The 123,521-nt window shown below is 33.5% G+C and overlaps 11 protein-coding genes across 21 annotated transcripts; 5 read left to right on the plus strand and 6 right to left on the minus strand.

Moving 5' to 3' along the window:
* Window positions 1-11,061: 11,061 nt before the first annotated feature.
* On the minus strand, window positions 11,062-12,689 carry LOC126676676 (NAC domain-containing protein 43-like). The gene is made up of 3 exons (XM_050370936.2): window positions 12,376-12,689; window positions 12,020-12,288; window positions 11,062-11,934 (listed from the first exon to the last, which is right to left on the minus strand). Exons 1-3 carry the CDS (start codon window positions 12,560-12,562, stop codon window positions 11,164-11,166), a joined length of 1,227 nt encoding a protein of 408 aa, XP_050226893.1. The 5' UTR covers window positions 12,563-12,689; the 3' UTR covers window positions 11,062-11,163.
* An 8,431-nt stretch (window positions 12,690-21,120) lies between these two features.
* Window positions 21,121-23,257, minus strand: LOC126678714 (uncharacterized). Its single transcript, XM_050373609.1, has 4 exons — window positions 23,191-23,257; window positions 22,725-22,937; window positions 22,132-22,643; window positions 21,121-21,213 (listed from the first exon to the last, which is right to left on the minus strand). Exons 1-4 carry the CDS (start codon window positions 23,255-23,257, stop codon window positions 21,121-21,123), a joined length of 885 nt encoding a protein of 294 aa, XP_050229566.1.
* Window positions 23,258-53,241: 29,984 nt separating this feature from the next.
* Window positions 53,242-57,497, plus strand: LOC126677000 (alcohol dehydrogenase-like 3). The gene is made up of 10 exons (XM_050371409.2): window positions 53,242-53,504; window positions 53,593-53,729; window positions 53,817-53,866; window positions 53,948-54,276; window positions 54,350-54,432; window positions 55,921-55,996; window positions 56,658-56,719; window positions 56,800-56,895; window positions 56,987-57,148; window positions 57,229-57,497. Exons 1-10 carry the CDS (start codon window positions 53,429-53,431, stop codon window positions 57,337-57,339), a joined length of 1,182 nt encoding a protein of 393 aa, XP_050227366.1. The 5' UTR covers window positions 53,242-53,428; the 3' UTR covers window positions 57,340-57,497.
* Window positions 57,498-63,109: 5,612 nt separating this feature from the next.
* Window positions 63,110-65,853, plus strand: LOC126677001 (alcohol dehydrogenase-like 3). The gene is made up of 11 exons (XM_050371410.2): window positions 63,110-63,320; window positions 63,427-63,478; window positions 63,581-63,717; window positions 63,802-63,851; window positions 63,927-64,255; window positions 64,349-64,431; window positions 64,846-64,921; window positions 64,999-65,060; window positions 65,145-65,240; window positions 65,329-65,490; window positions 65,560-65,853. Exons 2-11 carry the CDS (start codon window positions 63,430-63,432, stop codon window positions 65,668-65,670), a joined length of 1,155 nt encoding a protein of 384 aa, XP_050227367.1. The 5' UTR covers window positions 63,110-63,320; window positions 63,427-63,429; the 3' UTR covers window positions 65,671-65,853.
* A 151-nt stretch (window positions 65,854-66,004) lies between these two features.
* On the minus strand, window positions 66,005-71,556 carry LOC126677002 (polyadenylate-binding protein-interacting protein 11-like). Of its 2 annotated transcripts, none has more exons than XM_050371411.2 (11): window positions 71,385-71,556; window positions 70,538-71,033; window positions 70,114-70,221; window positions 69,956-70,000; window positions 69,805-69,877; window positions 69,569-69,681; window positions 69,387-69,446; window positions 69,242-69,289; window positions 69,067-69,135; window positions 66,497-66,558; window positions 66,005-66,412 (listed from the first exon to the last, which is right to left on the minus strand). In XM_050371411.2, the coding sequence occupies exons 2-11, from the start codon at window positions 71,003-71,005 to the stop codon at window positions 66,355-66,357; spliced, it is 1,104 nt and encodes a 367-aa protein (XP_050227368.1). In that variant the 5' UTR covers window positions 71,006-71,033; window positions 71,385-71,556; the 3' UTR covers window positions 66,005-66,354. The 2 variants fall into 2 exon arrangements, with proteins under 2 accessions (XP_050227368.1, XP_050227369.1); XM_050371412.2 differs by lacking the exon at window positions 71,385-71,556 and adding an exon at window positions 71,197-71,371.
* Window positions 71,352-72,721, plus strand: LOC126678715 (uncharacterized). The gene is made up of 3 exons (XM_050373610.1): window positions 71,352-71,370; window positions 72,058-72,431; window positions 72,473-72,721. Exons 1-3 carry the CDS (start codon window positions 71,352-71,354, stop codon window positions 72,719-72,721), a joined length of 642 nt encoding a protein of 213 aa, XP_050229567.1.
* A 5,379-nt stretch (window positions 72,722-78,100) lies between these two features.
* LOC126676966 (uncharacterized) lies at window positions 78,101-85,419 on the plus strand. Of its 3 annotated transcripts, XM_050371349.2 has the most exons (9): window positions 78,106-78,400; window positions 78,576-79,496; window positions 79,732-80,108; window positions 81,782-82,870; window positions 83,002-83,157; window positions 83,268-83,595; window positions 83,683-83,753; window positions 83,854-83,976; window positions 84,622-85,419. In XM_050371349.2, exons 2-9 carry the CDS (start codon window positions 78,608-78,610, stop codon window positions 84,973-84,975), a joined length of 3,387 nt encoding a protein of 1,128 aa, XP_050227306.1. In that variant the 5' UTR covers window positions 78,106-78,400; window positions 78,576-78,607; the 3' UTR covers window positions 84,976-85,419. The 3 variants fall into 3 exon arrangements, with proteins under 3 accessions (XP_050227310.1, XP_050227309.1, XP_050227306.1); XM_050371352.2 differs by having other exon boundaries at window positions 78,105-79,496; window positions 79,777-80,108; XM_050371353.2 differs by lacking the exons at window positions 81,782-82,870; window positions 83,002-83,157; window positions 83,268-83,595; ... (1 more) ...; window positions 83,854-83,976; window positions 84,622-85,419 and having other exon boundaries at window positions 78,101-79,496; window positions 79,748-79,961.
* A 1,165-nt stretch (window positions 85,420-86,584) lies between these two features.
* Window positions 86,585-94,585, plus strand: LOC126679329 (ubiquitin carboxyl-terminal hydrolase 9-like). Its single transcript, XM_050374329.2, has 14 exons — window positions 86,585-86,760; window positions 86,856-87,025; window positions 87,489-87,743; window positions 88,377-88,524; window positions 89,547-89,606; window positions 90,171-90,266; window positions 90,598-90,996; window positions 91,094-91,234; window positions 91,622-91,792; window positions 92,215-92,472; window positions 92,552-92,691; window positions 92,979-93,539; window positions 93,648-93,918; window positions 94,027-94,585. Exons 2-14 carry the CDS (start codon window positions 86,865-86,867, stop codon window positions 94,177-94,179), a joined length of 2,814 nt encoding a protein of 937 aa, XP_050230286.1. The 5' UTR covers window positions 86,585-86,760; window positions 86,856-86,864; the 3' UTR covers window positions 94,180-94,585.
* Window positions 94,586-94,920: 335 nt separating this feature from the next.
* Window positions 94,921-96,775, minus strand: LOC126679332 (glucan endo-1,3-beta-glucosidase 11-like). The gene is made up of 3 exons (XM_050374335.2): window positions 96,623-96,775; window positions 95,438-96,549; window positions 94,921-95,351 (listed from the first exon to the last, which is right to left on the minus strand). The coding sequence occupies exons 1-3, from the start codon at window positions 96,666-96,668 to the stop codon at window positions 95,280-95,282; spliced, it is 1,230 nt and encodes a 409-aa protein (XP_050230292.1). The 5' UTR covers window positions 96,669-96,775; the 3' UTR covers window positions 94,921-95,279.
* Window positions 96,776-102,407: 5,632 nt separating this feature from the next.
* On the minus strand, window positions 102,408-108,723 carry LOC126679336 (granule-bound starch synthase 1, chloroplastic/amyloplastic-like). Of its 7 annotated transcripts, XM_056105402.1 has the most exons (15): window positions 108,644-108,723; window positions 108,320-108,439; window positions 107,923-108,057; window positions 107,751-107,832; window positions 107,586-107,644; window positions 107,178-107,486; window positions 106,935-107,032; window positions 106,566-106,776; window positions 105,864-106,284; window positions 103,736-103,979; window positions 103,469-103,645; window positions 103,181-103,372; window positions 103,016-103,102; window positions 102,796-102,924; window positions 102,408-102,722 (listed from the first exon to the last, which is right to left on the minus strand). In XM_056105402.1, exons 9-15 carry the CDS (start codon window positions 106,031-106,033, stop codon window positions 102,606-102,608), a joined length of 1,116 nt encoding a protein of 371 aa, XP_055961377.1. In that variant the 5' UTR covers window positions 106,034-106,284; window positions 106,566-106,776; window positions 106,935-107,032; window positions 107,178-107,486; window positions 107,586-107,644; window positions 107,751-107,832; window positions 107,923-108,057; window positions 108,320-108,439; window positions 108,644-108,723; the 3' UTR covers window positions 102,408-102,605. The 7 variants fall into 7 exon arrangements, with proteins under 7 accessions (XP_055961377.1, XP_050230304.1, XP_050230302.1 ...); XM_050374347.2 differs by having other exon boundaries at window positions 106,566-107,032; window positions 107,417-107,486; XM_050374345.2 differs by having other exon boundaries at window positions 106,566-107,032.
* An 11,183-nt stretch (window positions 108,724-119,906) lies between these two features.
* On the minus strand, window positions 119,907-121,491 carry LOC130014450 (F-box/kelch-repeat protein At3g23880-like). 2 transcript variants are annotated; one of them, XM_050374341.2, is made up of 3 exons: window positions 121,403-121,491; window positions 120,312-121,229; window positions 119,907-119,991 (listed from the first exon to the last, which is right to left on the minus strand). In XM_050374341.2, the coding sequence occupies exons 2-3, from the start codon at window positions 121,217-121,219 to the stop codon at window positions 119,964-119,966; spliced, it is 936 nt and encodes a 311-aa protein (XP_050230298.1). In that variant the 5' UTR covers window positions 121,220-121,229; window positions 121,403-121,491; the 3' UTR covers window positions 119,907-119,963. The 2 variants fall into 2 exon arrangements, with proteins under 2 accessions (XP_050230298.1, XP_050230296.1); XM_050374339.2 differs by lacking the exon at window positions 119,907-119,991 and having other exon boundaries at window positions 120,055-121,229.
* Between the last annotated feature and the right edge of the window lie 2,030 nt (window positions 121,492-123,521).

Raw genomic sequence — 123,521 nt, forward strand, 5'->3', positions numbered from 1 at the left:
AGATGGAGAATTATGGACTAATTAGGAGGATTAGAGGCTTGTACTGCCAAATATGAGATTCATTTTCTTTCTCAGAAACTAATCTTTGCTTCAATTCCAATAATTATGTTGTTATGGAAGATTTGATTGAAATAAGGAATTGGGCTGTTAAGTGAATTTATAGATATTGCAGATTCTAATTTAATTGCCAAGCCCTTGGGCCTAATCCTCTAAATCTTTTTTGTAACAATGTGTTGTGGGGTCAGTCTAGTCGGTAAACCCTAATAATATTGAGTTAACAAGAGGTTACATATTGCTGAGTCGCAGCACCACAGAATTACCTCAAAAAAATTATTTCATTTTCAAAATACGCTCTAAATCAGAATATTTTAATTCTACCTAAAGAAAACCACAGTTTACGTACTTATTTTTGATACTTAATTGGCGCCTCAAAAGATACATTGCAGATACATTTTTAATACATATATAAAGCCTCAAAAGATACATTGCGAATATATTTTTAATACATCTCTGATACATAAATATATAAAACAAATTTTTTTAGATATTAATATAAATTTCTTATGCACTGAATGAAAACTTTTTTGAAAGAGCGAATTACCGTCTTTTTGATTTTTCTATAATTTTTCCTACAATATTACGAGGTAATTGGTTTAGTTTAATTTTAAATTTTTAAAAAATTTAAAAATCAAAGTGTGTGTGTGTGTGTATATATATATATATATATAACTTTAAAACAATAACATTAAATTTGGGTGTTTTTTTTTTTTTTTTTTACCAAAGATAGAATTCATTGATGAAGAGTAAATTACATTGAAAAGTCATATAACAAAGTTAATATATGATCTTTCAATTTTGATCTAAAATACTAACAAACAACCCAAGATACAAGCAAAAAATAAATCGAAATTAAGCAAATCTAAACATCGATTCCGCATAAAAGGACCGAACAAGAACTTAAGAGTGAAGTTCCGTTGGAGCGGGTCTTCGATTTGTCCTTCCGATTTGACCGGCAAACCGCTTGATCCGTTGAAGCTAAGTATTTCCGATCCTCATCTTCAATGAAGTTCTAAAAAGTTAGAATAATACCCATCCAAAAATTTTAGATCTACAAAAAATTGACTATGAAGCTTGAACAATCACTTGAGATTCTTGATAGATCTAAAAACACACACCATAAAAACATAAAAACATAAACTTTCAAGCAAAAAAACACTAAAATCCATACCGAAAAAGCTATTAAACGGATAAATTTATTGAAATAAGGCTTAAGTTTATAAAAGATTAAACTTTTATGGGCGGAGAGGAGGCGATTTCCGATTGAGATCGGAAAATCACCTCCTCCCACCCTTTAAGAGATGAAGTAGAGAGGAAGTTGTTTAGAGAGAATGGAGAGAATTTTTTTTTTTAGAGAGAGAGTGAAAGTTACTTTTTTTATTAAATTTGGGTGTTGAAATGGTTAAAATATATGATATATTTCTATTCCTAATTTTATTATCTTAAAATTTTATCTTAAAATTTTTTAAAAGAAAAGTTACTATGTTTTTTTTGTTAAAATCAAAAATTGAACCAAATTACTCCTTTAAGATTCAACTTTTTATATCATTTAAAATTCAATCAATTTTGATAAATTTACAACTGAATCAAATTGAAGTATCGAAATGCTCACTCGTATATACAATTACGGAAAGAGTATTTATATTGTGTTTATTAGCCCAAGAATTCTACACATAGTGATAAATAATAACAACAATATTTTTCATAAAGAAGAAACATAGAGAAGTGAGAAAAAAATTATTGTACAATAGTGTAAAGGAGAATAATAGTTTATATTTTAGTTAAATAAAATTATAACAAATCAGAATTTTAACCATAAAATCATATATTATTATAAAAAAAATTAGTTTAATAAAGAATATTTTAAAATCTTTTTAATATATGAAAGTTTGATTTATGTACTATGTCAAATATCAAAGTGTTTACAATAATTTTTTTATTATAAAATCATTAAAAATTAAACAAACAATAGTGTAACCAAAATAAAATAAAAAATGTATTTTAATGTAAAAAAAAATAGCACGACTGATTATAAAACATATGAAATAGCAAGAGTTGAACCTTTTCTTTAAGGAATCAAGAGTTTAACCTAATTATCTCTTATTTGAATGATTCAACGACAAAATTATAAGTAATATTAGGAAGAGGATACTGAATAGAAATGTGATGATGCACTAGAATGACTAAATGTTAAAAGCACATACGATTGTGGACTAATCTGAAATTCAATAGAAATGTTGATAGACGACAAAGGACCTTAACCAATGTATTTAAATAAAAATGAGTTCCTGTCGTTTGATAGTTCAGTTGTAACAGAAATATGAGATCATTCCTATAATTAAATAATTGGTTCACAAATTACTAGCACCAACATTATAGTAAGTGGAATAAAATGATCATCATGCTACTTAAATTATATTTCTTCCGCACCTAACAAAATCGTTTTGCTACCTCTTTATCGAATCTACTATATTTTAATTTAATTAATTCGTCTCTTTCTTTAGTAAACAAATGTTAAATATTAGGAATACTTTTCTCATTACCGTACAATATAGAAGTATTATCTTTTGTTTTTGAAAGAAAGGAGCAAATCTAATGTTCTTTCAGCTACTGACCATTAATGTCAACTGGTCACTTTTAGCAAACACGAAAATAAATTAGAACTATTTCATAAAAAAAAAGAACTAAACAAAACCGGTAGCGAAAGTTTCTAAATAATAAAAAGATACTAATAAACTACTAATGTTTAATATTGTGAAATTGCCAACCTAATTATATTTTGTTAAATAAAGATTGAATCATACAACTCTAATTATATTGCTAATTAACTAACATGCCACTTTCTTTGATTTTGATGAAGTGATTGAAAGCATTCTCTCATATATTTTTCAACTCCTTAGATGTGTAGATTAGTAGGCAAATTAATAGGCTCTTTGGTGACATTCCTAATGAGTATGTTGGATAATTTCAAACGCCCATAATACCAAAATTATCACACATTTCAAACCCCTACATCATAGATTAATTTTACCTAATAAACTAAAAGATAATATTATTTAGTTTTAATCAAAACACAATTATATATCTCCATCTTGCAAAATCATTCCATGGTAATAACAAAACTATTTCGAATTTTTAGATTAATGGCCTGTGTGCCAAAAAAAGTAGTTGTTAGGTCTCTCCGGAAATTAACCATGGAAAATTGGACCATACAATTAGAATCTATTACTATTAATCAAGATCAGTTGGGAAACTTAAATACTATAAAGATTAGTCCCAATCAGATGGTAATTAATTTGACAAAGTTCAATGAATTTTTAGTATAGAAATCACTCATCTTTATTTTTTTTCGTTTATAAGTCCAATCTTGTTTAAAGGCTGCAAATTATAGAAAGCTTAAAGGAAATTTAAAGAAAATATGGTCATAAATATATGCATCATGTGTATATGTTCAGTTAGTAACTTTTTTGTATTTGATATCCCATTAGACTAAAAAATACAACTAATAAACTCCAACCGAGCGTCTCCGATCTTTGCTTCTTCCTTGCTCGGTTATCCATGTCAGCAGACGTTTTAACTGTTGCGGAAGCTTAACAATTACTACTAGCAAGTCACTTATTGTGCTAAATAATTATACCGGAAAATTCCCAGGAAAGATTGGTGGGTCACAAGTGGACCACTTAAGTACCAAACTCCTTAGACAGAATTTCACTCGATGTAACTAACTTCACAATAAATAACTCTAACTAGTTTAAACGTTAGCGATTAAATAAACAATAAAGAGAATACCAAGATTTTAACGAGGTTCAGCCAAAAGAACCGGCTTACATCCTCGGGCACTGCCAAAAAAATACTCCACTATTTGTTTGTAGCAAAATACAAACTCGAGAGAGAAAGCAAACCGAAGCCTTAGGAGTAATAGGCTAGCTCGCTATAAGAAAGAGTGAGATGGGATACTTTAGAAGTGGAAAGTGGGCTTTCTTTTATAGGTGAAGAGAGGCCCCACCTTCCACTTCATTTCCAATGTGGGACAAACCACAACAAAAATTAGCCTACTTCTACAAATCTCCACCTAGGCGAATTTTCTCTCTCTACAAACTTGGACTATCTTCAGCAGTGCCTGTCGTTGCGCTTCAAAGCGCCAAATCTCAAATTCTGAGAATACTGATCAAATCCAAACAATGTTTGAATTTGACTGCTGTCACCACTTTGGTCAACATATCCGCAGGATTTTCCGTGGTCAAAATCTTCTGAAGTAGGACTCCACCTTCTTCGATAACCTCTCGGATAAAATGATACCGGACATCAATATGTTTCGTCCTTGCATGGTAAACTTGGTTCTTTGCTAAGTGAATAGCACTCTGACTATCACAATGTATCTCTACATGCTTCTGTCCAACTCCCAGTTCACCAAGCAACCCTTGAAGCCAAATTGCTTCTTTAACAGCCTCTGTAATTGCCATGTACTCTGCCTCTGTGGTAGACAGGGCAACTGTTGACTGCAAAGTAGACTTCCAACTAATCGGCGCCTTTGCTAATGTATACACATAGCCTGTTGTTGAACGCCGCTTATCTAAGTCACCCGCATAATCCGAATCACAATATCCAACAACACTTTGACCATCTTTCTCGTCCCGCTCAAATATTAGACCAACATCTACGGTGTTCAGAATATACCGTAGAATCCATTTTACAGCTTGCCAATGCTCCTTTCCAGGTGCATGCATGTATCTGCTCACCACCCCAACTGCGTGCGAAATGTCGGGCCTTGTACACACCATAGCATACATCAAACTGCCAACAGCACTCGCATACGGAACCTTTGTCATATAATCTTGTTCCGCATCATTCTTTGGAGATAGAGATTCACTCAGCTTCATGTGAGGAGCGAGCGGAGTACTAACAGGTTTTGATTGTTCATTCATACCAAAACGCTTTAGCACCTTTCTCAAATATTCCTTTTGAGACAAACAAAGTTTTCCCAAACTTCTATCTCTACTTATCTCCATACCGAGAATCTTCTTGGCTTCACCTAGATCCTTCATTTCAAACTCTTGACTGAGTTGAGCCTTCAGTTTCTCAATTTCTCCTTTATTCCTCGAAGCTATCAGCATGTCATCAACATAAAGGAGAAGATATATGAAGGATCCATCTTGTAGCTTGCGCAAATACACACAATGATCATATTTGCTTCTTGTGTACTTCTGCCCCAACATAAACTTGTCAAATCGCTTGTACCACTGCCTTGGTGATTGCTTCAATCCATACAACGATTTTTCAAGTTTGCACACCAATTTTTCTTTACCAGCAACCTTGAATCCTTCTGGCTGAGTCATGTAGATTTCCTCTTCCAAGTCCCCATGTAAAAACGCCGTTTTTACATCCATCTGAACTAGTTCCATATCCAGCTGTGCTACTAAGGCCAACAAGATTCTAATGGAGGAATGTTTGACAACTGGAGAAAATACCTCATTATAATCAATTCCCTCCGTCTGAGCATAGCCTTTAGCTACCAATCTTGCCTTATAGCGAATATCATCCTTGTCAGGAAATCCTTCTTTCTTTGCATATACCCATTTGCATCCAATTGCCTTCTTTCCCTTCGGCAGACTTGCCAGTTTCCAAGTCTGATTCTTATGAAGAGATTGCATTTCTTCATGCATAGCATTCTTCCACTTTTCTACTTCTGAACTTTGCACAGCATCCCGATAAGTGGAAGGAAGCTCATCATTTGTAATTGAAGATGCACACGCTACCAAATTAGCATAGCGAGCGGGAAGTTTCTTTGTCCGTTTACCCTTCCCTAATGCAATTGACTCATGTTGTTGTGGAGGTTCTTGGGTTTGAACCTCTTCTTCATCTGACTCCTCTTCCGTAGGAGTTTCCATGTCTGCTTCTTCATTCACTGGGTCAACAATTCTTTCAAACTCCACCTGTTTTGGAGTGTTCTCCACGTGCCGTGAAGTACCATCACTTTGTATGTTTTCTGATGTTACCTTCTTTAACAGGGCAGACTCATCAAAGGTAACATCCCTGCTAAATATTATTTTCTTTGTCTCTAGACACCAAAGACGATAGCCTTTCACTCCTTGGCTGATTCCCAGAAAGAGTGACTTCTTTGCTCTTGGGTCTAACTTTGATTCCTTTACGTGGTAGTATGCAGTGGAACCAAACACACGTAAAGAATCATAATCTTTAGCAGGTTCTCCATACCATTTTTCTATAGGTGTCTTGCCACCAATAGCAGATGATGGTAAGCGATTAATGAGGTGAGAAGCATATGTTACAGCCTCAGCCCAAAACTTTCTGTCCAACCCAGCATTGGACAGCATACACCGAACTTTCTCCAGTAATGTTCGGTTCATGCGTTCTGCCACCCCATTCTGTTGTGGTGTATGTCTGACTGTGAAGTGTCGAACAATGCCTTCATCTTTACAGATTCTCATAAAAGGATCACTAGTATATTCTCCGCCATTGTCCGTTCGGAGACATTTGATCCTTCTATCGGTTTGAGTTTCCACCATCTTTTTCCAAGTCAGGAAAACTCCCAAAACCTCATCCTTCGACTTCATAGTATATACCCACACTCTGCGAGAGAAATCATCAACGAAGGTAACATAGTAATGCTTGCCTCCCATTGATGCCGTTTTGGAAGGGCCCCACACATCAGAGTGAACATAATCCAAAATACCCTTAGTATTGTGAATCGCAGTGCCAAATTTCACCCTTGTCTGCTTACCCTTCACACAATGCTCACAGAAATCCAATTTGCAGGAACGTAGTCCCTTCAACAATCCTTGAGTTGCAAGAACCTTCAAAGATTTTTCACCAGCATGCCCCAAACGCCTATGCCACAGACTGGTTTCCTCTAGCTCCTTATCATCACTAGAAGCTACTGCAGCTGTCCCAATAATTGCACTACCTTGATAGTAATACAAATTATTGTTCTTTCGAATGCCTTTCATGACTACCAGTGCACCAGAGATTACTTTCATTACTCCATTTTCTGCAGTCACTCTGAAGCCCTTTGATTCTAGGACTCCTACAGAAATGAGATTTTTTGTCAAACTCGGTACATAGCGAACATCTTTCAGAATCCTTGTTGACCCATCATGGTTCCTCAAGTGAATTGAACCAATTCCTTCCGTCATACAAGGATTGTTACTTGCCGTGTAAACAGCTCCACCTTCTAGCTTTTTGAAGTCAACAAATAATTCCCGATTGGGACACATATGATGACTGCAACCCGAATCTAGAAGCCATGCAGTAGGAGTATTTGTCAATGACACAACAACTAATGAAAGATCTGAATCTTCATTGTCACACTCAGCTACATTCGAAGCAAAGGCAGCTTTTTCATTATCAGTCTTGCTTTTGTTCTTCCGTTTAGGACAATCCCTTTTCCAGTGCCCTTTCTCTCGACAAAAGGCACATTCGTCTTTCTTTAGACGGGATTTTGATCTCCATTTCTTTCCTTTCATTCGGCTTTCTGGACGGCCTCTAACCACCAAAGCTTCTACCGCACTACTAGTTGTTTCTTTCTTATCCTTTTTCCTCAATTCGTAACTATATAATGCAGCACAAACTTCACTAAGAGACACACCAACCTTCCCGTGAAGAAGAGTAGTTTCAAGAAACTCGAACTCCTCAGGAAGTGATCCCAACAACATTAAAGGCAAATCTTCATCATCAAACGTCACATCCAAATTTAACAAATCAGCCACTAATTGATTGAAATTTGTGATGTGTTCATTTATAGTAGTACCAGGGAGATACGTGAATCGAAACAGCCTTTTCTTCATGTGAAGCTTATTCTGACTGTTCTTTTTCAAGAACTTCTCCTCCAATGCATTCCACAATTTACACGCAGATGTTTCCTTTGAGAAGGGATACTTCTGCTCTCTGGAAAGGCATGACCGAATGGTACCACATGCTAAACGATTGATGCTACTCCATTCTCTCTCATCCAGGTCTTCCGGTTTCTCTTTTTCAATAGCGACGTCTAGACCTTGTTGAAATAAAGCGTCTAGAAGCTCACTTTGCCACATGCCGAAATGTCCCGTACCATCAAAAATCTCCACCGCAATTCTTGCATTTGACATTGCCATTCTTCCCGAGGAAGAAGCTATCAATGTGGACGAACTTTTGTTTCCCGACATTTCTGCTCCAACTTTATTTAATAGCTAACCAGTACGCCAAGAATAGAACCTTGGCTCTGATACCAATTGTTGCGGAAGCTTAACAATTACTACTAGCAAGTCACTTATTGTGCTAAATAATTATACCGGAAAATTCCCAGGAAAGATTGGTGGGTCACAAGTGGACCACTTAAGTACCAAACTCCTTAGACAGAATTTCACTCGATGTAACTAACTTCACAATAAATAACTCTAACTAGTTTAAACGTTAGCGATTAAATAAACAATAAAGAGAATACCAAGATTTTAACGAGGTTCAGCCAAAAGAACCGGCTTACATCCTCGGGCACTGCCAAAAAAATACTCCACTATTTGTTTGTAGCAAAATACAAACTCGAGAGAGAAAGCAAACCGAAGCCTTAGGAGTAATAGGCTAGCTCGCTATAAGAAAGAGTGAGATGGGATACTTTAGAAGTGGAAAGTGGGCTTTCTTTTATAGGTGAAGAGAGGCCCCACCTTCCACTTCATTTCCAATGTGGGACAAACCACAACAAAAATTAGCCTACTTCTACATTAACACGGAAGCTCACGACTTGGCTGGTTTAGTCAAAAGAATGTATTTGCAAAATTTGTGATTGTCTATAAAATGCTTTGTTCAATCTATCTTATTACAATCTTTGAAAAAATATATCAACCAAAACAATATCAATAATATATCACATTTAGGTAAAATTAATATAAATAAGCCTATAAAACCAGCTGAAAAGCATGGAGAATTTTCAAAACATAAAAATCAGAATGCAGAATGCATTGGCTTGGCCCAGCTCCTCTTTATTATGATTGCAGTTTTCAGGAGTCTAAAAAGTTTTCAAACCTACTCAAAAGTATTTGGGTGATGTGTGCGTATGTCTAAATTAAATGTAGTTTAACTAAGGCTTCGTCCAAAAATAATCCGTTTTTTGACTTTTTTTTATATTTTAAATTTTTAAAATCGTCATTTTTATCATATTTTCCAATTTTCAATTTCAAGTATACCCATTTTTTTAAGTTTGAGTTTTTTCTCTTTAAAAAAAATTCAAATTTAATTTCCTATTTGGCAGATAGTCTTAACTTTTAGGACTTTTAAAAGTATCAAAGGCTTATTTAGATTACTTGTCAAATATGAACAACATATTTAAATCTTTTTTCGAGGGGAAAAACTTTTTTTATATAATTTTGATTGGAAAAAGTTCAATTTTAAAAGGATATTAAACTCCCTGGGTCACTAGAGTTACCTCGAATTACATAATGATCATTAAACTTGATTTTGTTACAAAATGGTCACTGAACTATACCTTTTGTTACAAAGGGGTGTCACTCATATAAAACGCAATGTTTTTCTTACATGGCAAGCTTTAATTACAAAAAGGTACATAGTTCAGTGACCTTTTTGCAATAAAAAGTATAACTCAATGACTTTTTTGTAATTCATGAAAAATTTAGTATTCTTTTTGTAACAACTTAAGCATGAAAACGATGCGTTTTATATGAGTGACACCCCTTTGTAATAAAAGGTATAGTTCAGTGACCATTTTGTAACAAAATAAAGTTTCGTGATCATTATGTAATTCAAGATAACACTAGTGACCCAGGGAGTTTAATATCCAATTTTAAAAAATGAGTGCAAGTAAAATTGAAAATTAAAAAATATATACAATTGATGATTTTGAAGTTTGTGATACAAATGAAAAAAGTCAAAAATATGGAGTATGTAAAATGACAAGGCCTTAAATTATCTAGCTATCATGTGTACTTTTTACAAGCACAATAAATTATTGGAAAATCTTCTCAATCATGATTTATAAGATTAAAAACCGGATTTTAATTAAGAGACTTGACATATATACGTATATAATTCTAAATTGCTTAATTTATTTTCTTTAACTTAAGGGCTGTGCTTGATTAGTATATTTATTTATTCAAATTTGTGGATTATGAATCCTTACATGCATAATGTAGTACTTGTAGGAACACATCATTTAATTGTAAAATCTCAAATCTCAAATTTCAACTTCTCTTTTCAGTCTTAGTAAATAAAGGTAAATATCCATAACAAACTTTGAAAATTCTGATATATTTGTCAGATGGGTTAAAATTGTGGGTAAATAAATATATTTTACCTATAAATTATATGCATTTTAGGCTTAACTTTGTTATATCAAAATATTTCTATATTATCAAAATATAGTGTAAATTTGAAAAGATCATCTGATTCCATTGCTTCAAATATTCATCAAAAAACAAAAAAGCTGGAAATTTTGGACAAGACAAAAGTAGTAGTGAAGATCTTTGTTGCGCAAGCTTGCTCATCTTATGCAGTATATAAATGATGAATCGCAGCTCAAAAAGAAGATCACCTTTCTTTCTAATTTTGCAATAGGACACCATCCCCACCCACGAGGCCACGATAACCAGTTGATCATAACCTTTTGAGGTTGGATTAGATAGATGACCATTTTCCAATATAAAGAATTAGTACCATGCCATGTGGGTACTATCATTTGTGTTATCCCATAGATTAAAGTCAACATAGAGCTATAATTAGCTTGTCAACCTTTTTCAACCTAATTCACGAATTTGGGAAAGACCTTAGCCATTTCGATATCGTTAATAGGTACAAAGTATAAATCACAGCATCCCAATACTTGCTCTTATATATTTTATTTCTTGATTTAAAATATGTGCATGCAGGCAGGCCATCGTTATTCCGGAAAAAAAAAAAGAATAACATGAAATATTCTTTGAAAATGACACCCTATCTCAAATATTTATATACGTACGTATTACTTGATTTATTGTTTATGCAATCAATACATGCATATATATATATATGGACAAAGTACTATATATATAAGATAACGTATACTTGTACATACCTATATCACCTTTTAGGAGCTTCTATAATGTATAATGACGAGGTATATTTATGTTATACCGACAAGTGGCATAATGGATCTGATGATGATGGGGACGATGATTTAGTGAAACTCCATAGATCATTCTCGCTTGTATTGTAGACCTGAGAATTTGGCTGGTTTGATCTATTGGACTGCACATGTAAGTGTGATAATTGCATGTCATCATCAGGTGAGAGCCCAAAGCTTTCATTTGGGTCACTAAAACATGATAATTGCTTCGACGTCTCTGCCTGACCATTTAGCTGTGATGCTACCAGACGATCAAAAGCAACCCAGTCATTAACCCCTGATAATTTGCTGTTCTCCTGAGCCGATGACGTGTTCATTTCGAAGCCGTTATTCCCTTGGTTCTCCGATGAAAGTATATCATCATATGAGTTATAACATGATTTGAAATTTCTTTCTTGATCGAACGACGGGGTGCTGATCGGCACTGATGGGAGAGTTGGACTGTCTAGCCTCGGAAGATGCATAAATCTTTCGTGTAACCCTTCGGTTATGGCTGTGTTATTGGCTGAGAGAAATCTAATGTTGTTATTGGGCAGATTCAAATGGTGGCTGAACGATTCGTTCTCCATCTTGCAAGTTCTTCCCATATATAGAAGTATCTGATCAAGAACTCCATCATTTCCGGCACCAAGGATTTGAGTCTTTGAATCCATTAATGAGCTTGATGAACAACCTTTCGGACTCTCTAGGGCTTTTTGGTAGTTCTTCTTTCTAAATACACGGCAGACCACCCATCCTTCCTCAGAGATTCCATCACCTATTGGATTTGAGACCTGAATCGATTCGAACTTTGAATTTTATTTCCATTCATGCAGAGAGAGAAACAGAAACCAAAAAATACAAGAAGATTTTGCTTACTGTGGAGTCATGAGAGGTATCGTCAAGCCTATACTCATGCATGATCCAATCAGATTTCTGGCCATGTGGAGCTCTTCCTTTATAAAAGACTAGAGTCTTCCTCAACCCAATTCTTCTAAAGCCGCTGTATATAATTTTATCACGGCCAGTGGCTTTCCAGAATCCGGCTGCTGTTGCTCGGTTTGTTCTAGTCCCTGTCGGATATTTCTTGTCTTTGTGACTGAAAAAGTACCAATCATTTTGCGGAGTAGATCCTATTTTGCACTTCTCTGCATAATGAATAGTCCAAAAAATCATCATTTTCACTTTCACATGCAGCTAATATATGAAACTATAGCATATTAGTATCTACGTACCTTGTATATCCCAAGGCTCAAGCTTATTGAGATCAACCTCACGAATGACATCAAGATCAATCTTCTCATAGGCAACTTTCTTTCTGAGATAGTAGTGAAGAAGCTCTTCTTCAGTTGGGTGAAACCTAAAGCCTGGAGGGACCTGAGACTGGCCATTTATGGATAGATTCACGGCATCATCTGGCATTATAAGAGCTGAAATAATTGATCAAAGAAGAAGCTTTGTGTGTGTGTGTGTATTAGAAAGAAAAAGATACAAGTAAGTAAAGAAAGAAAGGAAATAATGTTAAAGGGTTGTGGGGTGTGCGTAAAGGGTAATGCAGTCATCATAATTTATAATGGCAGTAGGACATGAGGGGTCCCAATGATGCATGAAAAGTTAGCCATTAGTGTACTTAGTGTGGGGTCTAAGGCTTCGAGAAGACCCAACCACCTCAAACTAAGGGGACCAAAGATATAGGTGCTAACAAGTGGGGTCCAATCCCGATTGAAAATGCGTTAGAGGCAACAAAAATATATATTAGCGGGGGGCAAGCCCCCATCTCAACTACGACCCATTACCTTAATATCTCTTTGATAGCCACCTTTAAAACTACCTCACTTTTCTCATTCTTGGGTTAAATTATGATATTCAATTGTTATATTTTCATCATTCAATATTTGTCTTTTTTAAAATAACAAATTATTCAATTAATTCAAATTTAATTTAATCTATACAAGAAAATTATTAATATATAATTTTACTTACAGATTACCATATAAATAAAGTTTGATCAAAATTAATTACATAGCCTCTCCTTATTTAAAAATAAATATTAAATTATCAAATATATAATACATAAAATGTCTACAATCATTTTTAGAAGATAATACATATATAGTTAGATAATTGTACAATTATCTAATCCTTTCATTTTTTTTTCCAAACAATGAAATTTGGCCGAAAATTGCTGCGACTTTCATTCGTTGGTCTATTTTTCATTAAAATTAACTTAATAATTATAAAATTTTGCACACTTAAAATTAGGCATATTTAGGAGAATAACGATAGGCCGGAATTTTGTTTTCATTCTTCTATAGACTCCAAGTCCGCATCAGATGACTGGTGGTGGATATCAGAAAACTCGATCTCTATTGTTTTTCATGTGTACATTTTATAATTGTGAATCACCTAACGGCCGTTGGGCACCACATCATGACAAACCTACAAATATTATTCATTAATGGAGCAGTCTATTATATAGAGATTCCAAAATACAAATAAAAATGTGGATTGTTGAAGTTCAACATGGAACTGGATTAAGCACGTGCCCTTATTTCCGTAGTCTAGGGTGCCCTACATATATGGGACGACCCACAAATATTTTAAATTACTTTTGAGACTTTGAAAATACTTTCCATTTTCCAATTTGGCTGATTATACAAGATAACAGCTGAATCTTTCATTTGACAAAAGAAAAAGAAAATATGGTGTAAAGTCAAAGCGGCAACCACTGAGGATTATGAGTATAAAGCAGCAAAAATAGCTTTCCTTTTTTTCCTTCTTCTAATAGCATTGAGTTCATTTTGCGTTTCCTGTTACACCCTTTGTGGTTTAATTTGCTCATTAAAACTACGTGCCAAATCAAAAACTGTAGTGAATAGTAATAGTACGTATTAGTATGTCCCATTTATATGCATGTTTTATGCACCGGCTATGCAAAATTAGAGACTTAAATGCCAATTTATCTTTCAATTTGTGTGTCATAGTCAATCAGTCTAAGAATTAACTTTTTGATCCTACTATTCATGAATATTTACATTTTCGCCCATAAGCATGTGAATTGTAAGTTGGGGGAGCTAATTCATCAAAACTAAGGCTAATTGAACAGAAAGAATTAAAATCGGGTAGAAAAAACTCTCTCTCTCAAATTTTAGTGCTCTCACTTCTTTCTTAAAAAACTTCATTTCTCTTCATCTTTTTGAGGGTGGGAGAGGATGATTTTCCGGCTAGCCGGAAAGATTATCTTCTCCCCGCCCATATTACTAATTTTTCTAAATCTACTTGTCTAGTTCAATAAATCTAAAAATAAAAATCTAATTTTTGCTTGATTTGGGTTTTGTTTCTTGCTTGTTGCAATAAAGTTTAAGTCTTTTTCCATCCTCAAGAAATTTTAGTGTTTGCTTGAGTTTATCTCCAAAGTATTGTAGATCTAAGAAATGAAAAGGTTATGGATCTATCTCTATAGAGTTTTAATGAAGATGAAGATCGACGATCAGAAATAGTAGGCTTCAACGGTTCAAGCGGTTTGATTGACAAATCGGTGCAAGAAAATTTCGAAACACCCTTCCAACGATTTCGTTGTGTTAAGTTTTGGGGATTTATGTCTAGAATTTTCTTTATTTTTCGATTTCTTTTACTTGTATCTTATTGTTGTCTATTATTTTATAGTTTAATTTTTTTGAAAGATCATATATAAGTTCTTGTTATATGACTTTCATCCCTTGTAAGTTGAATCTTCATAATTAGCTCTACCTTGGAAAAAAAACAGAAAGAATTTGATGTTTCAATTTCAATTTGGCTATACAATTAATTTAAGCACTGATTAATTATGACTTACAAGTTGGGGGAGGTAAATTAAGATTTAAGTCCAAAATTAAAGCTACAAGCTTTATATATATAATATGATGTACTTGCATACTAAAAGTCTTGATGCATTATGTTGAGAGTTGAGAAGAAAAGGGACACATGATGAAGGTTGGTGCATACTAGTTGCTACCTCAATCAATTTGGCCTTTTTTTTTATAATGAATGGTCAAAATTGGTACACATTAGTATGATTTTAATTAATTCCTTGAAGGAACAAGGGTTTTCTGGTATATATATATATATATACACACACGCATAATAAACTCATCAGTTAATGGAAAACTTCATACAATAGTACATCAATAATTTCATTCAAAGGAAATTTTATTCGGCTGTTCGATGATTTTCAAGATAATTAACACATCGTTCTATATATAATTTTTTAAATTCTTTGTAAATTTACGATATTTTATTTGGTCTAATCGAAATTTAAACAATTATTTGACTCTTTTAAAATTAAACCATTCGACATTATGGTTTGACCTTGTTTAAATGTATTGGCTTGATCATTGAAAATATCTTATTTTTTGATTGTTTATCTGTGTATGGACCAAATTTTAATTTTTTTTAATTTTAGTCTATTTCTCTATTTTAAATTTTTATTATAGTCATTTGTTTAAATTATAGTGATAAAAAGTTCAAATATAACCTTCATATTGCTTCATGTATGAAATAACAATCAATTGTTTAAATTATAGTGATAAAAAGTTTAAATATAACCTTCTTATTGCTTCGTGTATGAAATATTTTATAATAAAAATATAAATTGAAATACTATGAAGCAATATGAATAATATAGTTGAACCATTTTTTGTTCCAATTTGAATAAAATGCTATAATTGAAACTGAAAATTGAATAACTTGTTAAAATTGACAATTTTGAATGTTTCAACTATAAAAAATAATAATTAAATAGATGGAATGTTTTTGGAGGATTAAGCTGAATATATTTGTGCTCAATTCTCAGAAGCACACAAAGTAGCAATATCTGCAATGCTACTTGTACTTTGAGAAAATCTCAGCATCATAAATCATAGACTTGATAACTGTTATTTTAACATGGACCTAAATCATTTGAATAAGATACATCATCCGTTTTCTCTCTCTTTTTTCTCTAAAAAAACCCTAGCCGTTCTGTAATATCCCGTAAAATCTTAATTTATTTTTTTTATAAATTCCGACAATTTTCCGGTCATTTTGAAGTAACTTCGATGATAGCGGTTTGATTCGAGTTGTTTCGGATTGGGGTTGATTTTATTGGTTCAACCATTAAAATGTTTTAATATAAAAAAAAGAAAAAAATGTTGGACATGAGTCTCGTACGAAACCTCAAGGTCTCGTACGAGACCCATGATTTTCAGGCCTGGTCTCGTACGAGACCAGAATTCCCGAACGGGACTCAGCCTAAAAGGCTGAGTCTCGTTCGAGAAATGTATCAACCCATGCAACCCTTTCGTCCAGCCCACTTTGCACTCATTTTCGACCTACTTCCACTCGTTATTTAAAGTCGACTTCTAAATAAAAAACCTAGATCACGCTGCAAATAAACCCTAACCGTTTTTCTTTTGTTCTTTCGCTGAGAAACGAAGCCGTAATCTTCTTTCAAAGTCGCTGTCCCGGTAAGATTTCGTATTCCTTTGATTTCAGTTTCACGGTTGAACGACATTTCGTATTTTTGATTGTTCTCTTTGGTTTCTTAATCGAAATCAGAACCGTTTGATTTCAGATGTTCTAGACTCACGTACCTATGTTTCCCTATCTCGGTTTTGCAAAACGGTACTGATGAATCACCAAACTAAATCCGAGCTGTAGCGACCTGCACACCACAAGCAGACAGAGGTCAGAAAGAACTCCGGTGGGGGTCACCGGACGTTCACTCCGACGCTCAAGTAAGATTTGAGGTAAAGGAAGAAGAAGAAGAGAAAAGAGAGTGCTTAGAGTAGAGAAAAAGAAATTACCTAGGGTTTGTCCTTAAACCCTCTATTTATAGTTAGGGTTTAAGGACAAACCTGCCTTGCTGGCAGGCTGTGAGCCCAGTGGTCCCAGAATTCGGTTATGCTCACGTGGGAGAATATCCCTGCAGGTGGCGCGATTTGTTAGGTGTGTCAGAGGGAACATTCCTCACGCACCTGTCAGAAGATCTTCTGTGGTCCCAGGATCCGGTACACGAGTGAGCGCTTCTGGGCAGGACCTCGGAGCCCGGTCAAGACTTGAAGCCCGGATAACTTGGGAGTCAAGTTATCATGGCTCTTGTATCTGAGAGTAGCTCAGATCTCGGACTAGGTGGTCCAGTCTTTCGGGCTTAGGAGCTCGGAGCTCGACCTGGGTCTGAGTTGAGCCTAGTTCAGAGCCCGGATAGGATTCTTGGTCCGACCTTATCAGGCATGATTGTCTTGGATGATGTTTGAATTCCCATCGATCCGGTGACCCCCCAAGTCATGTGCTCTATGATTTCGAGAAGGTCGGACATCGTTACCAGGTCGGTGAAATGCTTGACTTAGTGATGTTCGTTCCTGGCGAGGTTGCTTCGCCCCTACTAGATGTGCTACGTTATCACTAGTCCCCCCCAGTGTATCGGATATTTATGTCCGAGATGGTAGTGTCCTTCGAGGTCTCCAGTTACGTGACTGATGATTTGATTGTCCTAGTATTGGTCAATGCTGACACCGAGCCGCTTGTCAGAAGGAGTAGCTGGTGGGGTGTGAAAAGACCTGTCCTTTCGAGCTGGTGAGCATGACAGCTGTTAGAGATGGGTCTCCTAGATGGCGGTTGTGCTTCTGTGCACGTTTCGTTCACGTGTCTAGCGGTTATTGCTAGTGCAGTTTCCTAGGAGACGTTTTAAATGGGAAGAGAGAGAAAAATTAAAGGCGTGTCCTTTCAATTTCCCTCTCTTTTCAGGTATAAATTTCGTTTTTCAAAAACTTAGAAACTTTTTGCATTCTCTCTAAGCTCTTGGATTTATTCTCCTCTGAAGACAAAAGCTCTCTGTTCTTCGAAGATAAACTGTTTGTTCTGCACTTGTCTTGAGTTTTCATTGCTGCTTGCTGTGTGAAGGGTTCCTTGCTTCTCTGTTCTTGAGATTTCAAAGCTTCGTCGTCGATCGCGTTTGACGTTTCCAGTTACTATACTTTTGTTCTTCTCCAGAATCTTGCTGCGTTTTTTCACAAGTGAGTACTCTTTACTTTTCCTGGATTTAGTTTTAGTTCTTTCGCTCCTGTTATGTGATTTTGATTTGCTATGTGTTTATTCTCTGAGATTGGCATTTGTTTATGAAATTTTTACCTTGGCTTGTTAGATGCTCTGTGCGTAGGGTTTTGATTATGTGCTTTGTAGATTCTGTGTTCTTCTGGTTTGATTGCATGTTCGTTTGAAAAATCTCGTATGTTTGTTTGTTTCTGTTTCGTGATTTCGCTGTATTTTTGAGGTTTAGATGATCTAGATTCTGTGTTTTCGTTGTGATTTTGATTTCATGTGCCGAAATCTGGGAAATGAATGTCCCGAAATCTGGGAATTCATTGTGGTGTTCTTGGCGTTCTGATGATTTCACCCCTTAGGAGGCTTCTGTTGATTCATGATTTGTTGTTTTTTTTTTTTTTTTTTTTTGGAAACTCGTCTCATCCGAGATTGTTTCTGCTTGGCCTAGGTATGTCGGGTGAATTGTCAGAACGCGAAGAGGGAAGGGGTTATGATGATGACGACATGGGAACCGACGAGGTGTCTACGGAATTCCATGTTGTCCGTTCTGCCCGAGCTAACCTTTCCGAGGTGGAGGGAGTAGGGACATCGGCTCCAGCTCCCGCTAAGAAAAAGAAAGGGAAAAAGGTTGTCGCTGATACTGGGGAGAAACCTGAAGATCGAGATTTGAAAGCATCGCGGTGTACCCCGGGCTTTCTAGCGGCGGTTCGTGCAGCGTTTGACATCCCGGAGGAGTACGGGCTTTCGTTGGTCCCGGAAGGACATCGGCTAAACGACGCTCCTCCCGAGAATGCCATTATGCTCACCCTGGAGCATCTTCAATCGGGTATACGGTTCCCGATTTCTGAAGACTACAAACGATTGAGCAACTACTTCGAGGTGCCTCTTTCGCAGATCCACCCCAACGGAGTTCGTCATTACTCCTGTTTTCTGAAGTTGTGTCAACTGACCGGGGTGAACGCCACGATGCGGCTCTTCTGCTGTTTGTACCTGCTGTCCCTGAAAGATAGGAATCATTTTGCCTATATCCGCTTCCGAGGTGAAAGGAAAGAGGTGCCGGGAGGGCTGATATCCGGGATCACTGATTCCCTGCGAGATTTTAAGGAGGATTTTTTCCAGGTCACCCATCCTACTGCCTTCCAAGGGATGGTGACTACCTGGGCTTTGAAATGTTACAAGCCGGACAAATGGTTCCATACTCCGGCCCCGTTAGAGGTGGCCGACATGGTGAAACTACGTGATGCTGCTCCTACTGGGGAGAAGGCTCAGGCCGACGAGCTGTGCCCGAAAGTCGCTTTTGAATTTTGGAAAAGCTCGGGGCCTGCTGGTACCGGTTTATTTTTGGCTTGTTACATGTGTATATTTTTATTATTTTTACGCTTGTGTGTCGTTGTCTTACTGTTTTCTGGCCTGTGCTGGTGTCTGACTAGCTGATGTTCTTGTTTTGTCACAGTGAATACTTTGGATCCATCAAGGTTGGCTGGGAAGAAGCGGAAGAGGCCGGCGAGCCGAGGTGCCACTCCGGCGCCCCCTCCCAATCCCCAAGCTGCTACGGATGCGACTTCTGCTCCGCGAACTGCAGGGGACCGGGAGGCCCCTGAAGCTGGTATTCATGTCGTCCCGCTCCGGGTGCAGCTGCCCGGAGGGATTGAGGTTCCTCCCACAGCGGAACCCGTAGGGGATATCCCCTTTGTGGACCTTGGTTCAGCTGAGACCGTGGTGGGGCCTCGGCGAGATGAGGAGGTCCCAGAGAGAAGAGTTCCTGGGGGAGGTGGCCCGAGTGCCCAAAGGTCGAGACGTGAGATCCCGGATCTGCCGGAGATCTCCTCTGATACCAGCACCACCGCCCCCGGTCCCCAGACGATAACTCGGACCAGTTTTGCCGAGTGGGTGAGCCGACATAATGACGGGGCTCGCCCATCTTTGACCGAGATGGCCATTGCGGGGGATGTGGCCCGGGTGACCACATTGCCCATAGACCTGGCGCACTACAAGACATATAAACCCGAGAATCTTCTGGCTGCGGTCTCCTCTCTTTGCCTTCAGGTATTCTTTGTGTTAATTAACTTTCTCTAAGTGTTTGTTTATTTTGTTTGTTTTTCGTGTTTTTAATCATGCTTTGTTTTGACGACAGGCAGCTCAGATGTCCTACCTGGCGGACCAGAACGTCAACAAAAGCGAGGTGGACCTCCTTCTGGCCAAGGATCTTCTGTTGTCGGAGAGGGCTAAACTCCGGGATGCTGAGAAGCGAGCTTCCGAAGCAGAGAGAAGAGCCTCAGAAGGAGCTTCCTTGGTGGCCAACTTGGAAAACCGGTTGAAGGAATCTGAGGACCGGCGGGCAGAGGACTTAGGGGTTTTGGAGTCCCTGCGAAAGGATGTTGGTCGTCTGGAGACCGAGAAGGTGGCTGAAAAAGAGGACTTTTCCAAGCAGCTCGCCGACATAACCCGCCGGAACGAACTAGCGAGCAAAGGGCTCCGGGACACTGTGGACGACCAGAAGAAAAAACTGGAGGAGGCCAACAAACGGGCGGGGGATGCGGAGGCTAAGGTTGCCCAGGCGGCTACTCGGGAAGAGGACATGTACGAGGACTTCCGACGAATGTTATATGTTGGGGAGGTCCAGGTCGGGGAATATGTAAGAAGCCGGTTCGGGGCTGATACCGATGTATCGAGTTTCAAGCTGGATGCCGTGGAGTTACATCGCCGGGCCAAAGAGCTGCCCGAGGATTACGATGTGCAAGCAGACATCGACGACTACCTGGCTGACGACCAGGATCAGGGCCCAGTTTAGAATAACCGTAGTTGTAATTTCCGGATAATTTTTGCTTTCTTTTTGTAAGTTTGAACCTTGTTTAGTTTTTTTTAGGAATGCTGAGCTTCCGAGCTCGTTCTGCTCTGTCTTGAATATTTTTCTGTGCTTGTTATATATTTTTTCCTTGTCTGAATGTTTGTGTTTTCTTTGTTATCTCTGAATGTTGTTTCTTTGAATGAACTTTTGCTTTTGAGAATTTTGACTAAGTACGTGACAGCATGTTTTTCACAGCTAACTTAGCTTAGTTTCCGAGCTGGTTCCAGTAGTGTAAATTTTCTAGTTTCTATGTTGTTTTTATACATGGGCTCTTGACTCACACTTGGGATAAAATATGCTAGATTAGGTTCTTGGTTGTTCATAGATCGAGCTTGATCAAGTTGCTAGGTGTGGATAACCTGTTATCTCTGGATGACCCGGGATTGTCATAGCTCGTAGGTGGCACGTAGCCCGTGGGTGGCACATAGCCCGTGGGAGGCACATAGCCCGTGGATGGCACATAGCCCGCTGGTGGCACATAGCCCGTAGATGGCACATAGCCCGCTGGTGGCACATAGCCCGTGGATGGCACATAGCCCGCTGGTGGCACATAGCCCGTGGATGGCACATAGCCCGTGGATGGCACATAGCCCGCTGGTGGCACATAGCCCGTGGATGGCACATAGCCCGTGGATGGCACATAGCCCGTGGATTTTTTACCGAGTAGAGTGCTCGGGTTTTGGAAAAGACATGAATTCTTTTTAATCTTTTTTATTCATTGAGGGGAAAAACTTATGTTTGAGTTTTACAAAAGCCTAACTCAAACATAAGTGAAAAAACCCCTAGGTACCTCGAAAATGAAAACAAGTAACTACTGATAGTATTTCCGAAGAACCTGGGAGTTCCAAGTTCTCGGGAGCACTCTGCCCGACATGTGTGCTATCTTGTAAGCTCCTGCTCGTCCGACCTCAGTGACTCGATAGGGGCCTTCCCAATTGGGTTCGAACTTTCCCACTCCAGCATTTCCCTTAGCAATGTCTGCCCGTCTCAGGACCAGATCGCCGACTTGGAAACTCAAGGGTTTAACTCTCTTGTTATGATACTTAGCCATTCTTTGCTTGTATGCTTCGATTCTTAGCGCTGCCTGCTCTCTTCGTTCTTCCAATAGGTCCAGGCATAGTTTCTGTTCTTCCTCGTTCTTAGCCTCATCGAAGAACTGGACCCTTAGAGTTGGCATCCCGATTTCCACCGGTATCATTGCCTCGCACCCATATGTCAGAGAAAACGGGGTGTCTCCTGTGCCCGCCCTTGGCGTTGTTCTGTAAGCCCATATGACCTTCGGTAGCTCTTCCAGCCACTGTCTATCGAACTCCCCTAGCCTGGCCTTGAGCCCTTTTAGGATCGTCCGGTTGGTTACTTCGGTCATCCCATTGCTCTGCGGGTGAACCACTGAAGTGAAACGCAGGTCAATGTGCAAGTCGTTGCAAAATTCCTTGAAGGCTCGGCAGTTGAACTGCTTTCCGTTATCAGTTACCAACGCTCTGGGTATACCGAAGCGACACACAATTTGCCTCCAGAAGAAATCCCGGATCCGGGCTTCTGTGATGGTGCTCACTGCCTCTACCTCGAGCCACTTTGTGAAGTGATCTACTGCCACTATCAAGAACTTTTTCTGCCCCGTGGTTGGCGTGAAAGGACCCAGGATGTCAATTCCCCAAGTTGCAAATGGCCAAGGACTGGTAATAGGACACTGCTCTGTGGTGGGAGCATGTCGGATGTTCTGATGCCTCTGACAGTTTTCGCATTTCTTTACTATCTCCTCTGCTTGCCTGACCATTAGGGGCCAGTAGTAGCCCTGCAACACTGCTTTCTTGGCCAACATGCGAGGAGCTATGTGTGCCCCACAAATACCTTCATGTATCTCTCTCAACACATACTCTCCTTCCTCAGCTGTCAAGCATCTCGACCACGGGTGGGTGAAAGACTTTCTGTACAAGACTCCGTCGAGGAACGCGTAGTACGGAGCTTGTCGCAAGATTTTGTAGGCTTTATCTCTGTTTTCTGGCAGAGTTCCATCCATCAGGTAGTGGGCTATACCTTGCATCCAGTTTTCCAAAGGCTGAGTTAGAAAAATGGTTTCATAGTTGTCGATACTGGAATGCTTTTGAACAGAGAAATGGACTCCTGGTATCTTTTCGTTCACTGTTGCTGCTTTGGCCAACACATCGGCCTCTTGATTTTCCAAACGAGGAACTTGCTCTATTACCCATTTTCCTCCGAGCTCCTGAATCTTGTTCAAGAAGAACTTGACTCTGTCCACGTATCTCCTCATTTCCGAATCCCGAGCTTCAAAAGTACCCAGGGTTTGACAAACGACTAACTGAGAATCACTCCTTATTGTTACGTGCTCGGCCTTTACCACGTTTACCATTCTCAATCCGATCAACAGAGCCTCATATTCCGCGGCATTGTTGGATGCCGGGAAATCGAATTTTACCGAGCTTCAGAGTGTGACTCCGTGAGGGCCTTTCAAGACTACGCCCGCTCCAGATCCATCCAGATTTGATGCCCCGTCGACTTCTAATACCCACCGTAGAAGTTGTTCGTCAGGTTCCTCAGGTTGGTCGCTTGCTGTGGTCTCAGCTATAAAATCTGCCAATACTTGTGCTTTCAGAGCCGGTCTTGGTTCATACCGGATGTCATATCCTCCCAGCTGGACCGACCAGCTGACCAGCCGTCCCGACATCTCTGGCCTCTGCAGCGCCTTTCTCAAAGGTTGGTTCGTACGTACTACAATGATGTGAGCCTCGAAATATCTTCTTAGTTTTTCCGCCGCCACCTTCAATGCCAAAGCAAATTTCTCAATTTTTGGGTATCTGACCTCCGGGCCTTTCAAGACCCTGCTGAGATAGTAAACTGGGGTTTGCAGACCCTTATCCTCCTTCACCAGGACTGCCGCTGCTGTCTCGTCATTCACCGAGAGATACAAGTATAAGATTTCCCCAGGCTCAGGTCTACCTAGCACCGGGGGCGTGCTGAGGTAAACCTTCAGCTCTTCAAAAGCTGTGTTACACTCCTCTGTCCACTTGAAATTCTTTGTATTCTTCAGGATTTTGAAAAATGGCAAACATCGTTTGGCCGAGCAACTCATGAATCTGCCCAACGCCGTTACTCTCCCGTTCAACTTTTGCACTTCCTTCACCGAGCTGGGTGCTTTCATGCTCATTACTGCCTCGATTTTCTCCGGGTTGGCCTCGATGCCTTTCTCCGAGATGAGGTGCCCTAGAAACTTCCCCGAGCGGACTGCGAAAACACACTTTTCTGGATTCAGCTTGAGGTTAAAACCCTTCAGCTTTTCAAAAGTTTCTGCCAAATCCTGTGCGTGATCCTCGATCCCCTTAGATTTTACTACTATGTCATCCACATAAACCTCGACATTCTTGCCCAGTTGATCTTTAAAAACATGATTCATGAGTCTTTGATAGGTTGCCCCAGCATTTTTTAAACCAAAAGGCATCTTCTTGTAGCAATAGGTCCCCAGATCCGTTGTGAAAGCTGTTTTCTCTTCGTCATCTTTACTCATCGGGATCTGGTGATATCCCTGTGAAGCATCTAAGAAGGCATAGACCGCAAATCCGCACGTCGCGTCCACCAGTTGGTCAATGTTTGGCAGAGGAAAACTGTCCTTTGGGCAGGCATTGTTTAGATCAGTGAAATCTATACAAAGCCTCCATCTACCGTTGGACTTTTTGATCAAGACTACATTGGCCAGCCATTCAGGGTAGTCTACTTTCCTGATGAACCCGGCTTTCAAGAGCTTCTCCACTTCGTCTCGGATAGCAATCTGTTTCTCTAGAGAGAAAGTTCTTTTCTTTTGCTTGACAGGCTTGCATTTCGCATCCACGTTTAACTTGTGCGAGATGATCTTAGGGTCTACCCCCCCAATATCCTCTGGCTTGTTGGTAAACTCTTCCACATACTGTTTTATCCGAGCTATGATAGCTTCCCGGTGCTCGTCTGGCCAGTCTACCCCCAGCTTTACATACATCTCGGATCCCTCTGTAAGTTCAATCGTTTCTAAGTTTTCTCGGGGTTTCTGAGCTTTTTTCTCTCTGATGAGCAGCTCGGGTGTATCGATGTTCATCGTTTCCACCGTGCTGCCCATACTGGCCATGTAACATTGCCTAGATAGGGTTTGGTTTCCCCTGATAGTTATGACCTCGTTTTCCACTGGGATTTTCATCATCAAGTAACGAATACTAGTCACTGCACCTGTGCTATACAACATAGGTCTACAAAGAATACCATTATAAGCAAGAGGCATGTCAACTATCATGAACAGTGAACGTACCTTCTGTGTTGGTTCCGCCAGGATTCCCTCTGTTCCGTCCTCCTGAGGTATTTCGATGCCGAGCTCTAAGTCTAGCTCGACCATGCCCTCTGGGGTGACCGGAGCTCCCCCCAGCCCCAGGAGAGGAATGTTCACAGGCTTGAGGTCAGTCTTGGATCCTCCCATTGTCAAAAAGACTGATAGAGTCAACAAGTTAACCGAGCTTCCATCGTCCACCAGCAATCGTTTTACCCATTTTGATCCAATGATGGCCGATACAATCAAAGCGTCTTCATGAGGAAAATCTACTCCTTTCGCATCCTCTGGCCCGAAAACAATGTTAGGCCATGGCGACCCGGTAGATACCGACATGACCATCTTTTGCTTTTTCTTTCTGCGTTTGCGACCATACTCGGATTCTGAGGTTCCTCCTGAGATAGTGTTGATTACTCCCGTCACTTGTGTTTTCTTTGATGGGGATTGGGCTTCCCTACTCCCCCCGGGCTCCGACCTGACCGAGTTGACCCTCGTATTTCCTCGGTCTTGGCCCTCCTTGGCCACAACAAAATGTTGTAATCGCCCCTGGCAGACTAATTTGTCTATCTCGCTTCGCAAACGTCCACATTCCTCCGTTTCGTGGCCATAACCATCATGAAAATCACAGAACTTGGATCGGTCTCCATCTTTCACTAGCCTTGGTGGATAACGAATCTCTTCGTTGTTGTGCTTGATCCAGGATAGAATCTGCTCCCTTGGTGTGTTAAGTGGCACGTATTGTCTCGGTACTCCTGCTCGATCCACATATCCTTCCGTTCCTCCTCCAATACTGAAACTTGGCTTAGTACCAGGCCCCGTACTTGGCGGACTGGTCTGAGCATTGAATGGCTTGTTACCTCTGTACCCCGAAGTCTCGTTCAGAGGTCGGTACCGATCTTGGTTACGGTTAGATCCCTGAGTATTCTGCGTTTTACTGGGAACCGGGCTAGCCGTCCCATAAGACTTCCTCTGCCTTTCCTCGTCAAGATTGATATAATTCCAAGCCCTGTCCATCAACTCGGTGTAAGTGTCAACCGGGTTGGTGATCAGGCTGTCTCGGAAGACTTGCATGCTGGTGTTATCTTTCATAGCATCGATGGCGGTATCATCGTTCAAATCTTCTATCATGATCGCCTCGGCATTAAACCGAGCAATGTAAGCTTTCAAACTTTCTCCCTGCTTTTGAAAGCATTTCTTCAAATCACTGGATCTTTTCTTTCGTTCGATGCTCGGGGCAAAATGAGTTTTGAAAGCCATAGCGAGCTCCCTGAAACTAGTAATAGAGCCCTCCTTGAGGTTCTGGTACCACTTTTGCGCCGCATCGCTCAACGTTGAAGGGAACACTTTGCACACCGTGGCGTCCGAGACACTTTGAACTCCCATGGCAACCTGAAAGCAACTTAAATGAGTCATCGGATCGGATTTACCGTTATATCTGTCAATGGGCGGATATTTAAACTTATCTGGAAATGGGTCATCCCATATAGCCTTTGACAAAGGGCTAGCAATGCCACAGGTAGTAAAAGGTCGAGACTCTGCCTTGTGCCCTTTATGCCTATCCAGTTCGGCCTGGACCAAACGAGTAACTTCGTCATGCAAAGTTTTCTGATGCTGAGATGCTGCACCCGAGCTGTGAACACTCTCTGCCCCGTTTCTCCTGACCGGTGGGACTCCTGCCCTCGCGGTCCGCAGAGGATCTGCCTCCGGGTCTGGGTCTCCCCTCCCCAAACCAGCGTCACCGCGCTGTGTCCCCGGTGGTAGATTCTCGTCTTGCACCCCCTCCCTTCGAGGAGGAGGAGGATCATTCCGACCTTCGTCTCTCGGAAAAGGGCGATCATGCCGACCTTCGTCTCTCGGCAGAGGGCGATCATGCCGACCTTCGTCTCTCGGCAAATTGGTGTCACGATGATCTTCGCCTCTTGGTGCTTGATACTCTGTGGGACCCCTAGGTCTGGGTCGTGGGTGATCGCTCCGACCTTCCTCTCTCGGAGGACGACCATCCTGAAACTCAGCAACTTGGGGTGGGGGGGCCACGGGGGTGGCCGAGGGATTGTAACTTGGGTAATACTGGGACATGACTGCAAAATGCATCTGCTGGGCCTGGTGTAGTTGACGAGCCATGTATTCCAAATATTCTTGAGCTTGTAAGACCGCAGGAGGTATATCCTGCCCAGAAGTTGTTCCCGATCCCGTAGCCACCAGTGTTGCATCTACCGGGAAGTTGAGTTGAGTGGGAGACAGGGTATTGTGGAGGAAGCTCTGAGGCACGGTGGTTCCTGGCGTTGTTAGGTGGGTGTGACTTGCATCTGAAGCAAAAGGGTTCGCCCTAGGATAGTTTTCCAATCCATATAAAGGCACAAATCCAGCTCCACTGCCGGAGGCCCTGGATCCCCCCACCTGAGCATTCGCCGGAGGAGTTAAGCCAGTGATCACAGAGGTCCGACCACTAGCAGAAACTCCACCAACCAAGTTGGTGTCCGTAGCCGTAGTACCCAGAGGATCTACCCTGTCCAAAACAGGATCATCAGCCATTGTTTCTTGTCAAGATCTGATCAGCAACGTCAAGAGAACCAGAGTAGAACAGGGGAATACAAAACGCGTTCCCACAGACGGCGCCAAGTGATGAATCACCAAACTAAATCCGAGCTGTAGCGACCTGCACACCACAAGATGACAGAGGTCAGAAAGAACTCCGGTGGGGGTCACCGGACGTTCACTCCGACGCTCAAGTAAGATTTGAGGTAAAGGAAGAAGAAGAAGAGAAAAGAGAGTGCTTAGAGTAGAGAAAAAGAAATTACCTAGGGTTTGTCCTTAAACCCTCTATTTATAGTTAGGGTTTAAGGACAAACCTGCCTTGCTGGCAGGCTGTGAGCCCAGTGGTCCCAGAATTCGGTTATGCTCACGTGGGAGAATATCCCTGCAGGTGGCGCGATTTGTTAGGTGTGTCAGAGGGAACATTCCTCACGCACCTGTCAGAAGATCTTCTGTGGTCCCAGGATCCGGTACACGAGTGAGCGCTTCTGGGCAGGACCTCGGAGCCCGGTCAAGCCTTGAAGCCCGGATAACTTGGGAGTCAAGTTATCATGGCTCTTGTATCTGAGAGTAGCTCAGATCTCGGACTAGGTGGTCCAGTCTTTCGGGCTTAGGAGCTCGGAGCTCGACCTGGGTCTGAGTTGAGCCTAGTTCAGAGCCCGGATAGGATTCTTGGTCCGACCTTATCAGGCATGATTGTCTTGGATGATGTTTGAATTCCCATCGATCCGATGACCCCCCAAGTCATGTGCTCTATGATTTCGAGAAGGTCGGACATCGTTACCAGGTCGGTGAAATGCTTGAATTCCCATCGATCACGGTTGAACGACATTTCGTATTTTTGATTGTTCTCTTTGGTTTCTTAATCGAAATCAGAACCGTTTGATTTCAGATGTTCTAGACTCACGTACCTATGTTTCCCTATCTCGGTTTTGCAAAACGGTACGTAATCGACCTCGTTCCATTCGCCGTACGATTATCGTTTTGAGTTGATGTATAAATATGTTAGTGTTCAAATGTCCTCTGCCGATGATTTTGTTTCTTGATGTTGGTTAATTCATGCTAGTTAACGTCTTGGATTGTTCTTGGATCATCAGAATCGTTTGAGTTGTGATGTGTCGTTGTGTTTGTTGTCGTTCGTTCATCGTCACTTTGAATTTGTATCCTGCCGTGTTGATTAATTTAGTTACTGTGTTAAATCCTTGAGTTTGATTTAGAATTATGTTGATTATGGTTATAAGGATTATGATATTGTGTAGTTTAATGGTTATGGGAATTGAGTGTTAAGGGTTGGTTTATGGGTTCGGTTATGAGGTCTTGAGAATTGAGGTTTGATTTTGAAGTTATGGTTGAATGTTGATGAAGAAGGGTTGACGGGGTTAAGTTGTTGTTCAAATAGAGTAGATGGCTAAATAGCCATAAAGGTTATCAATTTATTTTGACTAAAACAAATGAGTTCCTTTAGTTATTATAATTTGAATCTATTTAAAAATAACTTTGAAATTAGATATGTTATAAATAATATATTTAAACAATGGGTATTTATAAATTAAGCTAATATAATTACTCGGGTAATTATAATTAAATTCAAATTTCAAATTGGGTTAAATTGGCTAATTTACAATTTGACCCCTAAACGTTTTAAAACTTATTTAACTTGAGTTTATGGTTAGTAACTTCATAATTTGTTTTAATTATAAACAAAAGCAATTAAATTGATTTTGGATATCAAATTGGCTAAAGTACAATTTAGTCCCTAATTGGCAAAAGTGCAGTTTAGTCCCTAATTGGCTAAAGTACAATTTAGCCCCTAAACTTTTATAAGATTTATTTAATTAAGTTTTTGGGATGTAATTCGGGTTACTAAAAAATTGAAGTTATTGAGTTCCGCTTTTAAAATGGTTTATTATTTTATTAAATTATTTTATAAATATAAACTCGGGTTTATATTGACCAACGTTTTGAGTCGGGTTAGACTTGGGTCACTCAACAAGTGAGGTTAGCTTGGTAGTTAATGATAACTCGGCTAACCCACTATTTGGAAAATTATTTATTATTTAAAGATTGTTAAATAATATTTATATTTTGGATCTTAAGCGAGAACTCAATAGACTTATATTAATTGGACTTTATTACCTAATGGGTATTTTTGTGTGTTCTGGCTTGTTTATTTCCGACGTGTTAATTGTGCTAGTTCTATGTGGTGTCTAGTACTCTCTAGAGTTAGGGTCTGTTTTTAATAATTATTTTATTTGTCTAGACCCGTCTACTGTTCGTGCTTCAGAGGCGAACCATGATTAGTTGCTTGCCGGTATTCACGCGGATTAGCAAGCAGTGAGTTTGTACTTACTATTTACCGCTTTATTAAGTAAATTGTTATTTTCATATTAAATATATATAATGTACGTATATTTCGAACTGTTTTTATATTATGGCTTCTAGTTGGAACATGCTACCTGATGGGCATCATTAGGACTGCGTGCGCACCGGTAATGATCTGGGAAAGGTAATTATGGTAATGTGGTAACTCGGTGTGAGAATAGCTCTCGGGACCAAATAGAGTAACTCGGTGTAGCTCAGCTCTCGGGACTCTGGTATAAGTGTGGTCAGTGGTAACTCGGTGTAGCTCAACTCTCGGGACCAGACCTGTTGGATTATGTTTATTATTTAGAATTGTGGATTAGGGTTCCAACTATTATTCGTAATATCGTATTTAAATGTTTTAAACGGTTTTAAAGGTTTTCCACTTAATAAATGTAGATAGTGGTATAAACTCATCTCAGTATATCTGACCCCGTTGTTTTCCCAATTTTTCCCAGGGTTATGATCTGAGAGAGTCTGGTGATCTCCGCATTACTTTTCCTTGGAGGTTCCATTTATTTTAGTAGAACTATCAAACTATTTTATTCTTACACCGCAGTAGTTGACTAGACGTCTTTATTATTATTACAGTTGTTTGTCGGATTGGCCTGACTAGTTATATTGCTCTGGCATGTTATATGCTTATTTCGGATTATTTATGTTATGCCTATTTTTAAACTCAGAATTGGATAAACATGTTATATTAATTATTGAATATTATAACTGCTAGATTTAGGCTGAAGTCTCGGTTGCTCCCGAGCATTGGTTTTCTGCAGGTTTAATTAAATTGTATGTTATAAGAAAGGCTAGCTACGGGTGTTGGTACTACATTACCCATGCCCTAGCGCCGGTCACGATTCATGAAAATGGGTCGTGACACGTTCATAGCTCTTTTTTTAATTTTTCTTCGGCTGCCGTCAATAATTTATGTAATGCCGTTGACGGTATCTATTTTTTTTATGTTATTTTAATTTCATATAGTATAGTAAGTAGCCAATTTTTTTTATTTTTTCTTGATGGATTAACATTTATCGACGAAGCGCGAATCCGATTCAAATTTTTATAAATCAAGAATCGAAAATAGATTGGAGATCTTTCAACAACAAAGATGAAATCGTTCATGGGCTATAGTAGTTTTTTTATTTTTTTAATATTATATTTTGTTTGTTTGTTTTGAGAATTTTATTTTGTCATTTCTATATGAAAGGTTTGTTGTTCTTTTTATGTGAAAGGTTGTTGTCCTTTTCATGTGAAAGATTGTTATAACTTTTTCATAAAGGCTTTTCATGTGTTGGTTGTATCCGATGTCACGGATATAGTTTCTGATTTCGATCATAAATTAGTTTGTGGGTGTTGGTGAAAATTGAGCGAAGACGACACTTTATTGAAACAGTTAGATAATTTATTTTTGATTTTCGTAAGTAGATCTGCGAATCAGGCAGCATGTTATCTGTTCCATGTCAGATCATCGGGTCTAGTTTTCGAATTTTCCCGAATTTCTTACAAATATAACTGTTTCATATTCAATTAATGAAATTTGACTAATTCTAAAAAAAATGATACATCATCCGTGAAAATCCAATGATTCTGAAAAATCACGACAGAGAAATGGAGAACCTACGCAACAATGATCTTCACAATCATATATTAATTACATTTCAAATTAAAAAGACAAATATCATGTGAAATGTTGGCCTAAATTATATATTTATCATATATTGTTATTAAGTTAATTAAAAAAAATTCTTCTTTATTTTCTTTATGATTACCATTTCCCAACTAGTTGGGCTACTAAATCAATCCCAAGGCCCTAAAATGCTCTTAATTGTAAAGAAAACTAAATTTAGAGCAATTTCGTCCATAGACTAAGTCGAATACATTTATCAAACACCAAATCAAGATATACATACACCAAACACTACTAATTAAATATATAAATCACTACTAGCTAGATGTAATTAAAGTACAAAACTTTCTGAGGCTTCCACTTAATTTCCACCAAAACCAGTAACTGAACATTTATATATGTAAATATGTTGTCGTTTTCGTGTCAATTGATTAGGCAGAAGCACATAAAATTTAAAAACAAATAGTGCTACTTTTCTGAGGTAAATAGTCCATTGAAAGAGATAAATCGGCCACTGCCGCCATGAACTATGACCAAGGCTGATGTCATCCATAACAGATCAAGAGACAATTTCAAACAACTACTTTTCAGAAACTGTATAAGAGTTTTATTTCAGATGATGCGCACAGATTAGTTGTATTGGTCGGAATCATTAGGCACTAATTTGCATTTAGTCCTAAATCAATGAGTTCATCTTCCATTAATAGCTGATGAAAACTGCAACCATCATCCAAAACCTCCACCTCAGTGCTTGAAGTTAGAGGAAAGAGAGTTTATCTCAATAATACGATGGAATGTTATATTTACAGTAAGTCGATAATTATATGCTATAAAAATATTTCTAATATTTTTTATTATTAAATATTTTAATTACATGACTAATATATTATTGATTTGTTGCATAATTAACATTGACACAATAGGTTGCGTTGCAACAATTTTTCAAGAGGAAGTAATATTTCAATTTTTTCTTTTTTTTTAAAACTTCAAAAAAGTAATTATTTGCAAATGAAATATTGCAACTCCAATATATATATATATATATGTCTTTATAAAGGATGCATAAATATGCTCTATTCATGTTACATAAATTATTAATGTTTTAATATGTAATTTAATCTTTAAAATATATTTTTTTATTTCATTAGATCTTTAAGTTATTTTTAGTTTTCGTTGAAACCTTTTGATTTTATTCTATTTAATCTCTTGACATGCGCGTTGACTTGAAAAAAGAATCTAATTTTGTTCTATCTAAACTTCTATTTTTTACCCATTTAACCTCTCATAAAATATATTAGTTTTAAAAAAACATATAAATATGCCTCTGCTATTTAAGTAAAAAGCGATGTCTTTAATATACTATTTAAAGATTCATTTAAAGCTTTAGTCGTTTTGAAAATCATAAATTTTAGCGTGTTTTGCAGTTTTAATACGAACCTTCAATTTTGGCAATTCAATACATGAATGATCATTTTTTTTACAATTCTAAGTATCGGGCAATTTTCTTTTTAAAAAATGCTAATGTGTACACTGAAATATTCACTGTTTTGGCGTCCACGTCAGCATCTTTTACACATAAAATTTTTTGGTGTTTAAAATTGAAAAAAAATATATTCAAAGTTGGTGTCCAAAATTGCCAAAATTGAAGTTCGAGTTAGATTTGCAAAACACATTAGAATTTGTGATTTTTAGACAATTAAGCTACCATTTAATATCGAATTATAATAAATTTATATTTTATAAACATTGGTAGCAAAAAGAGACAAATTGTTATAATCATTGTTGAAATGTAAAAAGATATATTTATATGTATAATAAGTAGTATCATGTAATTACTCGATTAGTACTAAATATTTTTTATTTGTTTCTACTATTTTCTTTCTAATTTTTACCGTCAACAACAAGTTACGCAAATATTATCAAAATTTAAAACAAATATTTTTTTTAAAAAAAAGTATTTGTCATCACACATAAATTCATTTTACATCCTTATAAGATTTCATGCTAGATATAATATGATTGTAAATTTAATAATTGCATTTTAGAGGTTAAATGGATTAAATAAAATTAAAAAATTGAACGTGCAATTGAAAAAAAAAATACAGGGTTTAGATAGAATAAAATAGTATAATTTAAGAGTTAAATAAGCATTTTAGCTATCTTTCACACACTTCAAAACATTTAAATAAACATGGTTTACAATTCACAAACTTGAAATGTATTACATTGCATATAATTATAATCCATCGCATTAGAATATTGTGTATTGAAACTCACATATAGATAAATTGATTTATTAAAATTCATTTTTGATATTAGTACATGTTAAAAAGATGATACAAACATTGTGTAAGAAAGATGTAAGTGAGCAAATAGGGCATGCAAGTCAATCTACATTATATACCGTAATCAGTTAGTTAGTAGAAAAGCAAGCACTAATTCAAATTTTTCATTGGCATCAAGTGTATGCATAGACTAATGTTTTTACCGACGTAAGTTTGAGCCAGTGAGCAAACACTTTAGTGGTTAATATTATAATTTTCGTTCAACATCTCTCTCATGATAACACATTAGACAGAAATAACGGTACTGAACATCTATATATTCCGTTATGAGTCGATAAATAAGTGTCTCAATTATAATGATGATCTCTAAATTCCATGGCTAATCATGATTTGTGCCCAATAATTGACGGACCAACCACTTGTTACTGACCTGCACTGGGACATTGTATCCTCCACATATTTATATATATCACCTTACTCACTTAGTTGTTGCTGTTGTTGTGGTTGGTTATAGTTGAAACTCTTCTTTTTATATAATTAATTCAACATGTTCCTTGCTCCCAATTTATCTAAATTTAATTAATAGTCTAATTATTTTGTTAATTAAATGACGCGGGCTGTGACGATAACACTCTAACTAGTTAGAATTAAACTGGAGACAGAGAGAGACATTAATATTATCCGACGATTATACATGCGACAACATTACATGTACAATACGAATTAGGTAGGTAATGTTTGAGTTTGCATGAGGGACAGTCTTGTTTGTGACTTGTAATACAACGCGTACTCAATTTCATGTGGCATATATATACTAAGTGCACTTCAAGGTTTGGTTTAGTTACAAAGTCCTTCTTGTTGCATGAGGTTAGGAGTTAGACCCAAATTCTTTCTGACTGTAAATTGCCTATTTAAAAAATGTTTAATACTAATAATTAATTTTTATTAATAATTAGAGCATGTCTATCTCTAATTATATATATATATATATATATATATATATATATATATATATATATATATATATATATATATATATATATAAACTTAAAATTTTATGAATACATTTTTTAATTAATTAAATATTATAGAGATGTTTTTTTTCTTTTATACTTAATTTTTTTAAACAATTCATAAATGCCGAATTAGCTAGCATTCCTAAATTCAGAGACGGATCCGGCCCTACCTCAAATCCTTTTTCAATAAAATTATCTTAGGAAAAATTAAAATATTTATAATAATGTCCTAGTTTACAACTTAAAAAATTACAATTTTTGGTAATATTATCCAGAACTTTAAAAATTACGAGTTTTTTCAGTTATATCCAAAACTATAAAAATCGGCCGATTTAGCATATTTGGTATCTTTTATAGTTATTTTTTGAATTGAACCGATTTTTATATATAATATGGTGAATTTAATTTCTATGCTGTATCTCTCTCTTATGAATCATTTTAGTGTACTTTTATATTATATTCACTTTTCTCCTACCTGGAATAAGGAAAGCAACTAAAACTTCCACTGCAACTGAAGGAGTTTACAAAAGAACTCTAATTGCTTCTTTAGAGTCTGGAATATTAGCTATCGACTATCAGCTTTCAAACTTGAATATAAAAAATTAAAAAATAGTCAAACATACAAAAAGTCACTTGAAAGATAAATTTAAATAAAATATTGTTAAATTTTATATAACAAATACAACGTTGATACATTTTCGATACATTTCTAATACATTTTCGACACATTTTAGATATATTAGATAATTATAAATTTATTATTTAAAAAAAATAGTTAATCGACGTATAGATGAGTTAATCTTTTTAAAAAAAACTTGGATCAAAAAGTGAATTAGATGTAGTAAATTAAAGTTTAATTAATTGAATTAATTAAACTTTAATTTGTTATTTTTTATTTTTATCGATTTAATTGAATCAACCGATAAATATTTGATACATACAAAAGATATTTGAAAACAATATTTGACACATCTACGATACATATACGATACACCTCGTATACATATCCAATACATTTGCAATTCATATTTGATATATATTCGTTGTTCGAAACCTTTTTATTATTGTCCCTTTTTAAGTTTTATTACTAATATTTTTATACATCTCAAAGACTTATCGAAAATTTCATTACATGTATTACATATATATTTTGTATACATATTTGATATATATCTGATAAATAATTTATATATATGATAGATATATTTTTAAAATGTATTAAATAGATATATTGTTGATATATAATTTATACATGCTATATACATCCTTAATATATGTCTTTTAAATGTATTTATTATATCTTTCACATACAATTAAAGCACGATAAATATATCCCTAATATGTACATTGATAAATATTTTATACAATTTACAAAGCATGTGGCATATTTTTATTTTAATATATGTTATGGATACATTTCAACTACCCGTAAATTATATATTCAATGCGTTAAATACACAATTTAAATACAAATATTATACATATACAATATATCTCTTATACATATCTGAAATAGTTTAGACGCATAATGAGAAATTGTTGCAAATAATAAAGAAAAAAATATGTTTTAATGCTAATAAAGTGGATAATATTGTTATTAGTTCTTTTTTTTGTATGTATATATCATATATACTAAATATATTTATATCGAGTAACATATAAAGATGTTATTGATACGTGAATTTCAATTAAAATATGTGATACATGTATCTTTAATTTAAAATATATTATATATACACCTCAAAAACAGTAATATATCAAATAATATCAATAACATTTTGATATTATATATAAACCTCATAACTTATTATTTTTATTCTTCAATTTATAGTGAATAATAACATATCAAAATGTTATTGGTATTATTTGATGCGTGAATTTTAATTAAAGCACGTGATACATATATCTTTTAATTTAAAATATATTATATATACACCTTAGGGACACATAAATAATACATATTAATAATATATATATATATATATATATATATATATATATATATATATATATATATATATATATATATATATTTCTTTTAGAAATATGGAAAAATAATAATCAGATATGTTCTTAATACATATATGATACATAACAGATACATAAATAGTATATGTTTGAATAGTTTGACAAACTGACGTGTGATTGACGCGCGTGTCAGACACATGTCAGACGCGTTTCTGACGCGTTTTTGACCTATTCTGACGCGTTTTTGACCTTTTTTTTATTTGATTTGTATGTGCCATGTGTTGCATTCTCATTGAAAAGGTATTAAATGTAAAGTTTCATTTTTTGAGATGTTCATGTAATATTTCAGCAAATCTAGCATTGTTGTTATTTTTCCTCTTTTTGTATATTTTTGTCATTTTCTCTGCGAGTCTCACGAGTCTCAGTAATTGATACCCGAGCTCGACTTGAGATGAAGCTACTCGAGCTTTTTTCAAGTCGATCTTGAGTGACTCATGAGTAGGCCAACTCGTTTACACCTCTAATATAAATCACTCCACATTTCTCTTAATTATGTGGGATTCTCCGACAGAGTCGCAGGGGAAGGGAGCAAAGGTCCCATTTTGCCAGCTAAAAGAGATATGATTCATTTCATGAAGCTTCTATGACTGAAACCATGCCCATGTTGAATTCATTTCAATAAAGCTACTTTATCAAAGTAGCCATATCCTTTCGCAATTATTTTATAATTATTATTTTTCTCTGTTCGTCCAACCCATGCAGCTGCCTATATATATAGATATGAAGATTATATATGCGTGTATTTTTATTATAATCTTGCTTAATTAATTAAGAGTCATAATGAACAAATGAACAACGTCCTTTTTCTAAGTCTAGCTATTACTATATGCATAATGATGTGGCTGGGGTTGTTTCAAAATCTTGTTTTTGATCGTTAAGGTATAGAAGAATTACTATGAACGGCGTTTCTCTGTCTTCAAAACACCATTAATTGAAATTAATGCCTCTTCTCCATTGAAATTAATGACATCACTCGATTGATTTTTCTCTTTTAGTAAAGCACATATAATTACAACTATTTGATGGATATGAACGGACCACGTTCAGTACTATAGCAATATCAAGTTAATGTCAATATATATAATGCAACACTATTTTTCAAACAACTAATAAATGACAACAACATTGTAGTAAAGGAATACTGAAAAAACATGAAAAATTAAAGAAAACGTCCAATCATATATACAATAACATGTTCATGGCATATAGATATAATGGGATTAAATATTTTATAGGTTACCGAACTATCAATTTATTTTAAAAGACTACTAAACTTTGATTTATTCTAAAAATGTTATCGAATTTTTAATTGATTTCAAAAAAGTATCGAATTTTGATTTATTTCGAAAAGATTATCAAACTATCAATTTATTACAAAAAGGATACCAGACATTTTTAAAAAAAAAAGATTAGTAAAAATTCATTTTTTTCAATCATTCGAATTATACGAGACAATTTTAAAGTAATTATTCGCCAAATAAACTACATGTGTATAAATCTTCAATTTAATTAAAAATATCTTATATTGATAAAAAAAATTAATATTTTTAAACTTTTAGAAATAAATGAAAGTTCGATATCCTTTTTGAAGCAAAATTAAAAGTTCGGTAACCTTCTTGAAATCAATCAAAGTTCACTAACCTTTTTGAAATAAATTGATAGTTTAGTAACCTTTTTGAAATAAATCAATCGGTAACTTTTTTGAAATAAATTAAAAATCCGCTAATCTAAAAAGTATTTAACCCAGTATAATGTGAGGAGGAGTAAAGACATAATTATAATAATATATAATATCTATTAAAGTATATTTATTCAAATTATTTTTGTAATTTATTTAAAATTATGATGTATAGTTTTTGAAGCAAAATAAAAAAAAATTAATCAAAAGTTGATTGATCCTACTTCCTAATACATAGAATTTGATAATTGAAAGGACACATTACATCCATCTATATAAGTTAAAATAGTAAAATACTACCAAATGACATTTTTTTATAAAAATAATAAAAATATGTATATTATTTCCATCAGTGGTGTAGCTAGAAATTAAAACTAAAGGAGGCAAACATACAGTATACAAATTTTAAATTTATTGAAATCAAAGGGATCAATATATATTATTTTAAAAATAACATGACAAAACTAGAAAAAATATTCAAAATTGTTATATTAGTTTATAATTAAGGGGACACATACCCCTTAACCATAAAAAAGATTACAAAAAGATTAAGTACTTTTTGAGTGATTACATCCTATTAAAAATAGGCCGAATTATTCAAACAATTTAAACATTTTATCTCCTTACAAATCTAATCAAAATTTTTAATTTTATTAATTTTAGTCTGATTTAAAAGATTAGTTGTAATTTTAGCCAGTTTTGATATGAATATCCAATTTTTAAGTGTATTATTATGTTTTAAATACTAATTTAAGAAAATTCATACATGTATTTAGAAAACACTTTATTTTCGTATTTTTATATATTCCAATACATAATATTACATATTATTTCATTACTTTTTGGAATTGGGATAGAACAATTGTGAATTTTTGATATTGGTTAAATTTATAAAAGTAGAAATGTTTGGATTTTTTTCATGTAAATGATCAAAACTATAAGTATTCTATATTAATGGTTAATGAAATTAAAATATATACTATGTTAATATTAATAGAATTCAAATATTTGCCATGTAACTAAAAACTAATTAATAAAACATCCATGTAATCAACTCAATACATCACATGAGAAGATTAGGTTTAAGTAATATATATTATTAGGTTAAGTAATTGTGATTACTAACTCACAACATCATGGTCATTACCAATTATATCAGAATCGTATAGTTATATGTTTATTTAGTTTAATCACGAGTGAGCTGGGTATAGAAAAATAAAGTTAGCTAGTCTAATCTGGGCTAACCAAGTTTAAAAATTATGGAGTTGGCACCCGAACTCACGGACCTAAACCTAATTAAAGGTTTTAAACAATGCGTGAATCTGATTAATAGAGAGATTTTTAGGTAGATTCAGTCCACCACATCATCCGTGGACTAAACCTATTATATAATGACACGTTATTAAAATAATGGCAATCTTGTAAATTCGTTTATTACTTATTTACACTTTTGAATAGTAATATTACAAGATTGTCATCATTTTAATGATGTGTCATTATGTGAGAGGCTTAGTCCACGGATGACGTGGTGGACTGAGTCTACCTAAAAATTTTTTCTGATTAATAATGATATAGTAAACCATGAAGAAATGGCAGCTTCAATATATAATCAGCATTCATGAAATAAAATTTTAAAAAGAAGGGAAGAAAAATTAGCGTTGACAACACCATTTTAGCTCCTTGATTATGTGCTCTCAAAAAAAACTCCTTGATTATGTATAGAGATAGTTAAGTTTAAAACACTCATTAATCCGTCTTTTTTTCCATTGTGCACCATTCTTGTTGGGTTTCTTTTATCATTTTATTGGTTTAATCACTTAAAATATTTAATGTTTTGGGTTTTTTTTATTTATAGTATAATTTGTTAATACAGTCAATTGTAGCCTAATTTCGATAATTACATTCTAATTGCAGCCGGCTAGCTAGACATTTTTATAAATAAAAATGAACAAAGCTTTTTATCCTTTTCAACTATAACAAACTTTAACATTTTTTCAAATGAAAAATATTATCAAAATTAGACTACAATTGACAAAATAAAAAAATTTGATCATCAATGAAAAAAATGAAAAAAAAGATTGATATTTATGGATAAATGTATTTTTAAATTGAACATTTGGCTACAATTGAAAAGCACTTATTAAAAATAGACTATAATTAACCAAACTAAAAGGTTGGATCATAAAAAAAATGAAAAGATTGACTATGTTTTAGTGATTCAACCAGTTTAATGACATGCGATTTTTTTTTTTGTCACGTTTCTTTCATTGGATTCAGTTTTATCGGTACCAACTAGAAATAGATTATTGTCAAAAAAAAGAACTAGAATTAGATTTTTTTACAGTCTCCAAACCTATAATTTTGATTTTTTACCTTGTGCTTTCCTGAGAACATTAGATGTTAATTAAAGTGTGACTCAAAAATTAAGCTCGTTTTTGGAGGAAGAGGTTAATTGATCATGTAGTTAAAGGTTTTATTGTGGTACAGTTTCCATATATAAATGTGTTACTATATACAGCCATATAACTTTTTATCGGAAGCCAATATGCCTTTATGAGCAACACGTTTAGAAATAATTCATTTCCTTACATTTATGAATTTGGACCTTTTAAAATATACTGTTAATCATACTAAAGTCTCCATTACATTTATTTTAGGCTTCCATTTTGATTTGGGTGAATCAAAGGGGTTCTCATAAAAATATTGGAAATAATAACTTTTAAGCCCATAATATGAAATGAATTTGGGCTGTCTATATTATTAAAAAATAAAAAAATAAAAACGGGCTGTTGATTAAATTGTTTAGGGCTATTAACAAAAACTCCTCTATTAGTGACCTTTATTACATTTATACGTTCAAATCTAAAATCTTACCTTTTTAGGATTCCTTTTAAAGAAATTAGGCAAGGCACGGCAAAAAGAAATTAGGCAAGGCACGGCAAAACGCCATACTGAGCGGCTCAAATCACAATTATGGTATAAGTAGAACGGTTCTCAATTTTTTTGCTCTTTTCTTTTTACGGTTGCTTTTTTTAATAATATGGTGATACATGTTTTTTCTATTTTCTTGATTTGAATAATTTTTTTCACTGACAAAGACAAAGCAAACGAGACGACGCTGACGAAGATAATGGTGCCGTTATTTTCTCCTAGTTATTAAGTTGTTTTCTTAAGTTGTATGATTAATGGATTTTTTTTTATTTTAGGTTAATGACTTACTATTTCTAATGGATTTTGGTATTTTTTATGTTTTGAATGCTCTGATGTCTAAGATAAGGTAAAGAAGATGATATGAAGAAAAGAACATATTTTTAAAAAACATTCAAAAATTAAATATGTTTGCAAATAAAAATATTATGGGCGAATTTTGCAAAGAACAAATAAAAGTGTGTACATGATGTAATCTTCTCATTTATATGCTAATATTTGTGTTGAAATAAATATTAATTCTTTTTATTACTTGTGATCAAAGAATATAACTAATAACAAGTGAGTATAGGCCCAGATAACAGGATTTCGTATTGCATTTTGCAGAGTGTGTGGGTCTGACCCGTCCTCAATAGCAAATGAGCTGAATTAAAATGAATTTTTAAATAGTATTAACATTAACACCTAATATCTAATTTAGTATAATTTTATCTTTGATAAAAAAAATTAACTTATAATAAATAAATAAATCTCTATCTGTTTTTAATAAATAGATATACATCATAATATAAAGATAAAGTTCTTTAACCTTTATTAATTATATTGGTGAAATAATATATATAGCATATTAACTGAAATAGGCATATCAATGACTTTGGTTTCTCGACAGATGATTATATTAAATTACATATTGAATTCATTATCATTCAACGAGTTTTTAAATGAGTTCAATTTTTTATTGATTAAAATCTAAATTTTAAAATCACTTCTTTCTATCATTTTCTATAGGAATCAAATCAAACTATAATAAAATAAATTTAATAAAAAATAATCTAGTTTATATACTAATTAAAATTTTGATAAATAAAATTATCATTTTATTTTTAAATGTTTATAAAATTTTATTATAATTATAATTTAATGTTTAATTATATAGTTACTTTTTACTTTAAAATAATTTATTTAATACCATATATCTATTAATGAACATTAAAAATAATTTATATTCTTATTTCAATATTAATACTTTATTATAAACAATATATAAGAAAGACTAACTAATATTCTCATCATTTTTATTTCTATTGTCAATCTAAATTTATTTATTTTGACAAAATGATAAATATTTTTTTTAAATTGAGTTGGTTTTGTAATTTTGTGATTCGTTATAATTAGATTTAACTATGGCTTTAAACTTATTTCTCATACACATAATGATCAAAAGCTAAATCATCAATTATAAAAGTATAATCATAAAACATATTTCAATTGATAGTTTGATATAATTGTTATAAATTGTAAAATTGAAGAATTAAATGTCATAGTATTTTTTAAAAATATATTTATTATCTATACTATATATAAAAGCACGGAGTGGGAAGGGGGAGGGAAGGGAAACAGACACATTTACATAATAATCCTTCCTATATTATTACTAATTGATGATTTTATGGTAATTCATTAATTTATTAATTTTATATAATTAGAATATTCATTTAGCTTCTATTACTAAAGAAAAATTCAATTAAAATAAGGAATCTAGACTTATTTATTAGTTAAACATCTATATAAAATAAAAATCATAATAGATGATTAACCTTTCTTTAATTAAATCTTGATCACATAATATATTGACTTCTATTCAAATAAGTAAGGGATACCTTTTATCACTCCAACTCTTTTCTATACTCTAACGATCGATTACCAAAAATAATTTCTAAAATATTGATAAAATAATAATGATACATACATACAAAATAGATATGAAAGGAAATTTTATCAAGATTAAAATTGATATAATTAACTTACTGTATATTTCTTATCGTGACCATGTTAACCTTCTTTATTCAATTTTTTTAGTTTTTACTATATTTCACTTTAGATTCATAATAAATATAATTATTTGACAAGTCACATTACATGCCACGTGTAAAACACGTAAAGCGACACCAGACTTGATAAAAAAATGTATATAAAATTATTTTTTATCTTTACAAAACAAAACATGATAAGCTTTCAAATTTGATGGTCAGTCATGTTACAATTTGGACCTTCTCAATCATATGAGTTGTTTGGTAGGAAAAACAAATATGTGTGGCCTTCGAATCAAAAGTGTGAAAACGTAATATCAGGGGGTCGTTATTGTGTGGATCATTAGAAGTTCAAAAGAAAATATATCAAAACAAAAAGAAGTTTAATTTTAAGACATTTAGATGAGTAAAAAGCAAGTCGCATGCGATGCGTGTATCAAATTTTTATATATTCACAAGTGGCGTGCCAAACAATATTTATCATTTTCAACTCTCATCCGATCAATTCAACACCCATCACCCATGACTTAGTAGACTTTTTTTATAGATTTTCTTCTTTTTGGAGACAACGGTCCATAAAAAATCCAGAACCCAACTAATTACATCTTGGAAAAATGAAACGTGAACAGATAAATATTTTTGAAAAGATACAATTTGATGGATTGCATGTTGTAAATTGATATCGATTGTTGAATTTTTATTACCAATTATTGTGATCGGTTCGTGACCAGGTTGGTGTATTCAGCGGAATCAAAACCATTTGATAAGTATTTAATTATAGAATTGATCAACAAACAATAATATAGCAAAATAAAAAAATGACATAGGAGATTTGCGTGATTTTACATTAAAGCGTATATCTAAAGGCGAAAAAATAGAGTCATTCACTAATCATTAAAAGGAGTAAAAGATTTGGTGGAAAACCACCAAATAAAAAACATCTCTAATAAATATACCCTTAGAAAGAAAACAACCCATAAAATGTTTAACTTTTTATAAAAAGTAACCCGAAAGGGTTAGGATTAATTTTTATTTGTCACACCACACACACACCCCTTTTCTCCTTATTTACATCAATGTCTACATTGTGTGTTTGGTTTTGGTGTATTCTAAAAGGTAAATAAGGTAGGATATATATAGTGAGTAAATAAATAATCTATTTGTAGCATTATGAGTACTAATCCAAATTGGATTATATAATTCTAATTGTCCAATGACAATAAAACTATCATTCTCCCAAAAGCATATTCCAACATTACATTCATACATCTTTTATTCCATAAATCCTGAGAAAAAAAATTATATGTAGATATAAGCATATAAACTATAATTTAATTTACGATGCTGTGATATAAAGGCTGGCATATTAACATTTATGCATGAGATATCTTAAAATTAATTTAGCTATGAATAAAAAATTTAAACATGCATAAAACAATGTCTCTTAAGTACCTCTTCTTTCAACTTCTCCTCTTTTTCTAACCTAACGGCATTCATTATTTTGAAGGAAAGCGGTTTCTAGCGATTTCTAATTTGAATTTTATTTGAGTTAAATTTGATCCAAACTAATTTAAAATTTGCATTATATTCGTCTTTTAAACAGAGGTACTGAATTTGCGGTTTAAAAATTCTGAAAAGATCTCTCATTTTGAGTTGGGTGTTGATGAATTATGAATATATTTGTTCGTGAAATTCCTCTCTCTATATAAAAAAAAATTGTTTATCATCTCTCAATTGTTCAATTAGACAGTAAAATTACAGTTTATATTTATTGGTTAAATATTTAATCTGTTGTGAAATTACTCGCAGCAGAATAGTAGAAACTTAATTAGAAAATCAAACTTCTGATAAAATATAGAATCGAACTAAAAACAAACACAAGTTCTACGTGGTTCGTCAATGACAACTCCACAGGCGAAGGAACGTGTTTTATTCACTGATAGATGAAGAATACAAAAGAACGGTAGAGATTTTTGTAGTGCCCAAACCTAACAATAAACCCAAATAATGTTTTGGACGTACTAATCTTCCTCACAATCTTAAATTCTACAAGTTATAACTTGTCTATTTATAGAGTTCTAAATAGATCAAAAGAATAAGAAGTTCAAATCCAAAAGCGATTTAGACTTTCTTTTCCTACACACACCAATAAAAAGTATAATAAATATCCAACACATATTAGGATAAATTAAAGTCCTAACCTAATTAGAATTCTAGGAATAATCCTAACAATCTCCCCCTTGACTAGAATTCTCTTACATCTTCAATAAATTAGAATGACAACCAAACTCCACCTTCTCCACTTCACCATAAGGTTAATACAATTGAGAAATTTCAAACAAGTCCAAAAATGTCTTGAACTTGTCAATAGAAAATGACACAATAGATAAATCAAATAACTTATCAACCAATTGGCACGCAACTTCGAATTTGTTAGTGTTGATCTTGGCAATATCATCAATAGAATCTGGCGAAAGAGACGGAGTCGTAACTGATCCATCAATCTCATACAAACGACCAACTCTATGAGCTTTCAATAACACCACAACATCTTTCACAATATCCAAAATCCCATTCCTGCCATAAAACTCATATCCATAAATTTCTAAGAGTGTTTATCTCATGCATTGGTTGTGCCATGTCATAATTACAACAAGCCAATGGGGATTTGCGATAGGGAATCTTTCATTTATAACTTAATTTTTTTATTATGAATTTTTTCACATGGCTAACGCACCATTGGTTTGTTGTACGAATGACATGGCGCAACGGTTGCGTGCAATAATTTTTCAATTTATAAAGTAGATAGAGAGATAAGATTCTTACGCATTTCAGGAACATGTCGAACGTCGGTGAATGTTCTAACTTTTCCATCATGCATCTTGATCTTGACTGGACCAATGCCCAAAATTCTACAAGTTCGACCATTTCCTATAACTACAACTCCACTATCAACTCTGTTGTAGTCGGAAAACCAATCGAAATCGGCACAAATGTGATATGAACAACCCGAACCTGCTTAAAATTTCAAACTTATAGATTTATGGTGCACTTTTGGACCAAGCCGGTTATCTGGGTTAAACCGGTTGTAGAACCGGATCCCCCCAAAACCTGAGTCTCCACTCTAAACTGCTAGCATATCTTCATGGTCCTCATCTAATTTATCTTCAACAATATTGGCTTGAACGTTAGGCTTTCGGTAGTTTTTGCTTTTTGAATTTCTCCAACAATCAATCTTTAGATGCCCCCTTCTTCTTGCAATAATTACAAGTACAGTTGTTGTGTTTCGGATACTTGTCATCGTAACCTGTCTTCATGTTAGTACTGATTGTAAAGGCAGTATCAGACACCTGACTAGCATTCCCCATTAGCTCCTCGAAAATAGGGCATATTTAACTACCTCAAGAGAAAGCATATCATGATTAAATATTGAATTTTCACAAAATTGCTTATAATCAGAAGGTAATGAACGAAGCAACATAAGAAACATATCTTCTTCATCATATTTAATATCCAGACTCTCCAAATCCATTATAATGGAATTGAATTCCCCAAGGTGCGTTTTCAAAGACGTACCTTCAGCCATATGGAGATGTAGATGGTTTTTGACAACAAGTTTACTGGTGAGATTTTTGTTCAAGAACTGTGCTTCAAGTTTCTTCCACAAATCTAAAGCGGATTTTTTGCGTAGAACTTCACGCAAAATATCATCAGATAAACATAATCGGATGGTAGATAGAGCTCTCTCATCCAAATCTCCAATCTCATCTTCAGTCATCTTCTCTAACAGCTTCTCCTTCTCCAATAATGTTTTTTGCAATCCAGCTTATGTCTAACAATCTCGCATCTTGATTTGCCATAAGACAAAACTCTTGGTGCGATCAAACTTGTCAATTTCAAATTTTATCATAACCATATCAAAAAATTCTCAAATAAATCGCAAATCAGAACTGACGCTCTGATACCACTTGTTGTGAAATTAGTCGCAGCGGAATAGTAGAAACTTAATTAGGAAATCAAGCTTATGACATATTATAGAATCGAACTAAAAACAAACACAAGATTTACGTGGTTCGTCAATGATAACTCCATGGGCGAAGGAACGAGTTTTATTCACTAATGGATGAAGAGTGCAAAAAAACGGTAGAGATTTTTCTAATGCCCAAACCCAACAATAAATCCAAATAATGCTTTTAGCGTACTAATCTCCCTCACACTCTTAAATTCTACAAGTCATAACTTGTCTATTTATAGAGTTTTAAATAGGTCAAATGAATAAGAAGTTCAGATTTAAAGAGGATTTAAACTTCCTTTTCTACACAAATCAATAAAAGATATAATAAGTATCCAACACATATTAGGATAAATTAAAGTTTAAACTAATTAGAATTCTAAAAATAATTTTAAGATTTGTAATTTCTGTTTATATTTTCTTTCTGTAGTTGTACTTGATGTATTTGTCTAATATTAATTAAAAATCTCTATTTTGTACAATAAAAGAATCGAAAGCAATAAAAATACATCAATAGCTAATGTTAAATTCAAGCAGAAAATTTAAAAGCCAGAATACCGACCTTAGTAAAAGAATCCGCTAACATTCTCGGGGTGTGATTATATGGACTTTATCTACGACAATAATTTAAATATTAAGTATGAGTGTGATGTGAGAATTAAAAATCGCAATATTTCTTCTGTTATAATAAAAAATTGTCTTATCAAAAAACCCACCGCCATATCTTATATATAATGTCTTTATGGCGTGGCCTTAATTAATTCTGAACATTTATCGTCATTGTGCTTAAATTGGACAAATAGCCTTATCGCTAGCATTATTTATTTATTTTTCTTGTTCTTGCCGAGGCGGCACAATATCTATTAATTTACATATAAATACCTAAATGACCTTTAATTACACAATAATATAGTTTTGAATTGGTCTAATCAATATATGTGTGCTCTTTCCTTTTCACTTACTATTAACTTTTTCTCAAGGATTGTCTCTTTTAATGGCCTTTTCCTTCTTCTTTTCCTTGCTTATTGTCTTTAATTTTTCTAATATTGGCTAATTTTTTGGGTAATCTTGAAATTTGCTGGCTCCGTCACATTCAAATTATGTGTTCCATTCGATTTCAAAGCAATTTTACTTGCATTTAGAATAATCTAAATTATTAACTGCTCATATTTGATAATTGAAGAGGAAAAACACTTAATGGAGAATTTAAACTCACAATCTAATAGTTTAAAAACCAACACTTATATCATTTGAGTTATAACTCATCAGTGTTTGTTCATTTATTTAATAGACCAATTGCACTTTGGATTTATATTATTTTTTTTGAAATAAAAAGTTCTATTAATCAAAAGCTGATTGATCAGCCAGTACATAGAATTTGATAATCGGAGGGACATGCCCCAACCAATTAGATAAATTAAAATAGTCATATGCTACCACATGAAATTTTCTATCGTAATTAAAACAACATATATGCATCTCAATTAAGCTAAAATAGTCATGTGGTATCAAACTGATAATATTACAAAGCAAAGAGGTGTTGTTGAAGGCATCCATTACAACCTTTGAAATAAAGGGAATTAGATTAGTTTCGCTTGCCATGATAATATTAACTTTAATCGCACTACTGCTACAGCTAACAGCTATAACTTCATCCTTAAAGTCCCTAATCACATCTTTTCTGACATATCTCTTCTCTTGAACATTAAAGACGTCATCTATATTGACGAAAAATATACCGATATTTGGTGAAATCCGTCGTAAGATGGTGACTCTAATTGTTTTAGAGATCCAAATTGCTTGCATCGCAAAATACAATTTCATCTCCAAGGATGAAAAACTATTATTAATTTCAATTAGAACAGATTTAATAAAATTAAGATACTAAGGTAGAAAAATAATTTCTAGATCTAGACCAAAATTGGCCAAGAAAGAAATTTTATTCACAATTAAAGACAAAAATTATGAAAAAGACTAAAAAATTAAATTTACGAGATTGAGAAGGTGATTTATATTTACTGATCGAGATGATAATTAGACATTGTGTATATGTAACTTCTAGACATCTCCTAGCCATGGGCGAAACTATCCTTGTTTAGGATCCAACCTGAAATAAAAATAAAAATAAGGGTTCTTTTTTCAAAAATTATGCCTGAATTGTCGTAAAATAAGAGGAGTATTACAAATTAAGCCTAAGATGAAATCATGGATTTGTCACTGACGGTGGCTCAATAGTCAAAAGAAAGAAATAGACTGTAGTTTTTAAATTGGGTGGATAATTTAAGTAATGAAGTCGATTTCTTTTCGACTAGCGTTACCCAAAATTTCCAATAAAACAAATTCTCCAGAATCTTGTAACTAGGTCTTGTACGTATTAAAGAACCAAAGTTCAAATTTAATTCTATAAACGTAATTAAATACTTCCTTCGTCCCATTTTAATTGACCAAATTTTTTATTTTGAATGTCCCATTCTATTTGAAAATTTCTATTTATAAAATATTTTTCACACTGCTTTTCTTTTTTTTACCCTCATTAATTAATATATTTTAAATGAATTTTTTTAAAAAGTGGTGAAACATTTAATGTAATATAAGAATATAAAAATAAAGTTACTAAAATTTCTTAAACAATGTGCAATAAAAATTTATTCAATTAGAATGGGACATAGGGAGTATTATTTATTACCTCTCCCTTTCAATGAAAATAATGTTTTCCCAGTCTAATATTATGGCAATATACTTTTTATTTTGAAATAAAAAGTTCTATTAATCAAAAGCTGATTGATCAGCCAGTACATAGAATTTGATAATCGGAGGGACATGCCCCAACCAATTAGATAAACTAAAATAGTCATATGCTACCACATGAGATTTTCTATCGTAATTAAAACAACATATATGCATCTCAATTAAGTTAAAGTAGTCATGTGCTATCAAACTGATAATATTACAAAGCAAAGAGTTGTTGTTGAAGGCATCCATTACAACCTTTGAAATAAAGGGAATTAGATTAGCTTCGCTTGCCATGATAATACTAACTTTAATCGCACGACTGCCACAGCTAGCAGCTATAACTTCATCGTTAAAGTCCCTAATCACATCTTTTGTGACAAATCTCTTCTCTTGAACATTAAATACATCATCTATACCAACGAAAAATATACCGATATTTGGTGAAATCCGTCTTAAGATGGTGACTCTAATTGTTTTAGAGATCCAAATCGCTTGCATCGCAAAAAACAATTTCATCTCCAACGATGAAAAAAACTATTCTTAATTTTGATTAGAACAGATCTAATAAAATTAAGATAATAAGGTAGAAAATAATTTCTAAATCTAGACCAAAATTGGCCAAGAAAGAAACTTTATTCAAAATTAAAGACAAAAACTATGAAAAAGGCTAAAAAAACTGAATTTAAAAGATTGGGGAGGTGATTTTTGGCCAAGAATGGCCAAAAACCACCTCCCAAATAAACAAAAAAGAAAAACTTACTAGGGTTTGAGAGGTTTCTCAAAAGAGAGAGAGACGGCTAGGGCAATATACTCTTTATGTTCTAATAGAATTGTCCATTTTGCATTTATCATATAGTTTAAGAAATAATTATTATTTATGGATTTTATAAAAAAATCTTACTTTTTTTATCATACCTTTATTTAATATAGGGTATACTTGCAATTTAATTTCAATTTATTCATTAGTGTATTTTAAATAGAGGTAATATAGAAAAATTGAGTGGAAAAGTTAGTTACTTTTTGAAAGTGGACAAGAGTTTTGGGACAATTTTTTTTTTTAAATGGACAATTCTATTAAGACGGAGGGAGTATATTTTATATTGAAAGAGATAAATATGAAGCTTTCTAGAAGTGATGTTAAGCTAAGAATTCTGTTTTGAAAAATTATTAGAAGTGATGTTAAGCTAAGAATTCTGTGTTGAAAAATTATTTGCAAACGAAAAATTCTTTTAGAGACTCGGTCTACAACGTGCACAAAACCAATAACAATATAGTGCATTATTCAAATTACATAATTTTATTAATTAAAATTTAACACATTTAAGATTGTATAATTCTTTCCAAACACAACAGATGAATTGACGGTGGGAGTAGCTAACTAGCTATAGTAATAAATTGAAAAAAGGGTCATTGCAGCTTTAGATTTGTGTGTTAGAGTCGATTAATTTATAATTAATCATTTTAATTGAAGTCTAATAGCAAAACTAATCCAAAATTTTATAGATTGTTGTAATTTTGTCCAAATTTTTTAAATTTTTATAATAATAACCTAATTTCAAAATTTCTTTGCAATTTTAGTCATAAAAATTTCCCAATAATTTAATTGTTCCAATTTTTAATTAAATTTATAAATTAACTCTATAACTAGAAAAATTCATTTTTAAAAAAAAATAAAATTTAACTTCTAATTAAAAGAATCAAAAATAACGCTAAAATCTAATTATAAAGAAACGAAACAATTTTAAAGCTGAACATTATTGAAAAAGGCAAACGAAACTAATTCGTATTGTATTGAGGTGAAAATTGAGAAAATTAAATTGATTGAAAAAAATGACTAAAATTACAACTAAATGTTAAAATTAGACTATTATTAAAAAAATTAGGCCTAATGTCTTAAAAAAAATCCTGACCTTTCATCCCCTTCTTCAATCATAACCTGACGTTGCAAAGCAGACGATTTTACCTTATTTTGTATTTTTTTTATTTTAATTGTACCCTAAAATATAAAATTGACCTTTTATTATTTGGCAAAAATTCTATAAATTAATTCTTTTTGCATTAGATTAACTTTTATATTAAATTGACCATTTTTGAAGAATTCTTTTGAACTTTTAATAAGGTCAAATTTATGCTTTAAGGTACAATTGAAATGAAAAAAATGTAAAATGGGGTAAAATTGATAAATTTTCAGCGTCAAAATAGGATTGAAAAGGAGATGAAATGTGAGGGTTTTTTAAGGCATTAAGTCAAAAAATAAATAAAACTGTAACAACCCACATATATTTGGATTTAATTATATATTGAGCCTTTAATTTATTAAGAACGATACAATCTATTCTTACGTAAATTTTTTTTCAAATTGTACAAAATAAACAAATTCAGAGATTATGACAACTTAACTGGAGGTTAATTTACCTAGAAATATAGAGTATTTTCATTAATTAATATTTTCATAGAGTATTGTTATTAATCGATTAAAATGAATAAGTATAAGTTAATTGATTCTTATATTAAGAGACCATGTTGAATTTTTATTGGTAATAAATTTGGATTGAGATGTCTGGCAGTGTTTCAAAACAAGTACAGTAGTAATATGTTGTCCGAAAAGGTTAATATCTATTTGTAACATATATTGACTTATCTTGAAAGGAATGGTATTTTGGTTTCTATAATAAGATAATAAACCTTTGAACCTATACACAATGGATCGTGTGGTTTGCTAATACTAATGTTTAATTATGTTGTTGAGCTGTACTTTCCTTGTATAAATAACTATACTTTGCTAGTCTCTAACACTACACAATTATAATCACACTCTAAACTCAAACATTGATTTGTTGAGGTGATGGCATCCCCAAGCGAATTGAACAGCCAAGCCTTCAATCCAAGCCTGACAGCCGGCAAAATCATCACTTGCAATGGTAAAATCGATATTTTTTCTTACTTTGCTCAGATTACTGAAAATATATTAAGGTGTTAAGTTGATTTGGGTTGTCGGCGACTGTGAAGCTGCCGTTTTGAAAGGTCCAAAACAAGCTTTTGTACTGGAAAAGATTGAAGTGGATCCTCCGCAGAGATTGGAGATCCGGATGAAGATCCTCTATACCTCAATCTGTCACACTGATCTAAGCGCTTGGAAAGGAGAGGTAATTAAAGTATTCTATATCTAAACGTACTTCCATTTCTTGAAGACAGATATTAATAACCGATGGATATATGTTTAATTTTGAAAGAACGAAGCTCAGCAAGCGTTTCCTCGGATTCTGGGGCATGAAGCTGTCGGGTAGGACATTGATCTCCGCTGTTAATTCTTGATTTTGATGATGCCTAGAATGAATCCGAATAATATGTGGGTGCACTGCAGAATAGTGGAGAGCGTAGGAGAAGGAGTGCGAGAGCTGAAAGAAGGAGATTATGTGATACCCATTTTCAACGGAGAATGTGGAGACTGCGTCTACTGCAAAAATGAGACGACCAATCTGTGCGGAAAGTTCAGAGTGAACCCCTTCAAAAGCGTCATGGAAAACGACGGCAAGTGTAGATTTAGGACAGAAGATGGAGGAGCGTTGTACCATTTTCTCAACACTTCCACTTTCACAGAGTACTCAGTGCTCGACTCAGCTTGTGTAGTCAAGATCGATTCCGATTCCCCTCTCAAGAAAATGAGCCTGCTTAGCTGTGGGGTCTCTACAGGTATATAAAAATTTTGAGAAATTAAATAAAATTAAATGTGGAACTAACAGAGGGACATTAAAATATTGTGAAGGGGTAGGAGCTGCATGGAATGTTGCAAATGTCCAGGCTGGATCAAGCGTCGCCGTTTTTGGTTTGGGGGCATTAGGGCTTGCGGTAAGTGTATCCCTTTTCCTTGGGTTACTTTTTAAATTGATGGGCATCAATACTAATACATCCTCCAATTAGGGGTCAATTCACCCAAACACTTGACTTCACCTATTTGTCTACACCAATTAATTAATGGACTGGTTAGATATTAGAGATTAGGCAGTTATCTATAGCATTTTATATTCTTGTTTGAGATAATGAAGAATTGATTATCTGTCCCAAATAACTAGATAATTTATAATAAGAAAAAAAACTTAATTTATATGAACAAATCATGAGCAGTTAGATAGTACAAAACTATCACACCAAATTTAATAACTTTTTGATATTATAAATAATTATCTGCAATTAAAAATGCAAGAAATATGAGATTTTTGTATTTTTTTGGTTTTCGTGTAAGTACTTTTTTATTTTATAAATCAAATGGAGAATTTTAAAATTTACAACACTTTAGGTTACTGAAATGTTTATTTGGATTTAATTTTTTTTTTTTTAGAAATCTAGATAATAGTTTATATCTGTGATTTTGTTTATTTCAATTTTAAAATCGTAGTTTGTGTGTCACATTTCTGTGTGTAAGTTTTAATTTGTATTGTTTTGCCATTTTTCATAGTCTTTTTGTCAATAAGATTTTAATTTATCAAAAAAAAAAATCACGGCTAAAAGAACACAAAGACTGACTAAGAGGATCTATCCCCATCTGCATAAGATTTGACCGCTGCATTTTCGGAATTATTGAGAGTGGAATTCAAAATCCAATTAAACAATCACAACTGAAGTCTAATGCAACTAGTCTATTCTTACTGGCAGTCATGGGCAGACTTAGACCTGACTTGGTTCATGCATGATCAGTAGATTACGAAAATGGAGCTTTCTAAAACATAGCAAATTTGTTGGTTAAAATCTTTGCATTTTATTCTTTTAGAAAGTTGAGTCCAACTTTTTCTAATCAAAAATATAATTTTGTTAGGAAATTCAAATAAGTTGACTTTTAAGTGTTTTTAATTTAATCTTATTCGATTTGTTTAAATTTTTCTAAAATTTATAAAACAAGTATTTTATTATTATTTTATGCACAAAATAATATTACTTAAGTTACTACGATATTAATCAAAAAATAGTAATTTAATTATTTATTTATTTTATGCAAAAAGATATATCTATTTCTTCAACAATATAAAATATGAAAAGATATTTGTATTTTAAAACTAAATAATATAATATATTAAAATTAATTTTACACTTTTTAAAACATATTTTTTGAAAATTAAATTTTTGAAAAATAATTTAAAATAAATCAAGCGATACCTCATATAAAGCATGAGCACTAATAATTTAGCTTATAATTAAATTGTCAAATAGCATCTTAATATATAATTTAATAATATGATTTTTTCCATCTTAATAAAATTATACTAAAAGAAAAATTATTTATATTTTTTCGAGTTCATAGAATAATTTGAATCTGCCCCTAATTAATAAATGTGTAACTAGGTTGCCGAAGGAGCACGTATAAGAGGAGCATCCAAAATAATAGGCGTTGACATCAACTCAGACAAATTCGAAAAAGGTATTTTATGCTGCTTCTTTTTTTCATTACAACCGTGCCTAAAGCTAGTGAATACACCACCTATTGCAAGTTAGAACCTCCTTTGGCGGTTTGTCAAAATAAGTGACACCCCAATGGATACCGGTATTTTCTGGTTTTTGATTAGGCTAAATCCATTATAAAAAAATTTATACTAATAACTTTTATTTTCTTTGATCTTTAATAAAAAAACATATTTAAATAGCCCCTTAAATATTTGATTTGTAGATTTATGGTCCCTTTGCGAATGAAATTATAACATTGCCGTTTTAATTTTATGAAACGACGACATTTTATGCCTAAAAGAACACATATGTATAAAATAAATAATTAAATGTAAAACATTTACAAGTATCAAGTGAAATAAAAAGTAATAATACAAGAATTTAAGGATGAGTTTAGCCTTTTAATTATGAGAAACATAAATGCCATATTTTTCAACGGAAAAGAGAATTTTTAGTTTAAATTTCATACATATGTTATTTATAGATCTAATCAATTATACTATATCAGAAAAAGTGACACATTTTTTTAATCTTTCATTTCCTAACATGTGAATGGTTGGGTGCATGAATAAAATATGAATCCAATCCTATCGAAAAATGTAAAATAAAAAAATGATAATTATTTGTTGTGTGTGCAGGCAGAGCTATAGGGATGACAGATTTTATAAATCCGAAAGATAGTCCAAAGCCGGTGCATGAGGTAAAAACAGTAATTTTTCATTTTAGAGGTACTGAAGAATACCATTATACTAACCATCCAAACAAATGGTGGTGTTGCAGAGAATTAGAGAGATGAGTAGCGGGGGCGTAGACTACAGCTTTGAATGTGTAGGGAACTTGGAAGTTCTTCGAGAAGCCTTCTTGTCGAGTCATGATGTAGGTTAATAAGAAAAAAGTAGTAGGAATCTAACATCCACTAATCTTCTTCATATATTATATATAACTTGGATTTTATATTGGAATACAGGGTTGGGGTAAGACTGTGTTAGTAGGAATTTATGCGACTCCGCAATTATTACCTCTACATCCAATGGAGTTGTTTGATGGGCGAACCATCACTGGAACTATCTTTGGTCACTTCAAAGCCAAGACTCACATTCCTGCTCTTGTCAAAGATTGCATCACCGGGGTAACTAATTGTGATTCTTCAGCTTCATATTTTCTCAGAGTTTCTATATAATTAACTTGAATCATGCACGCTTGACACAGGTGGTGAATCTAGATGGATTCATAACTCATGAACTACCCTTCGAAAAGATAAATGAAGCTTTTGGGCTGCTCAAGGATGGCAAGGCATTGAGGTGTCTTCTTCACCTTTGATTGCACACCCACAACAGTTGACAGACGAGATGCATTCTTGTGTTTTTTATATGTATGCTGCTTTTTGTTATATTTACAAACACAGTTGTACTCTCTAATTCAAACGCCAATGCGCTCAAACTGTACTTAACTCCAACATCAGATAAAGTTTGTCGTAACACTGCCACCATCAAAATCAGCAAACAAGTCTATGTCAGTTTGCAATGGGATTAACCAATAGACATGATATCAAGTATATTGTCATACTTTTGAACAAAAATCACATAAGAATCATTAGACAATACATAAAAAGTGCAACCGCACATCAACTAAATAGAGATCCGATAGTGAAATGCATCAAATGACCACTTCATTGATCATGCAAAATCATGCTTTCATTATGTTCACGATCTACACCATCCATTGTAAAATGAACGATATAAATTAATTTGATTAAAATTATATTTTTTGATCTACCCGTTCATTTTTTAATAAACGGTGTAAGATCGTAAATACGACTCCCTCAAGTTTAAAATGCACTTGAGAGAATGCCGATCCTTCATTTTGAGTTTCAAAATCTACCTAAAGATATCCTTTTCATGAACGCATCAAATCCACAATTATGATTGCTTTTCTAGTTTACGACAAAGTAATTTATAATTTGTCAATTTAGAGAGATTATTGAAACAATTCTAAATTTTGAATGAATGTGTAATTATTTTTTTATTCTTTATTAATGTGGGCAGTTGTCCATCAAAATAATTGGCGAACAATTAAATTTTTTTAATTTGTACGCCTAAAAATCAAGCGAGTAAAATATTATTCACCGAAAAACATTTTCACATATTGCACACTGCTGGAAAGTGCCGCTTTGCCGACAGATTTTAGCAACAAATATCAAGTCCATCGCTAAAACTAACATTGACGACAGATTTTTACGAGGGACTCCAAATTTGTCGCCAATGCTTGGCGGGGGGCCCTCTAAGGAAACCAGACAATTTACCGACGGATAAATTAATCCGTCGGAAAACAGAAGAAAGTAATGGGCGAGAAAAATCTCGCCCATTTAAGATCCTGGTTAGCTAGGGATTTTTAAATCCGTCATTAAATTTAGCGAGAGATTACAGAAGCCCTTGCTAAATTGAAGGCCAGGTGAAACGCATCCTTTCACTTGGCCAAGTTAGCGAGGGATGGTGGCAGTTGAGGGTGGCGGCGACAAGTGGGTTGCGATTTTTTCCAAATATATTGTCACCTTTCAAAATCTTCAATTTTAACCAATTTCTCAATAATTTTCACTTTCAATTATAGTTATTTGTTCAAATTGGAGTTAAAAACATTTAAATAAACATTTTATATTGTTTCATTTTTGAAATTTATTATGATAAAAATGCGAATCGGAAAATATGAAGTCATGTGACCTCAATATTTAAACTTTTGTGAGAATATCACAAAAATGTCACAAAAATTGCTCAACATTTCATACATTGTCACCTAACTCCAATATTTATCATTCCTACCAAAAAAACACAAAAGTTTACAACAAACACCATTCCATTAAAAAGGTGACACATGGCAAATATGACACTATCTTAATAAAAGAGAATAAAAACAACTAGCACATGTGATTTGCGTGTCAGCGCGCGTCATAGCGTATCAGCACGTCAGAGCGTCAGCCTATAGCACGCAAGCATCAACAAATTATAGACACAGTTTTTTAATATCATTTGATACATCTTCGATACATCTCTGAGATATCATTGATACATTCTCCAAAAAAATAAAATTGACAGTTATTTATTTATTTTTTAAAAATATATTTTGATTATATATCGTATTTTATTATTCATGTATATTTATAAATATAAAAAATCTACAAAATTATTCAAAGTAATATTTACAAAAATTAGAAAGCTAGTTTAATTAACTATAATAAATAATTATGTATCAATGGTGTATCAAACAAATATATGTAAAAAAAATAAACAGTGTATAAATTTAGTAAAAATATATCTATCATGTATCTATTTAAATACATTTAAAAATATATCTATCGTGTATAAATTATGTATCAGCGATGTATCTATTAAATACATTTAAAAAAATGTGTCTATCATGTTTATATTTTTTTGTTATAGAATTTGACGATGATTTATTTGAATATATCAAATATGTATCCACTCTACAAATAATACTCCAACGATGGCAGTCCTTGAAACTATAGAACTTGACAAATCAAAAATGTATCAGCGATATATTAAATATGTATCAGAGATGTATCAAATTATATGTTTGATAATTTTTCAATTTTCAACGTAATTTGACAATAGTCTTTTTATATACGTATAAATTATGTATCAGAAATGTATCACATATGTCTCCGAGATGTATCAAATATTTATCGAATATTTATGCATTTCTACTCTTTTTTTTTCTTTCTTCCATCTTGGGCTTCCGGTCAAACCATGAAACCGAACTAATCAAATATAAACAAAATAATAAATATAATAATACTAATTAAAATAAACTAATTAGTTCATTGTAATTAGTATTATTACATATATGTTTATAAGCTTTTTTAAATATAAAAACGAACCAATCAAATTAGTCAGTTAATTCAATTAATGTATCAAATCTGTATCTATCATGTATAAATTGTGTATTAAAGATGTATCAGAAATATATTCGAATTACAATTAAATGTGGTCGATTAGAATTCAATAAACACTATAAAATAACATTAGCACCAATAACATATCTAAAATGCACCATCTAACATTCAAAGATTAAAAATTTAAACTTAATTCATTAAAAAATAAACTTAGAGATGTATTGAAAATGTATCGCAGATGTATCAGAGATGTATCAAATCCTGAATATCAAACATAAATCCAAAAACTCAACAACACCGAATTGTTCCATTATTCACAGCAACATCTAACTCCCCAATTGTCTCCTTAATCCTCTCAATACTCTCATCAATATCCCCACTAAAATCAAACATAACACATTTAATCTGAAACATTCTCTCAAACCCTAATCAATCTCCCCACAAAAATCAACCACAGCACATTTAATCTGAACATTTCCATGTTTAGACAGAATCGAATCAGACACATCTTTAAGCTTGTCTGGATTACGACTGACTAGAACCAAATTCAAACCCTTTTTGGCTAATTGAAAAGCAAAAGTTTCACCAATACCGTCGATGGACCGGTTATAAGAGCTCAAAATCCGTATTTCTTCAAATTCTTAGCGGGTCTAAGAAAATTAACGTAGAACCAATTGAGTATAGTGAAGAAAAGCTTTGAAAGGTGTAAAAAACTTAAAGAAAACAGTATGATAAACCATATGGGTTGAGATTTAAGGTTACTGAAAAAAGAAAAAAAAAGAGCTCCATTTTTTTAATTGTTGGATCTGGAAGGTGAAATTTGAGGATTTGAAATGTGGGTTTTTATCAGAGGATTGAATTAAAAAAAAACCCAATAAATAGAAAATAAAATAGAAGTGAAAAACAGAGGATGAGATTCAGGGACGGCCTTAGATGAACCGAGGCCCTAGGCAAAGTTTTTAATATTATTTTATAAAAATATTAATTTTTGTGAATTTTTTTGTAAAAATAAGCTTGTCACAATAATACATTGTTTGTCACTTTATTTTTACAAATGAACATTCTCAAAAAATATATAGAGAATTTAACCACTTTAGTTTATAGATTTTTGCAAAATGTTCTATAGAATTTAACCACTTTAGTTTACAATGGTGACGAAATTGTTGCAAAACGTTCTATAGATTTTTAGTAGATTTTTATAATATTTCTCTATAAAAAATATATATTTATAAATAAAATAAAGTAAAAATACACATAGAGTAATTTACTTTTTTTTTTCTATTAGATAGATTAATAGATAGAAAAAAAAGATAGTTAGGCCCTAATATTATGTAAACTATATATTATTTTTATTTGTATTACTAGTTATTATTAAAAAGTCTAATTAATTTTTTTTATTTAAATTACAACACTCATCACAATAAAAGCCTTCTAAAAGTTATTCCTAATTATTAGAATTCTGATTAAATTTTAAAAGAAAAATTACATCTATTATAATAAGAATTAATAAAAAAATTAAAAAATTTAATATAATATTAGTTTTTCTTATAAATATGGGGGCCTCCTAGGCATAGGCCTTAGTGGCCTATGCCTAAGGCCGGGCATGATGAGATTAAAGGTTGGTAAAAATAGTTGGTAGTGGATTGGATTTAATTATTGAATAGCAAGTGAAGGAATCACTTTTTGATTGGCGAGCTCGGTAACTTGCTAGGGGCGAGGTTTCTGGCAAAGATGGCTGGCAAAGAGTTTGGGAATGGTGATGGTGGAGAATGATGGTGGTGAATAAAAGCAGATAAAAATCTATAGGGCAAAATACATGTGTGATTTGATAGACACTTGTTAGCTTGGAAGGAAGGTGGTGCTGGTTGAAAAATAATAATAGAAATTGGTATTTTATGAAAGGGAAATTATAATAAAATAAACAAATTAATTAATATTGCATTATGTGAAATAGTGAGTCATTATTGTGGTTTTCTTGTTATTTTCTCAACTCTTTTCCACTCCAATTTGGACAAATGCTATAATTGAAAGTGAAAATTTAAAAATGGGTTGAAAATTGTAGATTTTGAAAGGTGATGCCATAAACAAGAAAAATCAAAAATATGGGGTATTTTTAAATAAGTAGTTTTGCTTTACGTGTTTCACACGTGACTCGTAGTGTGACTCGTTAAATTATCAAACATAATTTGAAATAATAGTTAATTTGTAATAGTTTATCTTGTTATTTTGAATTAATATCCAAATTTTATAATTATATTATATTTTAATAGATAATATAAAATAATAATTAAAATAGTAATTTATCGGGATAGTTTATCTTATTTTGAATTCTATACGATTAAAAAATAATTAGAATAGTAATTATCAGATAGTTAAAATAGTAAATTTTAATTAGTATTATATATACTTATCTTAATATAATAGTTTATTTTAGTTAGTACTCTACCTTATCTTAACATAGTAGTCTATTTTAGTTAGTATTCTAACTCTAATAATTATCTTAATAGTTTTTAATTAATAATTAAATTTTATAAAGTGAAAAGGACATTAACGTAACGTGCCTCCCCCCCCCCCTCTTTCATCCATGCTTTTATATATAGTATAGATAAAGCCTTAAATTTTTACATATTTCGATTACAGTTCGGTCAAAAGATTTAAAAAAAAAATTGATTTTGATTAATTCGATTTAATAAGAATTCATTTGAAAATTTATCATCCTCCAAAGTTTATTATTTAACATCTCACCTTTTAGTTGAAATCCAACATTTTTTTTAGTAAGTGATGGTTTGTTTTAAAATTGTATAATTTAAGAATTATCCTTAAAAATTTCTTTATTTTTTATTTAATTTAAAAACTGTAGAATATTTAAATCCATTGAAATTTTTAACATTCGAGAATTTAGTAAAATTTATAAATTTCAAAAAAAAATCAATTCAAACGGATAAAGTATAAATGGATAAAATTTGATTAATTAATTCATGAAGTAGTAAAAGAAAATAAAAAGAAATAGGGTAGAAATTATATTAAGTTGATAATTTCTTAATTAATTTCCTCTAAATTAGGAAAAAGCCCCCACATGCTAACAAAAAAAGATGAGGGTGTTGTAACAATATGATGTACAATATATATCTAACTAGTTGTTGGCTTTAACAATGTTAATTTACAGATTTTGTTTTGAACAATTATTTGGCAAACACTCAAATTTCACGAATTCTATGGGATTCTTAGTAACTAATGAATTCAAAGTAGGACGACTAGCCATACATTTTGATTGAGAGTTATCCAATATCCCAAACAGTATGTTGTCCGAAATTGGTTAATTGCTAATTATTACATATTTTGACTTATCTTGACAGAACGAATCGTCTAATTTGCTAATGTTTCCGTTCTTGAGGTAATACTTTCCTTGTATAAATAGGTATCCTAGTTAGTCTCTAACATACTAACACAATTATTATCATTATTAATCTTTAATCTCAAACATTAATTAATCTGTAAAGGTGATGGCGTTCAATCCAAGTTTGACAGCGGGCAAGGTCATCACATGCAATGGTAAATCGATGCTTATTTACTGTGATTACTGAATTTATAATATTGTTCTTGTTTTTCAAGTTATTACATGTTAAGCTGATTTCCGTTGAATTTGGTGTGAAGCTGCTGTTTTGAGAGGTCCAAAACAACCTTTTGTAGTGGAAAAGATTGAGGTTGAACCTCCACAGGAAATGGAGGTGAGGATTAAGATCCTCTATACTTCAATCTGTCATACTGATCTCAGCGCTTGGAAAGGGGAGGTATTATAGCTATTCTATATCTAAGTTTAACATACATTTCTTGAAAAATAAAAACAGAGATAACCGAAATCTTTATTTTTCAAGAACGAAGCTCAGCGAGCGTTTCCACGAATTCTGGGGCATGAAGCTGTCGGGTACGTAGGGGTTTGATATGATGTCCCATTGGTAAGTTAATGCTTGAATTCTGATTATAAGAAAAATGATTGCAGAATGGTGGAGAGTGTAGGAGAAGGGGTGAGGGACGTGAAAGAAGGAGACTATGTGATACCCGTTTTCAACGGAGAATGTGGAGATTGCGCCTACTGCAGAAGAGGGAGCACCAATCTGTGCGGAAACTTCAGAGTGAACCCATTCAAGAGCGTCATGCAAAATGACGGCAAGTGTAGGTTTAGGACAAAGGAAGGAGAGCCACTGTATCATTTTCTCAACACTTCCACTTTCACACAATATTCAGTGCTGGACTCGGCTTGTGTGGTCAAGATTGATTCTGATTCCCCTCTCAAGAAAATGAGCTTGCTTAGCTGTGGGGTCTCTACAGGTATCATTTTTTTAATATGAAAACAAGAAAAGGTCTAATTAGGCAAGTTAAGTATGCTGAAACTGACTAAGGGACATGTGAAAAATGATGAAGGGGTAGGAGCAGCATGGAATGTTGCTGATGTCCAGCCTGGATCAACCGTTGCCATTTTCGGTTTGGGCGCATTAGGGCTCGCAGTAAGTATCGGTTTGTTGTACATTTGATGCGTCCAATTATTACTCTTTCCAATTTACATTTATAATGTTATCATCAAATAACATTAATTCAACATGCACCAATATTAATAGTTTACATAATTGAAGAGTAAAAAACATTGTTTCAATAATCATATACTAAATAAATTCTTTAGATTTGAGTGAAAGTCAAAATAAATCTAGACTTATGGAACATTTGAGTATACTGAGGGAGATTGATGTATAAATTATATTACACCACCTTAGTCAAGTGGCAAATTCACAACTAAGAATACAAAATCTCGCTAAAAGAAAACACTAGATATTATGTCTCCATCTGCAGAGGACTTGAGCGCTGGATTTTTTGAAATATTGAGCTCCAATTTAAATATCTCAATTAATAGATTCTGAAATTAGGTGGCTGAAGGGGCACGAGTTAGAGGAGCATCCAAAATAATAGGTGTTGATATCTCCTCCGAAAAATTTGAAAAAGGTATTTTTGTGCTTTCTTAATATGAGAACTTTTTCAAACCAAAAAAACATACTAATCTCTCTTTGTTGTGGATACAGGCAAAGCTGTAGGAATGACAGATTTTATAAACTCGAAAGATGACTCAAAGCCGGCGCATGAAGTAAAACAGTAGATTTTTTTATTTTATTTTTTGAGACTGAAGAATAGCATTCTACTAACCATTTCAAACAAATGGGTGTTGCAGAGAATCAGAGAATTGAGCAATGGAGGCGTAGACTACAGCTTTGAATGCGTAGGAAACTTGGGAGTACTTCGAGAAGCCTTTTTATCAAGTCATGATGTAGGTTAATAAAAAAAAAGCCTGAAGCGAGCAACCATTCTTCTACTTGATTCTTATATCTAAATTTGAATTTTGGTTTGAAATGCAGGGTTGGGGTAAGACTGTGTTAGTAGGAATTTATGCGAGTCCGCAATTGCTGCCCATACATCCGATGGAGTTGTTTGATGGACGAACCATCACTGGAACTATTTTTGGAGACTTCAAAGCCAAGACTCAAGTTCCTGCTCTTGCCAAAGATTGCATGACTGGGGTAAGTAAATGTGACTCTTCAGTTGTCCATTTCTCAGTTCCTATATTAACTCAGATTCAATCTTCACAGGTGGTGAATCTAGATGGATTCATAACTCATGAACTTCCCTTCGACAAGATCAACCAAGCTTTTGATCTGCTCAAGGATGGCAAGGCTTTGAGGTGTCTTCTTCAACTTTGATTCTTTCCTCTGCACGCTAGCATGACAGGCCATTGTAACATTTTACCTTATTACTATATGTGTTATGTATACTGCTTTTTGCAGTGACTATATTTACAATCACAGTAACTCTGCAAGTCATAAGCCAATGTGCTTTAATTGTAATTATCCAGCTCTCAAATTTTATATACCAATTTTCTGCCACCATCAGAATCCACACTATTCCGATAGCTATAAGCCAGGAGACATAGTATCACGTAAGTGACATGTTTGAATAAAAAACAGAGAAGACACCACATAAAAAAGTGCATGCAAATGTCAACTGATTGAAACTGTTAGAGATCCAACGCCGAAATGAGTCAAAAGACCACTCCACTCCATTAATCATGCAAAAACATGTTTTGGGTTTGAGCATCAAAATCTACCTAGAGAGTTCATTTTCATGAACACATCAAATCCGCATTTACGGGCTAGTACATAGACATATATATGTATACCTTCCAGAGCCTTGACGTACCATCCAACTCTATAAATTCCTAGATTAACCCAAAACATAAATCCTATGATGACAAAGATCACAGGAAAAGGACAAAAGGATGGCAGTATATAAAACAAAGAGGACAGAGATGTGAGAAACATCTTTACATGGGTGTGTGTATGTATTTAAATATATTTGAACTGATAATTAGTGTCCACCAGTATGCCTCAGTGCATGGGAAGTCGAGGAGAACGTGGGCGAACTGGTGTCTTCGATGGGCTTACCCTGAAAAAATGGCTCAACAGATTCAACAATAGGAAAAGACTGGTTAAACAAATAGAAACTTAAGAGATCAGCTGGCAATCTCACCTTATCGGCAATGATCCAAGAACCACACCACTGCAGTTGAGAGCAGCAATTGCACTTTCAGCCTGTTAGAATTCAAGAGAACAACCATAAATAGGATGACCACAAGCTGAGTCAATAAATCATGCAAAGGAAAACATAACATCAACAATTTCTTCATGGCTATATACACGATACTGAGAATGACAGTTGCCACATGCATCCTGGATTATTTTTTTAATAATAAAATAATTTTTAGCTTAGAACTACGATAGTGAATAGCTCCATTATGACATTAATTGAACCTAGAGGATTAAATATAATTATTAGTCTTAAGATGTCATTTCAGAGTCCTCTACGAGCACCCTGTTTAGGCCATGGTGGTATAAAAGCAAATACGACACTGAAATTTGAAGTTAAAAGTTGTTAGTCTGAATATTCACTGAATAAAAGTTGTTAACCTCCTGAAATAAACTTGTTTCCAACCAATTATAAGAAGGATGAGAAGTTATATATCAAGTCACGACTCTCCAGAGTAGCTGCTTTATGTGAAATCACTGAAATGTTTAAAAATGTGACCTTCTAGAACCCTGATTTGATTGGACCATAGGCTAGGAAATAATATTTTACTATTCTTAGCATATCAATCAATTAGAGCTTAAGGATAGTCCTATTTGGCATTCTTTGACTAAAAATATATTCATAATAAAGATAATAACCTTCTCAGAAGGTTGCTAGTTGTGGGCTACAATCCTCTGCCATTTAGCACATTCCCATTTTACAGATAATAAAACTAGTTATGACCATCTTGCCTTACATATTACTGTATCATAGGTGGGTTAAAATGGCGGCTCGAGAAACCTAATAAATGCTACAAATATCAACACAATAAAATAAAGGTAATATAGCATGAAATAGCTAGGAAATTGCTTACAGACCTGCATTTTAAATAAAATCAGGCAGCTTAATAGAATGTATGTTCTAGGATAATATTGAGCAGCCTGTGATTATCGAGTTTCAACTATAAAAGTCCGCAGAAAATTGCCACAATATTATGTAGTTTCTTTTTTTTATCAAAGGTGGAAATCGACTTTTTAGACTCTCATGTTAGTTGTTAGTTACCGAGGCGTGGTTCGAACCCACAACCTCTCGATGCACTTAGAGAATAGCTACACAAATCCTTTGACATAAATAGATATAATAGTAACTAGTAAGACAACATTTAAACACAACTAAACTCTACTCTACTAAGCCTTAATCTTAAATTAATTAGAACCGGCTATATTAATCCTTTTCTTTCAATCGCACGATTTTGTGCCGTATCTTCAAAAGATATTACAACTATACCTTAATGACATCAGGATTCAGAAGTAATCAGAAAAGTATGGCTCTTGATGATTGCATATAAATTTCCCTTGCAATCTTATTGAAGTTAAACAAGAGAAGAAATAAAAGCCATACAAAGAGGATAGATCCATACTATAAGTTTAAAACATAGAAGTGCAAAGCAAACCATAGAATAACTGTGGAATACTTGACCATACTTTCAGCATTTTTAGCAGGGATACAGTATGTGTAGACTTCTTAACTAAAAAACATAAAAATATGTAGTTTAATTGCAATAAATATTTTAAATGAGACCCTTAACACAATGGTATTGCCAAAAAGTTGTCTTTGTCAATTAGAATTCAAAGAAAACAAACATCATGTGATGCTAAAACATCATTTTTTTAAACAATAAAAATTTCAGAGCACCAAAACAATTGACAGCATTTCTAGCAAATTGTACACTGCACAATCTTGAAGATCTGTTGGAATGCAACTCAAAAAATGCCTAGTACTTGGCTATAATGTTTCATGTAAACCGAGATGAAAATCTAATTTGAAAGTTGATTCCTCTTTGTCTTAAAAGGTAAACTCAAGCCTCAAGTCAAGGTCATTTCTGGAGAACATTCAAGTTATTTTAATATTTATTTATCCCTTGTACAATGTTAACATAGGCACAGGATTTTAGGCATATATAATTCTACAGTTAGCAGTTAACTCCCCACTTTTAAGTGCATGATCCAGTTAAAAGCAAAACAAGCTGACATGTGACATACATCAATAATCAAAGGAGAACTACCATATAAATATGATTATTCATCATGCCATAACCTAAGAGTAAAACACAAACCTTGTAAGTATTCTACAGTCACATCACATGTAAGAAATCATGAAGAATTGGTTAAGAAATAATGGAAAACCTTTCCAGAACTTGGTTAAATAATAGTGCAACATAAAGACATTTTTTTTGGAAAGCTGAAATTCCATCAAAGATATCGATCTACGGCCTTACTCTTCAAATAAGGTCTCAATTATATTCTAGCCTCAGCACTTGGTCCCGTAGGAGGCAAGACACTAATTTAGAGAAACTTAGCCTCTAATGTGTGTGGCATTAAATATCTATATAACTTTCAAACAAAAATTGGTAAGAAATGAATACTAGCCCTTATTGTCCCCAGAAGAGAATAACATTTCATTACATACAGGATAGATCTGTATCTTTCCAAAAGTAAAACAGTCAGCAAAGAAGAAGAAGAAGAAGCATTTACCATCACGAATTCAACAAAAGCAACACGGGTAGAATGATGATAGTCCCCTAGCAGCCTCAAACGATAAACCTACAACAGAGAGAATATATCTCTGTAATCAAAATTCATCATAATGAACTAACATTACCTAAAAAAAGATAACTTGCAAGCAAGCATAAGCTCCATAACCACAGACCTCTCCGCACACTGATTGAAAAAAGACTTTAACCTCTGCTTGAGTAATCTGTGAAAAACAAACAAAATGTTTCTTGTTAACTGTATTTAGTCTCCAAGTAAACTTTTTTTTTTGGGTTGAACAATCAAGCAATCGAGATAATTACCTTCTTATCAATATTTGTGCAGTAGATAGTTCTTGAACACATTTCGCGCTCATCATGAGACTGAAATCCAAGATGCCAATTGGTCAGTCGGTAGCAAAATAAATACTAACTCAATAAGGACATATCCTGCTGTCACTAGACTTCAATATTATTTAAATGGTCATATATAATAGCTTTCTTACCCTTGGTAAAAATGTTGGATTAACTGGCGCAATTGCGGTCTTAGAAGGCAACACCCTCACTGGATAAAATCCAAGCATGGTCCCAGCGAGGCTCAAAGCAGCGTTTGCACCGTCTGCATAGACATACCGCAGATGATGATTGTATAAGAACATTGATTCATATAAACTATTTGACAAGCATTTTAGAGAACACAAATCATAAAACATGAACAAAATTCAGAAGCAATTAGCATTACCTTCATTAGTGAACTCAATAAAGGCAAACCGAAGAACAGAATTGGGATCACCACAGATACGACAGTCTACAACCTTTTCACAAGAAAGGAACCTGTTTAAAAGTACAGTTATGACAAGAACCACTAAGACAGGCAGTTAGAACAGTAATACCTGCCCACAGTTAACAAATAGAGCTGCAAGCTGCTCTTCAGTGATCTAATCCAAGGTAAAAAAGCATTATATTAGCACATATATTTTGCAGAAACCCACCACCTTTGAAGACATTAAAGAAAGATATTAGTATAAAATCACTATAGATAAGATTCAACCTGCTGATCAATGTCAGACACATAGACTGTCCTGCGAATTATCTCCTCCCTCTGGGCCATACTTGTCCTGCTGTTCATCCTCCGTTTCCCTTGATTGTAGTTTTTCTTCTGTAAGCAGCAAACAAACTCATTAACCCGTGCAATGATGCTTTTTTCTAATTAACACTCGAGCAAATGATCAAAAGCTCATTTAATCTCAATTCTCAAAGTTTACAATATTACCATTTGAGATATTTGTGGAAATAAAACATCATTCAATTAGCTTTGAGAAGCATAAACAACCAGATAAAAAATTAAATATGTATAACAATCAGAAAATCAGACCAGAATAAGGTCCTTGCAAGTTCAGGAATTAAAAAAAAAAACATTAAACCAAAAGCTAAAATTTCAAATCCTCTAAAAAGTTTGTAATAGAATGTATTACCCTTCTAGCAGAGTTTCCATTGAGATGTCCATTTCCAGTGTCATTAATAAGCATAAAGGAAGAATCAGTGTTGTTGTTGTTGTTGTTGTTGTTAGCATAAAACCCTACATTAAGTCCATGATAATTATTATAGTTAAAGCTGTTGTTGTTGTTGTTAGCAAGTGAAGGAGGCACAAACTCCTCAGCCAAAGGGTTTAGCTTAGAGAACAACTCCTGCAATTCTCTTATATCCCTCTGTAAATCAGCTCCGCCGCCACTGCCGTTAGATCGCTGACGATTATGAGAACCATACTGATGCTGCAGATTCTGTGGCGGCTGTGGAATTCCGTTGGCCAGAGGTTGAACAGGAGCCTTCATGTAAAGTGGGTGGTTGTTGGATGATAGAGTTGAATCTAGACTTGATGATGATGATGAGCTTGATTCTACACCAATCCCTAATTCAGCACCCGCATTTTCTACAATCGCCATGGCTTTTCTTTCTCAAAACACCTTTTTTCTGTCAATCAGTCCAACAACAACCAAAAAAATTAAAAAGAATAAAAATAACAGCTAGAAATGATTCTATAATATTACTGGATAAAATAATTTAGTATAGAGTACATATATAAAAAAATCAAATCTAAAGTCGTCTCCGTTGATGGTAAAAAAAAAAAACAGACCTGGAGATCACTCCGGAGAATATGAAAATAAATAAAGAGATAAAGAGTTTAAAATTTGAAAGAAAGTAAGATTTAAAAAATGAAAATTGATTTGGGTGGCGTGTATACAGACAAAATATAAAGTGGTATGGATCTCTGTGTGCTTCACATAAAAAATGGCGGAGGGAGAAGAAGGTTTGTGAACTCACTCAGTGGCTTCTTTATAATTCTCTGCGTCTCCGAGCCTATACTTAAAGACAGTGTGTTATGTGGAGTATCAAATATGAGATGCATGTGTCAATAAATGCTCTCGTGGCGTTTAATCACTGGAGATCTCATGGCATGGGAATGTGTGATGCTATAAGATTGATTTTCCTATTTACTGCTTCTTTTTAAACCATCTACCTACCAACCACAGGTGGTGACTACGGGGGGTTAGGGTAGAGACGAAAAAACAGAAGCGGCCTATGGCTCGACTGTAGAAGGGTAGCTTTGAGGGGTATAATGGTACTTAAGCTCATGATTGTGAACCGGCACCGAATTGTGCTAAGCGCAACTATGGTCTGCTCTGAAACCAACTCTGGACTCATTGCTAAAGACAATTTGTCTTACATTAGCAAGCAAAGAGAGAGAGTGACGCTATTTTTATGTTTTTATTTCTTTTTTTCCTTTTTTCTTTTTTATTTCTTTTCAATTTACTTCTACGAGCTCAGGAATATGCCTCGGAAGAATCAAAATTGTCCCCATTAAATGAAATTGTTCATTTTTGCTTTTGTTTCCCCACCTATCCAAATAGAAAACTAAAAACATTTCATTTTTTCTTATGTTCATGTCGGTTTTTTTCTTTTTTTTTTGTCAATGGCTAAATTTCATGAAATGAAGTGAGAGTATTTATCGCTGAAGCCACATGGCTGGAATCTGGCTTATCCCTGTCCTTGGCGGTTACAGCATCCTCTTCAGTAAAGGAATCTTGGAATAACGTTGCAGCCATGTCCAGTGATGATGATAGGGGCCGTTTGAAGGTTTTATCAAAAGTCGACTGGATTCTATGGTCTCTATGGAGGGCTAGGAACAACTTGATCTTTAATGAGGAGGATACTAGCCCCCCAGAAGTTCTTATGGCTGCTGCTAAGCTTGAATCAAGTTGTTCTGAAGCTATAAGCCGAAGACCGGGAGACCTTTTGCCTTCGTCAATGCCAGGGAGAAGAGATAGGATGCAATGGGAACCCCACCCCCCACCCCCCCACCACCCCATTGTGTTTGCTTAAAGTAAACTTCGATGCTTCCTTCAATGTAGCCAACAACTTGGGTGTGGGTGCCTGTGTGGGTGTGTGACCATATGGGAAGAGTTGTAAATTCTCATGCCAAGCTATTTTCCCACGTAAACAGCCCCATGACAGTGGAAGCCCTTGCTCTTCGTGAAGCACTGTTACTTGCTGAGAGAATGAACATAATTGGACCGCTCTTTGAAGGGGGCACCAAGTCAGTCATTAATGTCATGAATTTAGACTCCAACATCCAGATGGATGCAGGCCTTGTAGTCTAAGATTGTAAGATTTTGAATGCCAAGTTTGTAGGCAGCAGTTTTAAATTTGTTTACCGATAATGTAACTGGGCGGCTCATTCTATAGCCAAACTAGCCCTTAGAGATATGTTTTTCTGTGACAATCCTCTAGCTCAAATTGCGTGGCTAGTTGCGAGACTTGTATAGTCGGTCTTACCTCTCAATGAAGCTTTTACACATCTTCCGACAAAAAAAAGAGAGTATTTACAATATAAAAGTAACAACTCCTCATCACAATGAGCAAGTCATAACCAGAATCAAATGGTGATACTGTAAAACAGTCATCCAATAGGGCTTTTTAGCTACTAAATGAGTCACCCAAATATATACTCTCCCCGTCCCATTTAAGAAGGGACAAATAACTTTTTCACATGGATTAAGAAAGCATTAACTATTATAGTGTTTTCTTATTTTACCCTTATTTATGATAGTGTTGTATTTTGTGTATAAACTAATAGTCATTAATTATGGAAAGAGAGAAGGGGATAAAAAAGGAAAATTCATATAAATTGGCATAGAAAACACGATAAGGCCTTCTTATGTGGGACAAATAAAAATGAGATAGGTCCCTTATTAAATGGGACGGAGGAAGTATATAATAAAGACTAAAAGATTAAACTGAAAATAATTGTCACTTCAACTTCTCATCATCTATAATAAAATTTTAAAGTTGTTTAAACCTGATAACTCATTTAAAAATGAAGAGATGTTGTAGTAACAATTTTTCCGTATGCGTCTAAAATTTCGGTGACTTTGCCATAATTAAAATTGCCAAATATTAGCCAAAATAAATAAAATAGAACTAGCCAATAAATATAGGTCTATGGTTACTTTATTTGTAAAAAATATTTTAATTTATTTATTTATCACTGTTGGATGAATTATACTAATTTTCATCCAATAGAAAACTAAATAAAGTAAATTATAACAAAATAACTATAGAAAAAGCCACCATATGTCTATTTTTTCAAATTATTAATTCTACTCCATTTTTAATTTTTGATTTCAATCGTAATCATTTATTTAAATTAATACAAAAAAAATTATTTATATTACTCCATACTTTTTCAATTTACCTTTTCATCAATAAAAAATTTAAATATAAAAGACACGTATAAACTTTTATCACTCTAATTTAAATAAATGCTATATTTAAATTGAAATTTGAAAAATAAAATAAAAGTGACAATTTTAAAAGTTTATGCCATAAATAAAAAAAGGTAGAAAAAAATTTCAATGACTAAGCTTGTTATTCTTTTAGTTTCTTTAAAATGACATGTATTAATAATTATTTTGAGGTTTAGAAATCACTTTCTAATTTTAACTAGTGATTTCTTCCAAATTTTAAAGTTGGGATCTTAGAAATCTTTGTAGTATTTATTTATTTTAAATTTAAATTATATGTTGGTGCTTATTTAATGTTTTATTATATCTATTTTGTTATATTTATGTTGAATATGCGGATGCAGTTTAAGGAGCAAGTGAGTTCACGGCTTAATCGAATGAGTCTAATAGATTATGATCCCGTACATCAAAAGAAGTGTCATGTTTAAATTTTAAGAATTTTATCTTAGTTTATTCTCTTTCGATTAATCTTTTAGTTGTTTTTTATATCTTCATATGTATTTTGTTGGTAAATTAGAGTTTTGAAAGTTTATTGGTTTGGTTGTTTATAACTTTCATCTAAACTTTAATCTATTCTATAATACGCCGATAATGTCTTTATAATAGAATACTGTGCTTTTAAAACTCCAAATGATTACTCAAGATGTTTTTTTATTTTACATAATTTAAATAAAAAAATTATTTTAACACGACGATTGTTTTAAAAATCTGGTAACCAAATCGTGTATCACGATAAAAAGTCATGAATCCTTTAGTATTTGAACATACAACATCACATAAATAGTACTTATCTAAACCACAGATAAATAATGTAAATAACTTACCTTGTGGAGTAACAATCTCTCCTTTTTGTACTTCGATGTGGTGTGTATTGACCAGCTCGTATGGAAGCACAAACAAGTGTCCCAACAAGTGCACCAATAGCACCATTTCAAACAAATTGTTAACTTCAACGGTATAAAAATTGATAACGTAGCAAGCAATATAAAAATAGCAAAACAGCCTTGACAAGATAAGATATCACTAAGTCAAGCGATTAGGGGACTCAGACTGAGATACCTCCACTATGAGATACACTGGACTGTTATCCACAAACCGAAAAGAATCAAAAGAACCACGGTATCTCTGTACAAAACAAAATCGATGCGCTGGATGCGATTCCCACACTAGCTCGACAGGATGTTGAAACAACTCCTAATTCCTCGAAACACCATTTTTCCTAACAACTTCTTAGGACCACAGACAACTGAGACAAGATCTCGTACACAAGAAATGTTCCTCGCATCGCGTATCTGACTCGATATTCGAGACGCGACAAGAAGTTGCCACGTCAGCTAATCGAATTGTGGGAACCGAAAGAAGAAAAATTATCAGTTGTGATAGGTTTGCACTGGGTGAACCTATATCAGGCATTTTACGTGCAAAACTTAAGGTACTTAGTCTTTTTACCCTACACCTTCTTCTTCTTTTTCTTCTTCTTCTTTCTCTCAAACACTGACTAGATCGACGGAGCGAATTACTGGTGTCCCCATCGGTATTCGGTCTGACATTTTCTGTTTTTTTGGTTCTTCAGGTCTAGTAGATTAGAGCAGTCGACAATAATTTATCAGAAATGACTAGTAGTTTAACAATTTTTTTTTTCAATTGCACTCTGTCCTTGAAAATTGGTCCATTGCACCCCGACATTGTTTAACTGTTTTTAATTCCACCTTAAAGTATCAAGTTGAACTCTTTTCATTTTGGATAACATTTAAAATAAATCTTTCATATTTATTAAATATTCAAAATATTTTTTGATGTTATAAATTACACAAAAAACCATCTTCTTCATAAAATAAAATAATTTAGATTATTTTGTATAAAGTAATTATGTAAAATGACCTTGACTCTATCGCCGAACTCGACAACGCCCTCGGACCCTCCGCCGCAGCTCGTTTTCCATGAAGAAGAGCAGATTTATTCTGAGAGCGGCGGAAGTAGTGGGTTCGAGGGAGGACGGTGATGGATTCAAAATTGGAAATTGGCACATGTTTGTTTTTAGTTTATTTTTTTTAACAAAAAATAGTTAAATATACATCTAATTAAATATTCACTTATAATTTATTTGAATATTTTTAAAGATAACGGACTTATTTTAATTTGTCCAAGTAGATAAAAAAATTATATTACCCTTAAATTTAATTGCTTTAAATATTTTCATTTTTATAGTAATAAAATCATCTAATTTTTTCAATTTAGGGTGCAACCGAAAGTAAAAAATATAAAACATGGTAAAATTGATCGATTTACAACGTTAAGGTGCAATTGAAAAACAATTAAAGATCGGCAGTTTTTAGCACTATCAACCTATAGAAATTTTAGATCGAATCTTATTTTTTTATTTTATGTATTACCTTTGGATTTTGGCATAAAAGATCGATTTAAGTCAAAATTATGACATTTGAAAAAAGAAGGCCAAATGTCGTAAAAAGGCCAAACCTTTCATAAAAGTTTCACAAAAGTCCTGACCTTTTAATTTTGTCAATTTTGGCCAAAAACAAATTATTTGGTTTCAATTGTGGCCAACTCTCAATTTGATTTCAATTTGCCTATGTGACGTCTATGTGGCATGCCAAATATTGAAAGGTCAGGACTTTTGTGAAACCAAATAATTCAATTTCGGCCAAAATTGACAAAATTGAAAGGTCAGGACTTTTGTGAAACCAAATAATCAGTTTTTGGCCAAAATTGACAAAATTGAAAGGTCAGGACTTTTGTGAAACTTTTGTGAAAGGTTTGGCCTTTTTACAACATTTGGCCAAAAAAGAATACAATGAACTTGTTATATTGACTAGTGTTACTCTCTCATATGAGGTGTGAAAAAACTATTGGAATACTATACATATATTGAAGCTGATATGGCGAAAAATTATTGAATTATTTGAAGCTGAAAGGGTAAAACGAGTTAAAATGTCAAATTTAGTGCGGTTGACCTTAATTAATATTGAAAAAATTATGATAAATACTCATTTTTAAAAATAATTTGATTTCCTACATCAATAAAAAAAAAATAGAAAAAGTACCTCGCCATTTTAATGTTATTATTTTTTTTACTTTAAAGCATTGTTTATATTATAATTATATCTATTTTTATTAATTTTTACTCTTTAAGTATATTTTTTTTATTCTTATCACGTGACAACTATCATTTTTTCATATTTCTCTCTCTTTCCTCCTTCTTTTCTTCTTCTTCTTCTTCTTCTTCTTCTTCTTCTTCTTCTTCTCTGCTTCTTTTTTCTTTGTCAATTTTTTCTTTTTTTATTTATTCTTTCCTTCTCCATTTTTTTCTTTTTCACCGTTCTTTCATCGCTTTGCCGCCGTTCCTTTATCGTTCCACCATCGCTCAGCCGTTTCTCATATTTGATTTTAGCGATTTTTTCTCAACTCGTGGTGATTAATACGATTTGTTTTAACTTTCAGATCTAAATAAATTACTCTTGAATTTTCTCATTTTTGGATTTACAAATCTGCATGAAAAATGATTTTATACATAAAAATTGATTTTCTGCAAAAAACACAGCTTCCGATTATCATATGAGTATCATCACGGCATTATCATGTAAGTATCGTAACACTGCCATGAAAATTGATTTTTTTTATAAAAAACAGTGGTTGATTATCACATGGATATCATTGTATCATATCAGGATCATAATATTATATGATTATGATAAAGTTATGATAATACAATGTACGATAATGATAATATTATCATAATAGTATGATAAGATTTTTATGATAATAAAATGATAAGTTTATGATAACAGTATGATAATATGATACTTACATGGAAATAAATTACAGAAAAATTATGATAACGAGATGAACTATGAAGATAGTAAAGTGATAAGATTTTATGATCACATTATCATCTCGTTATCATATTATACTTGCATGAAAAAAAATTACAAAAAAAATTATGATAACGAAATGATAATTTGATGATAACTACATGATAACTGAGTAAAATTATAATTATTTTAAAATTGGGAGTAAAAATATAAATTTAGAAAAATTTTAAAATATTATCTACAATTTTTCTGTTTTGAAGTAAAAAAAATAATTGTTTTTAGTTTTGAGGTAAATACGTAATCATCCCAATAATATTTCGGAGGAAAAATGAACCTTTGACTTGTTTGTCGTTTAGTAGGAGGGGTTTGATATATATGAAGCCGAGCCGCGAAAAGAAGCGGACGCCAAATGAAATCTTAAAAGACTTCCCTATTACCCTTTGGATTCCGTTAGCTCTTACGCAAAGAAGCTACTTTGATCCGGTGCAGCGAAGAACACAAAAAGTTTTGGTAGCTCCTTTTCCCCCTCCAGTTCACCAATCTCGCCTCCTTAACCAACCAGTGAATGAAGTAAAGCATGAATTTCTTGTCCACTTTGTTATATCCAGAGTTTCTAAAAGCCAACGCCAATAGCTAGCTCTCAAATAATAGGAGAGGAACATCTTCTTCTTCATCGTTTTAAACATTCAACTCTATGCATCAGCAGGTACTCAATCTTCTCCATCTCTTTAAGCTTTCACTCCCGTGAAAATTCGGGGAAAACTGCATTTTATTTGGCAATTCAACATGGAAACAACAATGTCAATTAGCTTTCGTCTTTTTAATTTTTATCCGCCCCAGATCAATTAGGGTTAAGTGTTTCCTTTCCTTTCCAATTTTAGGATTAGTATTCTTTTTCCCTAGAACTGAAGGTATGAAGGGGAGGTCGCACCGTTTACCGAGCCACGACCTGCACGATGACTGGATCGATGGCTCATGGACGGTGGATTGCGTTTGTGGTGTTAATTTTGACGACGGAGAAGAGATGGTTAATTGCGATGATTGTGGTGTGTGGGTGCACACTCGGTGCTCTCGTTATGTGAAGGGAGATGAATTGTTTACTTGTGATAAATGCAAGAGCAAGAACAATAAGGATGACAGTGAGGAGACCGAGGTGGCTCAATTGCTCGTTGAATTGCCTACCAAAACTATCCGATTAGAGAGCAGTTTAGTTGCCGCAACTGGGCCTACATGCAGGCCAGTTAGGTCATGGAGTGAGATACCAATGGAGGAGAGAGTACATGTTCAGGGTGTTCCAGGTGGCGATCCTGCTCTGTTTACTGGGATGCCCTCTGTTTTTACGCCACAGTTATGGAAGTGCACAGGGTATGTGCCTAAGAAGTTTAATTTCAGCTATAGGGAGTTTCCCTGTTGGGATGAGAAAGTTGTTAGTGATGGTAGAAATGACGATGATAATGAAAATGCCGTTGATAGAGGTGCTGGCGTTTTGTTTTCATTGGCCAAGGATAGTGTGTTGGCAACCCCTGCAACAGCTTTAATTGGCATGAGGGGGAGAGCTGCAGAAGGTCGGAAAGGATATTTAAATGAAAGGAAGAACTGGGTGAGTGAGGAGGGTGAGGTCAGGCATTCGCAGATTGGGGTTAAAAAGGAGAGAAGCCTACTTCACCCTGTTGTTATACATTCAAATAAGCGAAAGAAAGAAGATCTGGGAATCTCAAAAGTAAGAAGTGGGAAAAAGAAGGCTAGAATTCCATACAAGGAGGTTGATGCTAAAAAAAGAGTTTCACATATTTTTAAAACTGGTGAGTATTTTGTTCATATGTTTTTTTTTTCAATGATATATTTCGTTAATACTGAATTTAGATACATCACATATTTTATTTATTTATATATACTGGAAAATTATAAAATTGTCCAGGTATGCGTAGATTATAGAGAGAGCATGAATTTTAAGGGTGGGTCACTTGTTGTAGTGCTAGACATGCACTTGTTGACTCCTATTCTTTTTTTCTTTTTTCTTTTTATTCTTATTACTAGCATTTACATCCACCAGTGATGCGAAACCATTGGAATGTTATGAAGACAGAGGTTCGAAGCCTAGCGTTAATGATGTCCAGAGTGGAAAGAATAAGAATTTAAGGGGGGCAACTATTCCTGAAAATGACTCAGATTGTTATGTCTCTGTTGGAAATGGTACTGAAAATGCGAACAGTAGCATGTTAGTGGTTGAGCGTTCATCAAGAACTATGTCTATTGATGTATCTAAAAATGATATTTCATCTGGAGCTGGATTCAGTGAAGAGAAAGTTATCCATGAAGGTCCAAAATTGGTTGATAGTTTCTCAAAGTTGGATAATCTGGCTGCATCAATAACTGAACTCAATGATGCTGGGCGAATACGTGCAGAACCAGAGGTATGCCTTTCCATGCATGTATTCCAATAATGATAATAGATGATTTTGTTTTTTTTTTCTTATTTCATTAGGAAATGTAATCATCCTGTTGTCTCATTGTAATACTGTACATTGCGGTCTTTTATGCTGGAGGACTAGATATATGTTAATGACTCGTGGTTTAGGCTCCCATGCTAGAGAACCATTGTTCATGTGCTGATTAGGACTGACAGTCTCTTTTGAAAAGGGTGTATGTTGCATGTGTCTAAATGTATACGTGAATCATGAATGTAATGATATGCTCTTACCCAGGCCATATTGAAGGCGTTGCTTAAAAGACCAAAACTGTAATACAATTAAAAAAAATGCAAAATTGAGCAATATTTGTTCCTCATGTATTAATGAGTCACATTTATGCACAATTTCTCATTAGTCATTAGGAAGGAACTCGTTGGACTGGTGAAACTTTTAGAAATCTGTTTAAATAAAATGATACCCTGTACTTTGACATGTGCACTATTTTTTGATGTGCAAGTCTGAGAATTTTTTGACTTGCTGATATGCAATGCTGATTTTAACATACTGAAAACATAGTTTGTATTGGAAGATCACAAAAGAAATACTTCTACTGTTTGTTGATTACTTCCTACTATTGAATTGGATGAATTCAGGAATTTTTATATTGATATCAAATCTGTATTTCAGATACATATCTCTAAATACCGATGTAAACATCGTAGAAAGCAAATTATATAGATTCTAATTATGATCTATCTTACTTTTTAAAAGCTATATTTTTAAAAAATTGGGCATGTTTTTATTTAATATTGTATAGGTGATTGATAAAAACATATAAATGCTGTATAAATTATTATACATATCATTCTTGATCCAAAATGAAATGACGTTACAAAAATTAATTTTTATTTCTAAAAAAATACTTTATAAAGATTCACTTGATATCTTCTTCACAAATTGGATGGCCTAAGTGAGATCACTAGCACTAGAATTGTTTAATTATCAGAATTCTTGGACTCTGTAAGAGTCTGATTATCTTCCTTTATACTACACTGAAAAAGCAAAAATATCACTGGAATTAATTGAAGCTTTGAGATATTTTGACAAACATATCCACATATGAAATACATCAAGCATAACAATGTTAGAGTGAAACAGAAAGCAATTCTTGTCAACTACCGTCAAGACTCGGTATTTCTGTCAAAATGTCTACTAAGATAACAAAATTAAAGCACATAGATGCATCTTCCGACCATCACTTAAATAGTTGATGAGTGCTAAAGACTCACTCATGAAGGTGGAATACTTTTCACATCTCACTTCTGTAATTGACTACTTAGATTAAGTGATGTATTCTAGTAACACTCAGTAATACATACATATAATCAGTTTGCACTAGGGCTTGAGAAATATTTTCTGGAATCACTTTGTAAGCCAAAAGTTTTTGGTAAATTAAATGTGGCATAGGCATCATTTAGGTTCCACTAAAATGCTCATGGCACTTCCTACATGGTGTTATGCATAGATGCCCTTCTACTAATGAATCATCAAAGTAGTGCACTCATGTATGCATATATGTTGGCAATGAGAAATTTTACATACTTTCTTTCTAGGTTTAATTTTATGTTCATTTGTTGCAAGAATTACATTTCACCTTCTCCCTCTGCTTGCTACAGGGAGATAATATGCCAAATGGTTATCTAGATAAAAATGTGGAAGCTTCTACGGGAAGCAACGGAAAGCCTCGAACTGAGGAATTAAGTAGTTCTATTCCAGAAGTTCAGGAACATCAGGTTAATGGTGATCAAAATAAGTTTCCAAGTTCTACAGAGAATAATGTTAAAGTAGTTGCAAATGATGACGAATACAAAGGGGTCCTGAATGTTCGATCTTCTGTAAGTGATGCAAAAGATGCAGGAAATTCTCATGACAATCCTACTGAAATTTCTAAAATGAATAGTATGGCATCAAGTGGTTCACTATCTGGTGACCATAAGGCTCAGGAGGCTGGCAGAACTTCAGAAACAACCAGTGATAGTCATGCAAATAAAAAAAATGAGTTAACTAGTGACTCTTTGCAGATTAAACGAGAACTGGAGGATTCTGAGGGTTCAAACCCTCCCCAAAAATGCTCTTCAGAACCTAAACTTGGTTCAGTGTTTACCGAAGATTTATCAAAATCTGGCGTAACTACTTCTTCATTTTCTGGTCAGAATAAAATTGTCTTGTGTGTTGGAAAATCATCATCTACCTCAGCTACTTGCATGATCTCCAAATCATCTACTTATGACCACGCCAGATCTCCGGATAGCCTGGACTCTAATCCTATTGCTAGGCAACGAGAGTGCAATTTCATTACTAAAAGCGATCGAGCTGCAAGTGATTTCATCAAGGTGAAGGATGAAGACGGTCAGTACATATCAAGAAAAACAGTAAAAGAGCGTCCAAAATCCTCTGAGAATTCTGCATCAAAAGTGTCAAACTGCAGCAAGATTTCACCTGCATCCGTTCTCAAGAAAACTGATTCGGATTTAAAAGATTCTGCTAATCACTCATCTTTAAGAACATCTTCAGCACAGAATTCTCCTGAGACTGCCGGATTGCCGTCAAATGAATGTGCATCACATGTTCAGAATAAGGCACCACCTTCAGGTTTACCTGTAAGAGGTGAAAAGATTATCCAGTCCAATAGTCAGTTGTCATCCAAGGCATATCATTTAACATCTATGAATCCTCCTGCATCAACTAATCTAAGTGATGAAGAGGTGAGATTAGAGTTGATATTCCTTCATATTTGGGTTTGATTTTTTTTCCCTTCCTAAGGCTGGTTTATTTTTGAGACGTTCATTTTTCTTTTTCTCTGTCAAAAATGTATTTGTTCAATTTTCTTTTTCAGCTTGCATTGCTTTTACATCAAGAACTCAATAGTTCTCCTAGAGTTCATCGTGTTCCACGCCGTCATACAGGCAGCTTACCACAGTTGTCTTCCCCAAATGCAACAAGCATGCTAATAAAACGCACCTCCAATTCTGGAGGAAGGGATCATGGTTTGGTAAGATGCACAATGTTTATATTATATAGATAGAAAGGATGTTTTTTTGTTCTCAAACTAGATCTTCTGTTTGGTGTTTCCTCAAATTTACTGTTCATATTGATCGACAGGTCTCTAGAAGAAGACATAAGGATTTATCTAAAGATGGATATTCACATTCTCATGACCCTGATGTTGATGCTAAAAAGACTGATAGAGTGCCATCATCACCTGACCGGAGAAGGCAGGATACAGCTGATGACTTTTCCAAAAGAGAGGATGATGAATTGCAACATTCTGTCAAGAAAAATGTTCCTGGCTCTACATCAACTGCAAAAAGTGGCCCTTCGTCTGCTGTGGTTATTGACCATCATTTGTCTTCGACACGTGATCCGCCAAGAAATATGTCTGATGAGGAGACTGGAAATGTTGGGGCTCCTGTTCATCGCACTTTACCTGGTAATTGCTTAGGAATGGGAATTTTTAAAAAACCACCACTCTGTTAGTGTTTAATCTAATATCTGTATTCTTTATCTTCATCAACAGGCTTAATCAATGAGATTATGAGCAAAGGCAGACGCATGACATATGAGGAACTTTGCAATGCTGTCTTGCCGGTATATGTTCTTAATGATTAAAGTCGGCCAATGCGTGTTTCTTGCCATTTTGTATAAGGAGAAAATAAGTTTCCTTCATTTATATTTGTTACATTTGCAGCATTGGAATAACCTGAGGAAGCATAATGGAGAGCGTTACGCATATTCAAGTCCTTCACAAGCTGTTCTTGACTGCCTCAGGAACCGACATGAATGGGCTCAGTTGGTGGACCGTGGTCCAAAGGTACATGCATTTTTTTTTTTGAACAGTTTCATTCAAATTGCACATTCAATATCTGTTTCACCAAGACACGCTGTAGTTGCTACTTATTGAATCTGTTTTATTCAGCAAGTAAAGGAAGTTTATATTCAGGGAGTTCAATTACCAAATTTGCTGGTAGTCAATTCTTTGTCAGTTGTTTCATGAGTTATAAGTTGGGACAACGTTGAAAACATCTGTTTTTTCCATGTGTCTTTTGGCTCTTTCTGCTGTAGTTAAAAGCTATACATGCAAAATAAAAAAGTAAAAGAATAAGTATTACTTTGTGTTTATCATTGGCCTGTTGCCAAAATTGTGTTAGGGATGTTTTCATTTGTTATGAAAATGGTTTTAGACAAAATCTACTTGTTTTACATAGGGCAGGCATGGCTAGTGGTGATACTTTTAGATATCGTTAAGACGAAATAACTTATTTGTTCTGGTAGAAACTTCATTCAACTGAGAAAAATCTGGTTAAATGTCAAAGATTTAGTTCTATTCCCCATTCCATAACTTTTAAAGATACAATTTACATGGAAGATTCTTCTCCTTTGGAATTTTCAGAGACATTTCCTTTTCCTTGTAATTAGAAACAGATAGGAAGTTATAATTGCGATCTCTCTGTTACAGACAAGTTCAAGTAGGAAAAGGCGCAAGCTTGATGCTGAGGAATCGGAAGAGAATGACTTTGGCAAAGGAAGATCTGCAAAGGAAGCTGAAGGTAAAAGCCTCGAGTCACAAAGGGAAGATGTCCCCAAGGGTAAGCGAAAAGCAAGGAAAAGAAGGCGTTTATCATTGCAAGGAAAAGGAATAAAGGAAATTAGGAAAAGACAGAAGGCGGACATGCTCACTGATGATGATAGTGGGCCATTTTCTAATTCAAGTGAGGGGAGTTTGTTCAGTGAAGGAGAGATCCACTGTGGTCGAGGAGGTACTGTTGGAAGTGATGACTCAGCCAGCTCAGATGAGGTGGAGACGTCGTAAGTTGCTAATGTTTAACATTTTGCTCTTTTGGATGTGCGCTTGAATTCCAGAGGAGCTCTTTCCGTTCGGTTTGGCGCTGCCCACCAATAGTTCTCCGAAAATCCTGCATCTTTTTCTGAGTATCAGCAAGTTGGTAGTTGTGGCAATTGCTTGCTGCTGGTTCTTTTCTGCCCTAAGAGTTCTTGTATGTACACCCTGCTAATCAGTTGCATAGGTTGAGGCTGAAGCCAAGTCTGACATCAAAGTTGCAATACTAGTGTACATATGTAATTTTTGTAATGTTAGGGGGAGTTTTTGCGTAGGGACAAGGTGATTGTAGTAGATGATTTTTGAAATTTTATAACTTCATGGAACTGCTTGTCAAAGATTTACACGGGTTGTTGGTCATAACCCAGAATATGAAAATAGTAGTAGTGGTGGTGGCTCTGGCTGGTAACTTTCAAACTCGTTAGTCTAGTCATTTGATGGCTAAATGTGGCAAACATTAATCATAAATGGTCTCTTGATTTCGTAATAATTATAGTATATCAAAGGCTAAACTCATGTAGAGGCCCTTGTACTATATCATTTTTATTCAAAAAGCCCTTTTACTATTTTTTTGTTCTTCAGGTCCCTATATTTGACAAAATTCCGATTTTCAGGTCCTTTTGAAGGACTGGAGGAACAAAAAAATTGTAAGTAGAAGGACTGGAAAAAACTAAAAAAGAACCTGAAAATCAAAAATTATATAAGTAGAGGGACTTGAAGAACAAAAAAATAGTATAGGGGCTTTTTGAACAAAAATGATATAGTACAAGGGCCTCTAAATGGGTTTAGCCTATATCAAATGAAAGCACTTTACACTGCATTATCACTCATTTAAGCATGACGGTAATTTGCAGTATTTTATTTATTTTCTTTTACCTTGCTGAATACTTAGTGGTCTAATCGTTTATCAAATCAATGTGCACTAATTTGAAAAGATCTTTGTAAATAAGTTAAATGATGTAACATGAGAGAAGTGGATTGATTTAATGTATGTTTTTTCGGCAGTTGATGTGAAATATATTCTACAACTATTAATTTTGTTGCCACGTTATCAACAAAACAATAGCAGAATGTTTCCATAATCACTTGATATAGTAATAATAAAACTACATCAAGCAAGGTTTATTCTTATAGTTGTTGATATGAGTAAAGAATTACTAGAGTTTTAAAATTTATACGTGACTCGTGCTCATCTATTTTATTTAATTGAAAATAATTATTGGAATTGGATCATATATTCATTTGAATGGTTTTTTTTATTACAAGTGAGGCCTAACTTAAGTGGCTAGGTTCTCAAAGTGCATTTTTGAGGTCTTAATTTCGAGTCTCAGTAGGGTCAAGTGGTTTAAGACTAATTTAACATCTAACGACTGACAACTAGCTACTAATTTCAAACAACTGATGTAACTAGATTCTATCTATCGACAATTTTCTTTTTAGAACATTTGAAAGGTTAATTGACTTAAAATTATGGAATATTGTTCCTAATGATTAAAATTGCCAAATATGAGTTAATTGATCTTCAGGCACAAATTTAGGGGGTACATTGTAACTAAAACGGGTCCAAGCCAAAAAAAACCATCGGTCGAAGAGATGGTAAATAAAAGTAAACAGCTCTTCTCTTCCCTTGGCGTTTTGGGTGCCAAAATCAATTCCTTAAATCTAGGGTTAGCTAGTCTCGAATATACATACCTTCCTCTCCACCCTCTCTTTTATTACATTGTTTTTCCCAATTCAACTCTAATCTAATCCATCGAGGTCTTTCTCTTCTTCGATCTTGGACTTTTTATCATGTCTTACTTTGGATTTGTTGTGAAATTAGCTTAATTGTTGATCAATTGTTGTAAATGTAGAGTTGTGAAATGACGATGATAGCTGATTCAGGAGACTGTTCGATGATTGAGAAGGGGGGAGGAGAATCTCCGTCTACGCCTCAACAAGAGAAACAGATAGTGGATGAGTTGATGCATGAATCTGAGCGCTGTTTGAAAGATGGCAATCTATACTATGTCATTTCCTACAGGTACATACATTTACTTTCTATTTTTTATTCCATTCTGATTCTCCTATCGTACTCATCTCTTTTATTTTTATGTGCACGCAATCTTGGTCAGCTGTTAAAATGAATATCTATCATTACTCTTTAACTCCTTCCCACTCAACTTCTTGACTCATTGGAAATTACCCCCGTTAACTCATTTCATTTTGGTCCCATGTAGATGTAATTTCCGCTACTTGATTTATATAAATCTTTAGAGAAATGTTGTCAAATTCTTGCCTGAATTTAAGCCAACAGCGCTTCTATAATTTTTTTTATTTTCTCTGGCTTTCTTTTTTTACTATTCTAATTTTTCTTAGTGTAATTTAGGTACAATCTTGATAACACCTAAAGTTGATAACGGATGGACTGACATTGATGTGTGCTTGCTTCTTTTTTGGCTAAAGAGAGAATTGTTGTTTTATTCTGAGTTGATGAACTTGTTCAGGTGGTTTGCAACATGGGAGAGGTATGTTAGCCAGGACAACGATAGCAACATGGTTGATGGGGAGCCATCTAATTCCCAATATTTTGATGTTGTTCCCTTGAGTACAGCGGATAGACCTGGTCCAATTGATAATTCTGATATAGTCCAAAATGGAAGCAACAGTGAGGCCGATGATCTAGAGCTCTCTAAAACATTGTTGGAGCGGAGGGACTATGTTTTAGTTCCTCAACAAGTTTGGGATAAGCTTCTGCAATGGTAACTAATGATTCTCTCATTTCTATTCCCTTGCCTGTCATAATACTGAGTACCTACTTGCAGGGTAATTTTTTAGAGATTGTTATATATTTTGGCAGTTTTTATTTTGCCTCATCCGACCTGAAAGTCCTTAGTGATCTATTTAAATCAATTTATGCTTTCATTAGTGCCATGAGAATATTAATGTAGATTTTTGTAGATTTAATGCATTCATGGTCTACCATTCAAAACTGATGCCAACCCTTAGGGTTTGAAGCTTTTGTTACTGTTAATTATATCTCTGATATCCTCTAGTCTCTGTAGACCTTCATGTTGTTGCCAACCCTCCAATCCTCGCTTCTCAAATAAAGAAGTCGAATCTCATTGGCTGCCCAGTGTGCCATTTAGTTGGACAAAAAAGAAAATTGTTTTGACATTAATTTGTCTCTCATGAATTTTATCAACTGTATTTTGGATTCTGAATTAACGAGGCATGAAAACTTATAATTCGATATCAGCCCTCTTTATGTTCCTTCTTCACAGTAAGAGTTCATGAAGCTTAGACCTAATGGCTTGCTTTTGGTATATCTTTAGCCATTCTTTGACTTAGTTTTCACTTATATTTCTAGATTCTGTTTATACTGTGACTTTTAGGTACAAGGGGGGACCAGCACTGCCAAGAAAGATGATTTCAGAAGGTGGTTCTAACAAGAAGCAATTCCGTGTGGAGGTTTATCCGCTTCAACTCAAAGTAATTGATTCCCAGGATCACATGGAGTTCACTATAAGATTAAGCAAAAAGGTACTAGCATTTTCAACTTCTTGTTCCACCCCTTGTGCTGTTTTCTTTTTCACTTGTTAGCCATCCACCTTAAGTTGATCCTTCAGTTTTGACTTGCTCTGAATCATTGTTGTTAGACTTGCACGAGTTAATTCGAGTAATTAGAATACAAGTCAAGTCTATGGTATGTATCGAAATTGTGCAAGAACCTGTCCCATATCGATAGAATCGGTCATGAATCGGACTGAAACAGTCGATTCATGCGATTCTTTTAAAACTGGAAAACAATTTCAAAGATGAAAATCTGTTATTACCAAACCTTCGTTCTCAAGAGAAATCCGAGAAAAAGAATGAAAAGAAGATGAATGATTTGAGATTTCTTGCGGTCTAATGGAGATGAGATGGAGAAGAAAAATAGACGAAGAAGAATCTGAAGAGTTAGAGTTAGGGAGGGAAATGGAGAGGTGCTTGAAAGAGAATGATTTAAAAAAAACTTAAGGAATGTGGGTGGGTGTGGGAATTTTAACTATTTTGCGTGACATGTGGTATTCATGTATACAATTAAAAATTTAATTATCAGTTTTATTAAAACTTGAAGTATTCTATGTGTGATAATAATTTGTAAATATTAAATTGTTAAACTAAAACCAATAATTTTAAAAATAAAAACAACTGAATTTTATATAAAATACTTTTAATAATTTTATATTTTCTATTTAGTATTTAATATATATTATAATTAAAAAATTTATAACATGATAGTAATAATTTAAGCTGAATCATATGATTCAATTCTGGATTCACGATTTACAACATTTAAATTTGATTCACGATTCGGATCTCGATTTAACAACTGTACTCTGAATAACACGTTTCTCTTTTAATTCTTTAGATATTAGTCTCTTTTACTGACTCAGATTCAGATTTATGTCTTTCTAAATTGGTGCAGTACCTGTAATATATCATGTGATTGTGTCTTTGTTTTTAGACAATTTTTTTCTTCCTAGATCTGTGATAATTTTTTGCAACTTGTTCTGTTTTAGGCTTCTCTGCATCAGCTTTATGAGAAGGTGTGTGCTATTAGAGGAACAGAGCGAGAAAAGGTTTGGCTTATATTTCTGAAAAATTATATACTTTTATATAGCATTTGGACTACCTTATTGGTAGGAGTGTGCAAGAACCGACCAAAAACCGATTTTTCGAACCAAACCAAACCAAAATAGTGTTATGTTTTTATTTTTCGGTTTTGATTTTTATATAACTGAACCGAAAACAGAACTTCAATTTTATATAAAATTTATTACTTACATCATCATATTCTAAACTGTCATGATGGGAAATCTTCACCTTAGAAAGTCTAAAGGCCTAGGTTCGAATTCTAGCAACCCCATTTTTGCAATTTGTTATCTTCTTTCTTTTTAAAGGCTTGAAAAAAAAAACAACTTCGTGAAGACTATGTTTCGATCCCATGCCCTAAGATAAAGAGGTCGTGCGTGTTTCCACAGAACCAAGGACAAGTCCTTGTCATTTTCTACAAACCAAACTGATTTTTTTCATTTCGGTTCGGTTTGGGGTTTTATGGAGACCGATGCACACCCCTACTTATTAGCTTCATTTTTCTTAGGAGGCTCTAATTATTTTGTCTCTTCCATTTTGTCCTAATGCAGATCATTATCTGGGATTACTTTAATAAGCAAAAGCATTCATCATTGGTTGAATCAAACTCTACCTTGGAGGAGTCAAATTTGCAGATGGACCAAGAGGTTTGTGGGCTACATATGCATATATATGCTGGAAAAGTAGTTTCAAGTTTTCACATCCAACTACTTGATGGATGGATGAATGTGCCTGATATCTGCACCAGATATTGAACGGTTTATTAAGATTCCACAGATTCTATTAGATTTTAATGAAGGTTTCCTATTTATTGCACCTGCATATCTGCAGGTTCTGTAAAACATCTAATGTTACTGTAATCAGAACCTGCTGGACTTCATTATTCCTTTTTTTGCAAAATATTTTTAGACTGTATGTCTAGTAATTTGTCATTGGCTACTATTTATCAGTGCAGTTTACACAGACTTCTCTTCACAGGTTCTCCTGGAGTTGAGAGATGACGGACTGTATCCTTCCCAATCGGGAAAGGATTCAACAGGAAACGAGTTGGCTTTGGTAGCCCTGGAACCAGCAAGGACCTCCTTGTCAATTGCTGGGGGTCCAACATTGTCCAATGGACATTCAAGTAATAACAGCTTGAATTTGAGGCCGGGAAGTGCTTTTAACCCCGGATTTTCTGATGCTGATGATGGATTTGGTGCTCACAATGCGGCTAGAAAAAGTGAGAAGGGAGGTTTAGCAGGATTGCAGAATATGGGTAACACATGCTTTATGAACAGCGCCCTTCAGTGCTTGGTTCACACTCCCCCACTTGTCGAATATTTCTTGCAAGATTATTCCGATGAGATCAACACCCAAAATCCTTTAGGAATGCATGTAGGTGGCTTCTAATTTTTTTTTCTAGTGCTGGTACTGTTAGTTTATGAAATACACTCTCAACCTCGAATTGCTAACTTATGTTGTAGCTATGTAGGGTGAACTTGCACTTGTATTTGGAGAGTTGTTGAGGAAACTGTGGTCCTCGGGGCGGACTACAATTGCACCACGTCAATTCAAGGGCAAACTTGCGCTATTTGCTCCACAATTTAGTGGTTATAATCAGCATGATTCTCAAGTTAGTAAACATTCTGTTCCATCTAATTCACTTATCTGAGATGAATGCATTTTATTCATCCATTAAAGTCAATTTTCTTGTTGATGCTAATGCAAGCCAAGCTAAATACTTTTGTTGAAAGAGTGAAAATATAAAGACAATGAGCTTCTATTATTTTTTAATGTGCAAGTTTGAGGTGCTGGTCCTATATGATATCTCTTGTAAGCTTCTTTCTATCGATTTTGATTCTGGAATTGGTGGTTAATTATTATGTTTGATACATTTTGTGATCTAGATGTATTTTTTTCTTCGTGTCCTACTCAATGCCATATTTGATATCATAGTTATGTGGACCTTATAAAATTTATAATTGTGCTTGTTTTTTACTGATAAAATTATTTCATATAGGAACTTCTTGCCTTTTTATTGGATGGGCTGCATGAAGATTTGAATCGTGTTAAGCAGAAGCCTTATATTGAATTGAAAGATTGGGGCGGTCGGCCAGATGAGGAGGTTGCAGATGAGTGTTGGAGAAATCATAAGGCTCGTAACGATTCAGTTATAGTGGATGTTTGCCAAGTAAGAAAGCCTGTTTTGCTTTTTTTTATTATTAGTCTACTCATTCTCATGGGTAATCTTACAACGCAATGTTGGGTTCTTGTTCCTTTAACAGATTATTAATTGGAAGCTTGTGCTTATGTGGACTATGTTTAGCCTGGCTTTCAGTTGGCTGATTGAGATGTTAATGTTTACAATAATTAGGAGAGATACAAGAATAGATGAGGGTGCATTTTATTTGTCTTATTTGTCATTGATATGTTACTATTAAATATATGGGAACTGCATCTTTTCCTTTAACGAGCAACATACTATGTCAGCCATATTTTACTATAAAGCTTTTCTTGTTTCACCAGGCATCAGTGCTGTTGTTTGCCACATGACTGCCCCTACACTGAACTCTATATTCTTCTATTAACAGTTTAAATATTGAAAATGGCCAGGGTCAATATAAGTCGACGTTAGTTTGCCCCGTTTGCAGCAAGATCTCAATTACATTTGATCCCTTTATGTATTTGTCACTGCCGCTACCTTCAACTGTCACGCGTTCGATGACTATAACAGTGTTTTATGGTGATGGAACTGGTCTGCCCATGCCATACACTGTGTCGGTGCTTAAAAATGGCCTTGTCAGAGATCTTATTCAGTCACTGGCTTCTGTATGCTGTTTGGAAAGAGATGAAAGCCTTCTGCTGGCTGAAGTTAGTTGTTTTTAACTTGTTATCATTTTTGGTCATTGATATATATGTTAGCTGAAGTTTAAGATTTATTACCTTGCAGGTATATGAACATAGGATTTATCGCTTATTTGAAAATCTTTATGAGCAAGTGGTTTCTATAAAGGATGAAGAATATATCGTGGCCTATCGGCTTAAGAAAGAAACAGGGAAACTGAAATTGGAGATCGTTCATCAGGAAAAGTAAGGGCCCGTGAACTTCTAGCTGCCACCTATGAGATATGCAAATTTTGCGCATTTGCTTATTTTTTTCCATTTATGTTGGTGATTATTCATGTTCTCATATTTAGTAATTAAATTTTGCATTCTAAACATCACTGATGATGAGTAAAATCTTAACATTTGGTTTGTGATGCATAACATCTAGTGGCATGTGTGGATGTAGTTAGTGAATGATGGGGGCTTTTTTTTTTTTTTTTTTTTCATTTCTCTGGGATGAAGTATCTGAAATAAAGCTTTGAATTTTTTAGGTCTACACCAGATATTCTAAAAGGCAGTTGGAAGGATTTTGGAACTCCTCTTCTTACTTATTTGGAAGATGACTTGCTAAGTGGAGTTGATATTGAGTTGGCTGTTTCTAGACTGCTCTCACCCTTGAGGAGAACATGTTCAGTTGGTGTGGTTCATCATGGCAAGGAAAATGGTTTAGTTTCAGAAGCCATTGGTGAAACATCGAACAGCTGCAATGACCAATCTGAACAGGAAGATGAGGCAATGGAGTGTGTAAAACCAGGAGACACATCCAATGAGGAGTTGTTATTCCAGCTCTTTTTAAGTGATGATAGGTATTCAGCCCACAAGCGAATTTTGAAAAATTCTGTGATAAAATTTGGAGGGAATCGTATAAAAGTTTTTCTGGAGTGGACTGAAAATGAAAAGAAAACATATGATTCTAGCTATCTGAAGGATCTCCCGGTGGTTTATCATAAGGCTGGGTTTACTGCTAAGAAAACTAGGCAGGAAGCTGTCTCTTTATATTCATGCCTGGAGGCATTTTTGACTGAAGAACCTTTAGGGCCAGATGATATGTGGTACAACTTTTTCTGTTTCTTTTTACTTGTCTTTTTTGAAAAGGTTCTGTTTCTGCGAATTTGTGTTTACCCCCTTTCTTTTTACGCCAATGTCATTACCTGATGCAGGTATTGCCCTGGCTGTAAAGAGCATAGACAAGCCACCAAGAAGCTAGATTTATGGACATTGCCTCAGATTCTTGTTTTCCACTTAAAGCGATTTTCATACAGCAGATACCTGAAGAACAAACTGGAAACTTTTGTAGATTTTCCCATTCAAAATCTTGATTTGAGCAAATTTGTCGAAAGTAAGGATGGTCGATCTTATGTATATGAACTATATGCCATCAGCAACCATTATGGCGGTCTAGGTGGCGGGCACTATACTGCTTTTGCAAAGGTAAATAATTATGTTTAATGAATGGTTTGAGCATATTTTTCTCCGATGATACATACGGTATGTTGCTGCATGAGACACTGATTTCAAATACTACACCAAATTGTGCAGTTGATGGATGAGAATAGATGGTACAATTTTGACGACAGCCGGGTTGCTCCTGTTAATGAGGCTGATATTAAGACTTCAGCTGCTTACGTGTTGTTCTACCGAAGAGTTGGGACTGAAAAAAAGGCAGGACAGGGAGAGACATCACAGTGTTGAAAGGTAATCGATCCCTGCAGTTATACAATCCCATGCCTTTGGAGCTCAGACGAAGCCGGCATTTTAGCCATTTCGGTCAGCATTTTGAAGATTTCACGGTACAAAGGCACAGATGTATCTATACATACATAACAGGTGGCAGCAGCTGTTACGAGAATCAGTTTGCCAAATCATTTTATTAATTCTTTTGGAAGAATCATTGGCTTAATATTAGGTTGCTTATAGATCCCTGTGTTTTTCGAGGGCCTTCAATGATTTTAGACCCAGGATGGGCACATGTGCCAAATAACTGTAGGCAATATGATTTTTTCCCCTCAATTTCATAATATCTGAGGAAAAGCTGAAAGCTTTTTATCCATGATCTAGGAATTGATTATCATTAATTAGAGTAATTATCTTAAGCTTCTATCATGTCATGTCATATTTACATGGAATGTGTGCAAAATTAGAATTATAATATACGGTCATTAAAGATTTTCAATGCTTGACACATGTAGTTGGATTGTTAGAAAGATGACATTGTGTAAGATATGGGTAAAATAGTTTCTCCATTAGTTTTGCAAACTGGGAGGGGAAAAGGGCGACTTACATTTGTTTTTTCAGTTTTTGTTTTGACAAATATGCAAAGTCATTGCTATTTGCCTAAAATTTCTCTTGGAAATGGTACGTGGTTTGAAGCAGTTATAGTAATAATAATGAATAGGTGTGGTTGATTGCAAATGAAAAAGGAGATGCAAACTATTAATAAAGTAAATATTTTGAATAAGATGGATGGCTGATCCAAACAATGTCTTGTAAAAATAAAACTAAATATCCTAAAAACTAATAATTCCCTGCATAGGAGAAAAGGGAAAAGAATGGCTACTAAACTTGAAAGTCTAAACATTGTAATTGTACGAACAAATACTAAAGAGCAATTATGAAGTGAGGTGGGGTTAGCAAAAGAGGCAATGACGGGAATTTAGGGGGAATCGATACCCGACATTGGTGACGGTGAGCTGAAACTAAAGAATAAGATGGATGCTTTTACTTTTTGCTTTGCAGCGTACATCATCTACGCTTATTCTATTTCCATCTCTTTTAACTCACAATTCCGCAGTTCAGTTCCACTCTAAAACCCCCAATAGTATCAACACCGCCATCACACTCCCAATTCCGCTGTTACAAGCGTCCTGTCACAATGAACGGATCAATCACATATGCGGAACTGAAACTATGCTAATTAAATAAACTCAAAACGCTAAAAACAACAACTCACCTTAGCACCAGAAATGGACAAGTAACCAGTTGAAGAACTCTCCGGCGCAGCTGGTGTAATTCCGCTACTGCCACTGCTACTTCCGCTTGAACTGCTATTACTGCTACTGTTAGTACTCACGGAACCCGCTGTAGAAAATCCAAGTGAATAGGCCGGCGTTCCGTCCGGTTTAAATAAACCGTAATTCCTCTCAGAAGCAGGCCCTGGCTTCATATTCTCATTAAATAAAGCGAACACGTAAATGTTCAACTCATTATTAGGCCTCACCGGAGTTCCTTTCCTTTGACAAATGATCTTCATCAGATTTCCATTATACTTCTTGGCATTTTCAGAAGTAGCACCCGCCTCATCCGCATCTCCTTTAGATGGCCAGCCGGTTTCCGATATATGAACCGGCAACTTCTTGTAACCTAAAGACGATAAAGCCGAGTAAACAGCGTCGATCTGAGCAAACAACATGTTGTCGTAGTGCAGATTGGAGACCGGATCTGTAACGCCTTGATTTGGTTGGAACAGAACGAAGTCCAAGCTCACTTGTTTAGGGTTTGCTTTGTAAGCGAAGTAAGGATACGCATTAATCAAAAACGGAGATCCAGTTTTGAGGTGGAAATCCAAAATGGGAGTCAAACAACCGACCAGATCTCGCCGAAAAGCTCCGGCGGACGGTGGATAAGAGGTTTCCATAACGGCGAGAGAATGCGCGGTGGTGACACTGACCTGTTTATCAAGACCTAAGTTGAGAAGCGCAGTGTGGACGCTTTGCATAGCAGGAAGGAGGCAATTGCTAAGAGAAGTGTCGTTAAAGGTTAGAACCTCGTTGCCAATGGTGATGCAGATGATTTTAGTAGCAGGTAAGTAAGGCTGGACGTTTGATTTAATCCAGGCCTCAGCTTTATGAGGATCTCTCATTTTGGACAAGTACTCGTTTCCGAGTCCAACGATGAACTCAACTCCAGTGTGAGCAAAGGCTCGAAGGACTCGTGGATCTGCGTCGTAGAGTTTGACTTGGGAAGCTCCGATGGCTTTGACCAGAGGCACCACATTATCCGGGGAAGGAAGATTGTTGGCAATCTGGCCGTAGTTGATACCAATGGAATCCACCATGATTAGAGCTGAGAGAGCAAAAAGAAAAAGCGGATTCAGCAAATCAGAGAAAGAAATGAAAGAGAGGGAGAGGTGAAGTACCTGAAATGGAAAGAAGAAGCGAAACACACAAGTGCCCAAACTCCATCAACTGTAAGTCAGTCAGAAACCGGCGAGGGAGAGATGATCAATTCTGCTACTACAACTTGTCTAGTATTTACTACTTTTTTTTTTTTTTTGAGAGACTAGTATTTACTACTTTAGAAAGGCAACAGAAGCAAAATAAAGCATACCATTTTGCTGGTCCCACAACAGACACATTTCACATGCTTGCCATTTCCAACTTATAATTCTCATTTTTATGTTTTAGCTTTAATGCAGAAACGACACTATGTGGTATGCAAAATGTGACGTCGGCTATTTTACTTGCTGTTTGAAGAAAGATGCTAATTTATGTCTCTCAATTATTATTACTACTAGTCGTAAACCCCGCGTATTTGCGCGAAATCTAATTAATGATTGTTTTTTAAAATCAAATTCATATAAATAATATTTCGTAGCTTATGAACTAATGAAACAATATAGAATAAATCTACTCAAAACATTAATTATTTCAAAATATTGAATATTTATATTTTATATTTTTATAAATTTTTTTTATGGATATTCTATCTTTACATTTCTAATCAAACCGAGTCGTTTTGCTTTTATAAGTAAAATTGATGTTTATTTTTATTATAGTTGATAACTACATAAGCAAAGGCCGCATGCTTATTTTTTCTTATAACATTTTTTTAATTACGTACTAATTATTTTGCAAAAATATATATTAATAATTTCAAAATAGAGTAATTGTTAAAGCATACATATTTTTAGCAATGATACATTTTTGTATCATATCATCATATTGACTTTTTTGTTGTCACATTTAAATATACAAAGAAATTCGAAAGTTAATTTTTTTATATATAATTTAATTTTAAAACGATGCTATTTAAACATGAATCAACTTGGAGGTTTGATATTGATTCTATATATGAAGAAAACTATACTCTTTAACCAATGATACCGATATTAATACTTTTAGAATTATTTTTTTCACTTTATGTTTTAAATTTGAATTGACAATTGCAAATAAAAGTTGAGCTGCTGTTTTTATTTAAATTTATAAAAGTTAATAACTGAAGATGATTATTACTAAAAAAAATCTCAATTAGTTCGTTTGAATATATTCATAAATTGTCTTTTAATATCTTTTTTGATGAAACTCAATATATTATTAAGAATTCATTAATTACCATATTTTAAGGATTAGTTCTTATTTTCCGATTTAACTGAGACCTATAAAGATAGGTCGCTCCATGTGATATAATTCCTAAACACTTTACAAAATCTTCAGTTATTCATAAAAAAAAACTCTTTAGTTGAATACATTCATCAATTTGATATCATAAACAATCATTCATTATATATCTAATGTAAGAAAAAAAATCAATTCATAAGCAGCTTCTCCATTATTTCCACAATTTCTTTCTTCCATCATTATTACTATCAAAATATAAACACCAGTACAAAAGAGGCATATTTCTCATCAACGCATACTTCTCATCTGTTTACATGGTGATGTTCTTCTTAATCATGTAATTAACAACCAAATTATAGTAAATTTTATTAAGTATTCATTAATCACATCATGTAATCTAAATTTATCAATAAAATTGATTTATAATAATTAAAGAACCCACAATAAAAAAGAAACAATTAAAAAAAAGAAGCAACTCATGGGTCTTTATTTTAGTACAAACAGTATATCTATGCATCATTTTCTTGAATCTTTAATTAAAGAAACATCAATACATACATAGCAATCAATAATAATTTAATATACATACACGAACTTTTAAGAAATCAGCTACAGTAAAAAAAAGCTGAGAAAAAAAAAGATTTAACAATAATTGGTGATACAAATTGTTCAGCGACAGTGGGGGGTTGGGCTAGCATAGGAGGCTTGGCAAGGTCTCTCTTCAACAGAAGCAGGTGAAACATTGCGGAAGCTTTTCAAAGAGAAGAGTTTGTAAACAATTTGTATATACTATTTCTATCATTGTATTTATTTGTATTTGTGTTTTACACAATGACTTAGACATATATTTAGAATTATTGATTAACTCATCTCAATTATATTATAAAGATAAAAAAACTAATTAAAAAAATTATGATTAAATATAATGTTTTAAAAATAATGGGAACTGATAAAAAATTACATTTGTTGAGAATTAATAAAAAAATTCTATTTGGTGAGAATCAATAAGAGAGCTTCGTTGGTCCTCTCAATTATATAAATATATATAGATAGATAGAGATTTTTATAGTGTTGATGAGTTATCACAATAACAAATGAAAAATCATAAAATAATATAATTAGAAATAAAAATTGCCAAAGTGTGCATCTAAACAAAATAATTATTAGATTTTGTGTATCAAATGATTAAAATGTTTATTTAAATCATTTGCCTCTGATGTTTTACTTTTTCAACACTCGAACAAATATCTGGTACCAATTAATCTTATAGCAATAAATATGCAGACTGGAAAATGATCATATAACGTGTGAAATAAATATTAATACAAACAAAGAATCATATAGAAATTTGAAGCAATTTTACTCAAATAAACAATTCAAAATGGAACTTTTAAAATAAACTGTTATTAAAGGAATAAAATATGGATCAAAAATGATACACACCGAATTAAATTGGACTCAACATATTCACCTTTTTGATAGTCTTGTTGTTTTTTTGGCTGAAAAGGTTGTAAAATAATAAATAAATTCTGCCGAATTTGCGCCAGTCACCTCTACAAACTCCAAATTCCAACTCTAGCTTCATGGTTAACGTGACAAAAATAATCAATTTATAACCTAATACATCCAACACATTGTCTTTTCTTCCCATATAAATCATATATTGCCGATAACCTTAAGCACAATTATATGTAAGTAGAAATAAGAGTTTCCATAGTGATAGGATTAGGTATTTGAGATGAATACAATCTCTAACTTATTAAATATAGAGATTATCTATTAAAATGAAAGATTAATAAAATATCTATTAATAATAATTTTAATATAATAAATAAATAAGTAGTTTATTTAAATGGGGAACTCGTGAGAATGCTCTATTTGCTCAGAATCAATGAGAGGGCTCCGTTGGTCCTCTCAATTATATAATATATAGATTTTGATACTCGATTTGAAAACATGCTTCACTTTAATAATGAAGACTAATTAAGAAGAGTGTTGGTGTATCCCATTTATATTCGTTTCTTTTTTTGCTACATATCTAATCTCTCATTCTTCCTATTTAACCCACCATTTTATAACACTTTTATTGTTTTTCCTTACATATCACTATTTAATTTGTCCAATTTCCCTCCAAAAATATATATCTCTAAAAACAACTTTAAATGCATCCACTAGATTATTGTCACATCAGACGGGTTAAAAAAAGTGAGTTAAAAAGAAGGATTATATAGCATTACTTTTCTTCATGTCATCGCTTGCTATCATCATCCCCGCCAATCTAACTAATATATTTACTTTGTTTCAGATCCCACAATTTTCCAACCGTTGCTTCCCCTAAAAATTCTTGACTAATAGAGTGAAAAACCTGACCTTTATTTTAGTTTTCAATTCCACTCCGACCTATCAATTTTTTCAATTATACCATATTTTACATTTTTAGTTTTCAATTGCACCCTGAATTAAAAACATTAAATGAATTTATTATTGAACAAAGGATCACTTTCACCCCTGAACTTGCGTCAAAATATTAAAAGAGTTCAAAACTGAAAAACCGGATCACTTTTACCCTGAACTTATCAAAACCGACTCAAGAAGCCCCTTATGCTGATGTGGCACCTTAATTGGAGAGTGGGTTTTAATTAATATTTTTTATCCTAATTAATCTCAATTAAATCCTAATTAATCACAATTATAACCTAAAAAATCACAATTAATGCCTAATTAATTTAGGGGTCTTTTTAAACTTTTTGTTATTATTTTTTTATTTTTTTCCGTTTCGGCGAGGAGGAGGAGCCTCCTCGCCGATGCTGTTCTTGACAGATCCTCGCTTGAGGATCTGTAATAGATCCTCAGGCGAGGATCTCTTCTTGACAGATCCTCTCGCGGATATGTCAAGAACAGATCCTCGCTCAGGTGAGGATCTGTTCTTCAACAGATCCTCACCTGAGGATCTGGTCTTGAACAGATCCTCATCTGAGGATCTGTGACTCGTGGGTCTGGAAGAACAGACCTGCGAGTTTGTATTTTTTTTTTAAAATTAATTTTTTTTGTGTATATTAAAAAATTAGGGTTAATTGTTGATATTTTAATTTTGGGGGTTAATTAGTTAATCCATATTTTAAAATTTAGGGATTAATTTGTTATATATTAAAAATTAGATGGTTAATTTGTTTTTTTAGATTTTAGAATAATAGAAGCTAAATTGTACTTTTTTAATTATTAGGTCTTAATTTGTAATGTTTAAAAAAATTAGGACCATTTTAAACTTTTTTCTATCAAAAACCACCACGGAAAACCAGAGAGTGTAATACACTCTCTTAGGTGAGAGTGGGGAGGGGGGTTTTTGACCCGTTTTACACAAGTTCAGGATATAAGTGATCCTTTTTTCCAGCTTTAAACGTTTTTGATACTTTGACGCAAGTTCGGGGGTGAAAGTGATCCTTTGTTCATTTATTATTATAAGAACTAAAATATATAAAAACAAATACATTTAAAGATTAGTTTATACTTTTTTTCATTTGGCTAAATTCAAACAAATCTTTATACTTAAATAAAATAAAAATAAATCCTAAAATAAAAATAAATTTTATTTTTTATTTTTTTTAGTTTCCGGAGGAGCAGCCGCTCCTCCTTCGCCAGCTCTTGGCCTGAGGAGCTGCTGCTCCTCGCCTGCTCATCCTCCGGAAATTTTAAAATTTTTTTTTTATTTTTTTTAATTAATTTAAATTTAATTTTTTTGATTTATAGAGAAGATGATTTTTTTGGTATAATTTATAACATTAAAAGACTTTTAGGTTTTTTAATAAAAATGAAGGACCTATTTTGAATATTAATCAAATGAAAAGAGTTCAATTTAATATATTAGGGTGTAATTGAAAACTAAAAATACAAAATAGGGCATAATTGAAAAAATTACTAGGTTGGGATGGAATTGAAAATTAAAATAAAGGTCGAGGTTTTTTCGGCCCGTTAGCCATAATTCTTCATAATCATCACGTCAGTCATTTCCTACTTTATTGTTGTAAAATCAAAGTTCAAATATTTCCCGGTAAACAGAAGGTCAAATATTTTCTTGTTACATATTGAAACAAAAATACCGCACTTTCAGATTGAAGATAATTGAGGCAAATTTCCCCACAATATTCCAACTTACTCTTTATACATTTTTATTTTTTTTGGTAAATTATAATTTCAGTCCATAAACTTATGTGAGAGATCAATTAGATCCAATTTCATTCATAAGGTCCAATACATCCAACAAATCTATAACTTCAAGTTGATCTTAGATTCTGCAATATATGTTCTGTGAACCGGAATAACTCTTCTCTCCAATTTCATCATTTTCTTTTTAGTGATATATATGATATGTGCCGCTTCTTTGACATCAAACTACCAGTTGATACAATATGCAACTTATGGCCTTTCTTTCCTTTTTAACAATCTTTTTAACCAATTAGACAAGGATAAGCTGCACAACTTGTAATAATCGCTAGTTCCGGTTAGAAGAACATATATGCCGCACTTGATTGGAATACGAACACCCCGTAAAAACACAATTTTACACTTGTTATCAGGATAATAGTATACAAAAAGATGAACTCTTATTTTACTTACCCGCGTTAATACTCTCTTCTTGGTTCCTTAAGTCCAAGATTACACAAAAGTTAGTTGTGAAATCTCTTCATAAGAAGATATAACAGAAAAAGCAAAAACATGGTGTCATCTATATGCATTAATCTATTGTACTATGGTCAATATTAGACTCTACTATTCGGTGCTGCTTCAAGGAGTGGCAACATTTTCCTTAGCAAGAGGAGCAATCTCATCCCCTTCAATGCCTGGTTCGCTGCCTGCAACTTCTAGGCCTAGAAGCATCTTCTCCCACAATTTTGCTGGCCCCTGCATCAAAATTCCAATTCAAGTCAAATTTGCTTCTCTTATAAAATGCAGTTAGTGTCAGAGATGTTCAAACCTTCCATGACAGATCTTCGGACATGCAATTCAGGATCATTTCTTTCAAGGCAGAAGTGGCATAAGTGCCGAGAGCTCTTATGACAGTCTTAACTATGGCAGCTACATCAGCTGGATCAACTTTGTCACACTGGATAACATATCCCATCAACGAGTCTCGTCATTTTAGAGTAAACTGTAAAGAGGTTGAACTAACAAATGAGAGTCGGTTGTTTACTTACTTCAACATGGAAAGCTCCCATTTGGAATCCCGTGTAACCTTCTTTAACAGTGTCAACAATACCGCCAGTGGAGGCAACAATGGGTACCTGCACTCAAGTTTTTAGATTTTGGAGTAATTAAAAGCCAATTGTTACTCTAGATAGTGAGAAGTTTAGTGGCCTTACTCTTCCATAACGCATAGCATGCAGCTGGACGAGACCACAGGGCTCAAATCTACTCGGGATCAATATAAAATCAGCTCCAGCTATAATCATGTGCGCCAATGGGACATTGAATTTGGCCACTCCTCTACACTTATCAGGGTACATTACCTCTAGCTGTCCAATCTGTTTTTCAAATGCTTTTTTTCCGGTTCCCTGGAAGGATGAAAAGGTCGTATGCACAAAAGTCAGCATTCTGGTATTCACATCAGCAGTGTCACTATTAAAAATATTTCTATTGCTCTTACTTACAAGGATTACTATTTGCACATTGTATTCGGCCAATTGTGAAATAGCTGCAACCATGATGTCCGAACCCTTCTGCTCTTCCAATCTACCAATGAAACCTATTAAAGGAATGTTCCTATCAACAGGCAACCCAACTTCTGCTTGAAGAGCTTCCTTCAGCAAAGGTTTTGCTTCCATAACCTGAACAAAGAAAAATTCTACATAATCGCTCTCTTCTTCCATTGGGGATGTATTTTTTGAAAGCTTAAAAGATTTCCTGTGTGTACTTACGGTTGCGGCTTTGTATTTGATGCCAATGTATTTATCTGTAGCAGGATTCCACTCCTGGACATCCATACCATTTATGATACCCGTAATGCCAATTTTATGAATGATGTTATCCAGTTCCACACCTCTTTTTACTCCAGAAACAAGTTCCCGGGCATAGTATGGGCTCACAGTCAAAACCCCGTCTGATTCCAAAATTCCAGCCTTCATCCAATTGATTTTCCTTCCCTTAACTGGCTTCGCATAGCTACAAAGAGAAATTCCTTTAATTCTAGCCAGAACGTATTCCTTTAATTCTAGCAAGAACAGATGAATATAAATTATGGATATATATAGAAGATTTTAGCAACAGAAACTGAAACGGAGAGAATCTCTGATATGATATATCTGAATAAAAAATAAAATCAAGAACAGAAACCAGCTACTCACAAGCTTAATGGAAGGAGTGAATCTGTTACTTGTGTCCAACTTAAACACAACCCTTCAACTAGTACTAGCAGTTTAGTAGTAGTATGATCGTTCACTTGGGGGTTTATAGTGCGGGACTGGGTGCACGTGGCATCAGCTTAACGGTTGGAGATGCTGCCACTCCTTAAGATTTGAATGGATCTGTCTGTTAACATGTGAAATGGGCCCCTTTGTTTACCAATTTGCATTTTGAACGTGAGATTTCCTCAGCCCCAGCGGAGGAAACGACACCGTAGTCGAATGATTAATTAAGGCGGAGAGGGGTGGGAGTGAATGATTTCCTCAGCATCAGGTACGATACTTTTGTTTTCATTCTATTTTTATTTATATCAACGGTGGAACATGAAGCAGAGGTCTGTATCGCCAAGAGCAGAGGATGGGACTAGCTGTTATTACTATTATTAAATAAAAAGATAAAAAGTTTCACTCCTAGTCCTATCATTAAAATTCAAAAATCCAGCTTTGAAATTGCTATGAATTCCAATGGCAATATATTATGCAATTGGCAGTTTTAAGAAAATCTCTACTTTGATTCAAAAAAAGAAAAGAAAATCTCAACTTCATTTCACTATCTTCGCTTCAAGTTTGAGCCTGTGAAACCAATACTCAATTTTGGTACAACCCCAAAAGCTAAAACAAATCCAAATACCTAAATTATTGACAATTTTGTACTCTCTTTAGCTAAGATGTGTGATTCAACTTGTTACGATCTCCTATTACCAGACCCCAAGCAAACTTAGCGGAAATACTTAGCATTACAACTCAACTCAACTAAACCTCAATTCCAAAATAATTGAGAATATGGGATCATCTATATGAATTCTTTTTTTAAAACGAAATAATGAAAGCATCATCACAATCAAGATTCAGCTTATGAAGATTATGCATATTTTACATGCTAAAGTTGAAGTAGTATATATGTTATGATAGCTGTAAGCTGCCATAATATATTCCTATATCTTAGCTTAAATTAAATATTTAATTAGTAAATAAATATAAGTCTTAGACTTATTTAGGAAGTAGTTTAATTTATTTCTTATCTAGTAATAGTATATGTTTTATTATTAGAATAGGATTCTTTTAGATACGTATTCTAATTAGGACTCTTTTAGATTACCTATTGTAATCACGAAAGGATTCTTCTCTATTTAAAGAGAAGGACTTTAGAATAATAAATCAATCAATAAATTCAATTAAAGTTTGAAAAGAGAAAGTCTCTTTTTCATTAGTAATAGGTCGCTCGAAGAAAGGAGGAAACAAAGGAAATCTACCATAACAATATACCAACACTTTAGAAGTTTATGCATCTATATAAATGTGGTTACCTTTGTTTGTAGCCAGATCAGTAATTTTCACTCTTTGACATTCCGCTTAGAATAAAAAGAATCTCAGTTCTCCGACTAAATCAAATTAAAAAAAAAAGTGCAAGTAGAAACAAAATATTCACCAATAACATTGAAAATTAAAATATTTTCATGAAAAAGATCACCACCAAAAAGTACAAAACAACCTATTAATATACAAGACATAGAATTTCATCAAAAATAGTCAACATGAAAATATACAATAACAACAGAATAACTGCAAGTAACTCATACTATGGCTATACAAAAAAACATATCATAGAAAGAAATTAAGAATAAGATGCACATAAATATTATACCTAATTGTTCGTAGATCCCAAAACTGCATTGGCGATTCACAAGTTACTGCAAAACAGCAAGAGCATTCACACATACAAGCATTAGAGCACATGTACGAGCTAGATAAATCCAATCTAACAGGGCATAATAGCTCAAGTCTCAAGACATTAATGGTATGAAATAATTTCATCTATTCTTTGACAAAAGTGGTCCTGTAATGTGCCACTCTTCAACGGAATCTGATGACTTACACCACACAATTAGAATACATATACGAGCTAGATAAATTTATTGCTCTTATCCAATCAGAAACAGGATCTCCCAGCCATACCAATTAACTAGTCAGAGTGTACATCAAGAGAAGCATTTCATTAAGTTGATTTGAATTTAAGTGACCATATAACTCAGGAATCTGCCAATCTGCTGCTCCATATGACTCACCTTCAATACATTTAGAAAACTCAAGGTTACAGCTATACCATTGCTAAATAAATGGTTGTATGAAAATTGTACAAAAGTAATCATAACTTCACACATGATACTTTGCTCTTATTTTCCCTACTGTGTAATGAAAGACCAAACATTTTTTAACTGAATAAATGTTAACATCAAAATCATAAAGTGGATCTAAACTTAATTGTAAAATTTATAGTTTTACTAGATAAGTTGAAATATGTTCATATTAAATAATTAATGAATACATATTCAGATCAGAGAAATACCCGTAGTGAAAGTGGAGAAGATGCGTGAGGAATTCAAGTCCTCACATTAAACCTTCGCATAACATACCAATTGCCTTCATCATAATCACGGGAAAAAGACACATCATCCTCACTTCATACTCTCAATGGACTGCTCATTCTTCTTTCAATTGCCTTCTTCTTCTTTATGCTTAATCTACCAGTAGCACACCCAATACGACCGCAATTGCAGCTAAATTTGTATAAACTAAGGGATTAGAACAGAACAACAACACTATTACCTACTTTCAGCATCATTCTTCTCGATTCATCATCACGAGATTGACCTAGATTTATGTTATTAGCAAAAGTTAAATATTAATAATATAGAAAAACACAAATGTAGGCCACCTTCTCAAGGAACATGGGGTGATCAGCAAAAATAAAGTCAACTCCTCTCTTGTAGTAGTGGAAGAAGCGAGCAATTTCACTTATCCCCAGCTTTAAATCTGCAAACCAGTTATTGTTTTGTTACTTTGTTTCCTAAAAACTAAAATAATTTGAAAGGGCTACCAAAAAACAGAACAAGAAAAGAGGGCTCAATGATACCATAATTATAACTATGAACCAAAAAGAATCTAACTTGAGGCTAACCTCAGGGTTCATGTGATCTGATCATTTTCATCGATCAATTTGCCTCCAAAGCTAAACATTAGGAATTTAAGAAAATAACCAATATAGATGAAAGCTAAGAACATCTCGACAGTAAGCTAACAAACTAAAAAGAAATGGAAAAAAGTCATTATCAGTAATCTTTATTTCCTAAAAAATGCATGATACAGTCAATGCAATGACATTTTGGGACTACTGACCATAAGAATAAGATATCTTACAGCATTACTATTATCCACCGGTGGTAGCTCTCTCAAGTCTCAATAAGATTGAGTCAACAGTTGATAGGTCCTGATTACAAATAATTGTATTAATGATAAGACCATTATTCTCACAGCAAAAAAAAATCAATGTAATAAAACCCTTCATGCACACAAACGAAGAACAGACCTTGAACGAATTCCAACAAGGAGCTTTGCTGCAAGTGATTTGTATAGTAGTTCAGATACCTGAACAAAGCGACAGGATTGCTGAGGCCTAACGCACACTTTGTTCATAATTAATTCAAGACTGGGAAATAGAAACATAAATTAAAAAACAATTAGTAACGACTACCTTTAACTGATCTAGTGAAACTGACATGAGAATGGAGCCATCAATCACAGTGCATGACACCTCCATAGTGCACATCATCACCCTGCGATTCAATAAGGAACCAACTAATATAAAGCGTGGATATAGAGAAATAAACAGAATGTTCCTACAAATATCCTAGTTAAAGTTAGACCTCCTTTTGAACTGGAAGTTGACCAAATCGGCATTGGAAATTGACCGGATGGCTTTCACTGAAAGGAAGTTTAAAGATTTTAAGTTCTCCATCATTCCCATCGTCATTTTCACTGCTGATTTAGTGTAGTGCCACCTGCATAAACCAATATTTATTCATCATTTAGTAATGTGTAGAAACTCTTTTCCATTTCAAAATCATTAACAAGGCCTAGTCAAGCAAATACCAAATTGTGATGCATAAGTGTAGAAACTAAAATGTCCTTTACGTCATACCACTATCCAGTATATGGTCTTGATTAAACTCAAGCTCTTAATTACAGCTAAAAGAAATTGAACATGACCAGTACAGTAAGTAATTGAACATGACCAGTACAGTACAGCAATAAAAATAATACCTGAACCAGGCAAGCTACAATAAGCCTTCCAATTTCTCCTCCAATGACAAATTGTTGCAATGACGAGGAGGAAGCAGGCTTAGCGGATAGCACCAGATCATTCAAAAACCAAAATCAAACCTAAAATCAAAACTCAAAATCAAAATAAAACCTAAAACCTAAAATCTAAAATCTAAAATCAAAATTAAAATCAAAATTAAAATCAAAATCAGTCTATTGAAACCTATAATGAAAATTAATTGAAATTTAAAAGTATCAAATTGAAATTTGAAAGCAAGCGAAAATATAAAAAACGAAATCAATTTTATAGTTAGACATCAATACCTGGTTTAGCTGAAGATGAACTGCTTGTATGAGTATCGTAATAGCGAAGACACAATTGATGATCTAGACGAAGATGGTGAGCTAGACGAAGATGGTGATCCATCAGATGAAAAGAAGAGAAAAAAAAAAATCAAGGTGGAAATCAGTTTACAAAAACGTGTTTAGTTTAATGTTTTTAATGTGTCTATAGATAAATCAGAGACGGTTTTAGAAACCAACCCTATAAAACGCTGTTAATTTTAAAAATAGATAAATCAGAGACGGTTTTAGAAACCATCTCTTATAATTCGTTGCTAAAACTATAATTTGGTGTAGTGACTCTTCTTAAGAAAACACAAGATGACCTTCTCAACCGGTTATTGATTGATTGAGCTCATGGGTGTTGCGTGCATGAGTTTGGAACAAACACCTGATGATCCGTATTCTGGCATAATTTCTGCCAGGAATATTAAATAAACCCGGAAATGTTAACTAAGTGATTTTGACTGGGCATTGCAATGTAGTAATTTAAGAAAAACACATTACAGTATGCAACTAACCTTTCAAAATTCAAACAATGAACAGAAGAAATGCTTTATTATCAATAATTCCAGGCAATAAAAGGGTATGCAAATTTGCAGACACATTGAATGCTAGAAAGAAACACCTTCAGGTTAGACCTTACAGCCACACAAAATCCACCCAGAATACGTGGTTAAGAATTGACACGCCAGGGCCAACATTCTCTTCTCAAAAACCATGAGTGATCATTATCGTGTCTTCCAGCAGTAAGTTGATTTACAAAGACTGAAAATACTCAACACTCATCGTCTCACTGATGTTTGTCTTTTCTCTGTCTGTAACGGGATCTCGCAGCTCTGTTACTTCACAAATTTCAACAGACATATCTATCCATTCAAGTTCAAGACATCACTTTTACTGTTCACAAGGTAATTCATAGACGATGGAAAATCAGAAACTTATCTTGATTTCTCAATCAAGTTTAATCATAGAAATAAATATATGAGTACTTCATTGTGGTTTGGTTCTTTCCTTGAATATCGAACACAACCATATCAAGTGAGATTTATAGAGAAGAAAGTCATAATTTGCTAATGCTTGCATTTTTTCTGTCCTGAGACGGTACCCTTTGGTTTCAAAGTGTGGGTACATAGGTCGTCTAGAGCTTCCACCTTCAATTTCAAATTTCGGGTATGAACTCAAACTTGAAAACTTCCCAGGTGGATCAGAAGCATTTGAAATCATTCTAAAGTACCTTAAACAACAGAGCAAATTTTGCATTTGAATCAAATGCTAAAATCGCCTATAGATATTAAAAATCAGTAAACTGTCAACTTAACTACCAGGCAAACATCTTATTAGTTAAACCAATGATCAGATATAAAAAAAATCAAATAATGCAACTACTAATAAACAAGAATTTTCCTACTTAAACTACACTTAGAAAGGATATAATCTTGAGTGCTAACAAGCAAAACAATTTGTTCACAAAAGATTATCCAATTCTTCTATTTCCAAAACTAAAAGTAGAATTTGTTCACAAAAGATTATCCAATTCTACTATTTCCAAAACTAAAAGAAAGAAAGGAGGGAAACTTGATTGGATTGTGAGAAAATGCAGGAAAACTCTTCTGTACTATTTGGAATCTAAAATGATTTACACATTGTAAAAACAAAAAGCTGCCAGTTGTAGAAGATTTCATTTCCAGGTTTTTCTTTCTTTCTTCCCTACATTATATCAACCGCCGAGGCGCCGAACATTGTTTTCTTATTAACACTCAAAAGAATTATTTAATAACTAATCTGAGTTAACTCTTTTCATTTAATGACAGAAATATCATTCTACCTTTAACAATTGATCTGAGTTAACTATGGAGGGTCTTAAATCCCTTGTGGGTAGTGAACTCTGCAGGGCCTTAAATCTAAAGGTGATATGTACCCATTTCATATGGTCCGGTCGCCAGCCAACATGAAGTGAACTAAATAAATATAATTTTTATAAATGGAAAACATATTATAATTAATTGAAAGTGATACTTTATAAAAACATTTGAGATGATTTAATTTTCACTTATTCCTCATAGAATGATTTGGTTTTACATTATAATCAGATTCATTTCAACCATATACACCTCTAATTATATGGTCCAAGAGAAGATATGTTTATAACATGGTTTTAATACATGACTTCCAAAGATGATCCGTTAAAGTACGTCACTTAGAAGATTGAGTTAAATCCACTGTTTGAAACCTCTTCTACAAGTTCATTTCAAGCTTCTAAAAAGCATATTTATTGCACAAACATTTCCTACTTGCTATACTCCAGCTAGCATCATAGACTCTCAGCGAATTATGTTTCAAGTGCTTCCAAAAGAAAATTTCATTGCACAAGGAGAAGCAATAAGAGAAGAATTCTCATTTTCATTTTAGTAACTACATGAGTAGAAATCTTTGATAATGTTATTGCATGTGGAGAAATCTGTTAAGTCCATAATTTCCATAACCATAAAAGCAATAGAACAAATTTATCTAGAATTATGGTGTACCTTAATGATCCGCCGGGAAATGATTTCAATTCCGTTCTCCCAAATTTCTACAGTGGCCTCAAAAAGAAAGAAATGGCGAGCATCCCTCTGTTTATGTAGCAGGCTGTACGTTCCCGCGAATTAGTTTGAACAAGAGCACCTTATGCAAAATGAACTCCATTTCTATATTCTTTAGTTCCAGTATGAAGAAAAGGTAGAATAAATGGTATTCAGCTGCACACACAACTTAAACTTGCAGAATAAATTAGTAAAAATGCCAGAATTCAGTTCTAATTAACACGAAAATCTCATATTCAAGTCTCTCTTTGAATGGGATTAAAAAAAGACAAATTAATTAATCTGATTTGTTACCAATCAAATCTGGAATGATTAGTTGGAGAATCTTAGAATCAATTATCCCAACTTAATTCATCATATCAGATCTCTTCAAATTCTAAACTGCGCATAAATTCAAAAAACATCTACATTATGTACACAAGCCCTAGGCACTCAAAAACTAAACAAGTCGAGGTTGAGTTATAAAGCGAGACTTGAATCAAAATTAAATACCTCGAACAGTCACAAAGTAATTTCAGTTCAAAGCTTTCAAAAATTTGTAAACCTAACTGTCGTTGTAATTTACAGAAGTCCATAAATATTAAGCAGGCAATAAACCAGTAATAGAAGAGATTGTGGCTTGTTTGTATGCATTGTTCCATCTGAATGGAACATTCACCCCAAAACATGTAGGCAACCGTTATCTGTACATTGTATAAGTTTCAGCTATAACTAAAAATGGATATTGTGGCCAATCTTCTAATACAGTATAGACCTCATACCTTGAAAATATGCACTTAGTCTTAAATTTAAAGCAACAAAACAAACCAAAACCATCACTCCCTACCTCAAAGTTTGCTGCCTTTTAGCTCTCTCTCCCACTCATCCTTCACTCTCCCGGCAAAAGCTATGCAAAATTATGAGCTGCGAGCTTGATGCGTGCAGCACAAAATAACAGGTTGCCTCTAAGAAGTGTAATTCAGGTAAAGGTTTAAAATACAACACCATAGATCTATGAGCCTTACTTTCCTTCTAAACCACTTCCAAATCTGCATTTTAGATCTCCAAAAGCTTGCTACTCTAACATTCTAATAAGAAACAGTTTGCATTTTTAGCTCAATAGTTAGTGCCTTAAATCTTGCAACAGTAATTTGCAGATGTTCTAGATAACACAGAAGCAAAAGCCTTAAGCTGCTACCAGATAATATTTCTAATGAAGTTGTTAACATTTGAAACTTCTAAGAATATGTACTTATTTTTCGTCCATATTAAACAAACACATATAAGACATAGTCATATATAGTAGAAGAAGTGTGCTGCAGAAATGACATACGCAAAGAAACAATATGTGTACCCCGTTTTATTTCATTTCAGCTAGAAAGTGTCATTACATCCACGCTAATCTCAATCGAGAAATTGAAACTATTTACACAACAGTAGATTATTTGCCGCAAAACTGATGGAGTGGTTTTTACAGTAAGAATGGGAGTTTTAGGGTTTTCAGGCGGTTGCTTTGCAAAAATGGCTAAAAATCAGGGGCTAGGGGCTATTTTCAGGAAGTGAAACATACTAATAGTTGGTGAACTTTCCGATGAGTTCGATTCACGCTTATCTCAATCGAGAAATTGAAACTATCTACACAACAGTAGATTATTTACAGCAAAACTGAATGGAGTAAATGGAGTGGTTTTTACAGTAAGAATGGGAGTTTTAGGGTTTTCAGGCGGTTGTTTTGCAAAAATGGCTAAAAATCAGGGGCTAGGGGCTATTTTCAGGAAGTGAAACATAGTAATAGTCGGTGAACCTTCCGATGAGTTCGATTCACGCTAATCTCAATCGAGAAATTGAAACTATCTACACAACAGTAGATTATTTACCGCAAAACTGAATGGAGTGGTTTTTACAGTAAAAATGGAAGTTTTAGGGTTTTCAGACGGTTGTTTTGCAAAAATGGCTAAAAATCAGGGGCTAGGGGCTATTTCTAGGAAGAGAAACATACTAATCGTCGGTGAACCTTCCGATGAGTGCGAACACCTTTGCTACCTGTCCGATTATCTTCCCTACTTTTGCCAAATCGCGAGCAAAATCCCCTATTCCATATGCCGGCGGTTCTGGCGGCAGCACTTCTTCGTTCAAATCCGCCGGCGGTGCTGGTGCTGGCGCTGGTGGTGCCGCCGGGACTTGAATCACGTAGACTGTCGGCGGTGCAGCTCCGGCCGCTCCACGGAATGCACGCATGAAATCCTCGAGTTCTTTCAGTCTCAGCTCATAATCGTCAGCTACGTTACCCGGTTGATTAGTCATGATAAAAGAGAGAGAGTTGACTAAGAGAGTTTGAAAAGTGAAAACTGGTAACTGCCGGTTGACCCAATTAGAGGTGGGTCCGCGCCTTTTATACCAATTATGATTTAATTTAATTTCAACCATAATTAACTTTTAATTTCAAGCCAAGCTATGGAACTCGGTAATTAATTATTTATGATTATATCTTATTATTTTATATGAGAACATAAAGAATCAAGAATCGATTCGGTTTTATTATCAAACTAGTCGTATATCCGCGCATTTGCGTGGAATTAAAAAAAATACTAAAAATACTAAATGAAAAAAATAAAAAAAAAATCATAATTTGAAAATTAATCATATAAAATTTTATCTTAATAATTTTAATATCGAATTGGATTATGAAGTTCTTATCTTTTTCTTGCAAAAATATTGATACATTAAAAAATAAATAGAAAATTTTTACTTTTTACTCTTTTATAGTGTATTGTGAAAGATTGAAAAAAAAATGGCTAAAATTGAAATAAAATGTTGAATTTAGGCTATTATTATAATAGGAAAAAAAAGGTGAAATAAAAAAGAGCAAAAATAATTATATAGAATGAAAATCTTTATATATATATATATATATACTAGTTTTTCGCCACGCGCTACGCACGTGAGCGATATTCATGTGACCCGTTATGTCAAATATATCAATAAAACTTATTTATAAATATTTTGCACATAACTCTCATAATTTGACACGTAAATATGTATTAATTAATATTTTATTTGATATAAATTAAAAAATATAACAATAAAACAAATTGAAATAGATAATTTACATAATAAATTATAAATAAAAACTATTAAAATATATTGATTAGAGCTCATTAAAATTCTTTGATTAACTATATGTCTTTACTAAGACATATAAATTAATTAAAATATTAAATATAATATTTTAAAATTATGAAAGCATAAATATCTATAGGAAGCATAAAAAAAATGGATGGTACGAATACGTTGATTGGCTCATCATCAATATATAACAACACTTTAATTTTAGTAGAAACATTAATTTATTTATGTAAAAGCATACTTAAATTTATTACTCATATATATACACATGACAGTTGCGCAACTAAAAATAATTTGGAATTTCACTTAATTTGTGCTTTTTTTACTAGAGAGATTATTATCAAAACATAAACGTATAGTATTAAAAAAGTGTTCTTACATATAGCAAAAGTCTAACTAAAATAGCTAAAAAAAAATTGTTCCTATTAGAATTGGACTCCTACTTAATTTTGTAGTTCTACACTTCACTTTATCATTTTTATTACAATTAACTTCGTTTTTTTTTATTATGATTAATCTCCTACTTAACTACAACTAATTAACATGAATTTTAACTTTGAATCTTCATTGTATTTAAAATATTAATAAACACTAATACTGTAATTTTAACGTTTGGCCACGTGCTATGCATGTGAGCGACATATAAATGACCCGTTATATATATAATACTTTTATTTAATAAGTATTTATAAGTTATTTTTTATTTAAATTATGAGTGATATTTATATGAGTCGTATGTATATATAAAAATAATATTTTATTCAAATAAGCTATTTATTTGGATGACAATTAGATTCTGTTACCATCCATTAATTTTTTTATTACATTAATAAATATAATATTTTAATTTTTAATAAACAATTACAATATCATACCTTTTTATTTTCAACTCCTTGTTATCTTTTTCCTTTGTGTTTAAGAGCATATAGACTCAGAAGCAACCAAGTAAGTAAAAGATGAAGTGAATTCATCTCCTCTTAGGTTTAAATAAACCTATAAAATTATTCTGGTTGATGCTTAAAATACAAATCTTAATGCTCAAAATATAATATGCATTGAAAGTGCAACAAATTCTGAATGAAAACTTAGACTGAAGGTATAGAATGGAAAAAATAAACTGAATAATTCTAAAATAATAAGGACAAAAAATACTGATAAAAATTGAAAAAAAAAACATATTACGCAAAATCGGATCGAACTCATGAAGCAAAATAACAAAAAACCATGTACTCACATCAATGCCGATACTCTGGTAACACCATATCTATACTATATATAAAAGCACGGATGGGGGGGGACAGATAAATTTACCGAATAATCCTTTTCAGTTTAGTATTAAATAAAAGTTTTATAGTCATTACCTAATTAATTATTTAATTAATCTCTATTGTAATTAAAGTCCTAATTAGAATAGATAGCTAATTTATCTCCAATTTAGTTTTAATATGTAAAAAATAACTAAATTGTCTCCAAATTAGTAGGAATACCTATCTTTTAGTTTGATTGAACTACAAAATTAAAATACTGTATTTGGTCAATATATTATTATTTAAATTTCTATCTTATTATTATTTTTAAAGATATTATTAATAAAATTAAATTAATTATTTAATTATGGTTATAAAATCAAAAGAAGAATAAATTCAGTATGGAACAAATTTAATAACCGAATATATTATATTTACTTTTACAAAAATTCTTAACTAATTTAATATTAATTATAAATAAAAAATTGATATAACTATAATAAATTTACTAATACGTTTATTGACGTGTTACGTTACGAGCCACGTGCATAGCACGTAATGCGAAACTAGTATATGATAAAGGCCACAAGCAATCTGCCTGATCATTTAACTTATTTTCCCTTTTACAATTATATAGACTTCTATTAATTGGATTATATAAACTTCTATTAATATCACAATTAGATTTCTACGGAATATCAAATTCTTGTTTAGTTTATCTTTTTCTATTACGAATACTTATCTTTATTTATACTGTTTTCATTTGAATTAAATATGTATTTAAACAATTATAAATTATCTAGATATATAATGCTAAAAAGTTGTTAAAGTGATTGATTTAGAGTTGAAGACATCAAATAACAACAAACATTATCCATTAAAAGTTTATTTTTTATTATAATTAGATTTGTATTTTATCTTCCTAAATTTCTAAAATTAGGTTTATTAAATTAGAAATTTTAAATAGTAGTTGACGTTTTCTTCATTTGTCAATCAATTAATATACTTGAATATGTTAATTAATTAAGTTATTATATTCAATTAGTAGTCCAGTGTACTTAGTTGGAACTTAATTAGTTGGGGGTTATTAATTTAAAATTCATTTACGTGACTATATCTTTAATCTATGCAACACAGTCAGTAAAGGTATTAAATTTTTTTGGTTTTCAACTTGGGAGCTTATTTGTTGATAGTATTATTAATAGCAAAGTTGAGTCAGGTCTGTTAGGGCACACGTTGTTGGATGGATTTACGCCGTCTTCTCCGTTTGTGTGTTTGCATTTGATTACTCTTATTGTAATTAAAATTCTTATTACATTTATTATTTAATATAAATTGTACCTAACTTTATAAATATTTTAATAATTGAAGGCTAACGTAGTAATTTTGATTGTCCTCCCCTTCCCACATATAAGATAGTTACTAATTTTTCGCCACGTGCTACGCACGTGAGCGGTATTTATGTGACCCGTTATATATATATTAATTAATTTTTTTTTAATATCGTATCACAATTATAGAATGTTAAACGTATATCTATTATATTGATTGACCCGTTATATAAATAATTAAGAGAGTTAGAAGTCAAATTTAATTAAAAAATTAATACAAATGAAAAGTATTTAACTTATTTTTTGGTTTATCAATAGTAATCAAATAGATAAAATCATAAATAACATGACACTCTCCTGTTGCTTATGAATATTTAGACTTTTTATTCAATTCAAACTCATGTACTTCTAAATAGATAAAATAATAAGAGTTTATTTTTCTTATTATAAGTGGATTTGTATTTTATTCAAATTGAACTTCTAACACTTATAACTGTTTTCAAATTTAAATCATTTAGTTATAAACTTAACTTGAATGGTGGTCCTTTCTTTGCCTAGCAACTCCAGTTTATAATTTCTGCATGTTAACTTTTTTTTTTACTTTGGAAAAGTTACGTAAAATTATTTAAACAATTATATAGATAATATATTTTATGTTTAAAATTCTTAGCCACTTTTATTGCTGTTGGCTATTTCAATTAGAATTGGACTTTTTATGTTAATTAAACTTTTTTATTATTATTTTAATAGTGATAATGGACCTTACTGAAGCTGATAGAAGAATTATACTGAGCACAACACAATTTTTAATAGAAGATCATCATTATTGATCAATTAGCCACACCAATTCATCAACGAAAACAATTAGCCACACTACAACTATAAGAGTGGTGAATTTCATGCTTCTGTGTTATACATAAAATTGGATTAAACTGTGTTCTGACATCGATTAATATTTAGGTGATGTAATAGAAAATTAAAAAATAAATTCAACTTAGGAGCATAAAAACTGCATAAAAATTTAGGAGCTAAGCAGTTATAGTGTTAGCCATGTTGTAATCGACAACAATTTCCTATTAGCTTCTAACAGGTAAAAAAGAGTATTTCATAAGTATTGTCTTCATATTCTTCAGCTATTGCAAGTCATCGAATTCTTTTTTCCGAGAGAGAATAATGATCGAATTCTTAAAACAATCTTTCTCTATATATAATTTATATTTTAGTATTTGTATTCAACCTAAACTCTTTATAAATATATTTTAGTATTTGTGTTCAACCTAAACTCTTTATAAACAATCTAATAGTGTTTGAAGCTAAATTAAATGCTATTTTTTTATATTATCTTAAATTAATGCTGAGATTGTGGGCATCACGAAGCAATTAAACTTCTTTCCCTTGTTAATTGGTTCTATTGTAATTATTAATTTATATGGACTCTAATATCGTAATTTTACCTGTCCCCCCTCCCTTCACACTTATAGAATAGTTATAGATAGATAGATAGATAGATAGATAGATATATCGAAACGTTCATTAAGAAATTTAAAAGTTATAAATTTATTTTAATTTGGTAAATTCATTGAAAAACTATCAAATTTAATTTTCAAATAGCCGCCATTATACTATTTCTAAAATTGATATATGGTATCTTAATTTGAAACTTTTTAAACAAAAAAAAACAAATTCAATTGTCATATATGTACAATTAAATCAATTTTAAAAAGTTAGATATATTTTCAATAAACCTATCAAAAAATGCGATAGATGTACAATATTTAATTTTTTTTTGCACTATTAAACCTTTAACAAATGGTAACTCATATATGCAGATAACATTATCCATTAAACAAATAAAAAAGTTTGAAAACTCAACATGAACTATAAAATTGTATTATTTACTTATAAAAATTAAAGGATCAAGTTGCACCTTATCACCGAAATATATATGCTAGTAAATGGCGAGAATTTATTTTATGGATTGGTTGAGCTAATTATTCATACACGCGACTTTATTTGTTCCGATAATTCTATCGTAAATGATAGATTATAAAAATATATATAAAAAAATCACAAGAAACTAAATGAAAATAGGTTGTTTGGATAAATTTTAAAATGAACTAATTCATAACGATCATTAACAGTTTGGACATTCTAATGCGGTAATTTACAAAGCGAGACAGTTATACTAATACTCAAGTTCGATAAATGTAATCGATTTGTACCTGTTATTGTTTTAGTAAACAGTGACACTTTTCTCATTGGATGTATGACAGTTTGTGTGTTACTGAGTTCATAACCTTTCATTCCAACCTCAGTAGCACGTAGTGAATCACCCCACAGACAAGGAGAGACAGATTTTGATTTCATATCCAAAAAGTATTTATGGTATCCGGTTTTTTCATGCCCAATAACACCCATTAAAAGCAAAAAAATACAAAGACTCATATTGGTAACTAATATTGGATATTATGTCAATACCTTTATGAAGAGTAATTTCACGAGGCAAAGGTCGAGAAATATCTATATTGACTCTGGCTTTTACAATTTTGCCATCCCGTACATTGCATATTTCACAGGCGAGGACCTCCCCTATCTTAATACCTAAATGCTTCCTTAAAAATGGATTTGGAATTCCACGGAATTGAATCCAAAAGGGAACAAATTGGAAATCTGAAGATTTGTATAGCTATCCACTCTCCTAAGGACGTAATAATACGAGAAATTTCTTATACTGCCAAGGGGATCCACTCAGTATTTTGAACATTTCGAACTCATCATTGAAAAATATTTATAGAAGACCGGGATGATCTTCCCAACTGAAAATCCGACTCCCCGAGCGTTTGTCATAACAGAGTGAAAAATATTCAATTTAAATTGCTTGTCTGTAACTACTCTACAAAATAGAGACATTTGATAAACGTCAGATGTGATGACAAGATCATCATCTTCTAATTCTAGGCTTTGAGCAATGTTTTGGGTTGGTGTGGTGAAAGGAATTTGGGTTGAATTACTTTGGTACCAGCAGGCATGTCACTTAAAGGTGCGGCTGGATTGCTAAGAACCTATAATAGCAAATTTTTGATAAATTACTTTGACTAAATTAAATGAATAAACAACAACATGAATTAGAGTTGAAGATAAAACGATTGTCAAAGATTTGAATTAATTAGGAGACACAAGAGTTTCGCTATATGCAACTACTGAATAACAACGATTATTATCTGTCTGTAAAACAAACTGATAGTGTTGTCTAGTAATGTTGAATATAGCTATCCCTACTGTATCTAAACTCATTACAATTTGATCCTTATGGAGAAATCCAAGCGGCATCAAGTAACTGCGGCATTTGAATTCATTCGGAAAAGACATTTTTAACACATACCAAGATTTCTTCATTCCGTATTCTCTCATCTTCCACACATGTAATGGATCCATAGGTGAATTTCTTATCCCTATACAAAGGTAACCATCTACAGCAGACATAAAATTAAAATCAAGTATATTATAAGGAAGAGGAACCTCTTTGAATATCTCGTCTACCAAATCGAAAGATAAAATCACACTTTGGTCATTGTTTTTCCTTTTAACATGCCAATGTGGGACTCCATTCGCTAGAGTAATAGCTGGTGTGATAAGTGATTTGGACTCGTAGGGGAAATGGCAATTTTTTGTTTTCCAATAAGACTTGTTCAGATCATAAATATCAACTTCAATTGAAGTATTTTGCTGCCAACGATAGGACACTGCTGCCACAATTTTGTAATTGTGGTTCAAGCTATCGTAGCCCAGTCCAGCCATAGCTACTGTGTTGGATTTAGATCCAGCGAAAATCTTTCTATGAATTTTTTGATACTCTCTGATTGTTGGATTCCACAATATAAAATTCTCCAACCAGAATGAAACACTTGTTAATAATAAACCATGACATGAACCAAGTAGGCTAGGAAACAGAGAATTTCCATAAACCTCCATACCAAAAGCTTTCTGAATCTCGACAAGTTGATGATCATCATCAACAGTGCTCATAATGCGAAGTGAAAGGGATGGATGCAAGGTGTGTGTGTTCCTGACTTGGATCGTTCCGTACTTCTGACAGGGCCTTTGATGTTGAAGATGCCGATGGCAAAACTGTGGATCCGAAATCAACGAAAACCAATCGCTGTGCACTGCTTTAAATCGAACTAATGACTTGGCGGGTAGTCTACACAGAATTTCGACTAGCAAATCGTGCCGTATACTGCTATTTTCTTTCTTCTCCTTCCACTTGAACAATTTGCATAATATTATCATGTTAATCAATCTGCAATAAGAAAAATCATATCTATACTTAATCCCAACTAGGTATAAGCCTGCAAATTCTCCAATCTATGACTACTTATAAATTTAGACTAATATCACAAAGATAAGAAAATTAACATGGAATTAATCAAGGACTAAAAGAAGCAGAGGCGAGCAAATTAAAGGAAACGTTACCGATGCAACGGCTGGGGTGGGGGAGGTGATGATGTTGCGCCGCTACTCTTTTTTTTTAATTGTTATAATTAATAAGCTCCCTCCGTTTCATTATATAGGAAGTCCATGTTTAACTATAAGGTCCTTTTGTTGGGTTAATGACGTTTTTATTTGTAAAATTAAACAAAATTCTTAAACTAACCCCAGATTAAAAAAATTTCCCCATTTATATCATACAGACCGCGGAACACTTAAGCGGTTTTGGGTAAACCGCGGAAGTGTTCCGCGGTCTGCACATGTGGCTCCACCTGGATGCAGGTGGAGCCACGTCACTGTAAACCGCGGAAGAGTTACGCGGTTTACAGTGACACGTCACCGTAAACCGCGGAACTCTTCCGCGGTTTACAGAGGGAATTTATTCCCTGTCAGAGGGAATAAATTCCCTCTGACCGAGTGGTTGTAGACCGCGGAAATTTTCCGCGGTCTACACCACTATAAAAGGGGGAACCAACCCGTTCCCCCTTATATCACAATTTGAGAAAAAAATTTTATAGAGAGAGAGAGAGAGATATGTAGAGAGAGAGAGAGAGATAGTAGAGAGATAAAAATTTTAAATCGGGGTATTATTGTGGAGAAAATTTCGCGGAGTCGGTTTTCGTGGCGAAATATTATTTTTTGGCGCATTATTGTGGAGAAGATTTTGCGGAGTTGGTTTTCGTGGCGGAATATTATTTTTTGGCGCAGAATATTATTTTTTAGCGGAATTATCGGGTGAGTCTTTAAAATTTATAGATATGTTATTTTTAATTATTGAATGTAGTTAGATTTAAATAATGTTTGATGTGTAGTTAGATTAAAATAATGTTTGAAATGTAGTTAGTTAAATAAATATAGAGTTAACCCATAGATATAGTTAGATTTAGTTAAATTTTTTAAAAATATATATTATAAAATAAATTAGATTAATGTGTAAATAAAATTAGAATAATGTGTATAAAATTTCTATAAATGTAAAATAGAGTAAATTAAAATTAGAAAATCGAATATATGAAATTTTTAGAATATTTTTATATTAGGTTGGAATTAGTGCAAAATATTAAAATTTATGTTTTATATTATATAAATAGATTCGATACTAAAAAATTAAATATAATAGGTATTTGTTTTTAACAGTATTTAGAGAAAATATAATTTTTTTATAACTGTAGGTTTGTGAAAAAAGTTAACATAAAATATTCGTATTTACATTTAAATCGGCTAATTATTAAAAATTTGAACTTGACATGTAGAATATTTGAATTATATTTTAAATGAGAGTAACCCTCTTTTTAATGAGCTGCCAGCCCTAAAAATGTAGTTAAAATTATATTTTTTTAATGTAGTAATGACGACAAATGAGCTGCCAGCCCTAAAAATTTATTGGGATGGTACAATATTATCGACTCCGGGTGGAGTTGATTATGTTTCTGGTAAATCAGAACTGGTTGAGCTGACGAGTGTAGTGAATTTTGCACAACTACAAGTCGTAATTAGAAGGGTAATTGGGCTGAAGGATGGTGACGAGATAGTGAAGATTTATCTACGAGTACCTCGGTTCGATGAACATGGAAGATTTCAAAAATATGATGGTTTTCCTATGGAGACAGATGTTCATATGCAAGCAATGTGGCGTAATGTTTCGCGGACGCCACAAATGAGGGTACTTGAGTTTTATATTGTGTACAATCCGTTATCTCAAGTACGTGCGGATGTAGACGACTCTGTGGATGTAGACGATTGTGCGGATGTAGACGACTGTGCGGATGTAGACGATGGTGATGATTTTAGTGATGAGGATGAGGAAGAAGAACACTTCTACGGGGCCGTTGCTGATGACAACGAGGATGATGATGATGATGACATCGGTGGTGATAATGGAGATGGCACCCATGGTGAGAATTTCGGTGGTGGGTCGGAACAAAATACAGATCATTTTGAGTCGCGCCTTCCTCATGAGTACACGCATCAGAATGTTGACGACATGTGTGTCAATATGAATCTGTGGCCTAAAGAAAATGCAATATGGGAAGCAGGCAAAGAGTTTGAATTGGGGATGGTTTTTAGTTCGAGGTATGCTGTCCAGACATGCGCGGCGAGTTAT

This window comes from Mercurialis annua, linkage group LG4, assembly GCF_937616625.2.
Source record: "Mercurialis annua linkage group LG4, ddMerAnnu1.2, whole genome shotgun sequence".
Taxonomy (NCBI): Eukaryota; Viridiplantae; Streptophyta; class Magnoliopsida; order Malpighiales; family Euphorbiaceae; genus Mercurialis; species Mercurialis annua.

Bases quoted from the DNA above. Each gene is read 5' to 3' on its own strand.
- LOC126676676 (XM_050370936.2), bottom strand. From the start codon at position 12,562: ATGCCAGATGATGCCGTGAATCTATCCATAAATGGCCAGTCTCAGGTC. The intron at 12,289-12,375 runs GTACGTAGATAC...TTCATTATGCAG, and splicing joins TGAGCCTTGGGATATACAAG to AGAAGTGCAAAATAGGATCT. The intron at 11,935-12,019 runs GTAAGCAAAATC...GAATCGATTCAG, and splicing joins ATACCTCTCATGACTCCACA to GTCTCAAATCCAATAGGTGA.
- LOC126678714 (XM_050373609.1), bottom strand. From the start codon at position 23,257: ATGGGTAATAGAGCAAGTTCCTCGTTTGGAAAATCAAGAGGCCGATGT. The intron at 22,938-23,190 runs GTGAACGAAAAG...GATGCTTGACAG, and splicing joins TGTTGGCCAAAGCAGCAACA to CTGAGGAAGGAGAGTATGTG. The intron at 22,644-22,724 runs GTCCTTGGCCAT...AGTTCTTGATAG, and splicing joins AGAGCAGTGTCCTATTACCA to TGGCAGTAGATCACTTCACA.
- LOC126677000 (XM_050371409.2), top strand. From the start codon at position 53,429: ATGGCATCCCCAAGCGAATTGAACAGCCAAGCCTTCAATCCAAGCCTG. The intron at 55,997-56,657 runs GTATTTTATGCT...TTGTGTGTGCAG, and splicing joins CTCAGACAAATTCGAAAAAG to GCAGAGCTATAGGGATGACA. The intron at 56,720-56,799 runs GTAAAAACAGTA...GTGGTGTTGCAG, and splicing joins GTCCAAAGCCGGTGCATGAG to AGAATTAGAGAGATGAGTAG.
- LOC126677001 (XM_050371410.2), top strand. From the start codon at position 63,430: ATGGCGTTCAATCCAAGTTTGACAGCGGGCAAGGTCATCACATGCAAT. The intron at 64,922-64,998 runs GTATTTTTGTGC...TTGTGGATACAG, and splicing joins CTCCGAAAAATTTGAAAAAG to GCAAAGCTGTAGGAATGACA. The intron at 65,061-65,144 runs GTAAAACAGTAG...TGGGTGTTGCAG, and splicing joins ACTCAAAGCCGGCGCATGAA to AGAATCAGAGAATTGAGCAA.
- LOC126677002 (XM_050371411.2), bottom strand. From the start codon at position 71,005: ATGGCGATTGTAGAAAATGCGGGTGCTGAATTAGGGATTGGTGTAGAA. The intron at 70,001-70,113 runs GTTGAATCTTAT...ACCTTGGATTAG, and splicing joins TGTCTGACATTGATCAGCAG to ATCACTGAAGAGCAGCTTGC. The intron at 69,290-69,386 runs GTAATTATCTCG...TGTTTTTCACAG, and splicing joins GCACAAATATTGATAAGAAG to ATTACTCAAGCAGAGGTTAA.
- LOC126678715 (XM_050373610.1), top strand. The intron at 72,432-72,472 runs GTGTTTGCTTAA...CCTTCAATGTAG, and splicing joins CACCCCCCCACCACCCCATT to CCAACAACTTGGGTGTGGGT.
- LOC126676966 (XM_050371349.2), top strand. From the start codon at position 78,608: ATGAAGGGGAGGTCGCACCGTTTACCGAGCCACGACCTGCACGATGAC. The intron at 82,871-83,001 runs GTGAGATTAGAG...TTTCTTTTTCAG, and splicing joins CTAATCTAAGTGATGAAGAG to CTTGCATTGCTTTTACATCA. The intron at 83,158-83,267 runs GTAAGATGCACA...ATTGATCGACAG, and splicing joins GAGGAAGGGATCATGGTTTG to GTCTCTAGAAGAAGACATAA.
- LOC126679329 (XM_050374329.2), top strand. From the start codon at position 86,865: ATGACGATGATAGCTGATTCAGGAGACTGTTCGATGATTGAGAAGGGG. The intron at 91,235-91,621 runs GTTAGTAAACAT...TATTTCATATAG, and splicing joins ATAATCAGCATGATTCTCAA to GAACTTCTTGCCTTTTTATT. The intron at 92,692-92,978 runs GTAAGGGCCCGT...TGAATTTTTTAG, and splicing joins GAGATCGTTCATCAGGAAAA to GTCTACACCAGATATTCTAA.
- LOC126679332 (XM_050374335.2), bottom strand. From the start codon at position 96,668: ATGGAGTTTGGGCACTTGTGTGTTTCGCTTCTTCTTTCCATTTCAG. The intron at 96,550-96,622 runs GTACTTCACCTC...TTGCTCTCTCAG, and splicing joins GCTTCTTCTTTCCATTTCAG to CTCTAATCATGGTGGATTCC. The intron at 95,352-95,437 runs GTGAGTTGTTGT...TCATTGTGACAG, and splicing joins TGTCCATTTCTGGTGCTAAG to GACGCTTGTAACAGCGGAAT.
- LOC126679336 (XM_050374347.2), bottom strand. From the start codon at position 106,033: ATGAAATTATTTCATACCATTAATGTCTTGAGACTTGAGCTATTATGC. The intron at 103,980-105,863 runs GTATAATATTTA...TTCTCTTTGTAG, and splicing joins TGGGATCTACGAACAATTAG to CTATGCGAAGCCAGTTAAGG. The intron at 102,723-102,795 runs GTTTGAACATCT...ATTTTGATGCAG, and splicing joins CCGAAGATCTGTCATGGAAG to GGGCCAGCAAAATTGTGGGA.
- LOC130014450 (XM_050374339.2), bottom strand. From the start codon at position 121,219: ATGATAATATTATGCAAATTGTTCAAGTGGAAGGAGAAGAAAGAAAAT.